This window comes from Syngnathus typhle, linkage group LG4 (genome assembly GCF_033458585.1).
Source record: "Syngnathus typhle isolate RoL2023-S1 ecotype Sweden linkage group LG4, RoL_Styp_1.0, whole genome shotgun sequence".
NCBI lineage: Eukaryota > Metazoa > Chordata > Actinopteri > Syngnathiformes > Syngnathidae > Syngnathus > Syngnathus typhle.
In genome coordinates this window covers 19,582,248-19,704,143 of record NC_083741.1, presented here as the reverse complement: position 1 = coordinate 19,704,143, position 121,896 = coordinate 19,582,248, and the positions used below count along the sequence as shown (strand labels likewise).

Below are 121,896 nucleotides of genomic sequence, written 5' to 3'. Positions count from 1 at the left end.
AATTTCATATTAAAAAACACTACTATTACTGTACTATTATGAATAATACATTTAAAATTAATACTCTATTCCCCATCATCATGCGTATTTTACTTTACATTTTAATAATATTTATTAGGTGCATTAAGTGAAATGTCAGCTTAGTAAGGATGTTGGTCAGCGTGTTTTTTTTTTCATTTTTTTTTTTTCACCTGCGCTCTCACAGGTGATGAGCGTTGAGCATCATCGGGAATGTGCCAAAAATACTTCCGCCTTAAGCACCAATGCATTGTGGGACTTGAAGTTGTCTTTCTTGCGCTTTTGCCTCTTTTTTGCAAAATCCTGCACAAAAGCAATAATATCTCAACAAACGTTAACAGCTGCACACAAACCAAAAATAACCAGGCAAGACTGACGCTTGTGGCATTTTAAGAAAGCTGATAATTGACGCAAACGTAAGCCCTGACGCACTACAAGAACCAGCGGATCCTCGCACGCGAAGTCTGACAGCGTCAACACAACTCCAGGAACATGAAAAGATCGGGTGACAGTGAGGGGGAGAAGAGAAGAAAGGTATTGATAGCGTTTAATCTCCATCGCGTCCGGCACATTTCTCACTGCTGCACGCTCGATTAATGTCTAACGCTCCGAATGTGACGCAACTTGCTGCTTTGTGGAGGCTTGCGAGACGCAGGGGCCAGCGCATACCTCACCTTGCCTCTGTGCTTTTTTTTTTTTTTATTATTATTATTTTTTCCCCCACTCTACTTGACGACCCTCACACGCAACGACCATCATCACGAGCCAGCACAACGCGCCGCGTTCAAACGCGTCTCTTTAGAATGATCAAGCTAAACGACGCTGGCGTGCAACATCCTCCATCCGCCTCCTCCCTCATCCACCTTTAGGGGGAGAAATGTGACACCAACCTCAGTCAGCTGCAGACAAATTGGCGTCAAAACAGAAACAGGGGACAGAAAACAACCAGAGAAATTGTTATAATGCATAAAAGTAAGTGTGCAGAATGACCAAGGTGATTTGAGAACAAAAGCAACAAGTAAAATGAAAGGTGGCTCGGCATTGACCCGAGAGGAGAGGGAGGCCAGGTGAGTTGTGGTTTATTGCATTAAACACGTTTGGCCCCTTAATACATGTATGATTTTATTTCTGATTTTTGACATCACACAGTCATGGTAGCAAAAGGAGCATTTGGTGTTGGCCCTGCAGTAGAGGGTGATAATTTTCATAATTATCTTTATTAAAGGAGAACTCATTCAAGCAGTGAGCAGTACCATTTGCTATGATGTGTGCTTCATGAATGTAACTTAAGCAAAACAGATGTTGTGGTTACCTTTTGCAGAAAAGTGCAGAAGTGTACTTAAGTCAGCAAAAAAAAAATCTCAAGAAAAAGTTTGACTTTTGACCCCCCCTTGGACCTGAGTAGCTGTAGCTACCTTGTTCACCTCCGAAAAACCCATATGCTTGATGACAGCTGCCCACATGCGCCGTTGATGCAATGACTAATCGTTGACTGCTCCATTTTGCTTAAGCACCATCTGCGAGAGGGATTTTTAGACAGGAATAAATGAATATAGCTCTTATTATAATAAACGTTTAAGACCAACTGCTCCTAGTGTTTGTTTATACTCATTTCATAAGCAGTAACTTTGTGGTTCTATGAGATGAGACACTGAAGTAACAATAGCCATTAATAGTCTATATTGTCTCTTATCTTCAGACTAGACTCTTTGTCTTTACCCGCATGTGTTTGCATCGTGAAAACTATGTAGGATGCACTTCCTCCTGTTTTCACAAAAAAAAAAGCCACTGGTGGCCAGATGAGCCGTCAGTGTCAGAGCCAGAACTGGTTCCAGCTGGCCCTCAGGCAGACCTTGTGGCTTCGCTTCCTGTCTTTTCTCCTCGAGTGTATTCTCTATCGGGCAGGATGATATTTAATAAGTTGGATATTGTGGTTGCCGTGTGTATTCTTTCCACTGTGAAGTATGCACTACCGTGGCCCCTGTTGGCATTGTGAGTTTGGGAACAAACACACAATGATAGAAAATCCCACCAGACTAGACATCCCGTCTACATTTTTATCAGCGACTTTGAAAATGTTTGCAAGTCATGGATGCTGTGCGTTCAATATTTAATTTGACAGGTCCCATTTTTTTAGACTCATTTATAGGCTGTGTGAAAATCCTTCAAGGAAAATTGGCTTTAAATGTTGCATAGAAGTTGCGTCTCTGGTCTTCCTGTGCGCATCAAATGTGAAGTTAAGCAACCAAGTTTGTGCTTTGTCAGCTGTCTATCTCTGGAAGTGTATCTGTAAGCAACGCATTCTGACTTTTGCTAGCATTAGCCTTGGTTAGCATGTTGCTATGGTGCTTGTTTGGCAGTGGTCTCAACTCTTATTAAACACATTTTATTAAATACAAATATTGATATATTATAGTAGGAATTGTAGAAAGTTAGTTCTACTATACACCGACTTAAATACTGTTGACAATTTTACTGTTTAGCGATATATTATTGTAGAAAGTTAGTTCTACTACACAGTTAAATATTGTTGAAAATTTTACCATTTGCAGGTAATAAACACTCCAAAAATTAATTAAAAATTAAAATCAAAATTTAAATGTTATATAAGAAACAAATTAGTGTTGAGTGAATCTGTACAATAGCCGTAGCCGTGCGTCACTTTGAAGGAACTACAGAAAGTAACTTTTCTAGTTTTTGTTTGACATTTGAATTAAGTAGGATAAGTTGATGAATGATACTTTATCTTTATTGTATATACAAACGTATTGCCCATGTAGTTGCATGGTGAATATTAACTAATTTCGTGTTTCATCATTATTGTCAAGATGGAGATAAAGAGGTTTGACCTCCAATCCTTAACCCGATGTAATGTCATTTTTTTTTTTGTTAAATGCTGGTTGCCATTCGGGCCCTTGATGACAAGCGTAATGTGCGGTGTCCAAACAGGAAGTGTGTGCATGTGTACGTACGTGCGTGAGCAGCAGGCTAAGTAATGATCGCACAGGGTCACCAGATGTTCCGAGGTCTGGTCCTCAGCCCGGCTCTCTGCTTAGATCAGCCTCATTGGTTTGCTTGGGTTTGCGGCAGCCTGTTTAGCTTTCCTTTTTTTTTTTTTCAGTTACCAAACGCTCATTAAAATGGTTTGTGCTTCCCTCGGCACTTCTGCTAAATTAACAACTAGAGAGGTAAAAGCTGATTACGTGGCCGCGCGTCCCGGACACGGTTAATCAATTCTCACCGCGTGCAAAACGCTAGCCGGTGAATTAGTGTAAAGCAAACGATTTACGGCGACTAATGCTGACATCCTGTCATGTCGGACGTGGTGTTTTAGCAAGAAGTGGGGTGGGAGGGGAGTCTGATTCGGCACAATCGGCACTTTTTTACCTCTCTGTCCACCATTTTCCCCCTCCATCTTGCTCACTCTATTAATGAGCCTGTAATGGAGAAATAGTGTGGGATGGTGACATAAAACAGGGTAGCGCATAAGCTCCCAGTAGCGTTAGATTTACACCCTGGCTTTTTGTGCAATGGCAAAAAGGGGAACCCTTCGACACGGGGGGCTTCATCGGACCCCCACTGGTTGAGCGGTAGAAAAGCCAGGCCTCCCGAAAAATACGGCCGTGCCAGATAATGATACCATTACACTAATGGAGCTGGCAAATGAAGGAGAACCTTGATGCCCTACTTTATTACCGGAGGGGGTCGTTTCCTCGCTGCATTCCTAATGGCCCTGAGCACACAGTATTGATCAGGCTATCATGCTGCTAATCCTCCACTGAATTACTTATCGCCTGCAAGGTGTCGATCCGCCGTTATGCCCCGCTCTGGCCTTGCCGCCGGGAGTCCAGCAGGGGACCCACTGGGCTATTTATCCAGTCTTGATTTAGGGCCAAACGGGGATGGTGGTTTGGGAGGTCTTTGGCGGGCGGTGGGCTGGCCAGTTCAATTATCTTTCCCCCCCCCAAAAAAAAGAAAAAGAAAGGCAAGCAAATGAAGCTAACAGCTTTCATTTAATTAAGGAGTAGGCAATGATGTGCTTCCTCCCCCTCTTTATGGGCCCGTTGGCTGCTGTGGAGTCGTGGAAGTTGCGAGGTTGGGTGTTGTTCTCACTAATTGTGCTGTAAATAAGGATGAGGGTAGCTGCTTTGCACCAGCTCTTCAGTTAGCCTTGATTACAAAGTGCTTTGCATCTATAATGCCACTTCCTGTGGCTGTTCCTAGACTCACACTTGTACTTTGGTTAAAATGTCTCCAAACAATTCCTCGATTATTAAAATACAGGGAGATTAATGTGATCGTCGCTTTGTTGTCGATTGATCGGTTAATTTTGATACCTCTAGTATCAAAATTACTTTGACTACTAAAAACTCCTAACCGTTGTCCTGTGTGTGTCCATGTTTGGTCTGTGCACACCGAACATTGAACCAGAACCAACATTCGAAAGAGGTGTCAGACCGCTTGCAAATGACCTCAGCAGAGAAGTGGCATCAGAGTTATCCAACTGTCCATTTTTCTACCTTCACTCTCTGGAGTCAAGATTCTGACTGTGGAAAAAAGACGGGCGACATTCCGGATCAGTCGGCAGTCAAAGAATTTGTTTTAAACACACCGCTGCTTATACTGATTAGAGTCATAGTGATCTGGAATCAATCTTTGGACAAAAGAAATTCTGGTTCTGGACTACTTCTTGAGTCTAATTACGTCAGCGACCCATTGGACCGGTTGCCAAGTCAATCGTTTTGTTTTACCCGCACCACACTTGACAAGTGTGGATGAAGCCTTAGATTCAGTTTCAATTCTGAATGTATCAATTTTTAAGGGAAAACGGACAATTGTGTGGGATTTATAATGGTAACAAGGCAGCCAATGGTGTAGCCCATCGTCATTACAAATGAAAAGAAGGGTCAGGTCAGAAGCCCGGGGTCTGCAACCAGTCATATCCTTGGCTCCTTTACAAGGCCCCAGTGTGCATTAGGAAGCGTGGCATCCTCACATCGGCGGAGCCCTCCTCGCACCTTTGGCCTCGGCTAATCAAAGGCTTTAGCTTAAGGGGGGCATTTAGCCCCTGTTGGCTGGAGCCACTCCACGAGTCATAAAGATGTATTTATATTTTTCCATCTGCAACAACCCAGAGTTATTGATCTAGATATTCAGTCATTTCTTTCAGCGCGAGCCATCAATATTGTGCAAACATCCGTCCATACGAGGGTTGACCTCAGACCCCCCCTCATTCCCTAGGCCCCCCAGCTTCTATTTCCCCCGTCGCTCCCATTGGAGTTCAATGATATACTATTCTGAAAAGTAAAATCAATGAATGAATATGAAGTTTTGGTGATATAATATAGCGCAAGCCCGAGCCCTCGGGTCTTTCATTGATCGGTGAGCGTTGATTAGTCTGCAGCTCATGTTTCCCGCAACGTGATTTTTACCTTGTCCTGCTCAGTTTGATCCTTTTTTTTTGCGACGGAGAAGTTAACAGATCGAGTTGATTAGTCAAGCCTGGCGGTTGTCATTTCGCCGCCACCACTAAAACCAGGACGGCATTTTGTCGTTTGGGTGTAAGGTCGTCATATCTTTTGTCAGGTCGTGCTAATCAATCGTAAGCGGCAATGGAGGCGGGGATCATCGTGACATTTAGAAATACGTGAGACAATTCCAGAGAATAAAAGGAGCCACTAAGTTGGCGTTTATGAGGCGTGTGATGAGTCGCCGCCGATGACTTCCTGTTATCAACTATAAAGGGTCAGGAATAGCTTCTCGTGCTCGACGTGGGAAATCATGCACGACGTTCCCTCATCTCCTGCCACTCCCCCGCCCCCTTTTCCTTTTAATGCAACTTCTCCATGTTGGATGCGTAACATTTCAAAGGTTTTCGTGATGACTACATTTGGTTTGCATCTGGAGAGATAATAATCAGCTTTTAAAGGCCCATCTGCATTGTCTTGTGAAGGCGCTCTGCCACCGGCTCCCATATGTGCTTTTGAGGCTCTGTGATCAAACTACACTCTTAAATGGAAAATCAGATACCCCTGTGCAGGGTTTTTTGTTGTTTGGAGTGGTTTTGCCTTGGTGAGATGTCACAGTAAATCAAAGTGGCATCTGCCAGCAGTGATTTCGCATAGCCGGGATTTTTTTTCAGTGTCAAGGTAATGCATAGTGTACGGTCATACTAACATTTTACATTTTCTTTAGTATGACTTTATTTTTACATTTTGTTCGCATATTGCAGTATTTTGTAGAATTCTGGAGCTGCTGAAGAACGAGACGTCTCTTGCGAAATTTCTTCCCTGAATTACGGCAAACTATGTGTTAAACCTTACGAAGAAGCAGTCATGTGCATAGTGTACCTTCACCTCCCGGATGGTTTCCTCCCAAAGCAGCAGTCAGTCCGGTTATCTAAACAGCCCTTGACAGCTTTTGTGTCTGACAGCCCCTGCCGAGCACCTCCTAATGGTGTTGAGACATTAGCCACACATGTCAGAGTGTTGGCAAACAAGGCAGCGACGGGGCTCCGGCAAACCGGCCGACCAGATCAGCCGTCACGTTCAATGAGATTACGTCCAACGTGACCCGCCGGCGTCGGGGTTCATCTGTCATGCGCGTGTCCCATCACCGCAGAGACACGGAATAATCAGTCCAATCAATAGATGGCGGTGGCTCATTGGGTCGCTGCTGAATAAACATGGAAGTGACCCGCTCACCTCCTACAAAGAGGCGAGAGCCTCCGGGGGGTTCATTAGCTCTCCGAGGCTATGATCCTCCTCAGACGTTACTTTCCATTTCTGTTGGTGTGCCAATCTGACGCCGCAGTTTTGACATACGTAATTGCGAGCCGTGTGTTTGGACGGATCTTCCAATGCGTCATTCTCCGTCTATATTTACCGTTGGACCAAAGCTCATTCAAAAAACGCATGTGTTAGCAAAGACACCCTCTTACTTTCACCGTTATTTTCCTTTCTAATGACTCACCTTTCCAATAAAATCCACACAGCTACGGAGATGCCCGACATGTGGTTTTAATGAAAAACCCGAGACCTTGATTGTCAAACGCCGCAGGAGTTCATGTTCACGAGTCTGCGTAAATAGGAACTGTTAATTTGTACATCATAACCTGTCGTCCATAAACGTGAGCATTGACAGCCTATTAAAATACCTGACGTTAGACTCGTCCCAGATGTAATTCTGGGCATGTTTCTTAGTTGAGGCCTGGTTCATCGGTAGAATTAGCTTAGCGTGTACTTGTTTAAAAGCCAATAAGGAGCACTGTGATAGACGAGGTGAAGTTTGCCTTTCGCTACAAGTCCGCTTTGAAAGGGTTTTGTTCTCTGTGATAGATGAGTTTTAAATAAGGAAAAACAAACATTCTCGCTAGCTACAATAGCTCTATTTAACTAACTTTCTAAGGCTAACTTATTTCTAATACCTGTTGACGCAAATCACATTTTTAAGTTGTCATTAACATTCAGAGCAGCTAACTTCTTTTTTTAGTTGGAATGTTTAAATATTACTTATATGATACTTAAATTTTAGCCTGTTTCTTTAAATCTTCCTTTTCTCCTTTTCAGCATTTTAGAAAGTCCCTTCTCCATTCAGTCGATCTCGTTGCATGTCTGAGTAATTCTTCATCTCGACTTGCCCACTGTATGTTTTTTTTTCTTTTCCCTTTCATCAGCTTAAGTTCTCCTTGCATATGCGCAGGAGCTGGTGACAACTTGACTGGCACGCTGTCAAAGAAAGGTGCTGCCTTTCCAATGGCGGAGCATCGGATTGGCCCTTCTCTTTGAGCTTGCGTGCGTGTGTATGAGCGTGAGAGAGAAAGCGGGGGGGTTGTCAGGACTTGACCGGCACGCTTTGCATGTTCTTCTTGAGACAGGTGCTCCTGGGTGAGCACTGGTGCATGACAGTTGCCTTTCATCGCTGTCTTCTCTACACTTAACCCTCTGACCACCCCCGCCTTACTTCTTCCTCCTTCTCTTTGCCTGACCTCCTTTCATGGCACTTCCCTCGGCCCGTCCTGAGTGATGGGCCGCTAAGGTTGGCTGGTGGGCGGCCGGGGGCGCTCTGTGTGTGGTTTGGTGCACCCGGCGAGGCGCCAACACTGTCAGCCCGACCTCACATAGACACAAAACACCCACAAGTTTTTTTTATTTTGCTCAACCGTCCGTAATTCCGTCCACCGGCGCTGTCAAGCACTTGATCAAACGTGCATAAACGATGAGTTCCCCTCCCTTTCTCCCCCTCCCTGTTATAATAGAGGCAGATTCTTTTTCTTGGGTTCTGTTTATTCAGATGAGGCTGACTTGAGAGGGGGGCAAACGGGTCACATCCACTTGCCTGGTTCAAGCGCTTCTGAATTGAGGCTTGTCTCCAGCTGGTTGGAGAAAGAAGAGAAACACAAGTATGGCCAATTTGTGTGTGTGTGTGTGTGGTAAGGGTTCACTCGTCAACCCCTGTGTCATGCTTGTGTCAGCCCCGTTTATGTAGAGGGCAACATCTTTGGTTTGTCACGGGACTTTTTGAAGAGGAGTCGCTGTAGCACTCTGGCGGCCTAGCCTCCTGAAATTAGTTGCTTTATGTTATGAATATTGACTTTTTAATTGCTTGTACACTGAGGACTGGATCTCTGGAGTGTCTACTTACTCATCAATTGTGAAATGAAGTCAATCTGTTTTTCTAGGCCATTTTCTGTGAATGTGTCTGCAAGCAAGCAGTTCTGCTTGAGTTTAGTCAGGTTTTTTTTTTTTTTACCAATGCTCCGCTCCCCCGCAACAACAAAGTTTTACACGTATATTTCATCCGACACTAAGTGGGAGCCGCATCCATCGACGTTTAATAGTTGTTCTACTTGTTGATGAGAGTGTCAGCGACGGCGCACGCCAGGAGCTTAATCCAACAACGGCGCCTCACCGTTCTCCCCCGTTATCTTACCGACGAGTGGACCGCTTTGTCGCAGTCTTTGTCGCGCCTTGTGACGTATGAGCTGGACTCAACGTAAACGCGGTGACAGGCTAGTGTCTCGCATGAGTGACAGCGCGGCGGGATTGGGGTAATCTGAGCGACTGACTGTCCCCGTAACTGGTACGAAGTAGTCAGCTTCGGCGGAGTTATCAGTGTTTGTAAATCCTTCTGCTGCGCTGGGATGACAATAGGGATTAGTGCCAAGGTTCTTTAAACATTTTTTTTTCTTATTTTATATTTGGGAGGAGGAAAGCCACCCCCCTCTTCTTATCGTGGTCTCTGCAGGATGCTGCTGCTGCGAGTTTTTCCTTGACTGTCAATTAAAGTGGGGATCATTAACTTCAAGGGTATAAATGTTCTAACACTGGTATTACGTTGGGAAGCTAAGTCGCTGACAGATGTTCCAACTTTAATTCTCCGCTTGTTTTTTTTTTGTCCTTTAATTAATTTATGTATCGCTTCTCTGGGCTTTTAAATATTCCTCTCCCCCTGCCTGCTCTTTTGTTAGCCTGTAATCTCGCTCGTCACAAAGACGATTGGGCCTCGCCGGTGTTTCACACGTGGTTCAATCGGCTAATGTATTCATTAGTTGCAGAAAACTGAAAGGTAAACAGTAGCTGTGTTTGTGTGTGTTGGCGTGTGTGTGGTAGCCTGAAGGGAGGATGAAATAAAAGCATGTTTGCCTCTCCTGGTTCTCCATCAGGAGGACCAGACTACTTAAGAGTGGCACTTGATGAAAACAAAACAGCTTGTATCTTTGTACATGGTGTTTTTTTGTTGTTGTTATTGTGTTGCGTGGGGGTAAACAAAAGAAGTGTGCTACTTTTGGGAGTTTGACGCACGAGTGGCTGGCAGTTGCGGGCTGGGATATATTTGTATTTTTTTCGACTATGATTCAAAGTGTGAGCGACAGCACACAGTTGGTAGCGGGCAGCCTCCTCGCCGAAGAAGCAAACAAACGAGGCGATGCTAGCGGGAAGCGGAAGAGACGGCTAATGGGCAAACTCTTCATCCACCGACGTCACCCTCCCCGTTTCTCCCGTGACAGCTCCTTTCCTTTGTTCTCAACCCGTGGCGGCCCACTCTCTGCCTAGGGATCGGTGACAAGTTTTAGCGGGATGATCAAATGCAACGGTGACACCTGATTAGGCTATAGCTCGTGTTTACAGTCGCCCACCCCCCCTCTCGCCGCTTCTTCCTCGTCCTTATCCCTCCTTCTTAGACAACAAGGGAGACTTCACCTTGACTAATTAAATTTGCACCTGCAATGCCAGCTGTGACAACCACTGGAGGGCTGCATGTATTTATGTCACTCCATACATACTTCCTGTGACGCTCATGGAGGTTGACTGCACACTGGTGTGGGTTTCTCCAATAGCCGTCTTTATTGTGTCTTGTGTTTGTCGTGATTTGGGGCAAAAAAAAAAAAAAGGTAGTACAGTACAGGGGTGACGGTGTTGTCGGAAATTGGGAGCCACGATAGGGGGCACTGTTGAGCAGCATGGTGGAAGAAGAATGGGAGTATATCAATATTTCCGATTCCCTGCTTTACTCGTTTTACGGGAGAACGTTGACCTATGAAATTTGTTGTTTGGCCGAGATCATAACTTTATGTAATTGAAATGAATGACAGAGGATGCCCAGTTGCTCTCCATCAAATTCCATATGTGCGTAACAAACCAATCATATGATTGGTTTATTTGATGAATAAAGTATTTTATGGCAACTTTGAGCACACGTAGTTACGTGTATGTCAATAGCCATATATTTTTTTGAAATGCCAATAGTGATCCATTCAATCTGTATACCCGTGTTCCCTCGATCGCTCAGTTTATTAAAGCAATGCAATTTGGGCTGTTATTGCCAAACAGTCATCTCTTCTTGCTGACAATAACAAATGCGCAATTGAGTTTTATGGCTTGTGATGTCTTTGAACCCAGCAGTTAAAAAGAATGTGTCTTCCTCTCACTCTGAGCCTGCCATTTGACCATTCATTAACATGTGCACAGAATCTGCTTGTGGATACATGATCCAGTGCATGTGTGTGTAAATCCAGTTTGCAAGTATATAAAGGCCGCCCGTCGAAGTAAGCGGGACATCAGTCACTATGTAGCTGGGGACAGGACTGGGTAATTTGTGGCTTCTTTCACCCATCCGCCCCCCTCAACCCACATCCTGCCTCAAATTGACCGGGCCCGACTGCTGGTCATGCTGTATTACACGGGTTAGATGGAGTAATTATTTCTAGGCCGCTGACTACAAGCAAGATTAATAGTTTTTGAAACGTCCATAATGGAGGGCTGACCCGTCGTGACATAAGCATTATTTCAAGCTCACCTCCACTCTCATCCCTCTCACCTTTGGGCACCGACCTAGTCTGATTTATACCTTGGCTAATGACCAGGGTGGGGGTCCAGCGGGCCCCACCCTAACGGTTTTACAGTCACACTAACAGAGCATTGATTTCATGTGTCAGAAAAAAGCCATCTTGATAATTTTGTTGATAGGAAACAGTCCAGCGTTACTCGGCGGACTACTGTCGTTTTAAGCAGGGATTTGAATTGCTGGAATCGATATTGATGTAGAATGGTACACAAAGTGGAACTTTATCGCTGTCTATCGAAGAGCGCTTTGCCGACCTGTGTGAATAGTCCAGACACAGAATGGTGGTGTTGACGTCAATTCACAATTTCTCCGACTTTAAAATTGAACTCAAATTGTAAAGACCACTGTGCATGAGGGAAGTTAAGTTTTAGGGTTGACCCAACCGCTTTTTGTTAAAATTGTCGCAATCGGTATCTGTACATCATCTTAAGTTCTTATCTTGCAAAAGCCACCAGCCTCTTTGAGCCCAACTAAGATAAGCGCAGCTATTAAAAATACTGTATTGTTAAATCCTTTACATTTGTGCTATCGTTTCGGTTAATGAACCAGTAAATGCTGCAGACTTGTGTTTCTAATTATCCACATCCTCGATTTCCACCATCTGTCCCTGTGTCTTACTTGGTCTTGCCCCAACCTTGATGCGCTTGGTTAGAGTTTTATGGCCAAACGCAGAAGATCCAAAGTTGACACTAGGTGGCACTTGGACATCATTCTATCACATGCCCCCTCCCCCCTCCTTTGCCCCCACCCTTTGCTCCACTGTATCTCTTAAGTACACCTCACATGTCAATGTGTTTTATTTTTATTGGACGGAGGGCAGTGTGTAATGCATTCACCTCCGTTCCTGCCAGCTGTTAAATGCCCCAGAACATGGTCTGGCCAGGCTCCGCCCCGTTAACCCCTCTGATTGGCTGTAATAATTAGCAGAAGTGAACAGTAACCGAACCTTTCGGCGAGGGACAGCAAGAGACTCGTTGATTTCGTACGTGACTGAAAACCCGGCGTGGCCGCGAGTCTGCCGGACCCGAGCATTCATTTTAGGCTTTAATATTAACTCTCAACTTAAGCGCATGCATGCAGCGCGCCACCAGCAATTACATTTTCAAATGGCTGGGTTTGTAAACCTCTAGCGTGTTAATCTGTCACCATTCAAGCTACTGGGAAAGAGTGAAAAGAGGATTAAGCCATTCAATTCCTGGTAGAATATTTCCCTTTGTTCGGAATGAGTGAAGGAAAAATAAATAAAGAAACCAAGTGGCTTGTCAAGCAAAACGAACGGCCGGCATTCTGCTCCGACTTCGCCATGATAATGCCATTATGGAAATCATAGCCGCTTCTGGATTCCAGGAAGACCGGGTGACAGTCATGTAAACAGTCACAAACGTTCCCAGTTGTTGATTCGATATTAATCTTAGGTCACATGATAATGCCGGTCTATCTGGGTCAAATGGATACATGAGATTGAATCAGACCTGTCCTAGATGGCTTAGGTGATAATCAGCAGCTGCTTTAACTCGGTAATCATTCCGCAATAAAAAAAATACAACAGCGAAGGGCTCATCATAATAAATAATTCAAGAGTTTGTCCTAGTTGTCCTCGAGAAACAGGATATCAATGATAGCAGAGCAGCTTGTCACAGTTTGAAAGATAAGCAGCTCAAATATGTTCTCAGGCAAATTAAAGGAGACCGGCTCCATCTTTAATATACTGTATTTTGTATGATCTGATATATTTGCCTCCAAAATGACTCCTTAAGGATGATTTCTAACTTGAAGTCTTGGAATCTTTTGTCAGACAACACTGAATCAAATCTGGTGTTTTGCATAAGAATACAAAAGACTGCACGATAATTTTTCCAGTTGTCAACCGATCCGGTGCAGTCTTAGCCATGCATTTACCCTTGACTTCCAACCTCTCTTGGTCGGATTGCGTACTATCTTTATCCGAGATGAGGGTACTTGACTCCGGAGTGTCACAGAGAGATCTAATATGGAGCCAAAAGGACAGAGCGACTGAAAATCATCGTCATTTGAAGAGGTTGCTTGTCACATGATGGGTTTGATCAGGCAGCGCCGCAGTACACAAAGCTGGGTCTTTGCACTGTCTAACAGTGGTACTGGATTATAGACACAAGCCACTTCGGCTGTGATCAGTCACTCAGACCTAGAGACACATGAGGGGACTGAAATCCTGCTTGCGTGCTTCATCCACGTCTTGTTCCGGCGAACCTCGTATGGAAATTAACAACGTAAATGCTGACAGTTGATTGTCAAAAACGGTAAACTGCCGGTCTTTGGCATTTTTAGATATCTTGAAAGGTCGCTACAGACAGTGGCGCCTTTGTTACTGTAGGACCCAAAGCGCTACAGTCTGTACCGACCCTTCAAAAGTTAAATTCTTTTGTTTATCTGAACAAAAACAATCAGGTGCCAAGGTTTCGGTTTTGGAAGTTAGCCAGGCTGCTGTTCGCAATGAACAAACCCAATCTGATATCAGATATTAATCAAAATAGAACTGTCAATTACGGATGTCCTGTACTTTTACTGAAATTACTTCTACAAAATGCTGCAAAGTGACAACATGTAATCTTCACACATTGAACCTGACTCCCAAACCTCAGCTCGCCACTCAATCACTGAGCTTCCCTGGACAGTTCATTGTGTAAGTGCTATGTGAGACTCCAGAGCCTCTAAACGCACCACCTGCTCATTGTTTTCCTCACCGCCCAATTGAGGTGGCCAAACCTGGGCAGTTGAGAAGGTGAGCTTTGGATTTGGTGACCTCAGTCCTCTGGTCCTTAGATCTGTCCTTGACACAGTCTTTGGAGGACACCTGTCACCCTTGCTGCAAGGCCTACATCTCGCCGCAGCCAATTCAACCCACCCCCCTGGGCCCGGGCTCCACTTTGCACAACCATATTGATTTTTTTGGGGAGAGGCTGGTGAGAGTGGGAGGGAGGAACTGAGGGAGCTCTCTATAGGACTGACTTCTCCTTGACACCCCTAGGCGCGACAGCCCTGCTAGAACAACTCTGGCCCCTCGCTGAAAACGGCTAATCAGTCAATCAACTCTCCGTTTTTCTATCCCATTTCTCCCTCACTGCTCTCCGCCCGACATCACCCCCTATCCATGGTTACCGCCTGAATACCAAGGGACTGTCTGCATTAAAAACGTCCATTCCACATGGAAAACAGCTGACCTCATGAAAGCATGCTGTAATTCGAAGGTGAAAACTAAAAAGCTTTTACCAAGATCGACATAATCCTAATGGAAAGATTACGGCTTTGCTCAACAGTAACAGTTAGACCAAAGCAGATACCAGACATGGAGTCACTGCTAGGGAAGTCCTAGAAGCAGCTCTTGTGGCCACACTTTTATGAGTTTGAATCCTTTTGATTAGTTGAAGTATCAATATCTTCAAAATACATTGTTAAAGAAAATGTTTTTCCAGCTATCCCGACAGAACTGGAAGTATCCTGGGATGTCAAGTCGTAAAAAGGCTGAAGAAGAATGCAAGGATGTTTAATGTTAATGGAGCAGTAATGAGTGTTGGCTGTAGTATGGGTGACCTCTTTTCAAACTGGAGTGGCCTCTGTACTTCCAGTACAGTGTGAGGTTCCATGAGTGGGAATCTAATTAATGGCCGGCAGTGGTCCCTCCCTCTCCTGCTGGTCCGGTAATGTGCGCAGATTGGTGTTATAAACAGGGTGTGGAATGTCTGCCCAATGTTGGCCTGGAAAGATTGGCCGTCTTGTTCAGGGAGATGGATGGAAATGTTCTAATATTAATGTTCCCCCCGCAGACATGTGGAATGATCTACGTGCCTGCCGTCGGTTAACAACAATTAACAGTCAAGAGTCGGCATACCTGAGCATTTGTCACTATGAACCTGTGCTGTTCATAACTGAATTTAAAAATGATTAACCACACTTCTGTCTTGATATGAGAGCATTGATTAACTTTGAAAGGTAGACAGTGGCGACAGTAGAAGATACAATGAGGGAGTGTGGTCTTCCTGCTATACACTCCTTGGCCTCGCAGGGGGAGTGTAGTGCTTGCATGCAGATAGCGGAATGTCTTAAACTAAGACCAGAAGAAGAGTGTCATTCTTTTTACAGGAAGATACAAATGCTAATTGCTGCATTCCAAATACTTCTTCACAACCAATCTCTTTGTTTAAAATTGAAAATAAAAAGAAAATTAGAACCAATCCATCTGACCAGCCTCGCGCACTGGCAATCTCATTCATATTCATAAAATGGTCCTGGTCTGGGTTATACAGAAAGTTAGTTACATATTACAAGCCATGGGGTCAACACCACCACATTCCAGTGAGTCATTTATTGCCAAGTTACCCATCACACCAAGCTCCAAACTTCTTGCCAGGAATTTTATAGCCGAAAGGTTGCATACAGGATTGTTTACAATCAACGGTGTGTGTGTATTTTGGTGCTTCAAGTCTGTAGTCCAGAACTACTACTGGGGGTACAGTCTTTGTGAGGACTTTGTACTGATGTGTGGTCTGTTTCTGTTTGTTGGTACTTGAGTGTGACAGCCCCATGTTTCTATGTTAAGCAGGTTCTAAAACGTCTTAGGTCATGCCCTAGCTTCTAAACAGCAGACTAAATGGACGCCCTTCATCACACATTTGCAGCTCCGCAAATGTTTAATCCTACTCAAAATTCTGTTAGGTATCCGTTGCAGCAGTGACAAACTAGAGCTCACGTTTATTTGTAGTTTCAGGGATTGTTTTGATCGTATCTTGGCTCCCTGTCATATGGGTACATGTTTTTTTACTGCTTAAAGAAATCACAAAATTATAGTTGACTGTATTTCATGTAAAGGTCAAAATCTTTAGTAACATTCCAAAATCCTGCGTGTTTGGTAGATTGGACTTCGACTGTAGAGGTAGGATAGACCCCCCCAATCTCCATGTACCATTTTATAGCACCTCATTGATTTCTAAGTTCAAATGTGTAATCAAAGCTTCTAGAAATTTTCGTCACGCACACAAAAATGCGTGCAGATGGTGAATGGCCACTGACCTTCTCTGTTCTCTGAGTTGCTTCACACGGGCTGGCTACATTCTGCGATCCGGTGCCAAATGGACCCGGGAGGAAGCGCCTTTGATGCGAACGGGCAGCCCCTCTGATTCATTCTTCACTTTTACAGTTCACTTGTCAAAACTGTTGATTCGCCGTCACTTTTGCACAAGATGAGTGCTTTCTGAAACGGGTGCCACACAAGCACCAATGGTGTGCTGTCCAAACACGTAGTTTCTTTATGCGGCTGTCTCTCACCTCACAAGCTTTCTTTAGATGTGTTGAGGGTCCACAGTGACATCATCCCTTGGTTTCAGAATTTGTCTTCTGTCTTATATACTGAGAGGTATTTGGACAACAAGGTAGAGCTAGAGTTGAGTAAGGGCTAGCTAGCGCCAAAAACTACAAGTCATGAACCCAATATCATGCTATGTTGAAGGATTTACTATTCCACACAAATATTTTGTTCCTGGTTTTTCGTTTATTGCCGTGATTTTGGTACATTTCTAGCTGTTAGCAAAATGGTTACGAAAACGGTCTGATGAAAACATTTTGTGATCTAGGAAACATTTCACTCTTGAGTAGAATAGTACAACTTTGCTAATGCTATTAAGCTATTTGATAGAGTATTCTACCTGTCGCACTAAAGCAGGAATAATGAATAGTGTGTCTATTCTACTCAAAGTCTTCCACCATATATCTACAGTTCACGATGTATTAGTTAGATGAGATTGACTTGTCCTTCTTTTAGAAAGCACACAACATCCCGTGTGTTCAACCGTACCCGCAACTTAGACTCCAAAGGCTTTTTTATCCTCTAAAGAGGCCGAGCTATCTGGCTATTCTCAGCCGCCCATGCCAAAAAACGGACATTAATCTACTCTGAGAGCTTTGAAGAAAGTGTCCACTTATATGTCACAGATGGGGGAAATGTATTAAATTAATAAATAAACGGTACAAAATGTGATATCTCATGGGCTAGGATCAAAGCAAACCAATTGAGTCCTATTCTACCTAATATGTTTTTCTATGATAAACAGTCCGGCTGAAGGGATAATCCTATCAAGCAAGTTGGGGATTAAAAAAGGACGGAGAGAAAAAAAATCTGATATATCACTCAGCACAGAGACGGTTGGCATGGCTACCGTGAAGCATTATTATTGGATTGGTAATCTCGCTTCTTGGGTCCTTTTTTTGTGTGTGATTTTCCTTTCACAATCAGGTGCTTACACCAAGACGGTGCAGACAGACATGCTGGTTCTTTGGTCTGGAGTCCATCCAGTGGCAACTTCTTTCTTTTGCGTGGAATTTCTGAGCAGCTTGATGTATTTGACGCATGCGTGACAGCCGCGCTTGTGTGCGATCGGGGTTGAGGCATTGCATTGTCCTGACCGGACGTTACTTCTAAGTCATGGAATGAAAGCACACTTTGGTGCCTCTGTACACATTTCAGAGTGAAGCTATATGTGCGTACAGTATACGTACATGTGTGTGTATACACAGGCTTGATATAGTCAGCTTCTGTCAGAGGGCGGAATATGAGACGGACGAGTGCGTGTCAAGTTGTCAGTTGTCTTCCAACCGGCTTTTGAACATACTTTGGACTTGCATGTTTTTTCAAGAATCAAATCTTTGGGTCCGTTTTTTTTCCCTCGGCCTGCACACTCATGTGCAACCTTTAAGAAAACTGTCAGCATGCGTTGTGTTGTTCAACCGTAAAGGTGAATCCACCATGCTGTTAAAAATATTCTCTTTTACCTGAATATTTTTTTTTGCCCATACCAGGTCAGATGAAATGTGTAGTACAAGTAAATGCCTGTGAATTTTTTTTTTTCTGGAACTACTTCCAAGGCCCCTGAGATTGATGGGTAAGCCTTTCATGTATGGCCCTCTAAAGATGTTAAAATCCAGATGAGCTCTGAACCAAACTATGAACAAATCATATAGAAACGTACATATTTTTTCATCTCAGTCGCCATTGGATTTATGGGTAACGAGTGGAATGCGAACCAATGAATGATAGTTTCAGTCTCCGAACTGGTTGGTGTTTTTTTTCTGTAGGTTTATTTGAAAAATGTTCGAGAGAGCCCCACTGGCAAGCCTTCACTAAATCATAAAAATTTGATGCAAATAAAAATGAATGATGGCAAGTTTGTGTTAAGATGTTGGTTAGTTTTTTTAAGGAAACACTTATTCTTTTTTTGTTTCTGTCTTTCAAGCTCAAAAACTCAAAATTTAGCCAAAGACTAGACTTCTTACTTTCTATTAGCAGTGCTATGATGTAGCTACCTACTTTAAAATTGTTTGCTAACGCATCGCCTTTTTGTTTTACAGAAGAGGAGGTTATTAAAGGAGTTGGGAGACCAAAAGATTCCCTTTAGAGGACCTTCTGATAAGGGCTTTAAGGAACTGGTGAGTCAACAATATTGGTTTCTTAGTTTTTAAAGTTTCTACCAATTATAATGACTTTTGAAGAGACATTGTGTCCTAACTTTAGACTGAATCGTATCGAGTTAATTTTTAATTTTTTTTGGTTAGAGATAAGATGGACATTAAGCTCATCTGATATTCTTTCTCAGTGGGACACCAGTTACTCCGGCCTGGTTCTGAAGAGAGCCTGCTCGTTGCCAGCCGAGCTCCACTGCAGAGTCCAGACCGCTCTGCTCACCTTGCGCAAGAAGGGCTGCCTCTTGAGAGATCTGGTCCGTGTCCGTGACCGGGACGTCTTCACGTCTGTGTCGCGTGCTCTGCTGGGTGAGCCGGGCCATACCTACCGCTACCTGGACACTAGGCTCTTTGCCATCCCCTGGCACAATGAGGACACTGAGGTTAAAGGGCAAAACTGTTGCGACCCAGGTCTGAGGGCAGCTTGCAAAGCCTTGTGGGAGCTTAATAGCTTCTTCTGCTTGGACGTGTCTCACCTGAAAGAAGAAGACAGGATAGCCCAAATTGCAAAGGTGGTTCAGGAGACAGTGGCCAAGGCAAGCGATGAGGCCGATGTGGAGTCCAAACACAGCGAGGACTCCAGGACCAGTGAAGGAGGCGACTCGGACTTTAGGCAAAGCGAGGAAGGGGATACGGAATCCAAGCACAGCGAGGAATGGGACGTGGAGTCCAAACACAGTGATGAAGGTTGTTCGACATCAAAAAGGGATAGTGATTGGGAGACTGTGTCCAAAAACAGTAGTGAGGAGGGAGAATCCTCCCAGGGCAAAGTGACCGATTCCGGGTTGGAGCACAGTGAAGGAAAATGTCCCACCTTGGCGTTGAAGACTGCCGATGTCTCGCCAACAGAAGAGCTTCATGTGGCTCATCTAAAACACAGCCTCTCAGATTACCACATTGAGGATAAGGTGGCACCAGAAAGTGCTTCTGAGCCCAACCTGACTCAGGGATTCACCAAATCAGTCAAGTTCAACGTCACCTTACTCAACTACATGGACCCGGCAATCATGAGCCACCTCAAAGAGGAACCCTATTACGGCATGGGGAAAATGGCTGTAGGGTGGCACCATGACGAGAACCTCATCACTCATTCACCGGTGGCTGTTTACACCTACAGTTGCCACGACAACAAAGGTAAGTGTCACTGAGTTCTAATTAGACAGGACACTTTAATCTACATCCCATCGCAGCGGCGATGAGATCCATCGCAACAATAACCCGTCAACTTATCTGCGTCACTTTGAAGTGGATCTAAACTTACGTGTTGAGGCACCGGCAGCGTCTGTAGACGCGGGCCTCCGGCGCGCAGCCAGCATCAGATTCATCTGCGTGATAGTGTCAGGGCACGAGTAAATGTCATCGGAAGCTCGCTGCTGACAGCCTTATCGCGAAATCACAGACATCGGTATCTAAGTTCAATAGCGAAGCCTTAACAAACGGGTCTTATCACACACGCCGCATCGCATCTAAATCATTTCCCCGAGAAATGATCAATGCGCAATTATCTGATAGGGAATAATGAACCTCGCTTTGATAAGTGTTTCTCAACTGTACTGGATGGATAAAAACGTATCTTTTGAACCAGGAGCTGATAGTATTCGCTGATTTGACAAGAGAAGTTTGCTTTCTAGAGCACACGCAAAACAAATTGCAGATGAGCAAGGGCGGTCATGGTGGATACTCTGTCTTGTTTTCTGACAAAGTAGGTACAACACCAAAAATTGTCACAATAGATTGTCACGGTATTTAAAGAAGGGTTCCCGGTTTTGTAGCATTTTCAAATCCCACGGCTGGAGATACAGATGTGTAAGCAAACTCCAGTAGATCAGGTGCGACGTCAAACACGGTCCACAGCTGCTTTTCCTTCACTGGTGTCATAAGCAGGAACACCTGCTGGAGCGTTCCGCTTCAACCATTTGCCACGGGCCATTTCCATTTAGACCTTCAAAACATTGCAGCCTAACACCTCGCCGCACTTTGCAGCTGTATCTCGTCCAGGCTGCTGAGACCAGAGTGTGACCTGAGCTTTATTCCGGTGGTTGACTCAGAGTGTTCCCAGGACCAAGATGCAGCATAAGGCTTCTCCGTGTTCAGACGGCCGCTCGCCTAAGGGAACCCGTACTACAGCCGGAGATCCAAAGGAATCTTGCCGTAGCTATGTTTTAACCCGCACAGAGGCGGATATTCCACCATCGCTAAGGCCTTAGGGAATTCTGTCATTACCTGGCTCTCAGAGCAAAATGGCGGGAAATTAAGTTACTATTTATCCGTGCTGAGCAAAAAGGAAAAGGCAGCTGCGGGGCAAAGAGGCCCGAAAAGACTTTAGTATCGATTTGTGCTGAAGGGTGCTGGCCAGCCAGGTTAAATCTTATTTTCTGAGCAGGCCGTTGTAAGAATAGCGAGTAGAGGGGAGAACAGTGAAGGTGCTTATCGTGAACGGAAACAGGAACATCATGGCCTAGCCGCTATCCAATAAGACTCATTGCACAACATCCAGCCCAGGCTTTTAGCCATTGCATGTCCTAATAGCGTAACGATCTTGTGCAGACAGCCGAGATTAACCCACAAAACTGTACCTACTTTGTCAACACAGCGTACTGTGCTTGAGTTTTATAGCAATATCAATTATGTTTTTAAGATAGAAGAATTGGATCCACTATAGATATAGTGCTTGAAAAAGCCTTCATAAAACTAGATCAATTTGGATTTGCATATTTTGAGAATAATAATAATGTAAAAAATAATTGCATTTGATTCCTGACATTTTAACTAGCTCAAAGATACACGTTCACCAAGTGTTTTACCTCAAAATGTAAAACTGTAAATTGACTTTAAAAAGTGCTTAACAAATGACTTGAACTTGAACCTCAGCTTTATTTACTGGTCCCACCTTTACTGTTAAACGCTCATAGTATGTTGATTTACATCACAGCCACTATAACATAATAAAACACCAGGCTGCTTTAATGTGTTTATATTTCACATTTGCCACGTTTCACTGCTTGAAACTTCGTGCGTGTCGTAATCTTCGGCCTTGTTGTGATTGACAGGCGAGAGCGGTGAATGCAGCGGTGAGAAGGCGAGCTGGAGAATCGGCCTCAAGGTGGCCTGGGACATCCACACACCCGGCCTGATGGTCCCCCTCCAGTCTGGAGACTGCTATTATATGAGAAGTACTAAATCTCAACAACACACACACATATTCACCATCAAGCCAAATTCGAAACCGGTTTTTTAAAAATGTTTTTCAAGTGTTCCCTCCCCAATGACCCATACCAGCGGCCATGAGCAAGTAATTCACTCACTTTTTGTTCTATTCTCGCCATTTAAAATTGACTGCCGGTGAAAGTGATCTGAGGTGTTGTGAATGTATGCGGCAGCACTGCAAACTTAAGTTCCATGAAATTGAGTGCATTAGCAGAGGTTAGGGAAATGCTAGTTGCTGAAGCCAGACAGATGGACTGAAAGTTTCACGATGTAAATCAAAGTTTAAGGCTGAGGTCAGATTGCTGCACTAGACGGTAAACACATTCATGCTGATTATTATGTCGCCGACAAAGCCAAAACCAAGTTTTTATGTTCTCTGAGAAATCAGTAGGATTTGGTAATAAAACGTTAAGGGGGGAAAAAAAAAAAATGGGACATTTTCTGGCTTTCCGTTTTTATGCATGCAATTCTCGTATTTGTATTATTCATAGCGGAGATTGATTGGTGGCCCTTCCGCTTGCCAAAAGTTGGATGGGCTAAGCTTGAGTGAAAAAAAAAAAATGCATCCCCTTACGATGTCCCAATATTTCATCAATAAAATACTCAAATATGCCTGTCTTACAAACAGGCATGTGATAGATACCTGCCATTTTTTTGACAAGCATGAAATCTGAATTTAAATCAATCTATGACTCATTGAAGACATTACATTTTCTTTTTCCGAGTCTGTCGCAGCCTGTCCCTCACATTCGTCTTGACAGGGCTTGAAGCCGACCTCCTTTTAGCCTCAATGAGATTTACAATAGAACCGTCAGTTTCAGGCCGGGGCCCGATAATAGAGTGATGGGCCGTTGCGCGGAGCGTTCTAATGGGACTTGACTGTCGCGGATCAGTGAGGGAATTTACGCTTCGCTCAGTGAGCACGCCCTTGAGAGGCCCCGACTGCTGCGCGCCGATAGTGGCTCGCTCCGTGGGAGCCTCGGCCGTCTGTCGCTTTGTCGGCCCACCTGAATTAAGTACTTGGCACGAGATGCGCACGCAGAGGTTGTCGGCGCTTTTTCGGTCGATGCCGGACTTCTTCGTTTGTAAGAAATAACGTCTGTGTGAATCGTACGTCAGAAGACCATAAGTCATTTCTTTCCTGGTGTTGGATAAAAGGCAGGAAGCAAGAAATAGCCGGACGGACGGCTGGACAGAAAAGTGACGGCCACCACGTTGCCATTTGTCTCCCGGCGGCCCCTTTTCAACTGCTAATGTCTAAAACCACAGAATTGAATCAGCACCATCTCCACCGAAATAGAATTTGGCCAGTTAAATAAGGAACAATGCAAGTCTTGACACCAGGCCTGTTCCATAATCAGATTCCCAGGTCCCAATGCACACAGGAGGGTGGGAGGGTGCGTGCAGACACGAGTTGACCCAATATATTTAAAAGCCTGCTTTCTCGAAAAAGGAGGACAAGTGGCAGCAGGCGCAGGGGTTGAAAGAAAGATAAATACTTATTACAGTTATTGAGTTTGCCTCAACTCCCATCCCCATGCCGCCAACGCATCCGGCGTGCCAAGAAAAGAGCAGATTGATGGAGATAATTTGTTATTGGATATAAACAGTTTTAAAGACGCCGAGTAATTCCGCCCGGGGACCTAATCCGTCACAATCTCATCAGAGTGAGGGAGGGCAAAAAAATGGCGGCAAAGTTGTTTTCTTTGTCGCCACCTTTTTCTCGCTTCCAACCAAACAATAATATCGTCTTCCCGAAGCGCTCGGCTGTTTGACTTTCAAATCGCAGGCATTAGACGGTGTACTCCCCCGCTACGGGCGGGTGTAAATACGCGCATGTGCTGCCATCGACAGTCGCCTGTCGTGGCTAAATTAATTATTGGTCTATGAGGCAAATAACGACAGCACCGTGGAACATCTATACTCACAAGAAGCACATGGCGGGATAGGCGGGAAACAGCAGTAAGGCCTCTCCGTAAAGCTCCCGCGATATTGGACAAATGTTTGTCGGTATGGCGCGGACGTCTTCGACAGATTGAGTGTGATCTGGCGTTGTTTGCTAATTAAGAGACCGTGCTAGAGTGCTGCTTGCTCCCTGTGGACCCAACACAGTCTGTCGCGCAATACCCAAAATTTGGGCCACATTGGCCCCAGGTATATTGTACATTTTGTTCTGGTTTTTTTTTTTCTTTACTTTTAAATCACACTGATACTGAGTTTTCCACTTTTTAAGACTCTTGTCTATACGTAACTACAGTCTGTTTCTAAAGTATTGGAACGGCAGGGGCAATTCTTTGGTTTTTGTGGAATTCAGATCAAAACATTAATATACACAAAAGTTTGTTTACACAAGCAAACGACTTAGGACAGCGCACCTTTAATTATACCCATTATATTTATACTAAACCGTAAACAAGACACCAAATGTATATTTAAACTATTTAAATTGACCTTGTTTTTGTTGTCTTTGTCCTGAATTCCAGATAGCCTAAACAGCACGCACCAGCACTGCGTCCTTGCCGGAGATGCCGTTCGCTTCAGCTCCACCCACAGAGTGGCTGAGGTGAGGAAATTTTACATTGACGTTTTACTAATTCTGTTAAATCACAACTGGACAAATATCCGCACGGCTTGCTTTTTAGTCAAGCATATATAACCTTGTCAATAGTGGTCATCATCTAGTATGTGCATCAGAATTTTTCTGTATCTCCGCCCCAATCAAGTGTTCCAGCGGGACTCTGACCTACATCCAGTCCCGGTGCCAGGAGGCCCTGTCCAACCTGCACACGGACCCGGACACCGGCTCCCGCAGCTTAACGACCCTGAGGCCGGCCACCATGCAACGCTGCGAGGAGATCCACAATGAGGTGAGTGACTTCCCGCATCACATCACAGCAGTGTCACATTTTGTATATGCTTGAAAAGCCGGCAGTGTTACCGGTACCGTATTGCTTCACCACATGGCATCAAAGGAGGCCGGTCCGGGAAATAAGGCTCTGTTTTTTGTTTTTTTTTAACGCCAAGTGAAAACAGAACACTTCAAAAGTTGTCAAAATTACTAGCAAACATAAAATACATCTGTTTTACTCATAAAAACATAAATAGGAGAATAACTCACTAAAGCTGTCTGACTTATGTTGTTTGTTTGCGCATGATTTTTAGTGTGTGTGTGTTTTCTAGGCAGGCGAATGGGGGGCGGCTGCCCAGTACTGAAAAATACAACTTTAGTCCTTCAACTGATTAGCAACAGGACATTTATTTAGGCTAATTGATTTACTGTGCATTGACTGCATTAAAAAGTTTGGGACATCACAAATACACATTTATTATTTATTTATTGATATATAGTATGTATGTATTTCTTTAGTTTTATTTCGCGTGTATGACTCAAGGCTTATCTTTATGTTTGGAGCTAGTGGTTCAATACCAGCTGCAGATATGACACATCAGACATCCAGTGAATAAATAATATCATTGTTAATATAGAATGGAATGAATTTAAAGTGAAACCATGTGCGCTCTTGTGCACTGCCAACATTTGCGCGCTGTAGAGTACAGTAAGCGTGACACCGTTGCAAAAGTATTTTATAACTAAGAATGATCACATTCATTACGTGAAATGAATGTGTCCTGCTCATGCATGTGTTGAGTTTTTACTTTGTGGATTATTTCAAGTCCTTCTGTGTACCGCAGTTCTATTGTTAAAAAGTGACTTCAGGAACAATTGATGTCATTGATTGACACCGTTTACGTTTTGCTAGAAATATGACATCTAGTCCGACAAGTCTGGCGCAGAAATGTATGGGTTTTTGACTTGTGAACGTTAAGCAAACTGGACTTAAGGTGTCCAGTGTGCCTAAACCTTGAACAGCAGTCTCCAAAATGCCATCAAAGGTAGTGCTTAGCATGAACCCACATTTGATCCTGGTTTAACATGCCCTCACTTCCTTGTGCACACCCAGAGGCACATGCTAGCATGTTAAAGCTACCGAAAAAGAAGCTTCTCGCTGTCCTCCCTCAGTTTACTCGCTTGTTTCCACTCTGGGAAACAACACCTCAAAGTCCAGGTAGTTCTCATTTGCCGCAGCCTGTGATGGATTGCATGGTAACAGCCTTCCCATATGTTATCTAAAGATGGAGTCTTACCCCGGCGCTCCTCGCTAACCCCTTTTCACTACCAACAATGAGCAACTCAACTCGGGGTGTTGCAGGGTCAACAGAGACTTCTTCCGCTAGCTTGCCGCTGGCGAACAGTTAATATCGCACTTCACCTCTTTGCCCTCCCCTCTGCACCCTGGGCTCCCCAGGCCTGCACATCTTAGCCAACGCTAGCATCCCGGGAACCCCAACGGGCGGGCATGACGGATGAGTCTGATGTAAGGTTGTTTAAAGGTTGTAGACAATATTAATTATTCAGCTGAGCCAAACAATAGAGTTGCGTTTTTTTTTGGGGGGGGGGGGGGTAGTTGGCAACACCTGCTAGCTTTCCAGGATTAGCAAAAATGGGCTCGCTACGGGAATACAAATCTGCAATAACTAAAATCTAGACAAAATATCTCAAATCAACGGGTTTCTTCCTAGTCTGTTTTCCCCACTGTAAGCATCTTAAGAAGGTATCATAACATATTATTGATATTTAATTAGTGGTTTGGAATAAATTGAATTTAGCATACCAAATTCCATAATTTTATTGATGAGGGTAGTCTAGTATGTAGTACGCAAGCTTTATGTACTTTTAGTTTTACGAAGTGTTTCCAAATTAAATTTTTCCGTTCTATAGGTAGATTTTTTTTTAATCACGTAAAGTCAAGTAATCAAGTAAAATATTCCCGCTTTTGATAGTTTTGAAGACATAATTGTTCAAAAAAACAAATTGCTGTTTATAAGAAAGCAGTTGCATGTTAATGTATGTGTTGAGGTGAAGTGGTGGGTGTTTGGTTGTTTGAGTGAGCTGGCGGGGGCCCCTCTCTTGGCATTTGCAATGATCGATGTGGCCATTTGTTTGAAGTTGCCCACGAGAGCAGAACACCCACTTAAATGATGTATTGTTAGCGGCGTTATTTATGACGGCGGTCCACCTTTGGCGTGCGGCAGGCTGCATATTGCGCAGGTTGTGTTTGACATGGACGACTGCAGTGTGAACAAGCCTGAGACGTGCAGGCATCCTGACCCGAGCACCGCCCTATGGGCCCTTTCAACAAAAGAAAGCGCTAACGCCAAAGCTAGCACCTGCTAACGAGGCGCTGGGCATACAGAGTGAGCTAAGCGAGTACAACTAATTACCTAGTCAACATATGAACAACAGTCAACAATTTTTTTAATTCATTGATATTATGAGAATTTTATTCATTTATCCAACTGAGAGCGGATTTAATTTTGCAAATTTGGCTGTAGCCCAGATGGATGTACACTAAACTCTCAAACATTACAAACAATTAACAAGTGGACACTTTGTCTACTAAAAATCAAAACAATACAAACATGTTTTCAAATTTTCATCTCACCCAAAACCGTCTGGAATAGGCTCCAGCTGTTATCCCGAATAAGCTCAAGAGTGGGAGAAAACGGATGAATGTTTTCAGGCCACAAACAAAACAAGTGGTCGTAAACAGTCCAAATTGGATCCATTCTGGGAAAAAAAACACATATCCTAACATAAACACCCTCTTGTAGTCACTTTTTGGTCGTACTTCCTTCTTTACCCTACAAGAAGGACGCGTCCATGTTTTACCTTTTGAAATGCTAATCATAGACGCAAATGCCTTGTCCCATTTAAAGCTACTGTGTCACCTCCCAGGTGGTTGTGTGACGGAAAGCCCTCAGGGACCCCGCTCGCTAATGATGTTGGTAAATATTGAAAGCTTCACCCCAACACGCATGTTCACGGGGGAAGTGCGCACGTGACCTTCCAAGGTCTCTTTGAAACGCCTCACCTGAGGGGCGTCTGACATCTTGTTGTAATCTCTTAAAGCGTGTCTCCTTCTGATCTGTGCCAGATGTTGTCTGTGTGACACAGTTATTATTTAATTCACGTGTTCACCTTTTGTTTGCTGTATTGCACAAACGGGAGGGCAAAGCAATGGCGTCAAACTACTACTTTTTTTAGGCGAATGAATGTACGTGAAAATCACAATAAAGGGATTTAATGATTTCTATACATGATACATTTAAATAATCGGTATTGGAATGGTAAAGTCAACCATTAGACAGATTTGAGATGTTACTCTAAAATTCATTGTTTCAAAGTTCCATTTCTGGGCTTGACGTTGGACAAGTATAAGCACTGGGCCACGCACATAAAAATAATGTGACGTGTGTGTGTGTGTGTGTGTGGCTTTTTTTTTTTCCCCGCCCTACCTGATCTGTGTGGTCTTTCTGGGGCAAAGTAAACACTAGTCGGCGGAATGGGATCGATTCAACTCTCATCAGCTCCCACCTCGGGCTCCCCTCTGTCCCCCTGGAAATTAATCAGGTCCGCTGAGAGAATACCATAAAGAAAAAAAAATGTGCCTCATTAAATGGGAGAGGAAAAAAAATGGAGAGTTACTTGTCCTTTTTGGCCACAGTGGGCAGCCAGGTAGCTTAACGTGTGACTAATATGTAGCTAGTGTGTCCATCACCAATGGAGATGACAGCAACCGCCTCGGGGGAGCCGCTATCAGAAAAAGCAACCTCAACAACTCTTTCTTCGCAACCGTCCATCCTCGTAGCGCCCAGCTGGACGCTCCAGTCCAAAATGCCACAACTCCACAAAGTCCATCGCGGCTCAAAGCGGTTTGTTTTCTCCTAGCGGAAGGACAGGCAGACAATCAGAAGACAGGAAAGGATGTCCGATATCGGGCCTCGATGGCTTTGTTGTTTGTTTGAGCCGCGGTGATCGAAGGGGAGTGGATACCGGAGAGCATAAAGGATGACATTTCTTTGAAGGCTGGCTTGTATGGAGCCACCGAGAAGCTTCCGAGTAGCGCCGACACGGGCCGGTCCTTGCATGTCATCCCTGCCGGGATCAGAGCAATGGTCCTGTGTTCTGCCTCAACACTAGATAATACATCACATAGTACAGAAAAAAAATAAGGAACACTAGAAACTGTGGAGTCTTTAAAATGGAGTTTCAGATTTTTATGGATTTAAAAACAATTTTTTGTTTCCTCATAGGAAGTAATGGGAATACAAATAAATGCCACGTATTCATTTTACAATAATATTCTGCACCACTATGTTTTGGTCAAATACAAAATCTGTAATCTTTATCTATGTTTAAACTAAAAATGTAATGGCAATAAACAGCTTGGCACTCGCCGTTTTTTTACGATAAACAGGGCGTGTTGTACGATACAATGCGGGAAAAGGCTCCTTTAGAAGAACTACCATTTGAAATATGTGCAACTCCACTTTATGTTGTACAGTTGTCAAAATGAGGTGCCGCTTGCTTTGTTTCGTCTACCGATGATGCTTTGTAGGACGTTTTGGGGGAGGACTACGTTATCTTCGCCTCGGCGGCAATTGGGAAGGCGGGAGGCGCTCGTTGACATCCGCGCTTACGCCTGCAACTTTTTAGGCAGGGATGCAAACAAAGGGCACAGGCAGCGTCGATACAAAGAACAAACTCAAAAAACGGCTCATAGTTAGAAACACCTGGCTATACGCCACTTCCTTGCAAGGATTGAATCAGCACTTCAAAAGAGCGGGAAAAAAATACACACACAAAAAAAAAAACCGGGTCCCAGCGGAGTAGATTGGAGCGGATCAGTAGAGGCGAGACTGTCATCTGTAAACGAGGCGGGAGGGATGGGGAAGCGGGATAGTACCAAGTGGGCGGAGCTTTAAGGTGTTCTATTGGGTAAGACTTTGATTACAGTGTTGTACACAGTCTGGTAAATCATGTTCTGAACAATTCTACAACAGCGAGAATAAAAAAAAAAACCTACTTTAGTTGTAAATTTTATCAAAATGTTATGGTACTTGAAGGCATGTTAAGGTGAATATTCAATAATTAGTCATTGTCACAATTTTAATAATAAATAAATGTTAAACTATAAAAACTTCTTTTAATTGGGAAAAAGTCTAATAATTGTATTCAATAATTAATTATCGCCTCAATTTTAATAATAAAAAAAAATTCAAGCTATAAAAACATTTTTTTAATTGGAAAATAAGTGTATTAATTGTGATAAATTTCAAATCTTTTATTTTAAAAAACATGTCAAAAACGTCTTGATAATTTGTTTTCATCGTTCTTTCATGGTAAAAAATACTGACCAATTCAGTCGTCAATATGTTTGTCCGTATTTCCCACATGTAGACTTTCAAAGACTGTTGGAACAATGAAATCATTTCACACTAATGCACTTAAGTCGAATTTGGTAATTTACTGCTGCAAAGTAAATCGTGTGAGAGAACAGAAGAGGACCGCATAACGGGCTCGCCCTTAAATTGCCACGATGGGATTAAAGTGTCATCATTCAATCGTTTATGGTTACAGCAAAGATCAATTGTCTTTACTAACTGAAAACAAAAAAGGCTGTTTATTACTTATAGACTCGATCAAGATCGTAAAGCTTTGTGTTTGTCGACTTGCTTGCAGGTGGAGTTTGAGTGGCTACGTCAATACTGGTTTCAAGGCCGGCGCTACACACGCTTCTGCAGCTGGTGGAGCAAACCCATGGAGGAGTTAGAGAAAGACTGGAAGATGATGGAGACCATGGTGAGCTTTTGATCTCGTGTTTACCACACAACACAGAGTACACTTGCACACTCTTTTATGAGATCATACACAAGCGCTGTTTCAAACAAAAGCGGAAAATTAATAATGCTCGCTTTTGATTGACGCTGACATTTCGTGGACTCGAGAGAGAGAGAGAGAGAGGCACAGCCTTCTTGGGGAATGTTGCAGAACAGTTTAAAAAAAATAGTGAGCTACAAACACATTTAGAAAAACGTCATTGCCACCATTTGCTCACAATTTCCCCCAGTGGTTTTAAGAAATAGTGTCGAAATACGAAATTGTTTATCTCCCCAAAAAAACTTTTGTTCCTGGAGTACAGAAATAAGTAAAAAGAACATTCCAAAAATTGCTTATGCTTTTATGGTAGAAATAAAAAAATAAAATCACATTTTAATATTCATAATTGTCCAATGTAAAAATTTGCACTAATTGTGGTGTTTGGAACTCCATAGTTTTGTGCCCAGAAAAAACAAACTAATTTGACATACTACAAATTTTAATAATTGTGAATTTTTTTACAATTTAGAAATTTGGGAGAAAATCAAAAATGGGAGACAGTATGGAATTCTAACACTTGAAATTTGAAAAATAAGTACGTACTTTAGAAACTCACAATTAATTGTATGACATCCATTTACACACCTCAAATTTAGCTTTGAAATTTGGCCTTCATATTCAGACTAAAAGCATCCAAACACACTACAAAAATTGAAAAACACACACACATTCAAATTGAAAAAACGAAAAAGTAGAAATAACAATTACCAATGCTGAGCTTCACTCTGCTTTTCACCAAGCAACCAAATCTAACCGGCGCTAACATACCATCAACATAAAAAAATCGCTTCACCAACGTAAACACCCATCCGCTTGTGAGGTAAACACAAAACTCCCTCAACACAAATGACGAGGCGCCCAAGAAATGCCCACCGTCCAGGGAATGCGTGTGTTTCTTGTGACATGACGGACGGCCGCCTTCTTAAAGACGTGTCATTTGTTTAATCGCAGCCTCGCAGACGCTTTTATTGCGGAGGGACGCGGCTATTAGTCAGACACCACTGTAAAGGAATCACTTTGTAATGTCACACTCATAATTAAGTCTCCGGCATCGCGCTGTACACATGTGCCACACACATTTACACACACAACACGACACTGCGCTCGCTCTCCAAAGTGTTTGCGTGTCTAACAAGCTTGACGTCTGAAGCAGCAGGGGGCACTCTTGCATCACTGAAGCATCCTCTATCATCCAACACTCTCGTCCTCTTTTTCTCCCCTGTGTTTCCTTGAGTCGCTCGCCCGCCCGCCGCCAGTGACTGGAGAAGCTCTCAGTCTATGTCAGTGTGCGAAGCTGAGCAGTAATCACATCTAATGCTCGGGCGGGGATAAAGACTGAGAGAGCCTCCTCTCTCTTTCCGTAGATCTCTCGCAATTTCACTGTCCAAGCTCTGCCGGGTGAGATGAGTGGGTGGACGGGTGAGGTTTTTCGTTCTTTTTTTTTGGGGGGGTTCGGGGCTAATCATCTGGAGTGCCGCCTCTGGGGGCCCTGAAATGAAGTGAGTGATTTGGAGGTGCATTTAGAGAACGGCATCAAGTGAAATGTGAGGTCTCTTTCTCCTGCTCGCTCGCCTTGTTTCGAAGTGTCACCCAAGCTTTTTCCGAATGTTCCCGGAAAAGCCAAGTAAGCCATGGCCTAATTTTTGGTTTACATTTGGAATTATTCCATGTGATCAAAAAATACTTGAATGAAACAAAATAGTTAGATAGAATTGAATCATGGAGAATGTGTGAAACTCAGAAGTGTGTGTTAGAGAATTTGAATATCTTTCTTGCACTTGCAAATCAATAAAACACAAAAAAATAAATCAAAAGTATGAAACAAAATCAAAACATATTACACATGATGTATATTTGTAAAAGTAATGATGGTTTGATATTCAACTACCACAAGACACACGTGTAGTTCCTGCACTGATTTAAGGTCATTTACTTAAAATAAAAGACTTCAAAAAAATCCATAAGAATATAAGTTTTGTATATTACTTGATGTAGATGATAAATCAGCAATTTTATGTTTAAGTATTAAAAATATTTACATTTAAAAAACTAATACAACTCAGATGTGTTTATCCACATGTATATAATAAGCATAAACTCTGCTAATTAAAATGACAACAAATATAAATATAAAGGGGGAAAATAAGTTAATGATGTTTTTAAGCGTCCGTATAGTAACAAGTAAATAAATGTCATCCGTGCAGTAGACATCTTGAGCTAATGCAGGAAATTCAAGCTCGGCTTTTATGACTAAATAAAAGCCGCAAATATACAGCGACATAGTAAATATCATCTGAATAATGTTTTCTAATAAAATAAAAATGGAGAGACATACTTCATAGTACAGAGAGATTTAAATACAATAAATAAGCCAATTTTAATATACATACTGCTGCTTTGTTTATTTGTTTTATGTCTCCCCTCTATTTTGTCCATTCATTGAGCCGATGCAAAAATAATATTACATTTGCCCGGCGTGCAAACGTAATAATTCAGGCGTCGTGATGAAAGACAACATTTATTGCTCTGGCAAGCAATATTTACATCCCCGTGCATCGACCTCTTCCATACGCTGATGAAAAGCACTCCATGCATGTGACTTATAGATTTTCCTCCTTTTGGGGAGTGTGTGCAAATGTGGGTGGGGGGTGTTGCGATCACAACACATTTCTCTTGCGTTATTTAAATCAAGAGCGCCTCCCCCTCCCCACCCCACTTCTCCATCAGGCACACGCACACACACACACTTTTATTGCATTTATTTGGAAACCAACACCTGTCTTTGAAGCTGTAGAAATGACTCCATATGGTTCCCTGTAAATAAAATACATATTCATCACAACGACGAGGGGTACCTTTTCGTGTTGATAAAGTCCTCCGATGCCCAATGTAGTTCTGAAAACATTCAATGATCACAGCAACGTTCATTCGTGTTTATATTAGTATTCGGCTGTGTTAAACGCTCTGACGGAGCCGTAAATGGCCCACGGGCCGCAGGTTGCATGATATGTTGTAAAACGATGTGAAAACATTTCACCATCTTTTTGTCATATTTAAGACACTGGGGTGCATTTGTTCGAGCCGCCACAAAGATATTGCCTCGCCGCTGGGCGACCTCTAGCTTCTTCGTTTTGTTCTAACTACTGAATTTTTTGGCTCACCTTAGTAGAACATTGCATTGCGGCCAACGTCGGCGTGTGTGTTTTGGATCTTTTTTTAATTTGTTACTTTTTTCATTGTCCTCTTTAAACAGTATGGTTCTCCACTCCCCTGTGATCGGGGTTGACCTGTCTCACAGGTTTCCTCAGGTGTCTGCTCTTGTGGCCCTTGCACAATAGTGACATTTTCTTTGAACTAGCAACAATGTGTCATAATCCACAATAGGCAGAAAAATAATTTTGGCTTGATGCTGCTGTGCTGTTTTCTCACCACCCCATCCTCTTCTTCTTCCTGTCCTCCATTTGTGTGTGCGTGCAGGCCATTGATGCGAATGTTTGCACTCGATGTGACTTTAATTGATTTAGCAGTTCTCGCTCGGCACACTACAGCCCCCCCCTAATTTGTCACTTTCCTCGACTTCAGCGGCGGCTCGTCTTGACTTCAAAAAGGCGGAGCCGGCTGCGGTGGCAAAATCTCTTCTGCTCTTCCTTTCTGTTCTCCTCGCCTTGACAGCAGCCTTGTTAGAGCAAATTCTTTTTATATCAAGGCAAAATTAATAGACTTTCATAATGATAAACGGGTTCCACTCCAGCCTGAGTACAATTGTATACATCAAGATGGAACAAACAGGAAATGGTATTGAGGGCCATGTCTTCCTTGTCTCAGTTCACCCAGCATGTCACTCCGTTTTCCATCACATTGGTCACACCTATAAGTACAGTTTTTTTTCACCTTTTTGTGTCGGGATGTGAAGGAATTGACAGATGATCCCTAATCACATGGACCTCAAAAGTCATCAGATTTAGAATTTTCAGGGAGAATTTTTAAGTTACAGGGTTTTGGACTTAATTTTGTATTTTTGTTTGTACCCTTCAATAAATGGCTGAAAGTGAGTCAGCTACTGTTTTGTTATTCCACTTGAGCAGCGTTGCATCTGGTAACCCGAAATACTCGTAAATTGGGGCATTTGTAAGTCAAGGTACCACTGCTAATGCTAGATAGCATGTATGGGCCACTCTGTTCATTTTTCATAGTAGTTTTATTATAGTTTTACTTACATTTTGTCTAATTTTATATTGGCTAGCTTCTTTTATCATAGCGTGATGCACTTTTCTTTAACTTATTATATAAAATTTAAATCACACCCTCTACAGTTATTAAAGTTTTTATAATGACTTACTAACTTTACATTGTTTCCTATCAGAAGGACTAGTTTATACATCAAATTCAGCAGTAACTCAGAAGTCAACCATATTAACTTCATGTGTTAGACTCAGTCGAGAAACAATAAATGTGTATCTGGGTGAGGCAGAGAAGTGAGGTGAGGTGAGGTGGGGTGTTGGGGGGGTCAATGTAAATGTTATTGCACTGTGAGCTCATTTGATCAAAGTCCGGGAAAAGGTTAAGCGAATCCAATCTGGTTTTTGTACGGCAGAGTAGAGACACGAGCCCCAGGACGGAGAATGGATTATCATATTGGCGTTGCTAGAGTAATGCCGGGGGGAGGGAGGGGGCGCTTGGACGGACAGTTTACCCCTGCCCGTAATGCGTTTAGACAGCAATTGGCCTTAATAACCTTTATTGACTCCAGCGGGTCAGTGCCAAGAATCTAATTATCAAAGTGTATCAATTTCATTGGAGTTTAGAGTTTGCCTGGCTCCAAATAATTATTTTAAGGTCGAGCCGGGGGCAATTAATCCCTTCTCCCATTTATTTGATGGCTTTGTAAAACATAATAAATGTTACGCTTTCCAGTGTACGGCCTGACTTAAATAATTTCAGCAAGCAATCATTGTTTTTCTGTTATTGGAGAGCTCGGGAAAAAGGCATATTTAAAAAAAATAAAAATGCGCGTTTACTGGCACTCATTTTTCTTCTTTTATTTTATTTTTCCAATCCATTTAAGCAAATGTGTTAAAAAAATATGACGGCAACAATTAAACAAATTATATATTTTGTTATCCAATCACACACTAAGAAGCGAAATTAGTTGCATGTATCTGAATATGCCTCATAGTGCCACAATTTATTATCTGTCACTGTTTATTTTAGCATTTCTGGTTGTGCACCAGCTTGCACATTTTATTGTCTTGGGGAAAAAAAATCATATTCAACCTTATTGTTTGGGTAATACGTTTATTTGTATAATCTTGCAATCAATAAATGTGCAACCTTGTTTACCCGCAGCCGTCCCGATTTGCTCCATTCAGATGTCAAAAATTACCCAGAGATTATTGTTATTATTCACTTAAATAGAAAAAAATGCGGCCAATGACGCATGTTACACCATCCGTTTGCAAATACGAATGAAAAGCACTCCGGGAAGGAGGGAAGAGAAGAAAAGTGTTGCATCGTGAAGGTATTTGCCATTCCCTTTGAAGTCCCCATTCAACAGGGTAAGCTGAATTTTCAGCAGTTGCCTGATAGTGTTCTGGGTAAACGCTTAAACCCCTTTGGTGAATTTTTACGGGCAGATATGGCGGTGGCGGCTCCCGGCGTGCGTCTGTGTTACCTGGAGCTATTGGGGCCCGGCGGCTTTGTATTTAGACGTGGCAAATGTCAGTTTTGTTCGTCTGTTGTACGATCACAACGAGTTCAAGTTGAACCCTGACACTCTTTTACATACTCAGGTGGAGGGTTGTGTGCTATATATGTAGATATAGATTAATAATATGGAATGATAGAAATCCCGTACATATTACCGTGACCCTAATGAGCGTTCTGGAAAATAGATGGAGGCGAACCTAACGGTCGCATTGTAATGTCAACACATGTTTGTGTGCACTAGATTCCCAAATAAAGAGGGTTTTGTTCCGTAAGCAAAGGTGCATAGAACTTCCCACGATTGTTTTGCAGCTGCGGAGGATTGATGTGGGAGTTTTGGAGCACATTTAAGCGACATCATCAAGTTTGTGTCAGCGTCTTGAGCTCTGGATTGTGTCAAATTGCCGAAATCAACGAGGCTGTTCTATATCACTGTCATTCAGCGCAAGAAAATTAGCTCATTTGAGAAGAAATATGATTAAGAGGAAAAGCACATTTGGGTCTTTCTACCTGCTTCTGTCTGATCCAATGTGGAGGGCAGCTTATCCCCGCCGCAAGTGGGCGGTGGATGTTTTATTGACAGCGGTTTGGATCATTTATTTTGTTTGTGTGACTGTTTTTTTTTTCTCAACTGTATCTGCAGGTTTTAAGAAGCGGCTTGTCACGTCTTCTTAAAAAACAAATGAGCACTTTACAGAGCCTGATCTGCCTTATCCGCTTAGAAGCTCGCTCATTCCACCACCGTTATGTATTTACTTGGTTATTTACAGATTTATTTATTTATTTACCTCTGTATGGATTTGGTTTGCTTGCCCACCACCCCACCCAGTTGGTTCATCCATCGTCCTACCTACAACCACCCTTACTTTTTCCTCATCCTTGGCCCTGATCAGCAAGATAAGATCCTTCAAGAGAAGGAGAGATAACATCCATTAAAGTGGTAAAGAGGAATTATTGGGCAGCACAGATTAATCACCGGCTGGCTTTAATCGCGTTCGACGGCGTTGGCTGCAGGGGACCTGGTTATTCTTCCTGTGTCATACCGAGACGTGGGAAAAGGAGGGTTTGTGTTAAAAAGTGCTAAGATGACTAAGAAAAGTTTGACATTAAAGATAGCCAAATTAAATTATAGACAAAAATTAGACGTTAGATTTTTAAATAGTGGTGAATGCATTTATTGGAAGTCTCATGTGCCAAAAATGTGGTAAAGAAAATGCAAATTATTTGTTAACTCTTTCATATTATGAAAAAATGCTAAAAATAAAATGTGATTGTCGGAGAGCATTTTTACCCTGCCTCTGAATTTCCAACTGGATTGGCTTTGTCAGGATTAAGATGCCCTAAAAAAAAAAAAAAAAATGAAAACCTCACAGCAACCACATCACAAAAAAATACCGGACAATGCAACACGCGGCACAGAAGACCTCTTGAGACATGTAATTGGATTAAGGAGTCAAACACGCCCTCAAATGGCGTCCGCTTTAATCTGGCAAAAGGGGTTAGCGACACTGGCACTTTTTACATTGAACGCTGAATGTTCAACATACTGTATACAGTGTATGATCTTAAAATAACTCAGTCCTGGAATACTAGAGTTGATACGATCTGATTCCATCAAGGGGATTAAATGGCAAATCCGGGAAAATGCACTTTAGACTTGAGTTACGCCGTGTAACTAATTATCTTGAGGAATGGAAGACCTAATTAGATTTGACTTTAGTTTGAAAGGAAGAGAGAATCAATTTCAGGCTACTTTTCATGACATTTGCGATTGCTTATGACATCGAGTTTAACCTTTTGAACAAAGCCTACCAACGAGGTTACCATTGACTTCAGAAGATGGGGAAAACACCGGTAGTGTTAAATGAGTAATATTACGCAAAACCATGCAGCGTGTCTCTATATTTAATTAGCAAAGGGCGTTGAGGAGTTTCTCAATCCACCTGATTCATTATGCTTGCTGAATGTGATCGTTCCCCACCCAATGAGCCTGATGAGAGCTGCTTAAGGGTGTTTATGAGACTGCTAGCCAGCAGTAGATGCCGCCCCGCAGCTCTCGCCCAAATAAAAGAGCCATTTATTACATCTAACATGACCCTCTCATTATGCACAAATAGGAATTAATGAGCGCTATATCAGGCGCTCCCGGTGGAGCCAAAGCGGGCCCGCTTTAAGGACTAGCGTTAATTACGTCGTCCTACATCTTGCCCGTTTAACACCGTCACGTCAGATCTCTCTATCGGTGAGGGGATGCGCAGGATGGTGTTAGCAGTTCACTAACTGGAGGGATGAAGTTTGCTCGGTGTTTGTGATTGAAGTTAAGGGATCGGAATTTCCGGTCTGGGATTGTCCTTGCATAAATACGATTTTGTACAATTTTAGAATACAGTAGGGATGGAATCTGTGTGTGTGTCGGGTTTAACCTAACGATAAATTACAATTTTTAAAGGACAGTACGTACAATTTCTCGGTTTGGTCTCATGTCTCGACTCGACTCTGAGGTGAGCCATACCACACAAAAAGTTGTTGTTCATCTTTGATTCTTTTAAGCCGATGATCTCTTCAAATGTATTGTAATCATGACTTTTATAACTCCAATGTCTCCAAAGCAAGATCTTTAACAAATGAATAGCTTTCACCGCCTTTTTTTACTTATTAGTTTAGCAATCCCGCAAGCTCGGGACTTATGTATCACTGTAGACTGTTTGGCCTTGGTCCCAGTTAGCAAAAAGCTTTTTACTGGCAAGAACCTGAGGTGCTGATCCCAATCTGCTATCCAGCAAGAATCCGGACAAGGCTTTTCATACACTAAAGAGAGAAAAGAAGCCGTTAAAGGGAGCAGAAGGGCCTTGACTGTCTCGTTCGCTGCGTAACATCTCTGGCCAACTCGGACCGCATTGTCCCGCATTCACCTCTGCGGTGTCCCAGTGATAGATGGTTCCATGCTCATACGGCCAATGAGCAGTATGCAAGCATATGTAGCCTCTTCCTGACTCTGAAAGGAAGTAGGTGGTTTAGCCATTAGGGCCAACTGGATCCACACCCCTTTTATTATGTGACTCAGGACAAAAAAAAAGCCTTGTAAGAAAAAGGCCGGTGAATTTTTATGTGATTTTTGTGGGCCCCCAGTGGGACAACGACCCGGCAACAGATTTGCCTTTTCTTCTCTTGTGGCCCCGAAAAAGAGTGCCACAAAAGCCTGGGAGTTCTGCTCCATTTGATCCTGTGGAAAGCATATGTCCGTTCTAAGCGACTTGTATTCTGGATGCAAGATGGACTGCTTTTGGGGCCATAGAAAGTCTCTCTGCCCACTTGACTGTGTTACAATGCCTTCAAAGAAAAACACTTGACAGGACTCTTCCCTTTTTGGGAGTGTCTTCATCCTCCCCCCTAAGCCAACCACCCATCCAGCCCCTTTTCACTTCAAACATGTTACTCTGATGTTGCAGACACATTTTTCTAATGTTTTACACTCCATATAACCTGCTGTGTATGGTGAAAGCTATTTCTGCCCTGTGACATTATTGATGGGGGGCAACAACACTGCATGGGCGAGTTCAGCACAAAGGCCTTTCGTTACAAGGACATATCAACACCGTGCATTTTGTTCTTTTAGAAGACATTGCATTTTTTAATGACAACAATTCTAATGAGTAAGGCAAACATCCCCAATTTACACAATAATACAAAAATAAAATACAAAACTAAATGGGCATTTTATTTAAACCGTGCTTGAGTAATAAAGTTAGCCAGGAACGAGAAATAATTTAATCATGACTAGAAGTATTGTTTTGTTTTGTTTTGTTTTCCCTCCACAATGGAAAATAATTAATAGTTGAAAGATGAACCTTCTAAAATCATGTGGCAGCAAGCAAATGCTACACACCAACCTCTGTAATGCCACAGAACAGTCACTGCACTTGTTTTTCTTCCCCGGCTTAATACCATTTTGCCACCAGTGGAGAGTTTGCCCTCAGGAGCAAAGTTACTCAACAGTGGTGTGCCACAAACACGCACAGATAACTCGTCCGGACGACGACTTGGTCTGACAGGATCGCAGGTTGCCAGTTGTTTGTTTATGAGCCATGGCTTTTTTTTTCCTCCTTGGCGAAGCACCTGATGCCCCCCCAAGCTATATTGGGCTCTTGTATTAGAAAGCAAGAAGAGATTGAGACAGGGAAGAGGTTGCCAAGCTGCCACTTGGCGTGGCTCTGTAAAATCAGATATCTTTGTGGTTGAGCTTGTCAAATATATCCGTTGACAGTTTAGTGCAAGCTCGTTTGAACTTGAAGCTTTGGTGTTTGGCCAAAATCATTTTGACGAAAAATAAACTATTAATTCATATAATGAAGAACTAATGTCAGTCACTACCCAAAACTTTAAGGTTTCAAAATTCATTTGTGAGGTTTGCTACTATTTTTCCTCTAATACTCTTGATCCAAGATTCCAGACCATGTCTATGTTTTGCTATTTGGTGGTCAGTATAGTTGAAGTCTTGGTGTCAGTCGACTAATGCATTTCCAAGGCTATTAACAGTCCCCCAAAAACTGTAGGAACATTTTTTTTTTAAAAACCTGTCGAGTTTAAAACCATTTTTGATAGGCACACCATAAAGACAGAATTTTAGCTTTTGGTAATCGTAGTTGCTGCCTGATGAGCCTAGCCTGACTTTGTGCTTGTTTACATACCTTGCTTTGATAGACTAGCCATGTTTATTTCGGTCTTTAGTAAAATAGACAGGATTGTTTTTAATGCTTGGAGTCCCAAACATCTGAGCTGCCTAGGTCCTGTTTGCCCTCTGGTTCACCTGAGGATGTCTCCTAGGTTGTGGACCTGTGTGGTCAGCTTTTGGTTTGAGGGTGTGGAGGCTTGAGGACAGCTACTGCCATCAGGGGGTAAACACACAGAAGAAGGGGTTTGAATTTAGTCGACGCGGTAAGAAAGACAAATTAATGTTGTCTGCTCTGTGCTGACTGATGCCAGGCTTGATCAACAAACAAACAGTGGCCTGGCTAAATAACTGAGGGATCAGCCTGAGGGTAAACCGGAGGGTCCCTTTCAACACTGTGGTCATTTTAGCACACATGTATTCCTCTAGGAAAACACAATAAAATCAGTTTTTCGGTCAGACTTGTGGTAACTTAGTATTGGCGATGTATGTCATGAAGTTTGTAGATCTAATTCTGTGGTGTACCGATATAAACAGTAGAAAACATGCAAAAATCAAAGACAGCTAAGTATTGCCCACAAAGGCCTAAACTGAACATACTAAAAACATTCTTTGATTTATTTTGTGGGTTACTTGAAGCAGCTCTTGGCGAAATAACCACAGAAGTTGTGTGTTGTTGGGTTTGCCTTAAGTGACTAGTGTCTAACTACTGCCGAGGTGCCCTTGAGCAATTTTTTTAAGTTCATAACAGATCTTAAATCCTACATAAGTCTGTGCTGCAGGGCCCCAGTGTCGATGAATTTTCTAACCTGTCACCCATCCCTGGAGGATGTTTTGAACCAAAGTTAGTCATCATTGGCGGAGAGTCACAGTCACTGTTTTCATCCGGTCACTCTAGTATTTGGTGTCTCCTCAAAGTCAAATGTAATCACTCAAGGAGACACTTTATTTTAGGACACCTGTCTTGGAAAAGATGTAAGCGCATTATACCGTCTGCGAATCACACCGCTCTCCTTTGGAAACACAGAAACAATCAAACCTTTCTTCAGTGGGAATTAAGACGGACAGGTAGATTGTCACCAAAAAAGGCAAAAAGTAGTGTCACCTTGCATTGTGGGTGTTTTTTTTATTTTATTTAAGCTAGCTAAGAAGCCTCTCCAGGCGGGTGACTGTTAATGGGAAAAAATGAATGCACTTGACTGGTGGATATGATGGCAAGCGAGTGCTCTTAACAAGGCATCACAGTCAGTCAGAGTTACGGATCCATCACTTTCACAGGCGGCTTCCAGAAGGCCCCTGACGTTTTTAACGGATATTCAAAGAGCCAGAAGAGTCTGTGAAGGATCGAAGGAGGGGTGGGTGGAAGAGAGGATTTGACTGTGGCTGACAGCGCCGCATTTAATTTGGACTGCCAGATCCTTTTTCATTTGACTCCCCCTCAACCGGCTTAAAAGCGACGGAGGACTTTTGCAGGCGAAGGTTTGCCAGGATGCCTCCGATTAGCGCTGATGTGCCACGTCACACTTTTAAGCCAGCCCGTAATTCATGTTCAACAGGGGGATACTCGTACATTACACTGTGCTGTGCGAGGCCGTGATTAATTGACTCACGCTTTAATATTGGATGTAATTTGCCCGTCCTCTGATGTGAAACTGACTGAAATGCCAGACTTACTATGCGACGCCGCCAGCCCGCGGCTGTCGCAGTAGACACTCTGCCCACAACGTAATCTCGAACACAATCCAATTTGAAATCAGTCACAAAATGTGGACGCATTCAAAAAAATATTTAACATATTCAAATTCTTCCCCCAAAATTTCAGTTCTGAGTTTCTGGGGGGGTTTGTGTTGGTTTTTGTGTCTATTCTTTCTACAGTTCACGCTTACAAACATGCCTTACATAACTTTGCTTCATCCATGGAGGCACAACAAAACAATAAAACATTTGTCCAAAATGTTCAAGGGTCTCCTATTTATTCTTTTTGCCTTTCAGACTATGCTGTTCTTGGCTAAAGTAGAGGAGGATGGCCAAGCAAGTGAGGTCAGGAGAGAAATGGCGGAGACACTCCTGTCTGCATTGATAGACAGACATCAACAGAGGCAGACGTGGAGAGACAGGTAACGCATACGGAAAATTAGTAAACAAAGTGAATAATCATCGTTTCTGGCTGAATAGTTCTCATGTATCAACATTTTTTTTTTTTAAATCCATCTGGCCAAAATCCAGACCATAATTTTCCCAAACTGTAATACATAGAAGATAATCCTATTGGTCTATTTTGAAACAAATAATGAATTTCCCTTTGAGGATTCTGGACACATATACATGTTTGATGTTTTTGTTTGTACTCCCTGGGCCTGGCACCTATCACAGCTCACGTGTGTCCTGGATAAATCTGTTCACTTCCTTCCCTCTTGATAAGAGTGTAGAGAGCACCACGCTGGTCATCGCTTCAGATAAAGAATGGCCACACTTGCGGAAAACACACATGCACTGATTGTTGTTTTAGCTGTTGCTTCTCACCACTCCGAGTCTTGTATAAACTAACGACGGTCACATATGATTACCCTGCTTATTGTCTTGCTCAGACTTGACCCCCGTGTCAAACACATACACACACATCCCCAAACACAAACCTCAAATAGACACAGTCCAGAACCTGAACAAAAATATTTTAAACCAGAAAGTATTTAGAGGGAAAAACAACAACATCTTAGCTTCTGAAAAATGACACACAAGGCCTTAGTCTTCTCTCGATGGCAGTCTGTTTTGGACGTGTCACCCCCAGTTGACCCGAAAAGGTCTCCCGGTCCAGATGAGTCTTGTAAACAAGCTGTTTCCACACACCTTGCTTGGCCGCGTCGACGCCCACGACTCTGATGGTGCATTCCAAGACGCGAGTGCTGAAAGCTAGAAGCCATCCCAACACCATCTGCCTAGCCACCCGTCCCCTGTCCCCCAACCAAAACATCAGCCCTGTCTCCCCTGCCAAATTTACCACACTAGATTAGAACTGAATAGAATAAAATTAGCCTTTATTAGGCCCACAATGGAAAAATTCTAATCGCTACTATCTTTATTACTTGTGTGTACATTTACAACTAATGGGAACAGCATTGTTGTACCCCTTCCCAAGCTATGCTGCATTTAAGTAAAATTGGGGTACATCACTTGGCCCGGAGCTAGCAAGTCCTTTTTTGTTTTCTTGAATGCATCATGTGATGCTGACATGCAATATCATCACAGCCCCGTACAGGAAACGCTCCATCCTTGTCAGCAAGGGCAGACATACGTTTACTCTACCCACAGTGAAAGAGTGATTAGATTAGTTTTCAAGGAGGTCAAGCGCCCCCACACAATGTGTTTGAACTCCAGCTGCTCCCGATATCTCCTCTCCCCCTTTACACACGTTGACCCCCCCCCCCCCCCCCCCACACTCCGCCCCTCCCTCCCAACAACCACCACCACCACTTGCCAAAAAGCCAGGGGTCATCCTTTCAAGTGGCTGTCAACAGATAGCATTTACACAAAACTAAACACATGGCTGGGTGCAATGTTAAGTGAGACGTACTGGTACTGATTAGAGATTACCAGCTTGATGGAATGCAAATTTAAAGTACTTTTTTTCCCCTTTAAGTCTATTTTCATAAAACAAAAAAACTCACATATAGCAATTTCAACAAAATATATGAATGAAATGTTCTCAGGGGGTTTTACAAGGAAGGTAAGTTTCTCGCTTTTTTTTCTGAGTAACTCAGTCCAAAGAAGTTAAGCTATCTTTCTATAGTTGTTTATTCTTTTGAGTTTCCTTTGTTAACATGGTTTTCCCCAAAGTGCACCGTTAATTCTGTGATAGATGCCGCCCTCCGCATCCCGTTTCGGTAAATGGCCTCATTGAGCTCACTGGAAATTGATGTATTATCTGTTGTGCGTGTGTGCGTGTTCATGTGCATGTGTATGTGCTGTTAGTGACTAGAAATAGCAGAGCGGGCGAATTGCATATTGTAGAGCAAGACGTAATATCCAGGGAACAGGGAAAGCTGGATCAGAAATGGCATATCCAAATGTCATGTGAAAAATTAGCATTCAATATGCCAGGTGCTCAAAATTACCACTTCCTGTCTACATGCAGATAACAATAAATAAGGATTCATTATCTAAATGATGACAATAGGTCATGTTTTAGAAAGTTTAATTCATAACTTTGACGTCAGGTTTGTCATACGCAAATAGCAACTCGCTCAAACAACACTAACTCAACACGTAGCCATTAATGTCTAAACAGCTCGTAACAAAAGTGAGTATACTCGTGAGTGAAAATTAGGCTCCGGTTTTCTCTCGTCATGTGTGTTAGTGTCACGTCTCAGGTGTGAATGACGAGCGGGTGTGTTAAATGTGTTATCACACTCTCCAACTGGGCACTGGTGGTTCGGTATGGCACCTCATGGTAAAGAATTCTCAGAGGGTCTGAAAAAAATGCCCGCTCATGCCGGACACAAAGCATCAAGTTGTGTCGAGTGGCTAAAACCCGCTACCGTTTGTCTTGTTGATTCTTTCGCGAATGTTATGTTTTGTCCGAGTCCACCAATCTTGAACCTCTACAGCGAGGTCACCTCAAACCAATGCTCCCAAAGAATCCAAAGGTCGGGCATTACCACAAAAAACAAAGCAAAGTGCTTTGTCACAGCGGGCGGACAAACACCGAGGGGAACAGCTGCGAGTTTTGTACTGACCATGCAAACTGCTGTAGGCTTTGTAAGGTCATTATACGATAATGAAAATCATTACAGAATTACATGGGGGTTTAGGACATGAGAGCAGCGGGGAAAAGGGGAGGGGAGGGGCCCACATTGGGTTTGATAAATGGACTGTGAAGGTGCCCATCTGGCTCCTCTCTGTAGCTTTTTCTTCCTGCTCTTTTATCCACTCTCGTCCTTTACTAGCCCTATTTCACCGCCCGCCTCTGTTCTCCAGAGGGCCACTTTTTAAAAGAGAGCAGGCCTCCAGTGAAAGATTAACAGAGTGCAAACCCACCTCGCCTCCGTGCTGGAGAAAAGAGTGGGTGTGTGATGGAGGGGTTGTGTGTGGGGGTGACAGGCGGAGGTGTTTATGAGCCAAGTGGCGGCGTTTGCGCCTGACTTGGCAAACTTGGTCCTCCCATCCTTCAGCCATGAGAAAAGACAGCAGATGACCTTTGGCGCTGGAAACAGTTGGACCCGGATATGTGAATAAAGACATCGCAGTGGTCATTTTCGGCTCAGCGCTCAGTAATGACACCTCTAAATCGTGACATCAATGCATCATTGTTCTTTTTTTTTATGTGTGTCAAACAATGGTCATCTAAACCGAGTCGATCATTTGTGGGGTTCTAAATGTGCGATAAGTTGCATTTAATGGAATTCTACAAGATTGTATCCACAATTGAACATCTGCCAATCCTTGTGTTGCCGCTTAGTTTTGGGTGTTTCATTTGCATTTTTTTTTTCGGGAGGTGTGAAGTCTGACCTTGTAGCAAGCCAATGCAAATAGAGGCCCGAAAGAACTATGCTAGGCTAGAATTAGTTTTGTTTTTGACTGTCAGCAGTCAACCAAAAGTTTTTTTCTAGTCTTATAAATTCAATATTCTGAATTGTGTATAGTTATGAATGTTGGTCTACACGTGCCCTAAAACTCCAGGCTGGAATTGCGCTACAGAAAATGGATGGATGCATTTGACTAAATATGCGACCTGACAATTTTCCATAAGAGAGCGCCAGAGCACAATACTGTTGTCTCTGTTATTCATAACCAAAAATTTTATAAACAGATGACCCCACGTTGTACCATTTAAGACGCCATCAGCTGATCTGGTCAAAAGAAGGTCCGCATCCCTCCCAGCTGCACTCATCACTCAGCTGTCCGGCCTGACCCCTGAGCTTCCGTCAAGTTTTATGTTTCCTGCCATTGTCATCCCCTCTTGTCCTCACCTGGACAGGGTACGGCTCCATAAAAGACTTGGTCTGTCATCAAAAGCTGGGGGTCACCAGGGGCCAGCGAGGGGCCGTAGTGTCGACGTTAAAGCCGTGCCCAGTCGGGGATGACCCTCACTAGTGTTGTATCACCCCTGAGGGGATGCTTAGAGACCCTACGAGGCGGGGAGGGCGATGGGAAGAGAGACCTTCATTGGCTCACACTTCATTCCTGGAGTGCTGACATGTCTTTTGTGTTGTTCCTTTCAAAACTCTGCCTCCATTCCAACGCAGGGGTTGGACAAAGACTTGGGAGACAATAGAGATGCCCCTGTCCCTGTTGGGATTTGCAGGACTTGTCAGTGTCGTGTCCACAATTAAGATGCACAGCCTTATCTAATGTGGCTAGTGTCCGCCTTTAAAGAGCTACAGTGTCTTTGCTGTCAAGCCATCAAATGACTCATTGTCGTCTTAGACTGTGGAACAAAACCCCTTCCTGCTTGACTTCCAAGTTCTCACCCAAAAGTGTGCAAATGTTTTGCATCTAATTTGTCTGCTTCTATCTCAGACATCTCCGTGCGGCCATCGTAGCCCACAACCGTTTGCAAGGTGCACTCGATGGTAAATTATGGATTCTTATGGATTCCTCAGTTCAGCCTCACCGCTTCTGCTTCCGAAGAACAAGTAGTCCTCCCTATTGGTTCCAGGCTGGAAAGTACACCTGAATATGTGTCAGTCTTTAAGGAATGCACTTTCCATCGTTTGCTGCTGACATACTCAGGCCATGCGCACAAACAAGTCAGTAATTTTGGAGGTATGTAACGCAAGTTATGTAGTGAATCAGGATTTTTTTTTCGTACTGTGTAAGTACATGTGTTCACTTGTTGCGCGGTCAAAGTAATGGAAGGAATAATTGTGACCCTCATGTTTGTTTCCTTGCATCTGAGTCATGAGAAGAGCTGCAATGCCATGTGGGAATAAAAAACGCCACTGAACGTGCCACAGATATTTAAAAAGCCTTCCTGCGCAGACGCTCACCCATTAAGCTCTTTTTTTTATTATATATGGAAACAGGATTTTGCATTTGCGGTGACGAGTGAGGCAGAAGGAACGGGTTTTACGCTTGTTTTACGGGTAGTTGGGAAAAATAAGAACATTCTTGGTGGTTAAAGCCAACATCCCAGAGAGCTGATAGAATATCATTGGGTCAGGATGTGTGGTAGGCAATGTGCAACAAATGGCAGGAGTGAGTGCAGCACTTTTGAGGTAATGGGTGTGTGTTCTCCCATAAAGATGCCGTACGCGTTCTCATGGTGGCCCTTGTTGTTAACTCCAAAAATTGTGTTCCCATGCATTCCTCTATTATGATTTTTTGGTCTGACTCTCTTAATAACAAACACATTTTATTCTTGTGATAGAATTTGGTTGTAGAATGTTTTTAATGTTAATCCCTCCCCCCCACATTTGAATTGTTTATCATAGTTTTTTATTACTAAATAATTGTTTGTTTTTGCTGTTTTGCTATATAATGAACTAAAGTCGTGTCCTATAAACGCATATCCACACGTGAGACGCAAGTGCCACATGTTCATCGCCTCCCTTTTGCCCCTCTCCCACCTTACCTGGCGATAAACACACACACGTGCACACACACTTTCCCTCTCTTTAATTACAACCTACAGCGCCGGAGCGCTTCATTTCATAGGTAGCATATTGTCTCTTCAAAGCTGGCAGGCAGGTCATAAATTATCCTGAAGGTGAGGATGGAAGTTGGAGGAGATAGTTGTGAAAATTTCATCTGTCTGCCGTAGCGGCCGCAGCTGCTCCTGTCACCAGCCGTGCACTGGAGAAATTACACAGGGGCAGTATATGTGTTAATGTGTGTGTCTCATGTAAATACGTTGTGTACATGTGAAAAGTAGGAACACTAGTGTTGTGCTCCATTTTTGTTTGCGTGTGGGGGAAACGTGTGTAGTGAGTCTGCTAGGTAAGAACGACCTGTCAATGTAGGGAACATCTCTGCCGTCCCTGTCACCTTAGGGTCTTGAAGCAGGGGGGGTTGTGGGTCTGGGACTTGGCGAGAGGTGGCACAAGCTCACGGGGCAGTCCCCAAGCTGTCTGTGTTCATTACCTCGAAGAAAATGGGATGCGGCCGGCAGGAGGCCAGACCTTTAGTGGCCACTGACTGTGATCATCTGCCGCCTCACAAGTGTGCACATGCGACCACGTGTGTTTGAGTTTGATACACACTAGAAGAAATTAGAATATAATATTCATGAAGTAAATTTATACAGCAGGTAAATTAATATACAAAAATAAAAATGGCATAATAAATTACTCTTATTTATAAAAAAATAACAAGACATATAAAGCAGTGAAAAATAAATCTGAACAAAAGCATGCATAAAAAAATAAAAATGACACATTTTAATAATAATGACTAAATATTCAGGTCAGGAACGATGCATTTGGTTCCAGCATGGTTGGAAAACTTGGGGGATAGGCATGCTCATGCCAACTTGTGTAACTGCATCCATGAAGGAGTAGGACCAAAAAAAAACTACACTAGTGCCACATGACAGCCCCATGTGTTCATATAATTATATTTTACAGTAAAATTGTTTTGACTTGTATAACAGCTGTTGAGCATCAATCCAAGTGCCCCAAAATGTTTCGGAGCCCAATAAAGACTTAACTTGGCATTCTGCTGTAGCACTTTCGTGACACAACAGCTCCTCAGCCATTGCGAGTGGCAATTAGCGAGAGAATAAAGAGAAGAAAAACACAATAAAAGTCCCCTCCCCGCTTGCCCACCGCCCCCTTCCCCAATGCCAATCTGCCAGTCCCTGCAAAAATTCTATTAGGGGCAAAGTCCAAAGCTGTTAATTACAATTCTAACTAGCTCGCCTCCTGACAAATGGATGGCGATGTCGGATAAAGGGGATATCAGCGATTTCACTTCCTCGTACAAAGGCTCCCTCTGAAATGGGTCATCAATCCCACAGTGATAAATGTCTGCTGGAGTAATGACTCTCTTATCGGCGGCGGATTACTGCAGATATTTGTAATTAGTGTTGCCACACAAGTCCCCGACAGATGTTTTTGCAGGCGGCATAATATTGAAACCTCTCTTTGTTGCTAAATGAGAACTTTGTGGGAATAATAGAGCTGCTTACAGCCATTGTCGTACTGGAGCCGGAGGACTCGGAGACCGTTTGGTCTGTGGGAAAACGTCTTCGGCTACTAAGCCCGATGGTCACGTGACTCCGTTAGCCTTGTTAACTTAAAAGCTCTCCAATTTTCAGCTGTAGGTTGTACTTGTAAGCTCTTTGTACAAATGAACATACCTTAGCTGATCTCAAATAAATAAATACATAAATAGATACACAAATGAATACATTAAATGATGAATAAATAAATGAAGTAAAATACAAATATTTTGGATACTACAAAATCTTTTTTTACAAGACCTTATTGTCTAGATTCCATTTTTGTTTTGTTTTCCATAATCAAAATACACACTCACCAATGCCCAACTCAACCTACCTACCTCCAGACACATGCAAAGACCCCCTGCCTCCGACAGACGTTTAAGCAGATGCAGCCAGAGCCAGTAATGGCAGGTGATTATAAGCGGCACACGTGCCAAACTAATTAAACCCCTGGGTTGACAGCAGCATTTGGTACCCCCGGCATCCTGGCAGCGCAGGCATTAAGATAATTGTAGCAGCAGCACAATTCACCTGCGAGAATGTGGCCAACGCGATCATTTATATTTTAGCTGGAAGTTGATACAGAGGCCGTTTCGTTGAATCACATGACGTGTGCGGTAAACCGTGTAAACAGCTGGGCCCTGGCCCGATTAGACAATGTTTTTATATATTGCACTGACATTGATCAATATGCTCTGGGCTCAAGTCTGTACATGAGTGTCATCTCCTGGTAATACTAATTCTTGATGACATGTACCGACTGGATCATATCTAATTGTTTTCCACTAGAATCAAACACATCCCAAATTATTGTTCAAAGAACAGTGACCACGCAACATATTGACATTTTGGCCACAATTTGGATCGTTTTACTTCAGGGTGTACACATTCTGTGTCCATTAAACATGCCGATAAAACCGAACTTCATAACCTTCTGCTTAATTTTAAAGTAATGAGAAAGGGTCGCAGTGAGACAAGGACAGCGGCACTCTTGAAGTGCTCTCACTTCCCAGGTCGTCACTTCTCCAGCTGGTAGATGGGACGCCCTCAGTGCTCCTCTTAAAGGTCGCGTTTATGCCATGAGGACACCCACCTGCGCACATTCTGTGCATGGCTACACGTATGGCTTTCATACACACACCTGGACTGTTAAGTACGTTGTGGTACATTCCTGCAGTTGTGTGTAAACTAGTCAGACTGATTCATGTGATGGCCCGGCGCTATGCAGCAGGTGTGGCCTGGCCCAGGTGCACTGTTGCCGCATCGCGCTCTCAAGGTGTGTGCGCTCCAGGTGAAAGGTAAATGTGATACACTGTCGGGTATTGTGACGTTATGCGAGGAATGCGAGAAGCCTCGGCGTGCGCTGTGAGATTTATGTGCTGCGCTTGAGCAGTGTCGTTGAGGATCCCAGATAACCTTTGCGTGTGTGTACTGGTAATCAATGGAGCGTGTTCGTTGTGTCTGTTTTCCCACGGGGCGGCCATGTTGGAATTTTTACCTGCATAATGTATTGTAATGGTTTTACATTAAAGCATTAGTTGTTGCGCTCTGGAGTAGTTTAGATCCTACTTAACAGGCAGGGATTTTTGTGTCCTGCTATGCCCTCCTTTGGTGTTCCACAGGGTTCTCTTTTGGGGCTCCTCCTTTTTTCACTGTATCTACTCCCACTATCCCATTGCAATATCATTTTTCTTTTTTTTATGTTCTATTGAATTATGGAGTTATAATTTTCTGTAGTTTTTACTTTTTTTCTTCTATTTCTTTTAATGTTCGAAATAAACAAACAACTAGGTTTCATTTTAACAAAACATGTTTTCTTCTACTGCTATGCGGATGATTGTCAAATTTTAGTTCTGCTGAGCTAAAATGTTTTTTTTAGTTTTTATTTAAGTCTACTTTTGTCCAGTCCTGAAGAAATCAAAGCCTCTTTAATTCTAATGAAAATAAAATCTGTTATGGGTAATTTCAGATGAAACAACTGATTGTCTTCCACGTCAAGACTTGGCACGTAACAGTAAAACAGCTGTGAAGCCTTCTGTTTAATCCTAAGATTGACGCCTTGTCTTTTGGCAGCCATTTGAACCCTCAAGTGCAAATGGATGTGCCACTGACAACACTGCGACAAATCTTTGTGGCTGCAGAAAGACAGCATTTATACGGTGACCTCTTTTTTTTTTTTTTTTCCCCTGCCCATATCCCCATCATCACTCGATAGATATATCTCACTTTGTCGACGTGTTAATGAGAACAGACTCTGCAGCGGCGCTCGCAGATGCCTATCAAAGGGCAGAAAACAAAAAGAGAGTGTAAGTAAATACAGACTGTAATTAGTATGACAAGGCTGAAAGACGAGATAACACAGGGCGGACCGCTTCCAGGGTCTTTTTTTAATTTATATAATTTTTTTCTTCTAGAAACCCACATTTGCACTTGTAGGCTGGGAACAAATCTAAAGGTTTTAATCAGCTTGCTACAGCACATAATGAGGAGCCACTAAGCCGCAGCTATCTGCCGCCATCGGCCACTTACATTCACGTCTTCAAAGAGTTTCAGCCTCTTTTTACGCTGTGCATTCAAACCTAACAAGTCTGTTATCTTACGGCAAGAGACCTGCAGTACTGTGTCATTGAATGTGATGCTGTAATGACCAGGTATGACTAGAATGTCAGTGGAGCCCAGACCTCCACCCACGCTGTGGAAAAATACATGTAATTTAGCAAGCTACCTGGATTGAGTGAATTCCAGAAATTACCATTTTGTGGCCATTCATGGCTATCTAATTTCTCAACTAGTAATAGATATTTTGTCAAAATTATGTATTGTATTTACATTTAAAAGCTACAATAGTATTTTTTAATAAAACAGTCAAAATGATAAAATAGTTTATTATTATTATTATTATTAAAAAAGCTAAACACAATATTTTTAAATCTAAATTTTTGTCAAATATACAAAAAACATTTCACTTAACAGCTAGTTGCCTATACTGGTTAGCGTAGCATTTGTTTCAGATGAACAGAAGTCAAGGACTGGGTGAATGGTGTCAATCGCTGATGGCTTGCTTTTACAAGGAGGTTGGATGGTTTATTTACTTTCATTTTGGTTTGTATACAGTAAATTTAAGCGAAGCATTCCCAGACGTGCGGCAACCTGAATGGGTGAGCGCCATTTACTCAGCCGCTTCATCTGGGAAAACATATGGTGCCATTTGGAGGCCCAGACTGGTGCACGCTGTTCTTCTGTAATTAGACTGGCCCGGCAGAGCAGCTACACAAGTGCCCGGTGATAGCGGCAAGCTATGCAGTGTGTAAGCGCATCACCATGTAGCACGTACGGGGGCCAAGCGCACACATCCTGTTAACAAAATGTCCAACAACTTTGACACAACAACTTTGGCAGCCCGCACATGTTCGCTGCGGGCAATGCATAGGGAAAACATGCTCGGGACCTTCATTTAGTCTATTTACTGACATCTGTGGCAGCAATTTGGAACGGAAGTGCTTTCTTGTCACATTTTATAGTCTGAGTCATTAAAAGAAATATAAGTCAAGACAATATACAGAGGTATTGTATACAGTAAATGTCAAACCGACACCCGTAGACTGTCACGTTTAATGATCTCATGTTATGTGCAGCATAAAATAATTAAAAACAAAAAGGACAACTCCCAGGTAGTCACGTTTCTAAAGATACTCATAATAGAGGAAAACTCTAGTTTTGATACTAATTACCTTTCTTTTTTTAATTGTCTTTGACGCCATGACAAGGTGGGGAGGTGGGGGGAGCAGCTTGTGTGTGGAGGGCGTGAGTTGCGTTGGCACTATTGTGGGGGTGTCAGCTGGGCCGTTGTCCTGTCTAGGGGGAAACCGGCTGGCAGCTCGGCGGGACGGCCCAGTTAAAGATACACCGCTGGGAACCGGTGGCTGATCCAAAACACACAAGCGCATATACATACAGTATGCACACCCCAGGAGGGATCACTAAGGGATGGTGGCAGGTCAGGGGAAGCTTCCAAACTTGGAATAAAGACGTGGCAGGCTCATTTATAACATGTGACAGCGCCAATCTGCCCTCATCGTCAAAGAAAAATCCTGTAGTTCAGTTTGTGGCCACAAAACATTCAGACCAATAAGAATCATGGTGATGACAATGACGTTATTGTTTTGATGTGTGCAATAGAAAGGTTTCTGCCTGTGACTCAAAGTCAGCTGGGATAGGCTCCACCTGTGACCCTACTGAGGAAACGTGATACAGAAAATGGTTGGATGGAAACATGGCCTTTCCTAGCCTAATATGTACTGACAATACGCCTTCAAAGATGTACATAGTGTACTACATACCATCTGCGTCCATAGGGGACTTTCTTGCTCCTTACTCTCTTGTCTGGCTAGTAAGCACATTTGCATATGCCGCCATGTATATTTCAAAAGCATTTAAGACGCACATCACGGCTGGTGAATTATGCATCGAGCAGCTACGGCAAAGGTGCTTGTTGGAACAGTGTACTTCTTTGCTAGTTACAATCACAGCCTGTTAAAGTACACAAAGCAGGCGGCCTCTAAATGGACTGGCGGTGTTCAGCGTTTTCAGGACTGACGACTATCGCCTCGTCCTGAGGGGTTTCGCTCGGGTGTTGTTGAAGTAGTATCATTGTAGACCGCGCCGTCTTTTTCGATGCGGATTTGCACTGGCATTCGTTAACGAAGACGAGGGATGAGTTGAGTGAATAATTTAAAACGGGCATGTCTCACAAAATGACGCAAACCTTTGCACGGCTTGTCAGGGGGACGGATGGAGTGTTGAAGTAAACACGGCCTAAAAGGCTCTTATGCATTATAGACAAGGCTTTTGAAACACTTTTCTCATATGCAAATGGACAAAGAGTGGCTGCAAAGGCTTCTTAATATGAATCATTCACATTCACTCAGTAGCATCAACTTTTGTGTTGAGCTGTTAAAATAGGGACAAGAACATGGTTGGAGCACCTTAATGTGATGAGGAAACACATAAGTGGAATTCAAGCGTACTGATAATTAGGTCAGAATTTTAGCATTTTTCCGCCCTTGCAATCAACCTCAGCAAAGGCCCTATTGACGTACCAATGGCAATCCAAGATGGTAGTTGACTTCCGATTTCTTTGTACTTAGACGCATTTTCCCTTGTGTTCCAAAATTAAGCGATTTAGGTTAATTGAAGCCCAAATTGCACGTAGGTGTCTCACCCAAAGCCATCCGGGATAGATCGTAGCTCACCTGTGAACATACAAGTACAAAAGGTAAAATCCAACGAAATGAAAATTTTCAAAGTTTACTTACATTTTTCCACTTGGTGGATCGGGCCAATATGAAGAGGCCACCTTAGGAGCCGCCTCCTCTCTTTACCTCACCTGTTGTAGATGCCACTGCCCCGTTTAACCCGGCACATGTGGAAACGGCTATTTACGGGCTCCCTTTTCAGCCATTGCTGTGTGGTAAATGATGATAAGCTGAGCCTGTAATAAACAATCTCGTAAACAGCTCTGAAGCTCAGCCTTTAATTGCCTGAGGGGCTTGTAAGAGCTTTATAACACATTTATTACCCCCCTTAATGGCCTGCGAGATGTGAGCCATAACATAAGCAACACTCGTTTAATTTCCTGACATATATTGGCTCCGGGTTATCTTTTGGTTATTTTTGCCAACTCCATTGATTTTTCTACCTGGTCCTGTTTATGGCCCTAATGCATTGTGACACCAAAGAAAGTCTACGCCTCAATTATTTTTCCCACTCTGTATTCTGGGTTTGCCGCGTCGAAGGCAGAAACTATTACTTTGTTAGCCAAAAGCACACATCAACTCCGAGCAGACGAAAGAGGCCGGCATGGGGAATAGAAATATTTGATGTTGAATCTCTCCCTATTTACAGGAGGATGCCTGAATAAACGTGTTCAGAAGCCGGGGAGCGGTATTATGACCCATAACCCCGAGGTATTTGAAATGGAACAGCGGGACTTACTTTGAAAAAAGAATTGGAGATGTGCTCAGGGCTCACTGTTTATACCTTGATGTGATTTGGACTGAAATATTTATTTTATATGTATAAAGGCCTGTTTATCTTTTCTTATGTGTTTTTTGCCGTGTCTGATGGCTGGCTTTAGGAGACTGAGAGGCTATTTAGTGTTTAGTTTATCTTTTGTTTTATTGTCGACAGTTTGTAACTTTCTAGTTGGACCTCATTGTACTTCTAGGCTAGCAATTTCGGTTCTGTTTTAATTGAACTGGAGTTAGTTTTTACCGTTTGCTTGGTCAGCTGTGAACACAACAATTGTACTCTGGTCCTGACCTAATAAAACAAAATCGTTCATATACTCTTAAAAATGTTCTGATAAAAATGAAACAATTAGATTGAAATTTGCAATGTTTTGTCAAAAACAACCCAACTTTTTTTTTGCGTCAATCCTGACCACCAGTAGAAATTTGACTTATTGAAGCTTTCACATTTGCACTTAGCATATTGTCCTACTTCTTGACATAATCTTTAGATATATTATTTGTGACATTTCCAAGTTTGCATATTCATTTTTGTCTTACTTTATAGCCTGCTAGATTGTCCACATAATCATTAAAGTTAACAAAGCAGATTTTACCTTGTGAGCACTCCTTCTTACAGGAGTTTTATTTCCTGTTTACATTCTTGCACCTAATAAGAAAGGAGCGTGAGCTCATGTGGTTGTAATGGATTTGGATTTGTTTGGATGAGTCACTTTGTGGAAATAAATTGTAGCAAGTTTGCTAACTAATCAACTGAGTGGGACCAAAAAGTAAACAGAAGTGTGAAAACCTTCTCGTTGAAGTTCTTCTGACATTGTTAGCGTTTCCCCGTGTTTCCCTGTCATCCTCGTTCACTCTTCAAACTTGACTTAACTCAGTTTGTCTTGCACAATCCACCTAATCATGAAATTGTATTTGAGGTGCGTAATGGGAAGGAGCGTATTTCAGCACGAGGCACAGATATTTGATCAAAAAATGTGCCCTCGCTGCAACATTTTCCCCTATTATGATTTATTAAACTAATGCTGGGGACCCGGGAATCTACTTTTGCTTTCATCGCCGCACTCTCCAAATACCAATTTCAACCGCCTCCTCAATTATTCTTTTGTCTGGCAAAAGAAGCAAGGTATCAATCTTTTATGTTTTGGAAAAACCTGATGAGCGCTATCTTGTGTTTTTCTTTTGTTCAATTATTTTTAGTGTATGTGTGTGTGTGTGAAGCCCATGTCTAGCATAAAATAAAAATACATGAACTTGCAGAGTAAATCAATACCGGGGACGCTAATTTCAGGGGTATCTTCTTTCAAAGAGCAAAGCTGAATTGGTTTCGCCGTATGTTTTTGATCTCTTACTGTACCGCGTTTCATTCCAGGCACGGTTGTTATCATAGTTGCCGTTGTTTGTATGTTATTTTAGCTTCTTTCTCAAGTAGCTATTTTGCAATTTGGACAAAAGCACAATTTAGCCCTCCATCTGTTTCCAATGTGCTCAACGTTAGACAGATGGGCTCTGTGTATTGAAGCTATTCCAGAGTCCTGGCAGGTTACAGTGGTTTCGGTAATGAACATGCTAAATTTGAGACTACGGGCTGATTTCATCACGACAAGGCCTGTAATGCTATTCTTTTTCATAAAGTTAATCTGTCGCACATTAGTCTCGGTGTTGGCCTCGAATGATTACAGGACTGTATGTATCCTTCTCGAGTCTTGTCCTTCACTTCAGTGTTTTATTTACAAAGCTATTAAGATGGCATGAAATACTGTCGGTTACATGTGAAACACTAGCTAGCCTTTACTAAACAGTACAGTGCAGCGTACTGTACTATATACCCAAACCAAATGAATGACATTGTCATTGCATAGCCCCCCCAGAAAAAGACCCCAAAGACCGGATCCTGGCTACAGAAGCTTACTTTAAGGATGTGGAATGTCGCCTCTTTGGACCTAACGTATGTGTGAGGTTGACAAATTCTGACTAGCTATAGTCTGGTTCACCTTGACACAGTACAGGTCCGCTTGACAGGAATTGGACTCTTCCACTCGGACCACACCTGCTCTCACTGGGGGCAGATCCAGTCATTGATCACACTATGATAAGGTTCAAAGACTTTGCTGAAGAATTTTATTTATACTCTATAACTCACTTCTGCTTCCTAGTACATTCATGCTGGACGACCCGGCCCAAAACACTTCTGATACAGGAAAATTGAGCCGCTTTGAGCTTTTTGATAACGACTCGCTTCCTGGAGGATAACCTGTGAGCTTGGCTTCCCATACTTTAATCCGTTTGATTATGCGCCAAGGCTAGATAGCACAACCTTTTTACTGTCTTAATATCCCTACTGTCAAAAACTTGAAAGCGCCGCTGCTCGGAGCTCATTGTGAGCATAGAATCTGAAGCCCAAACTCCCTCGGCTAATTGCCGTATGTTCAAAGGTCTGTATGGTAGCCTCCTTCCTTTCTCTGTCCTTTCCCGTTGTCCTTATCCTGTTTCAGGTCAAGATGGCCTCCGTTTCTCAGCGCCGTGTTTATGGTTTTTGATTAACGGCGAGGATGTACCTCGTCCACCACCGTGCCTCTATCTACACTCCCCTTTAGCAAGTTGACGGTGAGGCCACAGACTCTGTAGATTAGATAAATTTATGGCAACTTAAAATTTAGAAGACGAGAATAGAATTCTATTTTATTAAAGTTTTTTTAAATATGTTTGTCAAGTACTCAAGGTGGCCTCCGTTATTTGTGCCACTGGATAGTTTCCAACTCCCATCTTGCGAATGATTCATTTCTATACTTTATATTTTTGTTGAGGGGTTATTGGGCTGTGAATAAGCGTGTGTCACAGCCTTTTCACAATCCCTTATGAGCGAATCCCACTGCCTCCGTCTCCGCCTTGCCCCCAGCAGGCCCGGGCTGTGAGTTACTCCTGATAGCCATGAAAGGATTTGGGCTGGATGGGCCGACCCAGCCGGGCTGATTGCTTTGAATGGCTAAAGCCGTTTTTGAAAGCGCGGGTGGAATGGCGGCGGGGGGGCTCGACGTTGATGAGCGTCTTCTCGCCATAGCCTGTGTAGTCACTGCCTCTGGGAGGGACCCTCGCTAATACCCCGGCATTAGATATACAGCAAGCGGCAAGGATCACCAATCACCCCCAGCCACTCATGCCCGGTTATACTCCCAACAACAGAGAAATACTTCTCAAGTAAACTTTTGTAACTTGCATAAAAGTTAAGGAATTATTCACCAGATTTAAAGAACTAGGTGTTTGCTTGGAGTTTGAGGTTTTCCCCTTTTACCCGGCCACTTTTTCACCTTGTCCTCTCGCTCATAAAACACCTTGAACATGGGCAAAGACAAATTACAGCTTCAGACACAGGTGTCCTGGTGTGTGTTGTTTTTATTTCTAAGCGGGCCCCCAGGGTGCACTACCTGTGCTCCACGCAAGGGAGGTTGCCATCCGTGACATGGGACCTGTCGCCGGTGGGGGCTCCTGAGGCTTGGACTGCCTTTCTGTAACAGAGTTTGCCTGTCCCCCAAAGCATCCAGGTCTGAGCTTTAGGAGTGCACCCACGCCCACCGGCCATGACCCTAAACTATATTACCTCTTGATGATATTTACACGGGTCATGGGAACAGACTTATTGACTTGAAGAATTCTCATTGATTAACATGGAAAGGCTCGGAATGACGGAGTGGTGCATGTTGAGGCACAATCATAGTCAGAAAACATTTGAGTAATGGAAAAGTTACACATACAACTACAATGCTGTCAAAACAATCCTTGTTCACACAGGCCAACAAACTACTTTAAAGGCTACAATTTCCATGCCAGAATAGTCGTTATTCTTCCAGGACGCAATGAAATGATTCGAATTTATAAGGCAGGAATTAAGACATGCAGTCTATTTGCAAAAAAAAAAAAAATTACAACAGAACTGTATGTAAAAACTGTAACCATCTTGATTAAGTTCCCAGACGCTGTTTTGTTCAAATTATACCTTATATAGTATTGTTGTCATCTAAGGGACAATTGCACGTCATCAATATTTGGCTTGATAAGCGTCCTACTATTAAAATCACTTCTTTATTTTCAAAGGTGAGCAAATTAAAAGCATTTTGTTTTTAAAAACATTTCTTTCAGCTTCCCAAAACAATATAATCAGCAAAACTATGGTAACGGCTAAAAGCGACTTTGTTTGGATGTTTCAAGTTCAAAAAAGCTCTTGAACTAATTGTGGTTGACTGTGTTTGGATTGTGGCAGCAGCAGCACTCACATGGCTTTGGTTGAAACAAGCCTATTTTGCCAGAAAGACAGACAGACGGGCGGGTGAAAAAGTAGCCATAAATTAATGATAACTGACAAGCAGAGCATCTTTATTATATGACCGCATCAGTCAGGAATGGCGCTTGTGTGCATCTGTGTGTGAGCAGGCGTACCCTTTGACACTTCACATGGTGATGGTAAAGGTGAGTAAAACGCAGATGAACGCCCGCAGGTAAAAAAACAAAATGGATGGGTGGAGGGTTAACTTTTTTTTCCCCTCCCTCTTTTTGAAAATCCTTGCCTCGTATTTTTTTGCAAGTCTAGCGCCGTCTTTTATTCCTGAGGTTTGTTATTGAAATGGGCTCGCTATTACAGCTAAACGCTTTCTGTCCTTTTCTAAACACTGGTGAGGCATTAGCCGCCACTCCGGTTACAAGGAGACCCAACGGCGCAGCGGGGGAAAATCCGGATCAGTACCGCCGTCCACCTCCCCTACCGAAATACCTAAACCTGCGGTTTACCTCTTGAAACGAAACCGCACGCGTCTGTGCTTTCTTTTCGGCTCTCCCGTTCCCGCGGCCCGCTGTCGCGACGCCTTTTGTCCAGCTAAACTTGATCAGAATTGATCGCGCAGCTGCAGATCTGTAAATAAATAGATTAGCGGCAGCGCCAAAATGCGGCCCGACAGCCGAGTGTAGATGCCCCGCACGGTGTTTAAAATTAGCTTTCAAGCCGTGCGGCCGGAGAGATTTTCCATGTGCGTTGGCTGAGTGCAAGCCAAGCGAATTGATTTTGGCTTGTTAATGTCATAATGACACTTGTGACGTCCACAACAGATATGTTAGCATTTTTGCTGGTATGAGTTGGCAGTCTGCACTGATTCACTTTCTACCAGACTCGCTCATTCAGTTTTTGTCCATGTTTCGTCTTTGAACAGCGGATCCGGATCTGTTTGCGTCTGCCTTTCAGTTTTGAGTTTCGAGGTTCTCCCTGCACTTTTAAGACCACCCCTTAGCAAATCTAAAACCATTAAATATCAATATTAATTCAACACCGCCATTAAAAGGCAAGACTCTGACAGCACGAATGCAGAAAAGAAAAGGAGGAAGCAGAGTCTTGTCACTAAGCAAAGACTGTCTTCAGTCTTTTTGAATGGGGGAGGGGGGCATGATTTATGGAAGAGCCTCCCCCCCCTTGTAAGGACCTGAGCATAATCATGCACCTCTGTAGGAAAAGAAGAGGGGTAGGGGTTGTAGGCTTGTCTGTCCCCGGTGCTTCTTTTGCGCACCTACTGCTACTCCTCTCATTTCAATTTCCGTTTCTAGTTGTGATGGATTATGAAAAAGCAATGGCGGACTGATGGCTGCTCGCATTCGCCTTGCTTTCATTTTCAAAGTGAGCCATTGTTAAACAGTTTATGTATTCTCTTTCTGCCTGTGTGTTTATTGGAGGTAGCGAATTAAGCTTGAAACCATCACCGGAGGTTGTCTTTGAAACTTGAAAGGAAGCCCCCCTAGCACAGACGCCGCTACCTCCACTCCCTCCCCGACACCGCTACACAAGCCTCACACTCTCTCGGCACAGTTGTCACACAGTTGCGCCGCTATCTGCCGCATTATTAGTTATTACTTTATCGCCTCCCAGAGCTGTCAGAAGACACCCTCTCGGAATATACAGCAGGCGTGAGCCATCAGTCCTCATTACGCCACACCCTTGTGCAATTTACACCCAGCTGCCGCTCACACGGGTATGACAACATGCTAATGTGTGTGCGCTTTTATGCAGATGACAGTGGCTTCACGCACATGATAGGAGTGCACCTTTGAAGGAACTGCACTACAATGTACGGGCTAAAGTCTGAAAATGATGAAAGAATCCACCTAGGCTTTGTGTGGTTTTGTTTAAAGCTAGGTGTGGTTTGAGGACTGATGCCTGCATGCCATCGGAGGCAGACATAGCTGTGCAATTTTAGGCCCTAGACCCGGGCTGAGTCTCAAGTTGGGCGTCACTCTGACTCAGATCCTGCTTAAATCGTCCTTTTAAAATACATTTGAAGCCCCTTGGGTTTCCCCAAAGTGCACCTTAATACTGAAGTCTGGCCTAAGTACTACTCAGGTCCTATTGAAGACCAGACCAAGTACTTTTAATGTTCTGTTCAGGTCCTCCTCATACCCTAGTCTTTTCTCCTGTGCTGCTTTAGTCCTGGCTTAATTCTGCTCAAGTCTCATCCTTGTCTTGTTCAAGTCATATTCAAATCCTGCTTGAGTCACGTTCAAGTCAATTTAATTTTTACTTAAGACCACAAGGTGGACCTCAAGACCCTAAGTCCTGCTCAAGTCCAGCCCATATGCTGATCAAGTCTTGCAAGCCTACACGTTCTAATTCTGAAGTAATGCCACTCTTTCATAAATGTTACTCAAGCCCTGCTCAAGTGCCCTTTGAGTCCTGATCAGGTCCACCTTGAGTACTGCTGGATTTACTTCGAGACAAAGTAGTTTACTCGAGTCCTGCCCAAGGCCAGTTCACAAATTCTACTTTTATTTTACCCAAGCCCTGTTCGTATCCTGTCCAACACTACTTTGTTTCCTTCTCAAGCTCTCCCCAAGTATTTCTCCAGTCTCACTCTTTGCACAGGTGTGCGGTAAAACCCCCCAGGCACTCTGGGCAGAACATGGCCTAGCAAGTCAGGCTGGATGAGTTAGTGTTTTTTATCAGAGCGAGAGATCAAACACAAACGTCACCAAAGAGAACAAACTCGTGTGTGTACGTGTGCCTATTTTTTACGTCTTATAAACATAATGAATTATGTTTTCATCCAACCCCTGTAATACTTTGCCTGGGGTGTTTGTCATGAACAGATGTACGAGTCTCATCATTAGTGTCGGAATATGAAGATGGGGCGAATCAGAACTCCTTTGCACAGGCATGTTATCAAGCCGATCCCTTCGGCGGTGATTCACCTCGTCACCGTTTGATCTCGGGGGGTGAAGAAAGTGACCACATTAGCACCGACTAATTCCTAAGGCTTTAGGGTTAGCAAACAGAATACATTTCTGAGCCGTTCTGTCACGATGGGATCGTTGATGTTAAGTCATCTCGTCTCATGTTTTTAATGACTTGGCAAACAATCATCAGTGAGTCGTTAGTCATTGTGCTGTCATGTTTGTATGAGGGAGTTCATGGGAAATAGTCAAGTAGGTTTGTCGAAGTGAACAACACAACAACAACAAAGGACTTTGCATCAAATACATTTTCATTAATTAGTTTCTCTCAAAATGTGTACAGTAAATATCTGTCTGTCTTTCTATATCGATAACCTTAACTGAAAAAAGTAATATTTTAGAGAGGCAGGGATAACATTTAGCAAGGTGATATGGTGTGCACGCACTCTTAAAACTGTGTACAGAGAATTAATGAGTCACATTCAATAAACTCATACAATGGGAGTCAGCACACACTTGGGAACATTTATTGTTCCTCTGATTAATCCCAAATAATGTTCAGATGCTCTGATAGGCTTTACCTGACATTTTTTTTATCATCTTACGCTAGCTAGACACGAGGTATGTTGATCTTTTTAATCTGTATTTTGAATTTACTCACATCAAATTTCAACATTCCAATTGGCTTTTCCTCGCTCGTGGGCACAGTTCTAACTTCCAAGAAACCTGAAACACGAACCAATAAATGTGTCATATCACCACAAACAATATAACAGTTGTAACTTGTAAAAGGGATTTGCATGAGTAAGATATGCGGGGAGTGGAGAAGCTGAATGCTTTTCTCCGGAATTTTATTTAGAGGTGGATCACAGGTCAGGTGTTCCGGTTTGTCAACAACACTACGTTTGATTCGGATTGAACCGATGCTATGTGCAGAATTTGATGAAAGACAATACGCAGTAAGTGGCAGGGGTTCAGGCATGTGCCCAACGTCACTTGTGTGTTTTCATTAGTTTTGTCTCTGATCCTTGCATGATGTGAAGGTTTTTCTGTTAGTTTTCCTTTTCCCTAATGGACGATAATAAGTTAAATAAATGACAAGGCCTGAGCAGTTTGTACCACAATTTAGGTTCTGGTGTTGATGGAAGGTCTGGTACCCCTGAGGACCCGTGAGTGAAATGCTGGTTTTGAAAGTTTCAAGGTCCGTGGTCTTTGGTCTTGACACTGTTTTGTTGTGAAGAGAAATAAGCCTGAGGTACTTTCATCTGGGAATGAAGGTCACACAACGCCAAAGCTTTGATAGCGATCTACAAACAGTGTACTATTCAGACAGGTGAAGATATATATTTATTTATACATTGAAGAAAGTCTGAATTCAGATGAACGTTTCCTTGCCTTACTTTCAACATGTAGAAAATACAGAGACTTCAAGGCCAGGCGATCTGTCATTACAACGATAGGGAATTGCAGAATAAGGCATTATACAATAATGTGTCATAACACTACATTTAATATATACAGTAGAGAAAAAAATTTGATGGATAATATAAATATTCAGATTAACTATTTCACTTATTGACCTGGCTTGAATCAAAGCACTGTTAACGAAAACTTAAAGATACAACACAATGAAACACAATATCAATTCAATATGAAGACGTTGACGTATAAAAAAAAAAATCTGATTGCAACTTTTATAAAGTAATACGCGTAAAAGTCGAGGCAAATGTGACCTCATTGATGGAGGTGAAATAATAGAAAAAGGATTTCCCTAATGTCTCCAAGAGGTGCTTTTCTTTCTAATCACGCTGAAGGATGATAGATTGGCGAATTAAGAGGCAGTCAGACCACTCGCCGTGTTCATTACCGCGCTCACTGATGTTTTGTCAATCGCACGACTCGCTTTTGTCTTGTATGCTTTGGGCGATGCGTTTAGTTCTACTGCTGGGAATTGTCCGTAACCCTGTTTTACTTTGGAAAGAGCCAGCAGGGAAAGAAAGCCAGAGGAGGGGACTGAGTAACCGCTGATTAATTATGCACATGCTTGATCGTGGCATGTTATCTGCTGCTATTAATGGCCAAGGATAATCACTCTGGATCGTAATTGCAGCCTCTTGACTTGGCGAGTTTAGTGTCCAACATCCATCTTAGGACTCGCCGAGGTAGACTACTTCATTCACCATAGCGGTATTCACCAAGTCTTTCATGCGCTAATGTAGAATCTTTCAAATAGATTGTTTTATGATGCATTAGTTTGAATTTCATTTTTTAAATGAACTTTTGATATCGTTAAAGAAGGACAAAATTGTCTCTGGCGTTGTCATGGCGATGGATTCCGAAAGTCCATTTTAATTGGTGGAACAGCCAGGACACCTATGTTAATGTTACTATGAACAACTTTATATTTGTAAAACACTACACTAACCATTAATAATCTAAATTTAATATTATCTTAAATCATTTTCCTGTTGTCAACTTTATTTCAGTATCAAAAGACGCAAGTTCCGCAAAAATTAAATCATCGACAAGCCAAGACACCTTGCCTGTTAGCATCTGTGCTAACATCACTATTAGCAGTGTACAGTTCAACTTTCCTTTTTTTTTTTTTTTACACTGTCCAATTATTGTTAGTCTCAAGCCTGGAGGGGGAGCCCTGGAGCCGCAACAGCTGTTCCTTACCTCTGTTTTAAGCGACGGTATGGGCGGAGAGATACTTCCAACCTGTCAGCCGTATGCAAGTTTGAACAGGAAGCGTCGATATTACCGCTCACCGCTTGAGGTTATGAAAAATAATTAGAGATGTGTGTGAAAGAGAAGCTTTAGAAAGTTTTCCCAGCAAACTTTTAATTCAGCTCTTAAATGAATGTCATTATTCTCACTCATATGTGGCGGAGGGAATTTATATACGCAAGCTGTGAGGGGAAGGGGGGGGAAAAAACACATTCAAATATGAGTTAATGAGAAAATTGCACTCAGCGACTCACTTTTAGGCATGGTTGCAACGAGTGACAAAGCCACCCGAACGCCGCCTTTGCTATGAAATGTGTTTGTGCAAATCGAAATGCCTGTTTTATGTCACTCCTGCCTATTAGAGGGGAAAATATAAGGAAGATAAATGTAGAGTTTATTTTTCATTTTTATCTCATTTTGGCACATTTCTTTCATTATAAACTCAAGACGCCTTGTTAGAAAGGGAAAATCAAATGAAATGGAGCCTGGCTTTTCTTCTTTTCTTTTTTTCACCCCCTCCTTCAGTTTGCCTAAAATGGAACATAATTAGAGGGAAGGGGAAACTGTTAAGGGGGAATACCGAGTAATCACAGCCTTAAACGCCACTTTTTTTTGTCTGCCTCATGCCCAGCCAGACGTTATTAGTCTTCTATACAATGTGACGCTGTTTCATTTATTATTAGGCCCCGGGCACCACACATTGCAAAGACCCTTGAATTGTTGTGTTGTGTGAAATTTAGAGAAATGACACCAAGACTCCAGACTAGTAGTTTCACAGATTAACATCAAATTGGATGGTCAGAGGTTTGTATCATAACAAACTACAAGGAAGCGTTTAAAGAACTGCTCCTGAATTCAATGAGTGCCAGTGCGTTGACAAACTCCATCTTGTATCTTTGTGTTCTGCTGGTCGGTGATTTGACCTAATGAGCCCCAATCAGATGTAGCTAGGTGATAAGTTGTCTAGTTTTTTTATTTTTATTTTTTTTATTCCAATGCTATCTAATGTGTTCATAACATGACGTCAAAGCTTCATTTAGAAGGTCTGCCTTCCATGCCTCCTTTGCATTAACGTTCCCAACAGAAACCAAATCTTTACTGTATATAGGCTTTTCTCCGGGATGTGAGTGGAAATAAAATGAGGACCATCTCAGGTGGGTGACAAAAGGGAGTGAAATCTCAAAAAGAAGGCGTGCGGGGGGAAGAAAAGTCAAACGCTTGGGGAGAGGCAAATTTACTGCCCTTGATCAGTCTGTTTAGAGAGCACTGTTGGCACGGCTAATGAACATTTCATTTAGTTTGAATGACACCGGCGCCTTCGTTGCCGCCTTCCAAAAAGTGCCCCTTGCATTTGGGTCATTTATGGCTCTTCCTCAAGCAGACTCCCAGTGGACTGCGGATCCTTGTCTTGCGAGAGTACTTCGGGCGACCCTCGAGAAACAATAATAGGGAAAAATAAATAAGTGATGCCTTTGTTTGACCCTTCCAAAGAGCCCCTGTGAGCTTATTAGGCCTGATTGGAGCAGCAACAGGGAAAGCGAATATGAAATTTTCACCGTTTAGTCTAAAGCTCTGCCTTTTCTCGTATACCTTTTTCCCCACTGCTGCCTCTGTGTTCCTCGTATACAGTAATTGTAAACACAGCAATTATGGATCGTGCGAGACTTAATTATAGCGTGTGTCGAGCCCCGGGGGTTTGACGAGGGGGGGGGGGGGGGGTAGTGGCGCGCTGGCGGAATGCAGAGGCTGATAAAAAATGCCAGCTCATCAGCGCGCCGCCGTCAATGACGCCGGCGAGCCCAAGTGAGCGTGGACCGCAGGGAGCCCTTCCCGAGCGCATCCACCCTTCACCCCGACCCCCTCCCTCCCGGGGCCACCTCACAGCTAAAGAACCAATTAGTATTAGGCGGGAATTAATCCGAATGGGACACAGCCACTCAAACAACTTATCCCAAGGTGAGGGGGAATTAAAGCAGATGGCTTATTGGTTCTGCTGTTGTCGTTTAGGTCGTTTGCCTCTTTGGCTTGGATTAGCCCGAACTGACACTTGTTTTTTAGCACACCGGATGTGGGCAAAATATTAACCATAAATTCACATTTTAGTTGGAAATCATGAGTTGGGTAAATCACTCAGAAATTCCCTGTAAAAAGAACCGTATCGTAAATGTGAAGTATCATGGATAAAAAAAAAAAACATTCACAATGTAGTAAACAATTCCATGATGGAAACCTTATTATAACTCTAACACCAAGCACACCACATCATGAAAAATAGCAGTTAATGAATCTTCAGAATTTTCCATCCATCCCATTCCAAAGTCATTTGGAGATGTTTTACACTTTCAAGGCTCCAGCCCTGATGTCAAATCCAATCAGGAGAAGGAGTCCCATTGTGATCCATGGCCAGTTTGAGTATTGATTTTCAGGGGCTATGGCTCCATTAAGGTCCTACCCGGGGCTGTGCATGGGTCAGCGGGGGAAGTTGCGGGCAGTCGCGACCCCAGCTGCAGTTTACAATCGATTCCCCCAGACTGGGAAAGCCGAAAGTCCGCAGAAAGAGAGCACGGGGGGTACACCCCTCATCCCACCCGCATGCGATTAGGCTACATTAGCCCTCTGGTCAGAGCTGTTCCAGAGGTTGCAGTAAGTTAATTAGCACTTTCTTATGATATCAGCGATGACAGCCAGCATTGATTTACCGTTACTCTATTTCAGCCTCAGAGACCCGAGCACTGCGGCAGCGGATACTCGCAACCTGCCTCCTGCTAATCGAGCGCTAACCCGATCTGACTGCTAATATGCTAACTCGCCATCAAAGCGCGGTGCAAGTTGCTATTTGAAATCAATGCGCATTATGCAAAGCGCGCAGCAGTGCAGGATGTTTATTTAGTAGTTTCACCCCCCCTTTTTTTTCTCCTCACTTTCAGCACACTTTGCTTTTATAGATTGTGACAGTCGCTGTGGTTTGACAAGGGTAGGTCATCCTCTTACAATACCCATCCATAGGTTCTACATATACAATTTGTCTCTTTGCATACACCTCGCGAGGATCCAGAAAGAAGCTTCCTCTTTGACATCAAGATGCATCCTCTTGGATGTGCTGTTTTTTTTTTTTCTGTCCTGCTTTTCGTTGTCTCCTTAAGAGAGAACACAAAGAGCCCAGCGGTAATTTTCTTATTTTGGCAATTAACATGTGAAGGTGTCAAAAGCGGGATTGTCTTTGTCTCCGCTGCTTGCCGCACGGGCGACGTCTCCGCTGCATCTTTCTCTCTTCCGTAATCCCTTTGTTGTTTGCCTGCCATTTTCTTTTATGCCTCCCACTCTGTTCTTGTCATCCTTCTCTTTCGGCCTCCACTGTCCTCCCTTTGTTCTAGTGGATCACTCGCAGTCTTTGTTTCTCTCTTTCCCTGTCTAACTAGTGTTTGTTTTACCCAGCAGTTAAACAGCATTACATTTACTTTTTGCGCCCCCCATGCAGCCCACCCCCCCCGTGCCTTGCATCGCTCCATCTTGTCGTCTTGTGCGCTCGGGGGCCTTTGCAGGCAAAGAGACCGGTGACGGATGAAGCACCTTGTCTGTCAGTGACTTTGGCGGGAATTAATCACCATTCAGTAAAGCCCTCTGATGAGGATTCAGGAGATGCTTGTTAGAGATTGTGCCATCTGCGTGTCTGATCCATCAGTGTGCTGACGGGAGCCTCGGGCGGGACACCAGGTATTTAGGCCTGCTCTGGGACCCTGGTCCAGCCCCCCCCCCTGCCCCCCAGGTGCTAGTGGTCACTGGGAGTTTAATTTAATAGGCAAAAATCCACTGACTGCATCTTAGAATGAATCACCGTATGTTGTATAAAATTCATAGCGTTTGGCTGGAAACCTGTCCAGGTTGTACCCATAACTCAATGTGGACTCGCTCAACCAAAAATGAATGGAAAGATGAGAAAAGGGCTTTTATCATGATGAAGACAGTTTGACTCAGGAGCAAATTAAGTCCCTGCCATTCTTTCCGTCAGACTCCGGTTGCCTTTGTTTTGTATGTTGTCGAACAAACCCTAAAGTATGCAACAGGGTGTCACTGCCTGAAACCAAAACCGTAGTAATGCCACTTGTGGTTTGTATCAAAACGTATCTCGTAATCCTTTACAAATGATGTCTTCAGTCATGTTAGGATGTTAGTGTTTAAAAAAACGACAACATAAAACTGGCAACCTCCACATGCGTCTTTACATGCTGAGGAACGCCTTTCGCAAATCCATAGTGTATGTTATGGCTTTGTGACAAATCCCTGACATGACACGCTAATCAGATAAGCGTTTCAAGCCCAGAGGCTAGCGAGGCTAGCAATCGGACAAAAAGCAGACTCTGGCAAGGGAAAAGAAACAAAATAAATGTGTAAAATGTTACAAATTATAAGTGCTCTGCCATCGAGACAGTTTACGTGACGTGCTCTTTGTTTCTGAAGCCGGTCGCACATTCCTCGGGGTAATTTACGACGCGGCGCTGAGCGGCTTGTTTAATTTAGCTTCTTTTTTTGTGGCGTATCCGCATATTTTTCTTGTTGAGCAATGTTTAAGGTAGGGATAGACACGACGGTAATTGCAGGTTTTGACTGTGAGTCGGTCTCGAGTTAGCAGACGTCAGCGTTCCCCATTTTAGCCCGGGGAAAGTGCAAATTAAAAAGGATAATATCACAGATAAAGCAACGAGCAAGAGGTGTGTTTTTTGAGAGCCAAAAAAATAAGTTTAATTTAAGCGGGCAAAAAAGTACAACAGGAAAACTGAATATAAACAAGAACGTAACTGGGACAGATTTTTTTTTTTTCGAATGAGGACACATCAGCCTGTAATTGCAGCAGCATAACAAACACAAGCCAAAATTAGTCTCTCACAATAAACTGACAGGGGTATAAAAACAAGGCTGCGTACATGATGTGAGATTATAATGAGGCATTGATTGTTTGTTCTCCATTTCCATTTCGGCTCCCTCTCAAATTGAAGGCAGCCAATTGTAAACAATCCTACCTACTGTATGTCTTTGCGCTTCTCATTAGCTTGTTCTTTTTATTCCCTACCACCACCCCCTCCTCACATGTTATATCAGAATTAGATTTTTCACTTCCTGCCCGTGGGAGCGCTTCCTGTTTTTCCTGACCATATTCTGGTCCTCGCTACCCAACCGATATTCTGGAGGCGCACGTCCTCCTCTGGGGATGTTTGTTTGCACACTGCACCTTTTAAAGAAGTGCGTCTTTGTGGCAAGACAAGAATGTTCCCTTGCTTGTTGTTTGGCTCCCTAAGTGAGAGAGCCCAATTACCACCCGGGTTGCTTTTCCAGGGCGAGAGGGTTCTGCAGAGCAGCTGGTAGAGAAAATGGTGAGGTGGTGGTCTTCCATTGGAGGTGTTTAATTGTTTTGACTGCAAAGTTAGTATTTTCAATAGCATTTGTCAGTCAGGTCGTGGGTGAGCTGGAGTCTATCCCAGCTGGTTTTGGATGAGAGGCGGGACATTAAATGACTTAAACCTACATGAGCTGACTTTTCAAAAAAACAATTGTGGGTTTACTCATTATAGATATGACCACCAAATGTCATATCGCTTAGAAATGTTGGTGGCTGAATTATAAAAAAAAAATAAAAAAATTCTGAGGTGTCCCACAAAGCCCTCAACCCAGCCCCAAACAGAATAAGCCGTATAGGGGGGAAAATTAATTGTTTACATAGAGGACACGATGGTGTGCTAAAATCACAAATTTGTCACATTGTGCATATTCTTTGTCCATTCACATTCACCCACTTAATTGTTATCAATCTGTGGATGATGGCAACGACGTCTAAATTAAGCACTGTTGCTGAAAAGTCCTTATTCGTGTGTTCCATCCCACAGTATGTGTGGCCAATTAGAGTTTGTTCTTATGAGGTAGCAATGTGGATTACAGTCAATTACACTCCCTTCTCTTATGTTGACCATTAAACTGATGTGACATTAGTCAGCGATGGCGGCGGTGGCACAGGAAGTCTGTCGTGCACGTGTGTCTCTGTGGGCGCCTGCAAATGCTGGCTGGCTTTTTAGGAGGGCGAAACCACATTTTCTTGCTGCCATCCAATTAAATGAGAAGTAACGGCTTGTATTAAAACATTCTTTTTCACCAATTTACATTTTAGACAAGAGTGCCGGCCTACGCCAAGGCTTAAAACATGTGTCACTTGTGAAAGAAATGAGGGAATGGTTACGGTTTGGCAATCTTGAGATGCAGTTTGTGATTCTAATGGAACAAAGTGTGGTGGGATTCAGTACAAGTACATGTTATAAGATATGAATGTAATACAATTAACTTTAAAAGGATTTTTTTATTTTCTCTTAAAAGTGAACTGTAATTCTTAATCCATGTATTTTGATGTAAGAATATCAGAAATGGTTCTGTCCAATCTGACAGCTGCTTTAAATTGAGAAAGAATGATCTTAAAAATGGTAGTTAATTTCTTTGTTAGTCAAAGGAGACCAAATAATCATTTCCTCCAGTGTATCGGTGCGTGTGTGGTTTTCCGCTGTTGAGTCAGCAAACCTTTTATTTTACAATGTACAAAGATTGCAAGAAACTCCGTGTTCTTCTTTCCACATTGATTTGCGCGTCGCCCCGGCCTCCTGTGAGTCTAACGGAGCCTCTGATGAATAATGAGTCCATACACCGGTAATGTTCTGTGCTGAGGAACGGCCGCGTCGCTTTCTGTCCTGTTTAACTCAGCTGGCGTAAGATTGATGGAGGCGGAGCACACAGACACTTCATTGCTCGGCAATGAAAATAAAGCCGCCCAGGGGCTGAAATGAAGAGCAATGGCGTCACGGGCTTGAGCGAGTGAATGAGTGACGCGCCATGAAATAAGCAAAACTTAGCTGTTTACCCTCCGCCCGGCTCTAATTGATGTGTGGTGGAGTTTGTTATTTTCGAAGCTGCGATTAGGCCTCTCGCTGTACTCTGAGATCCTCCGCCAAGACTCTCCTTCAAATTACACTTGACACTGTGGAGAAACATCTAATAGAAGTGTGTAATGGGCTCTGATGACAAACTACACGCTTGGAAGACCATGTAATCTCCCCCGCAATTAATTAAAAGCGTGATGTGTGAGTGTATGTGTGTGCGCTTCCCCTCCCTGCTCCCCCTTAGCTCTCACAAACAACCAAAGCAGATGCCACCAAATGACGGAAATAACACCGCCTGTCAGCTGTAAAAAATGAAGGCCAAACAAAGCATGGTACTTAGAGTTGACAGGGGGAAGGCAGATGCGGGGTCACGCGTGCGTCACCGCGTCTCCGTGTCCCACAACGGGTCTTCGCGAGCGCAACATCTGTAGCGCCGCCCCGCCTAATTAGCCACACACACCCAAACACTTATGAACTGTCTCAAAAGTCCAAGGAGAAAGTGAGTTCACCCAATATTGAAGAGTGTGGACACTAGTAACTCAAAGCAAACCTATTGTAACAAGGACTTAGCTAACGTTAGCATCAATAGTCTTAATATGAGCTCGACAGTTTAATAGTCAACAACAGTTTTAACGCAGTACCAACAACCATTCAAAGGTGAAGTCAAGTTTACAAACTTAGCCCAACTTGTTAAAACACTATTGTCTTTTCTGGAATAAAAATGAGCAAAATCTCCCTGAATTTCAGCCATCTCAGGGAGATGGCCATTATGCCACTTGCTGTCGGCTGGAAATGACATCACAGTGCTCAACTTGCAAACGTCCCATAATAAACCCAGAAAACTATTTAACAGAGTTGATTGTTTCCATTATTTCCAATAAGGATGATTTAAGATTGATTGTTTTCATTATGGTTAAGTTTCTGTTACTGTACTTTGTTATAGATAACTTTTTACTTTTGCCATTAAAGCTGCTAACGTTCCGCCGCAGTATCGATCTGAACACAGCGAGACAATTAAGTCCACGATGGACTTTGATAATTACTTTTCAGCACTTACACTTTGCGCGCAGATGAAAAATTTGCCACGCTTTTTTGGGGCCGGCTGTCCGCCATTGATTTGAATAAAGGCATTTATACATTGTCTAATGAGTTTTACACTTGGCTGAGTGGCAAATAATCACTCGCTGCTTTCTGACCCAGAACTTCTTCACACCTCCTTTTTTTTACTGCGTTTTTATTTCCCGCCTTCTCTCGGCGCACACACGAGAGCTAACGGAAATCAATTGCGCTGTGATTTGAAGACGCTTCTCGCCAGTCCAATTGATTCCTTTGCCTGTTTGGCTTTAATATTTATTTTCGCTAAGCGTCCGCTAAGTGTGCAGAATGAATATAGAGGGAAAAGCACAAGTGTTATCCTACTCAAAATTGCCAATTAAGGCCCTAATGCGGACCATGAGCAGTGTCTCATTTATGCCGGCATGCAGCACACCAAAAAATGATGGACTGAATATGTTTCAAGGGACTATGACCCCCCTACCCCCATCCTACAAAGGGCCAATCCATCTTGCTTAGAGAGGCAATCTTAGGTGCAGTATATAAACTAATATTTGTGTATAACCTCAGTCAGACAATACAAATGATGGGATGATTTTTCATCTCCTTATGCATACAGGGAAATATGAAAAATGGAGCTTTAGGAATATTTGCGGGGTCTGCGAGGCGGCTGGCTGGGCCGTCGAATGCCCTGGGCCACGCTCCTCGCCACCGACTGAAGAGTGATGAGAATATTATACCCATCTGTTTCCCTTCGCCCACCCCGCCGTTCCCATTCGCAATGCTCTTTCATTCCGTGCCACGTTAATTCACAGCGAGAGGGCGGAAGAGAGGCGGAGACGGTGAACGGACGGGGTCGCCTCGCTGCCTCGATCTGGCCATGCACAAACCGATGAGTCTTTTACAACAAAGTACAATATCAAGAAAAGTAACCTTATAGCGCCCTATGATATCATGTAAAAGTTGGATTTTATTAAAAAGTTGTCTTTTTTTAAGAATAATGTATTTGGAAAATTTTAGCTGTGCCTCGATTACATAGCGTGGTCACGTGTCCAAATTTTGGCTGGTTTTTGGGTAACAGGTTAATTTCTAACTTAGTAGGACCCAATGCAAATCTGTTAATGTAAAACAAGATAAAGTGAGTTTAATCTATACAATTCTGCACAAACAAATTCGCTGTGGCTAAAAATGGATGTGAAAACAAACAAAAAAAAATGTCCCAGTGTCTCTGGGAAAACTGCTGAATCTCACAGAATCCAGCCATCAAGAGCAATCGCCGCTCCCCGTCTCCCCTCTGACAATGAGCTGGTGACATTTAGCCCCCACGCTCCCCTCTCCATCTCCTTGCAGTTTTTTATTTTTTATTTTTAGTTTATTGCATCGGAGCCTCCCGTGTTTTCCCTGCAAAACCTTTCTCTTTGCTCTCGATATTTCTGCATTATGTGCCTCTGCCCTCTGCCTCTCAATATGTCTTTTCTCCCCCGCCCGCCACCACCTCACGCATTTTATTTCATTTTCTGCCCCTGTGCTTTTTTTTTTCTTTTGCATCTCCCACCCGTATTTGCTCCTCCCCTCACTTGTCCATGATAAATCGGAGGTGTGAGCGGCGGGCAGCGAGCAGTCGCGAGGCATCCGTGGCGCGGCTGATGAGATAAGTGGTGCTCATCTCTCTGCCCCGTATGGAGATTTATTGAGCCGGCATAGGCGACATGCTAGCCATCACTCTCTCTTGGCCAAATAGACTCCACCGCCCGCATGTGTTTATTCTTATTGCGAGGGGGGGCTGGAGGAGCCCCCGGAGGCCTTGGTCGCCTCAGAGGAAGCCTGCGGATCATCGCCTTCTATTAGATCACCTAAAACAAGCCTCAGCATTGTGACACTGATGGTCCAATTTCTCTCCATCTCTGAGGAGCACATAGGCATATGTAATAAGGTTATGGTGGATAGTGGCGCCTCACATGCATGTGTCATCGCTCTTGCTTGTTTTCAAGGCTCCTGCTGGAGCATTTCTGAATATTGACAGGACTGTGCAATAGAAAAGGCCACGACAATGGCTCCAAGGACCTTTTTTTTCCCATATCTTTGCTCACGCTCTTAGTAAAGATCTGCTGATGACGGCAAGACTTCCAGACGACCACATTAACTACGGCCATGTTTGTGTCAGAGAGCTACAGGCCTGTTGTGACACCTCCTCCTAGATGGCTCCCCTCCATCCCCAGAGTCGCCCTAAAACATCCACTCCATTCACCCGACAAGTTCTTCACAAATTGCTTTTACCCTCTTCACCCTCGAGCCGGTGTCCGTATGACCACAAACGAGGGATCGTGGGGAGGGTGGAGAGTTTGGTGGGTGAGAGTGGAGGTTAGTTCTTGAGCACTCAGGTTGTATTTAATCATAGCTGGCCAGATGAGTGGGCTTTTCTCTTTATGAAAGGTATTAGAGGAGCCTTGTGTTTTCTCTCAGCTTTACACTGCAACCCCCTCCCACACACACAAGCAGTTCTTTTCCCATCTGACCTCTTTTATCCTGGAATTTGATAAAGTCATCCATCCGCTCTCAATCACCTCTCTGGTGGGTCTCACCTCCGTCCTGCTAGTATTAGTCATTCATTCTGCCCGGCAGGTCCGATCGGATCGTGGGATTTCCAGGGACGAAGGAGCATCAAATGCTCCTTTTCCTCATTGAACTTTGAGTTGGGGGGGTGAAGCGGGATGGGTTAGTTCTTTTGCCATACATTGTCAAAACACACTTGAATAGCGCACTCCTAACAGAATATGTTGCCGACTTCCTCGCGCTTGGGTTGATCTCTACTACTTCTGCTTAAGGGCCTCATTGCCTTTGATCTAGCTAAAGGAAATGCGGGGAAGCATCGGGAGAGTGAGAGAGTTACAAGGCCTTTCAACATGGAGGATGCTTGCCATTCTGCTTCATGTTTGCACTCCCGGGAGCTCCGCCCATACTTGACTTGCAATGCAACCGGCAGACACGTTGGTCATTAAGTAGACTGACAGTGATTGTGTGGCCGGGAGAGCACGGGCGGCCTCGCCAACGCCTCCTTTGAAATGCACATCAGTTTATAGATCTTGTGTGGCTTGGACAGAATGAACAGAAAATGCTACAAGTGAAGGTGGTCGATGATTGACATCTTAGCTTGGTTGTTGCGTCTTTCTTCTTATTCTGTTATGTCTTTTGTGTACGGTCACTCCTGCCGCTACAAGAATATTAAGAAGTTAACTAGTGTACAATGGATCTAAAATCAAGGGGGGGGAACTGGACAGTATTTGGAAAAACGATACGTGAACTATAGCATGAAGTTTTAGCAGTAGCAGCTAACGTTAGCAGTCAGCTTCCTATGTGACTCTTCCAATTTTCAGGTTCCACTGTATCTTTGTCCATTTCAAGAATGTATTTCCCACATTTTAACCGCATTCATGCACAAACTGCAAGCAGTCAAATTTAGCCTGGCCCTCCTTTGTAGTGCCGCTAAGGGGCGAGAAGCAGTCATTATGAATTATCCTTAATTACAGCCATTTCCTAAACTAATAAAGCTGCTCAGTCTTTACTGCAAAGGTTAGTTTAGCCTGCATGAATAAAAATCACAGACCGGGTGTACATCTGTCTCGCTGTGTGTGTGTGCGCAGGTACGTGTGCCCGCTCATGCATTCAAGCATACCTGCTGGTGATCTGTGAGCACAGAGCACAAGAGAGCCGGCTGGCAGCGCCCACAGTCCCATTAATTTGGTGTGGGCTCCCTATCAGCAGCCGCAGATGCCTATAGACACTTAAATGAGTCTCCAGTGAGCACTGGGCCATCTCAGGCAGCCAGCTTGGGCCTAATGGGCTGGAAAGCCGGCGTATGTGACGGCAGGAGATGAGGCCCTTATTTACACAGGCATACATTAGTGGAGGGACGCTGATTCACTGATTAACACGTCAGCTTCCTCTCGTCGTAACCACCCCGCCTTCGTCTTCCTCGTTCCTCCTGTATTTCTTCAAATCCCTCTACTCTGCTATGGGCCAGACCAAAAATCCATCCACCCCATTTCCTGTTTGCTAGGGGGTACCAGACAGAAATCGGGGAACAGCTTGGACTCATCACAGCCGTTACCCTCTCTACGGTTTAGTTAAGTTCACCATGGTACGGTTTGATCATTTACTCTGGTAGATGCCTCATCTCAATTTGCCCCCATAGTCAAGAAAACAAAACATAGTTCATTGACCATATCGTTCATACCGGAACACACAAATGTTGACTAGTAATTCCGTTGCTAATCAAAACAGCAGCACCTAAAAAAGTTGAATATGACTTAAAAGAATCTGGGGACATTTTGATAACATTATTAGTAATAATAATAGGTCAGGGTTGTATACCATGTTGTAAGTGATCCAAAGTTGCTATAAAATGAATCTGAAAAGTCAAAACAATGGTGAGTCTTCCATATTAACATGTTTCGGAATGATGGAGGAAACCAGATTAATGGACACACAAGAACAGATTATTTTTTTCACACAGAAAACCCAGATCCAGAATTCAAACTCTAAATCTAGAAAAGTGGGGCCGACATGCTAACCACTAAGGTCCAAACCAATGCACCTCAACAACAGACACAAGGGCACACTGAAACGCACACATACGTACACAAACTATCCAGGCCAGGCTTCTGCGTCTCAGAGAAAGCTTGTGAGTGATAGCCCCTGTGGAAAGATAATGCTTCTCGTGCCGCGTCGAGTCAGGCGCTGATGGAAGGAGATGACTTTTTGAATGGTTAAGTGGGTAAACGTGGGATCACGAGCCCATTCGGCTCGCTCGCCTGCAAACCCTTGAACCTTCACCGCCTCCTGACTACACGCCACCGCCTTGCTATCGACGGGGATTGTTTATTGAAAAAAAAAAAGGCACAGCAACGCCCGGGTGATAAGAGATGTGCGGTTAATGCCATGATTTGTGTCAGTCACGCCACACAATTTGTTACAATCGCGGTACTTATCGCAATATAATATGTTTATTCTGGTCAATTAAGTTGCACAGGGGGGGAAGGTGACCGCATTTCAAGGTGTCACATTCGAGGTGAGACGGGGGGGGGGGGGGGCGATGGCCCGATCAGAGGAAATGGAACTAATCCAATTGTGCCGTCTCCACAGCTTCATCCGCCGCCATCTCGAGCTGATTGTATTGTGTGAGGAGAAATAGTGAGCATTGCACACAGGTACCGAGGTGATGCTAATGTCTTTGGGCCAGGCCCTCGTTCAAGTCCAATTCTTGTGACCTTGGATGATTTTCTGAACAAAAACTCTTGTGGCTAGTTTTCCTCTAAGAGTTCGATCTGCAAAGACAAAAACATTGACATGGTTTCATACTTTCTTAGTTTCAGTTAATCCAATAATGCAACTTCTAAATTAGGACGCGCCAAAAAGTGGGACATGACGCTCCACAAAAATAGGGTCAGACCTTGTGTACTTGCATCAAATTCCTACAGCACAAGTTTGAGATTCGATGCTTTAACTAGTATCTTTTTGTGGGATTCACACCACCACCCTGATCAACTACAGACACCCAAGCTCCCCAATCTGAACCACGATAAACCCAATTGAACCGCGCCTTCGTAGTGGCACGGACATTCTCACACAGCGTGAGAGCGAACATAAAATCGAGGCAGGCAGCACAGTCAGGGCGTGTAGCAAACCAGTGCTTCCATCGATCTGAGAAGGTTCATTAGGTAAGTGCTGACATCACAGATTGATGTCTCTTTAAAGCAGTGCCTGCCCAGCAGCTGACAAGGAAAATCAGCACTATTGAGTCCCTTAGTGGTAGTTCCGCGCCAGTGTGTATGCCACTATGCGTCTGTGCGCATATATTTGAGTAATGTCACTGAGCACATGTGCTCCAATAAAGTCAACATGTGTGTGGCAGCATTTGGCGCTCCTGATGCGTTTGTGGATATTTTTGCTTCCCTTCATCGCCACACTAAGTAGCCAAGTCTTTGTGCGGAGGTGTTCAGAAGCAGTGTTCCTTGTTACGCACTCAGCCATGCGGCTAAGGAGCCTGTCAAGCTGCTGCTGCTGCTTTTCCAACATTGATCCAGGCTTCCACGTATCTGTTCGACGTCACAATCAGGAAGTGATAAACAATTTTTCGCAGAATTATTCATATCCAAGCCAGGCCACCTGCATTGAATAGAATTAAGTGGCTAAAGTTTGTAACGTTAGTGATTAGCAGTGCAGTGACTAATCAATCAAATAATTGATCAATATTTTGGATAATCGACTTGTACTTGTCGATGGATTGACGGTGTTGCTAGTGTCTGACGTGTTGGTGGAAGTAACATTAGGGCACGGTCGTTGCTATTGATCAGTGAGAGAGCATGATTGGACAGTCTATCAAACAGGCTACAGTGACCCAAAACAAACCCAAGGAGTTATTAAAAGCTAAATATGAATGCAAAATGTATCCCACTTTCTAAGAGCGAAATGCAAAAAAAAAAAAAAGTGTTTGGATTGTGAGCCACCAAAGGCAGTCAAACCCTCGCGGGCTGCCTCCACCACCACAGGGCATATCCCCATTGGCTGCCTCTAGGAGATTAAAGAGAATAATTGCCAGCTGATTGGCTGTTGAATTTTTCATGGAACCTTTGCCGCACGGGCGGAGTTAGGGCCGCCACAAGTCTGATACGATATAGCTGCACTTTTACTTGTGTTTAGGTCAGCTAAAAAGTTTCATCAATAGCACTCGATTGGGCGAAGTTGACAGTCACGCGCCTACAGATGCTAATCTCTATAAGTGACCTGCTTCCTCTTCTGAGATTTTTTTTGTGTGTTTAGTGTGTTTGTAATAAGGTGTGCGTTGTGTGATGGTTACGCCACACGTCTCCTCCGCGGTTCCACTTGAGAGGTCCGGGAGGCGGTGAGCTTCTCATGGTTGTCACATTGAGGTGGGAGAGCAATCATTTCCTTGGACAACGGTCCCGTCCTCATCGCTGCTTCCCGCCTGCTCGGATTAGTTCCTCCCTTGGAGAGAATATTTGCATCTAAAATATTCGTACCTTTGTTGTACTCTTCCCCCTCCTGTCAGATCTTTGCACATTGTATTAATGTGGTGGCACTAGTGTATTCTGTGAGATGCTAATTTTGTTTTTATATTTGTTTTACAATATACGACCCAAAAAAGTGAATGCTTTGAGGGCTGGAACATATTAGTGTCATTTTAATTCATTTCAGTGCAGGAATTTGATTTGATGTGTGAGTTAATTGAGTTACAAGTAGGAAGGTCGATGACCTTTATTTTTTTTCCCCTTTTAATGACATACCTTGTCTGTACCCGCGACGTTCTCCATTTCCCTTGTCCTGACTCTACGCGTCATTTTATTACAATTGTCAGCAAGAGCAACCATTCAATTGTTGAGCGATTGCGACAAGGCGCGGTACCCTCAGATCACCAGAGCAATTAAAACTTGGTAAATAAGGCTACCCATGATGCCTTGGTCCAAACAAAGGAGTCCCGCAGGAAGTTTTTTTGTTTGAAGGCAAACGGAGAAGAGACTGCTTGTTAATTAGCAGACGGTCCCTTAACCCAATACACGGGGCAATGACTTTTTTTTTTTTCTTACTTTGACACACATTTCCAACACAAGATGAAGTTGTTTACTTTTGTGTCGCGACTCGTAATACGCCGCCGCCACTTTTGTGAACACCAAAGATAATTTGGGGCACTAATTGTGCCAGCTACAGCATCTTAGCGGCGGAGAGACAAGAGAGGATCCGCTGACGCGTTTAAGCACATGAGCGTGTCAAGAGTTTTCGTTCGACAACAGAATAGACTTAAGAGTTCACACAGCGGTGATTGCAATGTCAGCTTGGGACATTTGTACATGAAGCCAAGTGACAGTAATAGCTTGAATGTAGCTACCTTTTACTTCAAGCATAGTTCAGCTTGGCCCAATGAGCAATGATGTACTCTTTGTCTCACAAAGAAATAGTGCAAGCGCTAGTTAATACCTCATCAACTAAAGAAAAAAAAAAGAAAAAAAAATTTTCTTCGTCACAACAAAAGTGCTCTTTGTAGTTCCGTGGCAAGACATGTGGAACATGTCATGTACTCTGTGTCAGGATGTGCAGATACCATTTCCGCTGCCGCCCCCGCCTCGCTTCATGAATTACTCAATATGGCAGTTCGGGCAGGTTGCAGCAAAGGAAGGCGCGTCATAGAGGGAGGGACCGGTAGAGGGATTCGGCAAGCGCCACCAAGCCAGCTTCCCTCCGAAAGCCCCACCGGAGGCTATATGCCTTACCAAGATCCTGTTTACAGGCAACCAAAGAGGCTGCCAGCCAGCCATTTCCATAACTCCGCCTGCGGACCTCCGTGATTTAAAACTTAGTTCCTCTCAGCCGGAGATAAGCGGTGGAGCTTATTTCACTCTGCACTTTGTTCTCGTTAAATTCCCATCACTGATTCGCTGCTTGTTGTCTGGCAGTGTGTGCAGAAGTGGCGGTATTACGGTTTAGGACATTTGACTTGGTCCCACAGTTCTAGGCTTGAATCTCGGCTCTTGCCGTCCTGTCTTGAGGTTCCATGAATTATTTAGTTTATCTACAAGCATTAGAATGTAGAAACAAAGGCAGATACTTTTTTTTGGGCTTCTCGTTGGCTCAAATAGTGCTTGATAGCCTACCTATGGGTTTGATTAATTTGCCACTTAAGTTTTGCCGTTCAATTGCTTGTCTCGACACTTGACGAATTCTTCTTCCACTTCTACCTCTTGCCTTGTTTTCTGTCATGCGTTTGCACGGATTTCCTTCTGCTTCAGTCGCTTGTGTACTTGCCATGTACTTGCCTGTGTCTGTACATCAGCGAGCATCTGCTCTCTCAACACGGTCCCCATGGCCTCAAATGTCAGCGCAGGCATCTGCCAGACAAGTGCACACGGTGCAGTGGGCTTGTGTTTTGCCGCCTCCTCTTCCTCCTCCACTTCTTCTTGTCAAGTGATGTCCGCTGTGATTGAAAGTAAAACAAAAGGCGGCGAGGGCGTGGGTGGGGGGGGGGGTTGGTTTGTTCTTGCACTTTTCAGTGTCCTCAATCAATCTCGGCAGTTTTTAGATGAGTCCCACCCGGTTGAATAAGTCTCTTGGGGTCTTTCTCCCGCTGCTCTTGTGAAAGACCACCACCATGGAGTGAGTCTTGTCTTGTATTCTCAGGTATCAGGGGACGGGGCCCGAATGTACAAGATTTGCTTTTATGGCGCCCCATACACTTCAGTGTAATATTTCTGACCGTTCTTTGTTTAGGCGTCATCCTATGTGTGGATGCTCACTATCTGTGTAGACTTATCCATGCGGAACATATGCAGGGTGAGGAGACAGGCAGGATGGTACCACATGGACCCCCACGACCCCTCAGGAGGCGCCTGAGGGGCAGCGGGCCGAGGCGGGGGCCCCTCAAGCTCCCCCTCCAGCACACTCAACTCACCTCTCAGACGCCGCTATTGATTTGTCCGCTGCACAAGAGGTGCAAGTTAGAGACTCCACTAAGGTTTGGCCTTTTTTCTTTTTGTCCTCTATGCTAAGCAGCCTAGCTTTGACAAAAAAATCTTTCAGGGACCATTAGGGGGCACTGTGAGGCTCTCAAGGACATAAGAACCAGCTCTGCCGCCTTTACCTGAGGCTACGAGAAAAATCACAGCTCTGAAAGCTTGCAGTCACTTAAGTTGTCAATCTGCTCCACGATCAAGGAAACCTTTTGACAATTTAAAACAGTTCCCAGTTGTCTTAATTATACTTGTTTTTGACATGCATTCGCCACAAAAAGTGATCAAGAATTAGCGTACGTTACACGCCCTCATTCATGTCTTGCTGATCAGCCCACTTCTTTCTCATGCAAGTTGAAAACTCACCAGATGTTGTCATCATACGATAATCTGTGCATTCAACAAATGTCACTGCAGCTCTGTTTACCCTTTGGCTTGATATCAGGGGTGTCTCACCCATAGAGGCTAGAGGTGTTATTCTAATGTCCAAAATAGCTTATTAAATAATGATCCATTTCAGGAGAACACATTCTGCTCCACAGATAGTCAGGTTAATAAAATGTTCCCCCAATCCAAAACCACTACACTGATACAATACTTAGAGAGAGTTTCTGCATTTGAATATCAACAAAATTCCAGATCCGGTCATTCAGAACAAAATTTGGACAATCTGTCGTTAATGGAGTGATCGGAAGAGCCCTATTTTTGGAAAGTAATTGATGCACCCAAGTGTGTACCTGCCATATACATACACAAGCTGAGACAACTCTGAGAATCGCGAACATGCCAAACGTGCTACGCAGCCAAGTTGCAAGGCATTGCAGGTGCCAGATGAGATGAGCACAACTACGCTGCTCGTCTTGTTTTGTCAGCAAACTCACATTATTTTGAGGAGATAATTGCTACCTCGGTGACATCCATTAGAAGGAAGTTTCGTTGGGGATGTGAAAGATGGCTGTTGTAACATGTCTTGTATTTTAATTAAAACAACCGCCCAACAGGTTGTCAGCAGCGTTTCATGTGTCCGAAAGCCGAGAACAGGTGTGAAGCCGTAACAATGACGGGGGAAAAACTTCAAGCATGTTTGAGTTAATTGGAAGAGTGTTGCTTTGGAAGACATTGCGACACGTGCATCACAATTGAGTGCAAAACAGTGCCCGCTGTGGCGTAACACAAACGTCACCGTGCTTGCTGAATAGAGTCTTTGTTGTGAGACCCGGTGAGAAAATCCGCAATTAACGTGCTCATTAAAGGTAATGACAGCAATGCAAAAGGAGGGAATTACATCCGTAGCTTTGAAGACAATTATAGTTCTGAATACTCAAGGAACATTTCTTAAAGTTCAAGAAATTATGCTTATGTCACTTACTTAGATTCAGACTCAACTCCAACATAAATTAAATGAAACAAAAGTGAAATGACAGAAACTATAAGGAAGTTAGGTAAATTATTCTCAGTTTTAAATGAAAAATGTTGAAAAACACGTATATATGTATATATTGAAATTATTAGAAATTACATTGTTATAAATTTAATTTTGAAATAAAAAGTAATATTCTGTCCAGATTTTGTCTTCAAAAGGTCATCTTTTCTGTGAAGATTAGATAATATTTTATGTTAATATATATTGTTTAAAAATAGAATCGACAATTTACCACCAAACTATAAATATATCATAGAATTATTTCAATTATTTACAATAAAAATGTGCATTTAAAATGGGAAAGAATATTCAAATTATAAACATTGAAATCAAGAAAATTGTGGATAATCCAATCCGATCAATTAAACTAGAATACAATTTATATATCCTTACTAAATTCAGAATAGTTTTTAAGTTTGTGTAGTTTGCGGCACATGAAGGTTATCATCATGCTGACAGCTAAATTCGTTTTTTATCTTTAGTTTTTTTCCTGAACATATTAAAACCGAGACTCGCACTACTGGTTGTCCTGACGTTCCCCACGTGTTTTTCACAATGTAATGTCCTCATTTCTTTGTGACAGGTTTAGTGACCTCGCATGTAACTTCGCATCTTATCTGACGTTGGCGTGCGTTCATGCCTTTACAGTGCTCTTACCATGTTGACAGCTGCGGTATTAAATATAGAAGATGTACTGTCATCACGGCACACAGCAAGTTAGCTTTAGCATTAGCAGATCCACTTACGCGACGTGCGATGTAAAGGCGGGTGGATAGAAACTTAAAGGAGGCAATAAATGCAGCGGGCTGGTTCCGGTCCAAGTCTTATTTATCCACACACACACAAACTGGTTGCTCTGATTTAACCAGAGGCTCAGCCGACCCCGACTGCCCCTCATCAAAGATTCATAAGGGCAAGCTACTCAATGATTTTCTGTCTCTTCCTGTACTCGCAGCTTGTTGTCCTCACCCTTCACTGTCTCCTGACCAAGTTTTTTCAGGAGGGTCCATGGGCCTGTTTAGATCCTTTTATTTATTAATTGATATCTTTGCTCTCTTTAAACTTGCTTTGGTTCCATTCTTATCCTCCAGAACGCAACAATTTTAGCATGCTGATAAAGATATACATCAAATATTAAAAATGATTTCACTTTACAGTATGAAAATCGGTAGGCATGTCTGCTTTGAGCACGCACACTCACATAAAACTTTGAGAACTCATGCTCTAAAATCATTTATTTTCATGCTATTTAAGTTTGAAGAAGTCATTTTTGCTTTTTTGAAGGTTCCTCCAAAGTCCTCTTTGTTACCCCCCTTGAAGGAAAAAAGGTTCGCCTCCCTTTTTTGCAGCGCCTCACACCCTCCTTCCGCTGCGCTTTGTCTTCCGCCCTGTTTGTCTGCATCACACTGCATCCAAAAGGAGCTCATTGGGAGCTTCAGTCACCAGGCCCAGGGCGCACCATCTGTAGCCCCTCTGAGTCCTTCCTTCCCTGGGTGTTTACCTCCCGTGTTGCGTTCAGGCTAACGAGCACAGAAGAGTGGATGTCTGTGAGAAGCCAAAGCGCCATGCCTCGGCTTGTTAGTCTTGCTACTTACCAGGCTTAGCCAGATGAGGGCCGCTCAGCCCTTATCTAATTCCTTCCACTATCTCGAATGAGCGTCTGCGACCTTGGCCGTCACCCGGGCTGAGGGGTTGGCTTAGGGGGTTAAATTGCGGCCAGCGCAGCTGAATCTGTGAGCTAGGTTTTGGATCGGTCGCCATCTGGGCTTCTGTGAAAGTTAAGGACGAGGTTATCCCCTCACAGCTGACCCCGAATCGGCGGGAAAGGCAGAGAATTTGGTCAAGGCACCCGGATGGCACACGGATGTTTGTGAATAGTTTGTTGGTTCCGTTGTCTTGTGTGGCAAGCAAGCAAAGCTTACATCAGCTTACTCGAATTTAGAAACTTTGCAAATAGGCTGTATAGGCATAGGGGTGGTTCTATGGAAGTGTGGACCGCAGGTGACGTTAGAGCAAAAAAATACATTTTGATATTCTTTAAAGCAAACCTTCCTTCTCTGTGTGCTGAATAAATATCGTTCAGATTATATTTTTTTCTCCAGTGCTGTGCAAAGTTATTTGCTCCCTTCTCAAATTCTTATTTTTCCCCTCATTTTTATGTAAGTAAACTTAAAATGCAGTTTTTAAATGTGAATTTTATTCATTAACGGGAAAAACAGTAGTCATATCTTTTCTCTGACTAACTTAACATATTTATTTTTTGGTCACACCACAACACTTTGAATGTGGACAAATGAGTGTAAACTATTTCATAAACTATATTTAAATTGGCACTGTTGGGGAAAAAAATGACACCATGAAGGAAATACTTGTTTGCGGGGATGTTCCAATACTCGTCGCACCGCTTTTGGTTCACACCATTATCCTGTGTTAGAACAACATACAAAAGAAAACTCCATTTAATACCTGTTAGACCGCAAACAGGTGTTTTGAGCAACTTTCAGTGAGCCATTACAAAAAGATTACACAAACTCACAGACTCGTCCGGGCAGGCAGGTACACGCGTTCACCAACGCCCCACACACACATCCACACATAGTCTGACACACATAAACACCCCATTATAGTGCATTCTCCAGCCTCAGGGCCCAAGCTTGGCTGCTCCTCCAAACAAATTGTTGGCAGTAGACAGCACTTGAAATGCCGAGGCCTTTTAATAATTCTACAGTATTTACTTAACAGGGTAAAACAAAGAGTTGACGCACATGTTCATAGTGCATAATGAAGACATTCACTCAACACTAGGCTGAAGTTCAACAACGCTAAACAAATTCGTCTGTCCCTACTTGACATTTTCAGAGTGGGTTCATTTTCTATTGTAAATAACTCAGGAAAGAAGTAATGATTGTGATGGTGGTGGACTTTGGGACTGTGTACTCTTGGACTTGACTTTGTTTGCCCAGTCAAATGTCATCTTAGATGTAACGTTTTCGCTTACACTTTGCTACCGCAAACCTTTATCAGCTGACATTTCATTTATGTCACGATAGTCATCAAAGCCTTAATTATTGGCTCTGATCAAACAGACTGTATCCGGTAATTGGTTTATGAGTTCTATATTAGTTTGTCATTTTGTTTTTATGAAATAATTTTGCTTTTATCGTAGAGTTCTATATTATGTTTGAAATATTTTTCTAATGTATGGTTTTTTTTTTTTTAAATACGCGCGAATGTTCAGTAAGACAGTTGCTTCAGACTCATTTTAATTATGTTGAGTTTTTTTGGTATCCCTATGAACAGGTGAATTTATGAAAGCATCACAAAAATTACTGCGCGAAAATAAGAACCTTACAATATAAGAATTAAGTCAGAAAATTACTTTTTAAACAAGTGTTCAAATTAACATCATAATGTTACAATATTATCAACAACAAAAAAACTACAAGAATCACTACAGTGTGTCTGTTTGCCTTTTTAGGTCAGCTGAACATACATTTCCTGAACATGATAGCTTTTCAAGCACCAAACACTTTAAAAGTCTCCAGTTTACACAGAAAGCTTCATAACTTAACACCACGTCCCCTGCAGCAACCGGGATGACTTGTAACCTGGCAATTGAAGCTACAAAAGACACATAATTAGTTGGGCCAGCTTGACCCTTCTGCCATTGTCAACTGCAGACAGGCGGGTATTGTGCCCACCTCATCATGTGACTGGGGTCAGGTATCCGTCCAATAGCTGTCGGGGCCAGCCTCATCCATCATCGGGGTGATTGCCGGATTTATATGCCTACAAGGTGCTGATGGTTGGTCATGAGGAAATTGAGAGGGAAGAGTTCAGAATGATCATTTTACAATGCCATCGCAGTAACAGGTCTGGACAGAAACTGCTTGACTTTGTCCTGGAAAATTGGAATACATTCCTGCTTGGCTTGGCTTTATACTCACCTGGGTTAGGGCAGAAAAAAATTATCTAATAATTTGAATTAGGTGCGCTGCACCTGACCCCCAGGACTAGAATTGGTGACCCCTTTTGTAACTTCATACTTACTGTTACGTTGTTTGGGCTTCTTGTTAGCAGACTTTTTAATCAAATGTCTGCTCCACCCGTCTCTCTTAGCAGCTACTTTAGCAAGCATGTAGCTTGGCACAGGCAGTTTGAAAGACACTATTTCTTTTCAAGTCAGCCTGGAGCTCAGACACACCTTGCCTTTCTCTAAACGCATCTTGGGATGATCCAAGGCCTCGAGGTGTGATATGCTACCGTCCTACTTATTGGAAAAGTAAACGGCCAGGAGCTCGCCCATCTGTTTGTCCTTATCCAACCTTTTCTCTTTCTCTTTTATTGGAACCCGATTACGTCTGAACAATACTTGTCTGCTCGTAAATTTTGCAACTTTGTTGACATTAGGGCCACATTCCATCCAATAGCCTCAGGAAGAGCAAGAGCGGGCTGGGTTGTTTGGTAATTTGTTACGCTGTTAAGCACCTAATGGACGTCCACCTGTTTTTTGAACGTTAGTTGCAGTTCAGGGGCTTTACCTCCTTTGCACTTCCAGACTGCAACAGGGTTTTATGGCCTCCAATTATCAGAGGCTATTTGGAGGCTACCTGGCCAGCCGTGTGTGCGGGTTTTTCAGTTGCATGTGGATTAGCACTCTGTAAGACGAGGCAGGCTGCCAGGCCACATCAAGGGTTCAGGGTGTGAAGGAAGCCAAGGCTATTCAGGTAAAAGGATCCTTACATGTGTGTACCAGCTAACTTGAGAACCATCCACACGCGGGTCGCCACGCTCCTAGTGGCGTCCAATGCCATTAATTTGTTTCATGTGGTTTAACGAGCGGCCTCAACTTTGGCAAGATGAGGGGGGGGGACCTCACGGAATCTCCGAATTGGGCCGCGTCTACCTCTGAGCTGCCCACGCGCCTCAGCCGCAGCTTAAGCGGTCACGCCGTCTCCGGCTTGCCGGTGCATTTCTGCGTCATGTGCACAAGCACTGATTAAAGGCAAAGTAGTGCATCGGTTGTTAGTTTTATTAAACTCGGCTCTTTAGAGGTAATCAAAAGAGAAATGAACATATGTCATGCATTTGAAGATCAGCCGCCCTTTTTCTTTTTGTTTCCCTTTCCCATGCGAGTGCCCACCTCAAACAATCATAAAAGTTGTACAGTCAGCAGCTGTCTGACAATGGCACGTGATTGATGCGAAGTGAATGTTGCCCTTCCCACACTTGTGAACGGATGCTAAAGCTGGCAGGATGGCTCGAATGGTGGATGCATGAATGAATGGATAGAGCTTCTGGCAGTTGGCTCGTGAAGGTATAAATGAACGCTGGGGTTGTTACTTAGGAGATGTAAGGTTGGAATTTGTGTTTGCTGAGGGATGGAGGAATGGAGGGATAGAGGGTTGGAGGGATAGATGACAGATGGATGGCTGATATCTGTCTGTCTCTGTGTCTGTCTGTCTGTCTCTCTCTCGCTCTCTCTGCAGACAAATGTTGAATGGAGGGCCGTATGTAAGATGATGATGAATGGATGATAGAAGCATGCTGGCTCATCAAAACAAACAGATTGTTGTCAAGTGAAGCTGGCAACCTGTTACAGGTTGGTGGGTGCCAAAAAACACAGCTGGATAGATGCCCTGTAAGCTGATAATATTTGAATTTGTCAATTACACTCATCACAATCACAAAGTCATAAAGGCGGCACCTCGGTTCAGTTGAGCCGTACTTGGATGCTAGCTAGCGTGGGCCACGCGCTAAAGTTTCACCTCACAGGTTAAGCCTTGTTCTAAACATCTTTGCTGTGTTGATGCCCTCTCCTTGACTTTGCTAATGTTTTGCTGCAACGTTGACAGATTTACACATAGCTAAATGCTACCTGTCTGTCCATCTGCCCGCCTTCTACTCCCTGACAAACGCGCATGTTCACTCGCATCTTAGCTTTCACAACCGTTACAGAAATACATTCGACTAATTAACTCTTTGCTTCCTTAGGCACACATTGCTCAACTTAGCTTCAGGGTCAGCTTGATTTACGATGAAAATGTAAAAATTTTCATAACTTGTCTGATTGCATTCTCTTGGCAATTGGAGCGTGATTGACTGCCAAGGCTGTAAATGCTCACACCTGCACAGAACAGTTGCCAGGTGGAGGACAAAGGAACAGGTTATCTAAGACTCAAATGTCAATGAGTCAGTAAGGGAATGATATTCTTGTCGAGCTTGTGCTTACCTATGATCAGGTATTTCGGTAGAGCTAATCAATCATGCAAATAATAATTACCTTAATTGTTAATTATAATTGTTAGCAGAATGTTAAAATGTTAGCAGAATTGTGTAAGAGACATTTATGAAGGCTAATTGTAATCCCCAAAAGTTCAATTGAAGGAAACTCGACTACTTCTTGGTCATTTCTCCTTATCTCCAAAAGGATTCTTAAAAAGTCCAGATGTCTGATTTAAATTTTGTAGTATGAAGTTGCAGGATCCAGTTAACAATGATCTGGTACCTCATCTGACTTTGAGTGAACATGCAACACACAGATCTTACAGCACATTTTTCAATCCAGATTTTCTGAACGTGGGACATAATACTGTAAAAAACACAAGTTCAGATACTTTCAGATTCTTGGGCCCATACTTGTGCCGTGAGGTTCCAAACGACCTTGTACAGCCGTAACGCAAGAAGTGTTGTCTCCCGTCCTTGCACCACAGGTTCTTTTTCACTTGGCCTGACAAAATTGTGCATTTATCAATGTAATTACGTCAGGCGGAAACACTGATGTTGTCTATTAGGTGGATTCCCATCCTGTTAAGAGCTGAGGGCCATTTAATGTATGGCTGCTTCTCTTGCTTGAGTGGACCGCTACACGATTACGCAGCAGCCGGAGATTAAGTGTGGCGGTGGTGACGGCAGAACACCGTAAGATTTTCTCGCAAGCCTTTAGGAGAAAGCCCGAGCATTCTATAACAAAGCAAACTGAGGTTAATGAGATTATTTACTTGTTTCTCCATCTTTTGCTGCGTCTCTCTCATTTGACCGAGGGATAAAAGCCACGGAGGAGGAGGGGGCCGAGGAAGGACGAAAATCGATAGGGACCGCATTACAGTAAAACGTATTGATTAGGAGACCTGCGAGGTAGCCAGTTGTCGTGGAGATGGTGGAATGATGCAATGCTTAAAGGAATTCATCCTTTGACTTTAGCATTAACCTTTTATTGACTGTTTTGCCTGTCCATAATTAACACTCACTTTAGCTAAAGTGCTTAGTTTGAGCACAAAGGGGTTGAGGGTGCCCCAGCCTCTTATTGCAAAGCTTGCTGAGCACCCACCCCGACCGCGGTTCAAGTGCAGTTTGGGGAGGTGGGGTGCAGTTAGGGGATCCCTCTGTGGAATAGAGACGATAGAAAGCCAGATACCTTTCACATTAGCATACCATTTGAGCACGAGCCTGGCCGGGCTAGAAGGTTTCAGGGCAAATTGAAATGACTGATTGTATTGCCAATCTCTCTCGACTGAGCGCCAGATGGGATAGTTAGGTCCAGATCTGACTGGGGTTAATCCATTGGAACAGAGTGGACTCCCAAGAAACCACTTCTTCTACTACACCTATTTTTGTCTTTGACCTTAGCTCAGGTGTTTGTTGCCACCATTTCCCCAAAGAACCGAAAGGCACCTCGCTTGGTATTGACTTTGTTTGGGTTCCATTTTCGCAAGCAAGCATACACTGACTGGAATTGTGTGCTGGGTTGCATGCACATTGTTATCCATCCATCCATTCATATTTTTATACACCTGTCTTCATGAGCATCACAGGTGGGCTGAGACATATCGCAGCTGACTTTGTGCGTGAGGCGTGCTGCACCCTGGACTGGTTCCCGGCTAACCAGAAACTTTCTTCTGTGACGTACATAGCTAATTAAATATTTCATTAAGTTAGGTTGTCTCCCAACTTTGGTGTCTTTACCTTTTTCCTTGTTTCATTTGACTTTTCTGTATTTGCACAGGTTACCGTGAGTTGGTAAAATAACCATAGAGCAGGAATAAAAAATAAAAGATAATATAATTGGTTTTACAAAGTGTAATAATTGTATGTATAAGATGACTCGTTACAAAAACGTGGGTATTGGCTGATTGACATTAACATAGCATTTTGTTCTTTGTATTAATGTCTGGGTGTGAATTTCGGCTCACTCAATGTTCTCATTTTGTGCTTGGGCATTTAATTACCATACAAATTAGTAAATGGCTTGAAGCTCAGGTGGCATTTGAAATATTGGGTCACGTCAACAACGCAAAAACTTAACCAAGCAATGACTTCTTACTACTGTAGTATTCAAGATTTGAGAATTCTGAACCAGGCCAAATCATTGGTGGACAGTTTCCCCCATGGTGACTTCACGCTCGTGTAAGCAGAACACACCAGCACCATCTCTGTCACGTTGCACTTGGATATGAACACCAGCCACATAGGCTTCCCCCTCCTTCGCTTTTTTTCCTGAAGTGGCGCTTCCTTTAATTCGTGCCCTAAATAAATGATGAGAACATTTAAACACAAGGCTCATTGCAAAGCCCCAAGGTCGCCTAATCGTATTATTTATGAAGTGATGTGCTACATAATGGTACTTAGCGCGTGTTAACAGATGCTATTATCAGGCCCAGATCCAGGGCGCCCAAGATATATTGGAGCGGCGCGATGTTAATGCCGTTCTTGCGCTAACCACACCAAAAAAGCACCACTTAGGCCTAGAGCCAGTGGAACATTAAGTGGCTCACGTTAAAATATATAACCGCAAATTGTGGCTACTTAATGTCCCTTCACCTCATCCATAACCGAGCCTGGAACCCCCACCTCTCGCTTGTCTTCAAGTCTGTGTGTGCATGTGTGTGTGTTTGTGCATGTGTGTCAGAGCATACAAGTGACACCTATGATTGACTTTTGCTCAGCGAATTCTAACATGACTCCACCAAGTGAGGGTTGCTTTTATTTTGTCTTTTTTATTTTTATGAGGTGATGGCCCCATGACTGTACACTTGCAAACGGAACTTATGAGTGGTTTTTTTTTTTTTTTTTTTTTTTTTTTTTTTTGGAACAATAAATCTGTTTTTACAGTTAAGGACTGGTCCCAAAAAAAAATCCCTTCAGCAAATGCTGTGTAACTCTGGACAGTCACTGAAGGTTCCATAATGGAGTCAGTTTAGCCTTGGAATGGATTGTTTCCCATGGAGAAAAGTGTCTTGAAATTGCTGCATTCTGAACGGATCCTGTTGAACTATATAGTAACTAACACAACTGACATAGACATGCCACCCTGCTCCTCTCCCTCTTGCACCCTGAGGTTAAAGGTCCATCTCGTCTGCCAAGAGGCAGCGGGGATGAGAGGTCGAGGGGAGCAGATTTACAATGACAACCCGCGAGCAGCACAGTAAATATTTACACTGCTCTGACAAAAGATGTGACCCGGGTCTGCCGGGGCCGTCAAATGCTGTCACATTTACACTTAACCCGCCATTATCCGTCATAGGCTGCCTTTCCGCGTTAACGTCACAGCTTCCTGTGTTGTTACACCAGAGACACTTTTGCTGACTCACCGCAGAAATAGTGGTGACTGTCAAAAAAACAATCAAACATCACAATATGTAACAGACTTTTTTAGGCATCACATCGACACACCAATGACACAAACAACCAAGACCTATGCTGAGTCATTTGTTTTTAATTTTCTGTATTCTCCCGCGATCAACAAGTGGTACAAGTCATAACGATGAGCAATTGTTTGTGAACAAGAGCGCTGACGTTTGTTCCTTGTGTCCCGTCACTTCAGGTGCCACTCGAGCCTGGCGCAGACATTGGCCCCCGAGGAGGCCCCCGTTGACCGTCCCTTCTGGGGCGTGGACGACCCCGACATGCCGCTTCCCTTTGATTTGGCTGACATCATCAACCGAGTGGAGTCGCTGCTGTGGAGGTAACACTTTAAAAACGGGTTTTAGATGGAACACCTTTGCTCTATTACTGTAAATGAGAATTCCTTAAATGCCTTCATTATTCTGTACAACTACATACTTTCAAGCCAAGTCTAAAATGGACTATTTAGAAATCTTGACAATTTGACAAGATGCAATTTCTCTTCTACAGAATGTGAAGGATCCTTCAAGGCCTCTCATAATGGACGTGCAAGGAAATGAGGAGAAATCAGAATACCAGCTTTTCCAACCGACCCCGACGTGAGCTGACTGCAAACCCATTGCGATTCTGAACGAGAGGAATTTTTCGTTGCTTCATCTCCATCCCCTCGCAGGCCAAACCCTCAGTCCCTCTCAATATAAACGCATCATAGTGGCGCTTTAGTAACATGCTAACAAGGCAAGCTTAGCATCAAGCTATTAGTGTAACCACACGTAAAGTAACGAGGTATTGACATTTCCGTGTATAACTATTTATCATGTCATTGTATCACTTAATATCATGTAATCCAGCTTTCTTTAGAGGGGGCGTTGTCAGTATTCACAGTTTTAAAAATGCTCTCGTGGTTCTCACGTGAGGCCATTTTGTTCCCAGACTGACCAAAGAAAGAAACCAGCAGTGTGTTCCATTTTCAAGGAAAACCGAACATTGACTAAACGATGACTGACCTAAGAAATCGGACTTACAAAGCTAAAACCACAGTATTGATCGAGAATCTTGTGGATTTTGAATTCGGAGGATAACAGTCAAATCGCCAATTTCTAGTCAAACTCAAAATTTTCATCTCTTTAGTCGTTCAAAACAAGCGCACTAATGCTTTTGAATGGCATCTGTCTCATTTCAAGTGAAATAAACAAATATAGCATTCAGTCGACCCTTATCGGAACGCCAGCAACTGGTTTATCCCAAATGTTTCTTTTTTATTATTATTATTATTATTATAAGGGTAAGAATCACATTGGTTTATAATTCCCAGACTGACCAAAGAAAAAAAGCAAATTTTTCATTACGACGGCGTACGTGAGCCTACAGGAATTTCATTTGTCGTTTGTTCTCAAGTCGTCACGACGAATGAAAGGATGTGTCGAAAGTACAACACCAGAATACCCTCCTTTGTTACAGCTGTTCAATGGCGTTTAATTACTCCGAAAGTGTGTCACGCACACTGGAAACCTGCTGGCCAAAGAACCAGCCGACACTTTCGGCAAAAGCCTAAAAGGTGGTGGCGGTGTGTGTGTTTTGGGGAGGGGGGGTCAGACGATGAGACAGCGTAGCAGATCTCCACAATTAATTTCTTTTCTCGCTGACCATTAAGTAGACAATTTCTGTTAGAAATTATGATTGCACTCCTTTTTGTACTTTTTAGTTTATTGTTGAAGTTATTGGTTGCCAAACACTGTTTTTTTTTTTCCTTGCTGCACCTTTGCTTATTGTTGTTATCCGAGAGTTTTGTTTTGTAGCGCGGTATTTTTTAGCGTTGTACGCATCCCTTTGTACTTTCCCGTTGCCACAGCTTGTTCGCAATAGGAAAGGCAAAATTCAATAAAGTATGGCATTTTATCTGCTATATTGTGTCTCAAACATAATTCTATCCCATTCCAAATTCTCATTGTTTTTGCTTATGTCCAGGTAGCTGAGGTCAGTGGCTAAAATATTGCCCTCATCTATATACTCATTACACCTTTCAACTGATGTTTCCCCCCCCCCCTTAATTTATGACAAGCACTGAATGGAATTAGACAATTGCTCCTGCAGTAACATTTCAAAAACGACATTGCCAAAATGAAAATTCCACCCTGTATTGAAATGGTAATTTTTGGTCTTCTCACTTGATCCCTTGTTCATTTCCATACCATTTCTCAAATTTAAAATAAACAAAACTATTTGAAGGCTAATAAAGCAACTTGCTACTTTCCTCTAGTTTTAATGCCATGGGATAAACCCACAACACAATCTATAGGCGATCAACTGGTCGATCAATGTAATGGGCAGCTGTGCTCGATACCAAAGGCTTAACTATTAATACAGCAACTAAAGCAAACCTTATAGGGCTATAAAGGACAGCAATGCCGTAGAAACGCCTCCCTAAGTGCTGTCTGTAGATTTTATTACCTCCTTGAACAGGTGTTTTACGAGCATCCATCATTCTTTAGCTGAAACTGCTCACTCACATGGCCTGTCTTCTCGTCACATCTGTGTAATAGGACTCTTTTATTTTTAGTCTTTTACCGTGCTCTTGGTGCTGTCTGTTCCTCAAAGGTTCAAAGGACGCGACTGGATTAGCGTCGAGCGCTACATCATGCTGATTGATGGATTGACTGACGGAGCGATGTCACTGGCAGGGATGAAAAGATGGCTAATGCTCTGTGTGTCTCTCACCAAGAACTCGGGTGCGCCATCTCCCTCCCTCCCTCCCTCCACACACACACACCAACCTCTGAGGTCAGCCATGTTAACTACTTCCTGTGGCGGCTGAGCGACTGAGTGATGGATGGTCGCAGTGGCCTCTCCCCTCGGGGGCCGACTTGGACAAAAGGGCCCTCACTTGGAGAGACAATTACACAGCGCTGGTGGTGATGGCCACAGGTATGCATTGTTGTGTCCGGGGTCACAACCAGCCGGGCCACCATCAATTAGGCCCAACAATAGGTGTGCAGAAAGATAAAATAACCAGGTGTGTGCTGGAGAAAGGTATCTCTTCGAGGTCACAGTCCAGTCAAATGTTGCACTTAAAAGTAGAAACTGGATCATTTTGTTACATACGGGCTAATCGGCATCTATCATCTTTTAAGGGAATTTTATGGGACTAAATGTAAAGAATAAATAACAATATACAAAATTACTTGATACGTATGCAAACACCTTTTTTAATTTTACAATATTAAAAAAATATTTTATGAAGTCCGCAAGCCAGTGAACCACGAGCCTCAATTTTGCTATAAAACAAAGAAAGCTCTTTAGACAAAGTGTTTACACTGTGAAAAAATGGGACCCTATGTTTAATCTTTCCTATTTACAAAGAATTTCAGAGCATAGGATGTGTACAGTTGTCCGGGGGAATGTTTGTACAAAGGGACAGATGAACGCAAACCTATCTCGTGCGTAGCAGGTTCCACAGTGTGAGCCTGTGCCGGAGGGCCCTGTGGTGGGTAGTCGGGGCCACAGAGGAGGTAATTGTAGAAGAGTCAAAGATAGCATCGCAGCTTCGGGGCGGCTGTCATCGCCGTGACGGGCAGCGTTCATTTGTCAGCTCCGCAGACAAACACCAATGGGTGCTGACAAAACACCACGACTTGACCGAGTGTTAAGCGGCGTTACTGTTTGGGCCACTGCTAAGGTCACAAACGAGATGCAAAACGAGGTGGGATTTCATTAAAGTAATACTGTAATTGATTTGTCTTGAGCACAAAGATGAATTCCTCAAATCCAAATCATAAGGGGCTTCACTGAACTTCCTGTGTTGAGGCGTTTTTCGTGTCCGACTTGCTCAGTCGGACCAGAGTAGTCGATGTTGACAATCGGAGATTACGGTTGATGTTTGCAGATGAATATTGCAGCGATGCGTGTCTGGTGGGGACAGGGGAACCCTCTCAGATCAAACACCTCAGACCCCCAAATGTGCAGTGTTTTTGTGGGTCACTGCACTCATGCCCGACGCCTTGCATCCTGCAGGACTCTCTTGACCCATTTCCCCCTCTTTCACTTGTTCCTTTCAGCCTTGAAAGGGACGACTTTTCCTTCCCTCTTGTTACACAAAAGTGGACGTCCTGAATCTCTTTCCTGCCCTTCATACTAACCAAGCCCCGCCCACCGACCACATGCCGGGAGCGCCCCGTCTCACTCGCTTAGCGTCGCGAGCCGAGTTAGCGCCCCGCCATTCATATGAGCAGGATTAAGTGGATCATTTTCCAACGTTAGCAGCCGCTTCGCCGCCAAGTGGTCTTGATGTCAGGCCAAGCATAATTGAGTCATCTACATCTCATCTAAAATGGATGAAAGGACTTTTTAATATTAACTCCCCCCCATGCATCCCCCTCATCACTTCATCAGTGGGGGTGCAGAACAAGAAAGGAAGTCTCTGATGCGTGTATAGAGTATGACAAGAAATATTGACGCGGGCACTTTTGCACCTTCTTTGACGTTCCATTATTTAAACATGACACAGTAGGGTTTCACTTTTAGTTTTTTTCTTTGTATTGAAATTACATGTCAACCTTAATCTTTGTTAATTGTTACTGCCCTAAAAGCGAAAAATTAAATTGAACACTAAGAAAGTCACCTTGCAATTTGTACTGAGTCAAATCGTAGAATTGATTTCATTATAATATATCATTTAGTTGTAATGGTGTATTTTATACTTTTTTCCAGTTCCAGTTTATGTATGGACCCTCGTGAGTCAATTTCATGTTCTGCAAGGTCAAAGAATGTGGGCCCTGATTTGCTAATAAGCATGTTGGCTGTGTTCATGCCCACAACGACGCAAACGCCCTATTCTTTCTGTACGAGTCTGTTTCAGAGGGAGATTTTGATTTATTATTATCAATTATTTCTGATTATCTGGGGAAAAAACAAATCACAACTGCTGTATTGCGAAGCGTATTGGCACATTTTGGCTCAAGTCTGGGGAAACTTGTATAGCTGGGTGGCAGGGAACTGATGATTTCATCAGGAAAACGCTCTCCTTATCTGCTCCAACCTTGAGGAGGAATTGCTGCTCACCTCTTCTAAACACCCACACTCACATACACGAGTGGCACAAATATCCCCAAAGCTGCTGACCCCTCCCCCCCACACCCACCCACCTTGATTGACAGCTCTTCAAATGAGCATCTTGAGTAGCACTGGGCTCTTGGCCTCCAAGTAAGTGGGCCGTCAAATTACATCCAAGGGACCGGCTGGCTCTCTCTTCCCTTGGCAGAGGTCTATTTATTTGTCTGTTTATTTGCTTGCTTTAAATATTTGGCGGCGGTGGTGGAAAAGAGGGGGGGAATATTGAATTTTTGTCCCCCGGTCAGAGTCCCCTCATATTTAGTTAATAAAGAGCAGAGGAGGTTGTTTGCCCAGTGAAGAGCAGCAGGATACGGGACTTTATTTAAGGAACTCCTCTGAGAGAGCTGGTGACCTTCTTCTCATGGAGGAGCGGGCTTGTGTACACTGTGCTCTCTATCTTTCTCTCACTCTCTCCCCAATCTATCCATTTCTTCTCTTCTTCCCCACTGCTTATCTGTCACTTTCTCTCTGCATCTTTCTCCCGTGCAGGAAAGTACAACTGACTGGCCAGCTCTCCACTGGCCTGCCTTTGTGCACAGCCCAGCTCTATTTGACTCCGCTGTCTACTCAGGGGTCCCGTGGGCTGAGCCCAGGTTAAACTCTTAATTGCCTCGGCGCTGGCTCGCTGCAAACCAGAAGCTCCCTCTGTTAGAAAATGGCAGCGTGGGAGATAAGGAGAGCTTGTTTTTTTTAAACCAAGTTGCGCTGTTTTAAAGAGTTGAGATTTGAAATAATTATTTATATACTTGAAAAGTAAATATTTATAGACAAATGCGAGTCAATTTATATCCATCTATTGACCAAGCTTGGTGTGTTTCGATTCACCAACTACATCGATGTATCGTTTTATATTCCTGTGATTCAATGACATCGATTTGTGCTTGGAAAGTTGTACTTGTACTGGATAAAATTGATTACAATACATTTTTATGCATAATTGTGATTGCAAAATGAAAATGACAGATTCGCTCATTGTTGCCTCTTTAAAAGACCACGTCCGGTCAATACAAGCTTCTTCGCCATCTGTCTGGATTTACTAATAAATAAAATGGCCAACGTTGAAGACTTCATCCGGGGCTTGTAAAAGCATGCATGCTAATGAGGGCAGTGCTACTCCACCCTTCCACTTACTAACAAACAGCACTCCAATCATGCTAATTGCTCTCGTCATGACTTGACGTCAAGAAGCTCGCACGTCATTTTTTTTTCATTTCACCCTCTTACGTAATTTCTTTTTTGTGTTATTGAGTCGAATGAACCTGTGTCCTAAATTACAAGATTCATGGTATTATTGACTTTTGTACAGTTTTTTATCATGGCTATGGCCAACTCTGCCGTCCTGATAGACTACAGATCACGCGTGACAGGCTCGTTTGAAAACAACCCGCATGACGTATTTTACTTTAAAAGGGCTTTAATGTTTTCCATGCGTGCTGTTGCTCTTGGTTTTACACCGTCTCCATCGAAATACATTAATATTCGTAAGAATAAAGCAGGGAGCGTGGGAAATAAAATCAATATTTACAGTGAAGGGAAATTTCTCATGTGATGTTCGATACAACAACACGTGCAATAAATCACAATCGGGAAATAATGTACATGGGTAACTGGAATGCATTTCAGATTGTACAATCCCAAATTAGATGTAAATATGTCTTTTAAATTGTATCTAATGGTTAAGAATGCCTCACCAACATGCATGTCGGATTGCACGTTACTTTACATGGCGAGAGTTTTGTCCAGCGTTCGTCTGCATGTTTTCCTTTTTATTTGGCTTTATTTCTTTGACAGTGTAATCAAATGTAAAGATAAATTCTATTTCCAGTATTCTGCATAGAGAAAACAATTAGGCCAACTGCTCTTAATAGAAATCATTTGATTTCATGGGTTGCACTGCAAAATTCATCCAGGATACAAAGGCTTTGCAAAATGGACGGATGGCTATGCCTTGGACGAAAACAAGCTTCTGCAAATTCTGACTCTGAGTTGCTGAGTGACGCCGATGTGCATAGACTCTCAACGCACTGCATAAGAGTAGTGCTGTGTCGACTGTGACCTCGCCACCCTCCGCCCCTCTGCGACTCAGGTGAAACCGAGGGGTCGGGGGGTCAGCTGTCCAGTGTGTCAGGCTTGCTGATCAGGAAGTGTAGCCCCTCGCTTCGGGGAGTACACAGGGAGTGTCATGTGCTAGACACATACTCGCATTTTGACATAAATCTCCCGTGCTGTTACACGCGGCCAAGGCGAAGTCCGTGAGAGGCAGGAAGGGAGGACAGGAAGGGGAGCAAGGCGGGTTAAAGGGGTGGGTCAGAGGGCACCAGAAACTGCTACTCCAAGCTGAGCTAATCGTTTGCCTGCTCTGCTACTATTGCCAATGCAAGCACTCCAAACATTTTATCACACGCCTTCACCGGTTGTGAGATCCAATAAAATAGCCGGAGCAGATAAGAAAAATTCCCCCATTGGCACTGTCAGGATTTTACGATAATTATTATTTCTGTGGTTGTAATGCAAAATGTGAAATAATAGTATTTGATTCACTGACATTCCCTAACACGATACGTGACACCCGTCGTCTCAGACTTTTTCAAATGGTGCTTAGGCCATTTGTACTGTACTTGCTGCGGAAGCGAAATGATTCTGTTCGTGCTTTCTTTTCACCTCCAGTTTATTTTGACTACAAGTGCTTGTTTTGAAGATAGAGAAAGCCCTGACGGTGCTGAGTGAAAGTGTTTTTCTCCCATCTGCGGCGCGCTTTCACATAGAGCCCAACGCAAAGGTTCATGTTTGTTTGTCCAAACCCTTGCTCTCTATCCACGGCTCACTCCCATTGTAGACACATCCAAAGTGTACCCCCGCTGCACTGAGCCAGCCCTTCCTTCCATCTTTTAACCCGGAGTCTCAGGTTAGAGAGCCGACTGTTGTTCTGAGCCACCCCGGCATCCTGGACGTGCTATGCAGGGAAAACAACGGCGCGGCGGCTCGATTTCCTTCCCTTGTCTCATTGGCTGTCCGGCTCAAGCTGGACCCAAGTGCGATGCCGAGTCCCGTCTGCAAACAAACGGAGGCCCGCGCATTAAAGGCTCGCAGCGGGAGGGAGCCCGCGTGAGACGTTGTACTCTGCGAAGACCTCGGAGAGGATAATGTTACATGTGTGTTTGGCCAACCTGTTCCCTGCAAATGTTACATACTCAAGCTACATGTTATGTGTTTCCGGTCTTGCTCAAAACTTAGTGCGAGATTTTTGGTCATTAAAAAAAAAAAAATTGTATATGTGTGTGTGTGTATATATATATATATATATATATATATATATATATATATATATATATATATATATATATATGCCTTTATCTTTGAAGAGAATAAGAAATAGACAAGCACTGTATTTTCTATTTCAACATTGTGCACTTTCTGCCCTGTTTTCCTCTCTCATTCTTGTCTTCTTCCCTTCTGTCCAGGGAGTCATTATGGCTTTGGTAAATATTTCATAGGCTTCAATATCACCTGCCAGCCGCTTCCCTTCACGCGCACCAGCCGTGGATAGACAGATCAAAATAAAAGATGAGCAAAGTGAAGGTGGGGTTTACCATTCGCTCTCTCTCGCTCGCTCTCTCTCTGCAGTTCTTCTTGGAGATGGGAAGCTCCCCTGGATGATGTCATATCCGTGCTCAACATCTTGTTTTCTGATGCCTCTTTTATGTCCTCAACAGCACCCATCATCACGTCAGAAGTTTTCTGACACGCCGGGATCGACTCAAGAGGCATGCGAATACTAATCTTCTCTTTCTCCTGACCTTCAAGTGGATTGAGAGTCTCCTTCCCTCCTTTGGTATTCTCACACCCATCCTTTTTTCTTCCTCTTCAAGCCCACCTGTTTACTTTCAGTGCAGCATGAAAGGCTGAAGCAATGACTGAAGAGAATGCGGGACGATAAAATATTAAGCTTGGATATTAAAGTTGTTGTGGAACGCTTGTTTGCCGCAGAGATTCTGACCTCATAAATAAAATGGCCGACAGTGGCCTTTTATGCGCCTGTATGGAAACTATATGGCTGTGTTGTTCATGCCCGCGGCTAAAACCATTCCAGGAAGTTCCAGGCCTTAAATATGGATAAGCAGCGAAAAGCCTCTGGACACACTACCTATGTAGTTTAGAAAAGAAATCAAAAATTAAACGTGTATGCCATCTTGGGAAAAGCAATGCTAGTTGACGGATAAAAGCAAGCTGCTGTCGCTGTCATTTCTTTTTGTTGTTGTTGTTGAAGCGATAAAAACCGTGCCTCACCACAAACTAGTTCTTACTCAACTTAAACAAATAAAAAAAAAAATCTTTACACTAAAGTGGATTCGTGACATTAGCAACACCAAAAATAATTTGTACTTTTTCCTGTTAATGCCGTCTTTTTGTAATTGATATGGAATTGAACAAAAATATATTTCCAATAAATTTTTAAATGAAAAGGTTATTTGAATTTTTTTTAATTTGTTCAATTCCTGCTTTTTACAGTGCTTTGCTCTTTGTTCTATAGTTTCACATGTAATTAACAGTTCTTTCTTGCACTGCACTTGATATACCGGATGCTCCACTCACGTGGTGCAACCGTTCTCTTTGTGCCGTTGTTCTAAAAAGGAATTACCTTCCACCCAATTCCTGCAAAATGGTCACCCACGCTTCCCTCTCATGCCCGTGCGTGTTCTCACATTGCTCTTCCTTGGAGCAGGAAATGAAGTGAGCCCCGTAACAACTGTTTTGGCTTCTGTTGAACTCTTTAGTCTAATGGGACCCTCGCCAACTGCGCCAATGTGTTTGCATTCCCAGAGACCCCCTTGGGAGAGCGACGCCCCCACATCGACCACCCCCAGCTTCCGGAGAAAATAGTGAATACTGTTCTACTGAGATGGGAGAGCTATTAGGATAAGAGGGATTGAAGTCCAGATTTTCTTTTGTAGATATTTAAGTCCATTTGTATTTCATTTGTGCCAATGGAGATAGGGTCCAGCTGGAGCAGGAGTGTTTAGGCCTGTTCGCTAATCTGCAGGTGAAACGGGGATGTGCTGGCTGCTTGATAAAGGCGCCCTTGAAGACAGGTTTGTCTGTGGGTTGAGCTCGGGTCATGAACAATTTGTGGCTCGTTGATCCTACGGCTGGATTTACGATGTCTGAGTGACCGTCTTTGATTTCGTGTCAACTTTGCGCAAGTGTGTTGTTCAAAACACTTGCATTCACACCTACAGACAGTTTCGAGTCTTCAATCAACATGTGTGTTGCAGATTTATAAAACTAGCTGGAATTAGAGCGAGTTAGCAAGTTTAGGTTCTTTTGAAATGTATTTATTTTGGTATTGCTGTAGGCTATGTCTGTACACTTGAAGGAAGGTCAAGCAGTTGTTTACGAAGCGTAGTTCGCTTTACTGAATTACAACTTAGTAAAATATTGCAATCAAGAAAAAGAAAAAAGAAAACAAAACTAATGAGTGCAAGGAAACATTGAGTGTATTAATCTTAAAGCAGCCGGCAGGGCTGTGGAGGTTGCGCAACAAGAGACACTACACAAGTATCACAATGTTTAAATATAAAAATAAAATCAAAAACACACTGCTACATGACTGATAAGACTGTGGTTTGTTCAGTGTACACAAACAAGAAAAAAAAAACATTGTGTTTGGCTGGGGGTCTTGTTAACTATCGGACCAAAACTTTTTCCTGATTTATTGACGGGGGTGAGGAGGGGTGACGCTAAATTACAGGCACAGACAAAGAAAGAAAACTTGTAAAAGTTTCCCCAATGGAGCCTTTCATATTTCAAGACTGGATGTGAAAACTAGAACCAACATGGAGACACCCCCCAATGCATTTCCTTATTTAGTTTTCTTTTTACTAAGAGTCCTTTCCTTTTGGTCTGCTGCGGCTATTACCCGCATCTCGGGGCGTTATCAGTGTGTAGCTGCCTTCTCCAATCAGGCCGACGATAAATAAATGAAATGTCTAGCCGGTGGACATAGGTCAAGCCGCGTTTGCCCGTGTTTTTTTTTTTTTCTTTTTTTTTTTTCTTTGCTTTTTTTTTTACGTGTTGCTGCTGTGTTTGTCTGCAGGGGAAGTACAAGCGGAGGCACGGACAGCCTCAGCAGTCTAATGAACTTATTGATTTCAATTTCAGGCCTGCGCGCTCCACTTGCCTCGCACTCCTGAAGCGTCCATTCATCGCTGGAGATAAATTAGTAACTCTTGTTCCAGGTTTTCTTATTTTTGCCCGACTCCGGTACGAAAAATGGAAGTGGAAAGGTATTGCTATAATGTCTGTTTGTTACTTAGCAGGATTACGGAAAACTACTGTTGATTTCCTTGTAGGGGTGTTGCACCATCCCTCATGGACTAGCATGTAGCCTGCTAGCAAAGAAAACACAACTCTTTTCAGAGGAATTAGGTTTCTTTTATTTTTGTTTGACAAACGCAACTCAAATGCTGTCTTTACAAAATGTTTGTCTAAACATGATATTAATAGCATTATATTTGTGAAATATTAATTAGGCAGCAAAATTCACCTGTTTTTAATCTATCTCAGGGGCGGCCATTTTGCCACTTGCTGTCGACTGGAAATGACATCTCGTGCTCAGGGCTCTGTTACCGACCAATCACAACTCAGGACTAGGGTCATGTGATTTTTTTGCAATCTACCGTTCCTATTCTTGGCATGTGGGTGGTTTTACTGTTGCTATGATAACGCAAACAATGAAGAAAAGATTGCCTACAATAAAATCAGGTTCTCAAAAAAATATATAGTATATATATATATATATATATATATCGGCATCACTGCTGACTATGCACACGGTTAACTGTTAAAATTATTAAATTATTAAAACAAGTGGCGAAAGACTTAAAATGTGTGCATGTTTTTGGGTGGTAGTGGGGGGGATTAGATGACTGTTTAAAATTGCATTAAACAAATGGCTTAAAAGTTGTGGGAGCTTGCTTGGAAATGCTGTTTCTCAATGTGTTAAGGGCTTCCGTGTGAGATGCGTGCAACTTTCTACATGTCTTAGCGTGCACCTGTCCCCTTACCGAGGCCAAGTTGACCAAACGACAAGCTGCATGAGTATCATCAGTCACTGGTTGGGTGGGGGGTCAATGAAGATGCTGAGTGACCTCTTCTCGAGGGAGAGCAGCTGATGAGCCCGTGTGTATATTTGTGTGTGTCTCGACTCGGTTCGCGTGCACGATCTGATCCGTATCGAGTAACGCATGCGCGACATGTTTCCCCTCAAATTTTAACGTGAGCGCATGCAGCACATTCCCAAAAGGAGCCACTTGATGGAAAAACGAGAGGCCACGGGTTCTGGGACAGGAAGCCTAACGAGCGGTGTGGGAGCGCCCGCATCCGATACCCCTGATGATGTCCACCGACTAAACAGTTAAAAGGTCCGGTTGCTATATGTAGACGAATCCGATACTCTGGGAATGACAATAACAATTCTCCGGTCCGTTTTTTCAAAGTGCGGACGTGGGGAATTGATGCCGAGTGGCGCAGCTTTTAATAGGCCTGTCAGTGTCGTATTGTTTATGTCGTGTTCCAGATTAATCCATTCTTCCTTTATGAGCCTCTGCAGCCACCGTAAATTGCCGCCGCCGAGCCGGTCCGCCGTTGAGTTACGCCTCGGGGATCGGTGCCACACACAGGGCGGAAAATAAATCATTTCCTCGGATTTAACACCGAGCAATACCTGGGCCCTTTGTAAATAAAGCTATAGATGTTTTTACACCAACACACACACACACCCTTCTTAGTTCACCCATACTCCCTCACTCCTGCCTCTGGGGTGCTTATTGAATCTGGAAAAGCAGAAGGGTGGGGTAGGGCAGAGGGGGACATGAGAGAATACGAGAGAGCAGAGTTGAAGGGCTACCCGCGGAGACAAGGGAGAAAAATAGTCGGAGGGTGGATGAAGAGACACAAAAAAGCAGCGATAGAGAGGATGTAGATGATGGATGAAGCAAGGAGGGGAGTTGGGCTTATGTGTGGACTACTCCGGTTCTGTGGCTATTCCGGCTTCAGATCTGTCAGACTGTCGAAACACAAAGCGCAACGCTCGGGCAGAGTCGACGGACGAGTCCCCCCCCCCCCCCCCCCAACATGACCAGCAAGACGGCCCTGAACTGGGTGGAGGCCAGACCGCTCTCAGAGTGGCCCCTCTACGTCCGTCAGAGAACAAAATCTCTACCTCCAACCGGGCAGCAAATGTGGAGATGCGGCGACAGGAAGCAGGAACGTGATGCCAGCCAAAGGGAATGCGGAATATGCTGTCAGGACTTCATGAGTTATACATGACGTGCGATATGAAAATGCTTCCTGTGTACTCTGTGTATCATGTTCTTGTCTCCCCCCATCCCCTTTTTTATAAAAAAACACTTCTGCCCGCTGTCTTTTCTGTGACGCTTCTTCCAAGAACTCAAAGGTGCCTTTTTCTTTCCAGTGACAAAGTATTCCCCGAGGTGTTAAATGTTCATCAAAGGATGACACGAAAGGGCAGGGGTGCACATTCATCTCTTTTCAAAGTCTTAGTACTACTGTAAGACCTCAGCCAAGGCTGAGCAATCCAAGTTCTGATAGTAAACATTCACCTTGTCGATGTGCCTGAATTTTGTTATTCTTGTTTGCAGTCAAGGTTCGAAATAGGTTTTTGAGCTAGGGTTTGGGCTTCAAACAAGGTTTAGAGTTTCAAAGTCAAGTTTTCAATTACTTAGAGGGTTTTGAACTAGGGTTGAGGTTCCAAAGTGAAATTTGATATTTCTGGTGTTTCAAACTAAGGTTAGGGTTTTAATGTAGGGTTCAAAATTAGGGCTTCAAACTAGGGTTTCATACTAGGGCTAGGGTTTGAAATTAGGGTTTAGAACTAGGGTTAGGGTTTCCCAGGTGCAGTGGTGTGCAAAGTACAATGGACACCCACCGTCAAACATTTCAGTGCTGAATCACAGCAACATTTCAATCAATTTTCTTTCAGAAAGATGAAAGAAAATTGATTGAATTTTTTTCTCTGTTGCATAATTCATTTTAATGTTATGTTTTGAAAGTTGTTATTTGAAGTTTCAAGGGGCATTTAAAATGCCTGATGCACCTGCATCTACTTTTTACATTCCACTTTTTCATTTGAACTTTTTCATTGAATGTAAACTGAATTGCCCACATCCTCACAGGACAGGTCTCTATAGATTTATCCTAGCAATTCTTGATCCACACCTCCACAATGGCTTTAACACTTTTACCGTAATCCTCCTATCTAACGAGAGGTAAGCGGAACGCACCCAGCATCTTAATACGTCGGTGCTCGGGCTTTGAAGAGTGCACGTCACATTATTACATCAACAGCTCCAATACTAATTCATCCCAAACACGAGCATTTAACCTATCCATTATTCATTTCTCCGACAATGCCAGGGGGCAAAGAAATCAGTACTGTATATCTGGCCAGCTCCTCAGAGGCTGATGCATTATTCAAGGGCGTGCCCGGCTAAAAGACAACTCGCCTTGTTCTCGACTGCTGGAGGCAACAATCTTCTCACAAGGACGATGTTCCTCACTCTGAAGCCAAAGTTGCATCACCGTGTTTGCTCATAGCCACGCTTTAGCCAAACATGAGGCGCAACTGCCTTCCCTTCCTGGCGCTTTCTCGTCTTACTGAATGGTGTAGGGCAGTGGTCCCCAACCGTTTTTGCGCCACGGACCGGTTACGTGTCAGAAATATTTTCACGGATCGGCTTTTATGTAAATAATACATTTATATAAATAAATAATGGATTTATAATAAATATATAAACACGATGAAATCAAATGATACGACTGGCATAAAAACAAGTATAAACGACATAAATGTTTTATTAATTATTTATTGTAATTATTTATTATCTTTAATTACTAACCCCAACCCTAACTCCTGCCCTAACCCTCACCCCAGACCCAAGCTTTAGGGAGGTGTATGGTGTTCTGGGGCAGCACACGAGCAACTATGTTGCAAAACTTTTCATGATAAAATATTTTTGGTCCCACCGGGGTATGAACGCAGGTTGTTGGGGTAAGAGTCCAGAGCACTAACCACAACACTATGGAACCCTCGGTTTCATCCCATTGATGGAGCAGCTCACAAATAGTGTTGGCTCGTTCAAAAGCGCGAATTTTTTTCAGCGCCCGACAGTGAACAAATCACTTCCTAAAGTGTCCGTCAACGGGAAATTACGTCACAGACTCGTAAAGTCACCCACCCCCCTTCCTAAAGTTATTCGTTCTTTTATCAGTTCATATTACTTCAACCAGTAGGTGTCGGTAATGCGCATTGAAGCTGGTGCCACCTCGCCGTAAAACAAAACGAAAAAGAATATGATGTAACTTCCCGTTCACGACCGAGTTCTGAATTGCATTTCCCGTTCACCAACTGAACGGAGCTGTGAGTGAACGAGTCTGTGCGTGAGTGAACAAGTCAGTGAATTAAAGTGCTTTGCATTTTCAGTTCATCGCGAAAACGGATCAGTGAGGGAACGATTTACTTGGGAACCGTGCAAACTTCAGGTTGCTTCCTGTAATTATTCTCTGTTCCGGTCCACCTGCTTCACAAGCAAAACTGAAACTCTTAAGCACTATGTTTGGTGAACACAACCACCTTTTGAAATCAAAAAATCTGAATCAAACATTGCTAACTCATTGCTGAAGCCAGCCGCAAAGACGCTTTTCTTTTTTTTCCTACGTTGAGCACACAAAAATGAGGTCGGCCCCGTGTGTTCATTTCCAATCATCTCCCTAATATGATCTTGGTAAAGTTGCTGCAGGTATGCGGTGGGAGGAACGATAGCCCCGGGGCTCACGGTGCTACACTGCGAGGGGCCCTTCGAGATTACCCATCATCCCCTCCAGTTTGGCGGCAGTGGCGTTTTCAAACGCCGTCCCGTCTGAAGTTGCCCTTGGTTCTACATGTGTAATGGTAATTATGAATGAGGCTGGCTAAGATCTGTACAAAACCATCAAACGCTGTACAGCTTGCTGCTATTGTAATAAAGATCAATAGGCAGGTGGTGTCAGTGGCGGTTTTATTGAGGAAGAGGTGGCATACTTCTTCTCTTTACATCCTTCTCCCGCTTTCTGTCTCTCTCTATACGTAGTCAGTGTGGCACATCCCTTTTAATTGCCGTTTGTGATGTGAACTACTAAAAAAAAAAAAAAGTCACCCTGGGAGATGAAGATAGAGACGGCAGATTAGATTCACTAGCATTGCGTCAATAAAGAACATATACTCCACTGTATGTGCGAAACTCACAAAAGCATGTAAAGGTCACTCCTTAATTGCAACACAACCACTTTTCCCTCACACTTTTTTCTTGTTGTTGAAGCAAAGCAAGCTGAGGTCATCTGACCAGAATGTGGAAGATGTGCAAAAGAAGCTGCAGATCAAACAGAGTTCTGTCTGACAGGAGGAGATAAAGAGACTGTCAGCATCGCCTCAGAACAAAGCCGCTCCGCTCCGTCCTCGAGCTGCTCCCTCGACGGCGGTGCTGCGCAGAATGGAAAAAGGTGGGTAAACCAAAATGATGCTTGATACAACAGTCGAGTTTCAAAGTGTTGCATGCATCCATTTTTTGGAGGCTGTTAGCATGACAAGCTACACATCAAAAGCAAAGATTCCTGTGGATTTGTCCCAAATTCTACATCTTCATCAAATCGTGTTAATTACTTATTTGAGTCGCAATGTTAAGGGAATACCAGTAGACGCAACAAAACCATGAACCAGCCTCGGATTGGGTCATCTGGACATTCTGGCACAACACCAACCAAACCATTAGTTCTTTCCGGCCTGTGTTTTTTGTATTTCTAGGCATGTCAGTCTGTTTTATCTTAACATGGATGAGCCTCAGTGAGTCAATCAAAGCCGTTTGGCATTTAACTGTAAACTTTGTGAGACCTCGTAATCCCACCGCATTGTTTTTAATGGCCACTCCAAAATACTTTCCAGGATAATCATTTTATCTGATAAATGAGGATTTCAAACACTCTTATCTGCTGTGCGTTTTTTTTTCTAATCCTTCCATTCTGTATGGTTGTTTTTAATTGATTCGGCAACACGGGGGGGGGGTCTTTCTTTCCGTGATAATGCGCAGAAGGAGGTCACGATCCTTAAATGAGGGAATTTCACTGGTGCTGTGTGTTTGCTTCAGTGTGTTTACAGTCCTCCTTTTGCTTTTTCCTCGGCGAAGATCCGCTGTTTGAACACACTCTCAGTTGATGTCCTACCCCGGGGCATGGACCAAATCTTGACGTATAAGGATCAAAAACACTGTCAGCGTCGTTCCCTATGTCTTTACATAATTTGTTCATTGGAGCCGCAGCCATGGAAAGCAGACCGCTGATTATCCAATAATGTTGCGACCGGAAGATGTGAATATATAGTTTAAAAAAACCATAAAATGTTCCCGCATCTGTGTTGTGTTGGGCCGAGATAACGGCTCATCCAATGAGATGGCTACTCACCTCTCCAGCGGCGGCTCGAGTCACAGGCCCGCTGAGGAAAAGCTGCTTATTCCGCATGCAGCCTAAATACAGGTCTCAGGTTTGGGGTGGTTGTAACAGAAACGTGTCTATTTGGGAGGGAATCGGGAGGAAAAGGCGTGAGTGAAACAGCAAATGGAATTTTTTTACATTTGTCATGCATGTACACCGACATTTATTTACTTTTAAAATTCCAATTTTGTTACAACATGGTTCCACGTAAAGTAAATGTGTGGTCCACACTTCCTTTGCTCTTTCCAGAGGATTGCTAACATGGATACATCTGAAATCAATCCCTTTGGATGTAGCATATTTTTGCTCAAGAGAAAAATATTTGAAAGTATTATTATATGTATTTTTTAAATATGTTTTTAAAATGGAATTTGAAGCAGACTAGCAATGGATTTTAAACACATCACATTGTGATTTTTGATGTAATCCGCGAATCGCGATGTAACGAGGGATTACTGTACTTCTTTAATACAGTAAACCCTCGCTAAATTGGGGTTGGATGTAGCGAGGGATTACGGTACTTGTTTAATACAGTAATCCCTCACTATATCGCGGTTGGCGGATTTCATTATACCGCGATAAACGAACCGCGATGGCTGCGAGAGCTCCACCAATCGCCCCCGTTCACTTAAAACTCATTTTAACAACAACTATTTAATATTGTGTATTCTTTTTTTACTTTTTCACTTTTAAGGATAAATAAAGTATTTTTGCATAACTTTTGTCTGACATGCGTGCATACATATATCTAGCATGCTAATAATCGTTCGACTGGAATGAAGTGCCGAGTCTGTTGGAATCCCAATTGCCATAGCGTGACATGAGCGCCCTCCCATCCTTCCCACAAACACCTGTCTGGAGGTGAGAGGTCACCCTGTCGGCGCTAATCCCCAACAGTAACCTGACCAAGCCGAGGGATCGCGGCGGGCGCATATGCGTCGGCGGAGCTAGCCGTCCCTTAATACTCCTGCTAATCGCATTTTAATTGAATTCCGGCGAACATGTAAAAAGCTGGTTGAGTTTTGTTATTCCATTTCCCAACAGATGTCCACAGTTATCCATGTAAAGTGATCCGCTGCTCTGACGTCGTCTGTTTGTACAAACGGAGTGGCTCATCTGGATGGGAGGGAGGGTAGAGCGTGACAATATTGCTTTTTCGGCGGGTGAATTCTATCAGTCCCAAAATTTCACATAGCTTCCCATGTTGGCATGTTTATGCTTGCTATCGTGCTGCTATGCTTGACCGAGCTGTGAAGGACTCATATTAGCGCTCTGCAGGGTTTTTATGCTGTCTTCTCTGCAGCCGTGTCCACACTATTCACAGCCATGCTTGTTTGGACTGTTGGAGGAGAGTGAAAATCCACACTACAATAGATCTCAGCACGTCTAGAAAACTGTGACAGAAGTGGCACAAATAGTGTAACACTGAATTTATTTGAAGATTTTGTAAAAATGACCTTTAACACAAGGATGGGTCCATAAAATTTTGATGCGGTTCCAGAATGCCTGCTATTGTAGCCTACTACCTAGCTAGCAAACGAACGAACAAACATACAGCAATATCATGCAACAAAATGTTTTCCCTTATAACAAATTAATTGAGTCTGTGTGTTTGGGTCATAATGGAATTCCCCCAATCCCCAGAATAAAAATGGTTTCTTACATCACCATCTATGAACCAGGAAGTAGCCTGCTAACTCGCAAATGTGACAGATGGACTATTCTGCCTCAGATAGATAAATTCTCACTATACACAAACTGGATAGTTGGAAAGATGTTATGTAATGTTACTCCGGATAGCCTTTTAAATGTTTGTGGTAAAGATGGCGACCTTGATGATTTCATCTGTAATTGATTCAATATAGCAATAGCTAAGCCTAATTGTGTCACTACGGTGTTGGTATTCCAGACACATGCCTTCTGCATGTCTGATAACCACCTCGAGCTAAATGTTTGCTGTCTCCATCCCACTTGCTTGTTACATAGCGCCACTCTGTTATTAGAGCCACTTGGCTCTTTGAGGAAAACAAAATTCAAACACCGACGCCTCATTTGATCGTTCAGCCCTCATTTGAAGTGCCTTGGAAATAACTGCGGCCGGCGTGTGCGTGTTGCGAAGCCCTAATTGCCGCACCGTTACCCAGACCTGTGATTCGACTTTAACAGACGTGAGAAGGAAAACAAATCTTTTTTTTTCGCCCAAACAAAGCTCACAGTTGCTTTGCGTTCGCAGGCGGGCATTTTAGATCTCCCCCCTCCACCCCAACACCGTCTCTCTCTCGCAGCTGTCGCACGAGCCTGTTGGACATCCTGGATCCCGAACACACAAACCAGAAGAGATTAGTGTGCCATGTCGACCCACTGCTTCCGCAGATGGCACGGATGCTTTTAGCCGACTCCCCGTAGACACACACTCATTGATCTTTCATACTAAACTCCTCGCAGCAGGACTCTTGATACTGTTTTATTCATCGTTCTGGCATTTACTCACCGGGCCAATAAAGTTTGACATGTGTGGGTTTTAGCTGTAGGGGGCACTGTGGTTTCTATGCATCGTGCTAGCCTTAAATCCCCCTGCAGTCAGATCTGTTATATGCAGTTAAAAATCTCCCCCGACTGGGCTTCTTTCAGGTCCAAATGCCAGCCATAATTCACCAGTGTAGTCTCTCACCTTGACGCACACCCAGTAAATGTGTAAAACATTCCACTGGGATTTCCTTCCATTTTAATAACCCAATATTTTCAGTTTATTTTTCCCAGACGATACAGAGGGGAGACATTTGGACAGTATCAGTTACTAATTTTTAAAGATCTGAGATGACTAGTCGAGAAAGCTCTTCCAAAACCAACACTGGGGACAAGGCTTTTTCTTTTTTTACAGGGGGGTTGCTGGGTGAGTTTTAGTGTTTGGTTTCTGTTTTCCGGGAATCTGCAGCAATCGGTTGGGCGGTGGTGGATAAAAATTCACTGCTAGCAGCCATCCACAAGATTACCTGTGTCAGGTGATAGCATACTAATTAGCCTGGAACAAAGTAGCGTTGACATTTCACAGACACACCAGAAAAAGTCTTCTTTGCTTTCCTAACAGACTCGCCCTCTGCTTTTGGCCTCTAGGGGGAGCTTAGCCCACTTTTTATTGCACTGGCAAGTGTTGAGATGGGTGTTTGTGGAAGAAGTATGGATTTATGACTGTGACCTGAGTTGAGCAGCTCTCTGGGGTTCCAACCTGGGTGAACAGTGGTTTTCAGAACCACGTACTATACATGCCCTGTTGCTGGGCGTTAGTCCTGAAGAGCACATTATACTCCACAGTCCCTTTGCTGCCGAGCTGAATCATTTTTTCTATTGCTGTAGCCTTTCAATTGGAATTATCTTACCATGGGCCGACCGTAACAAGCTTCCACTGATCGCATTTAAAACTATACTGACTATCCAATGAATTAGATTAAGAACCGCTTATTGGCATGTGTGATTTGTGCTGTTGTGAATACGTGTGTGTGTATTTGGAAGTAGACAGGACTCTTTATCACTGTTTCTCAGTCCGGTCCATGCCCCCGTGCTACAAAACTGAATGACATATAACCCAGTGGAGCACTCATTAGATCCTATGTTTCACAAGCCGAGCAAGGACTGTAAATCTCTCAAACCTCGAGCATGTTGTTTTAACTGGCTGTAACAAGCTGGTCTCTGTCTACATTACCACAGTTTAAAAGTGAATGCCGTGTCGTTCTTGGCAACTTGGGGGAATAAAATGTGACCGATACTGGAACCTAATAGTGTTACAGAGAAAACCACAAGACGATTAAGATTTGATGTATTTGAAGATACAGTGGAAGACTAAACGCAATCTGTTTGGCCATGTCGGTCAACCTCGGCTTTGGTCGGATTTTGAGGCATAAAAATGAAATAATGAACATTAAAATAATTAATTGTATAGTCAAATAAAAAAATGACTAATTGGTTTAAAATGTCACTTATGAGCATTCTTACATGACACTCAAGTGTGAAAGAAGCTAGCCAATGCTAACAGTAAAACGCTAACAAATATCGGAGAATGTTTAGCAAAGAACATAGTTCACCATTTAATGCTCGCTGAACTGAGGTCATATTACGTAACGCGTAATAACTAACACCCAATTTATGCTTGTTCTTTCCACCAATGAACCTGGAGTTGAACTTCCAAGCTGAAGTTCCACCCTATTTTTGAAACCCTATTTTTGACGCCTAGACTCACAGAAGCACTGCCAAACAGACATTTATGTCTTCTGCAAACGCAGAACAACCAAGTCGAGTATTTTACAGGTTTCTCCCAGCGGCTCCTAAATCAGATCTAAGGCCTGCCTATCCCATCCCACGTGTAACTCCCAATTCTTTTGTTTGCTCATGTTTTCCTTTTCCTCTGCAGATCGCCTCGCTGCGACCGTGTAATAAAGCGCGACGGGCCTGCTGTGACCAGATCAGATGTGCGCTCCTGATTATGAAACTCCCTTTTAGTCACTAACAGACATGGTAATAAATGTGTCCATAAATTGAATTTGGGGCAGGAGCGGGAATATCTAAAGCAGTATTTGGACTGATTGTCTCCAGCCGACATGGCAGCGCTTCAGTGGGATTCTGGGGAGAAACTGATCCCACCGTAGTGCGGTTGGAAGGTTGAGTGGAGGGTGGAGAGGTTTTTTTTTGTGTGTGAGGGAGGTTTGATGCCCGGCCAAGTGAAATAGAGTACTTTATTGCTATTGAGAAAATCATTTGATTGGGTTTGCTCAAATAAAAAGATGAAAAGTGGTGCACATGTGCTGGTTGTCACTGTGTGCTTGCGTGGATTTTAAATACAGTGCAACACACTTTGAGGATTATAAAAAACACCCCAAGCCTTAGAATAACAGCTTTTGTTGAAATGGTGTTCACACAAAAAGTGAATAGTTAGACAAAACTTGGACATAGTAGTTTTTAAAGTAACACAGCCAAAGATAATTTGTCGTCAAAATAAGATGCTAACATATTAAGAGACGACGATGTGATATTGTCCCACCACATATTTTTAAAACGAGGTCTCGCTCCTAATAAACACATCTCGAGTCGATTAAAAAAAGCAAAGTCTCAACCGTTTTTTGGTTATCTTGGTCGTAATAGACACATCTCAGGAACACGTACCGATCGATGCACACAATTTCGGCAGCAAGATGTTCCACTCTCCCTAATCCAGCAGAACTCCCCTTACACCTCATCTCGTCCCGTGCTAACACAAACCTCCTCTTATGTGGCTACCCTTCTTCCCCCCTTCCACCCACCATCACCGTCCACATCGCTGACGAGGGAGCCCATACTTCCACTCCTCCGGCCGCCTTCTGCCAAGATTTATTAGCCGCCTCAACCGAAATGTCATTTTCACCATGTTGGGTTTTGAAAGGGAATTTTTTTCTTTTCTTTTGGGGGTGGGTGTGAGAGGTGTTTTGGACTCGCTCCCTTCAACATCACTCACCCCACAAACCAGTAAGACTGCCTTTTGATTCATCTTGCTCTCTGTTTTTTTACTGCGAGAAAGGAGGGTGTAACATTTGTAAGAATAACAGTGAGACTGCAAGAAGATAAAGACCTCGCAGGTGGTGGTATTTCAATAGGCCGAGGTCATCTGTAATTTCGGGGAAAGAACCTTAGTTACACAATCAACACTTGTTATCCACTAAGTTACTGTGCACTCATTCAGCCATTAATTATAATTATGATGGAATGACAATTAAGAACGATTTCCTCTCCGACTTGCCAGACGCAGGGTGTACAACGTTGTTTTAGTGTAAGATTATAATTAGAATGAATTACGCCGTAACAACACACACACCGTCAACAATCTGCTTGGCGTGTTAGCCACAGGCAAACTTTTCCGCACTAATCCTGGCAGACCAGATAATGCTTTCCATGATATAAGAGTAGGTGGGGGGAATAAACATACCTTATAAAACCCAGGAAATTGCCCATAATAGAAGAGATGTGCCATTCTGTGGTAGCAGCCAGGGGAGGCGTAGACTTCAAGGAGACAAACACACACAGTTAATCACAGTATTTGAAAAGACACAAACAGGACGCTTGCAAAACACACAGCGAGGAAAATTAAAACCAATTAGGCAAATTTAATCTTAAAGCAAAACGCTGCGCCAAGACCGTTGCGCGTGGCCATTAAGTTGTAAAGTTTTTAACGAGAACAAGCGAGTTCTAAACTGGGGTCTGACTCATTTATGACACGGTTGAGTAACCTTCCAGACCCGTTGTGAAAATGCGGCCCAAATGATAGGTCTGGCAAACACATGTTGAAGTGTGACCCTCGGTGATTGCGTTATGCGTCGCACCAGGATGACAAGTTGTGGCGTACCCTTGTGACTGGGCACTCTGAAAATACACACCATACAAATTTAGAGGTTGGTTTGAGCTTTGTAGCTTAGCGTTAGCATATAGCATAGATATGGTGTTTCTTCGTAGTTAGTATAGGCACCCGATTCAGTCGGAAGGAACTAAAAGTGATTAACTTTTTTTGTTTAGTACTGTAGCTTGGCATTCCTTAGCTCAGTGGTTCTATGTACAGAGAGCACATTTGTTTCAAAAATTAAAATGGCGCCATCAATACTAAACCTTACTCCAGACCACGTCTAAAATTGACACAGGTCCAGCCCAACATCTTTCAATCGTAAATATATTAACAGAGGGCATCAAGAGCTTTGAATGATTGTACTGTTTTTTTCTTTAGTTTTTGTTTTTTTAACATTCCACCGGCAAACATTAGGGACGACCATGAACAATCAGCAAAAGGTTTTCTCAAGCCATCAGCTGCCCGTTGAGCTGATTGAAACACACGTCTACAAATCCAGCAGCAATTACAACTCCCAGGAACTTTTGGTACTGCTCACATTTTTTTTCAGAAGAAAGAGCTGTGTTTACCATGCCATAGTTTCTCATTTTTCATACGCTCTTCCCACAAAACAAATACTGGTTAGTGCACCATTGGCTGCTGCGACGTTCATATTTATTGTACCACTTAAACGTTACAAAAGTGGAGACACGATAATAGAATCCAGATTCGGCCTTTATTTCATTTGTAGCTCTGCTCAGAGTCATCTCGTTTTAGATTGCCGCTCATGTCACGGGGTTACATCGTGTTGACTCTCAGTCATCTGGATGTGCTTTTGCTGTCCTCAACTCTGCACACTCCTTATCTACATCACTGCCTCGCCACAACCTCGCCATCATGTGGTTCGGAGGTTTTTTTTCACTCGGCATTTATCGTTTTTGTATTCAAATGATTTACAAAACTATTTTGGGTGTTTTTGTTTTTTGTAAATTGTCTTTGGAATTTTGCCAAGGATACAACTGGTCTCTCTTGTCTTGCCATTAATTGACTTGGGTGTGTTGTCGTTTCGTTGTTGAATAAAATTCATGTTAAAAATGGTTTCCTTCCAAGCAGACCTCCATCTGACCCCGCCCGGCAAGCGTCTCTGGTCAACCTTTGACCCTTCTGTTATATTTGTTTGATGCACCCAAAATGTTTGGGGAAGATTTAACCTATTGTGTTTTTAAAAATAACAAATAAATAAATAAATAAATAAATAAATAAATAAATAAATAAATAAATAAATAAATAAATAAATAAATAAATAAATAAATAAATAAATAAATAAATAAATAAATAAATAAATAAATAAGGCTAAAATGTGGTCAGGGATGGTATGGGGCACTGAGGGAGGTCTTGAAAGGGATTAGGTTTGCTACTGAGAAACACCTGTCTATCACTGACTGATCTCCCCCTCGCCAAGCCCCCTGCCCTCCCTGATGGATTCCCCCCCATCATAACTTCCTTCTTGCTATTCCCCATTAATGCAAATGTTTTTTGCCTGTATTGTTTTACTCTGCATGTCTGGCATTCTGTAGGCGCGGGTGGGTGGTGCAGAAAGCGGGTGATAATAAAAGGGAGTGGAGGGGGCTGGTGGTGGCTTGGATGACCAGCTGTGTGCCAGCTGCATGTGAAGGAAGCTTCGAGTGGCGTATAAAAATGACGGCACACTCGGATAACAAAGTGGCCGTATCAATGCACATTCATTCCAAGGTGCGGACAGTTATTGTTTCCGCCACGTCGTCCTCTTTATGTCAGTACGTGTGACACAAGGAAGCAAACAAGTCATTAGAGCATCGGTCGACGAGTCTAATCTGGACACTCCGCCGGATGCCGCTCCACGCCGATATGAACAATTAGCGAGCAAGACCTTTAAGCATGGCCATCTGAGTTGTGGGCCAATTCGTGCATATGCCCGTAATTCACTCTGACATTTAATCTCCTCACTTGTCACACTCTTTATTGTGTATTACCATAATATAAACACTAATGATGAAGTTATAATCAAATGGGAAGCGTTGTAATCTTTTCAGGTCCGTCCCGCCCCTTCGCTAATGTCCACTGGTTGAACCTGTGGGAGACAGCTGACAAGTGCGAGGCTGTAGTCCCAAAGGCTGGGGGTGGGGGGGGTCTTTCAAAGTCAACTCCGGGGAAATGGATGACAGTTACACGAGCCTCCAGCCAATTAAGTGTCATCCTAGCTGTTGCTTTAACTCGTTGACCTTACCTCTCCTCGCTGCTTTGTCTTATCATTTTTGGAAGTCGACGGCCTCATCTGTGTATGTAAAGTGGGCCACTGACCTTCAGGAAAGTGGGGGCGCAAATGTCAAAGTTCATCCGCTCTATATTTATTTCCATAGCAAATATGCCGAGTGGGCAAGTCTTTTGCGCAATTGAGCGAGAGCGATGTGTTATTACGTCCAATTATGCCTCAATCTCCTTCTCTATCTACCTGTAAAATGACATTAGATATGCTTTTTTTCATGCACTTTTACACAAGGGGGGCAGGGCACCCTCCCCAGATGGCTCCCTTGGGGGCTTTAGGTTAATGCAGCCGGCCCTTAAGTCAACTGCTAATTGAGCATGTTCACAGATCGGAAAAAGCGACATATATTTCCTCGAGAAATATGAACCAGTTTCGTTCTTTGAGGTGCCCACGAGGAATGGACACCTCTGTTTTTGCATGACATTGAAACCCGTGGGTAACATTGAAGAGTCATTAAACACAATGGCCATTATTTTTGTGCCCAGCTCTAGTTTAGCATTAGGCGTGCTCGTAATTTGTAATTGTATTGTATATGTTTGTAGTTTTCACCAACTTAAAAGGACTTAAAAGGGTGGTTAGCGCCGTTGTGGGCGTAAACACAGCTGACTTGATTCGCCATCAATCGAGGCAGCTCCTTTTTAAATCTATAGATTAAGTCGGATGTTAAATTGGCTTGCGAGATCACAGATCTGTGAAATGACTGCTTGGAAATTGACTTCGCTCCGCCCTTGTCGC

The 121,896-nt window shown here is 43.3% G+C and overlaps 1 protein-coding gene and 4 long non-coding RNA genes across 9 annotated transcripts; 2 read left to right on the top strand and 3 right to left on the bottom strand.

Moving 5' to 3' along the window:
• The first annotated feature begins 395 nt into the window (after positions 1 to 395).
• fto (FTO alpha-ketoglutarate dependent dioxygenase) lies at positions 396 to 97,600 on the top strand. 4 transcript variants are annotated; one of them, XR_009714199.1, is made up of 11 exons: positions 398 to 552; positions 18,742 to 18,819; positions 18,987 to 19,986; positions 21,903 to 22,025; positions 24,543 to 24,622; positions 24,783 to 24,926; positions 30,644 to 30,763; positions 43,206 to 43,330; positions 95,067 to 95,207; positions 95,378 to 95,466; positions 97,466 to 97,600. XR_009714199.1 is itself a non-coding variant. In XM_061276841.1 (10 exons), exons 1-10 carry the CDS (start codon positions 511 to 513, stop codon positions 95,382 to 95,384), a joined length of 1,860 nt encoding a protein of 619 aa, XP_061132825.1. In that variant the 5' UTR covers positions 399 to 510; the 3' UTR covers positions 95,385 to 96,773. The 4 variants fall into 4 exon arrangements, 3 of the variants coding, with proteins under 3 accessions (XP_061132827.1, XP_061132828.1, XP_061132825.1); XM_061276841.1 differs by lacking the exon at positions 97,466 to 97,600 and having other exon boundaries at positions 399 to 552; positions 95,378 to 96,773; XM_061276843.1 differs by lacking the exons at positions 95,067 to 95,207; positions 95,378 to 95,466; positions 97,466 to 97,600 and adding an exon at positions 90,733 to 90,906 and having other exon boundaries at positions 396 to 552.
• Positions 86,550 to 89,562, bottom strand: LOC133152891 (uncharacterized). Its single transcript, XR_009714201.1, has 5 exons — positions 89,294 to 89,562; positions 88,945 to 89,042; positions 87,780 to 88,864; positions 86,839 to 87,668; positions 86,550 to 86,763 (listed from the first exon to the last, which is right to left on the bottom strand). It is a non-coding gene; the product is annotated as an uncharacterized LOC133152891 (long non-coding RNA).
• Positions 94,943 to 97,577, bottom strand: LOC133152890 (uncharacterized). The gene is made up of 2 exons (XR_009714200.1): positions 97,436 to 97,577; positions 94,943 to 95,199 (listed from the first exon to the last, which is right to left on the bottom strand). It is a non-coding gene; the product is annotated as an uncharacterized LOC133152890 (long non-coding RNA).
• Positions 97,601 to 108,521: 10,921 nt separating the features above from the next.
• Positions 108,522 to 117,223, top strand: LOC133152837 (uncharacterized). Its single transcript, XR_009714197.1, has 3 exons — positions 108,522 to 110,945; positions 111,352 to 111,532; positions 116,922 to 117,223. It is a non-coding gene; the product is annotated as an uncharacterized LOC133152837 (long non-coding RNA).
• LOC133152836 (uncharacterized) lies at positions 111,035 to 118,457 on the bottom strand. 2 transcript variants are annotated; one of them, XR_009714195.1, is made up of 3 exons: positions 117,671 to 118,457; positions 112,487 to 112,593; positions 111,035 to 112,268 (listed from the first exon to the last, which is right to left on the bottom strand). It is a non-coding gene; the product is annotated as an uncharacterized LOC133152836 (long non-coding RNA). The 2 variants fall into 2 exon arrangements; XR_009714196.1 differs by having other exon boundaries at positions 111,035 to 111,513.
• Positions 118,458 to 121,896: the final 3,439 nt, after the last annotated feature.

Excerpts from the sequence above, each read along its gene's own strand:
- fto (XM_061276841.1), top strand. The coding sequence starts at position 511 with ATGAAAAGATCGGGTGACAGTGAGGGGGAGAAGAGAAGAAAG. Across the intron at positions 19,987-21,902 it reads CAGTTGCCACGACAACAAAG|GCGAGAGCGGTGAATGCAGC; the intron begins GTAAGTGTCACT and ends TGTGATTGACAG. Across the intron at positions 24,623-24,782 it reads CCACCCACAGAGTGGCTGAG|TGTTCCAGCGGGACTCTGAC; the intron begins GTGAGGAAATTT and ends GCCCCAATCAAG.